Consider the following 144,179-nt stretch of genomic DNA (forward strand, 5'->3'; position numbering starts at 1 on the left):
GGGACCATCGAAACTCCTTCTTCCATTGATCCGTCAAGTGGTCTCTTTACCCCCTGGTTGGATCGTGGTGCCTCGATGTGGGGTCTTCACTGGGTCTGCGGCTGGGGTCGGGCCGAGGCCACGAGGCCTGGTCGTGGAGGGTCCAAGATGGAGTCTGGGTCTGAGATGGGGGTCTGGGATAGGATTCGAGCCCGCCGAGGGTGTTGAGGAGAGGTCCTCGAGTTCAAACGGGGGAGAGCTGGGGGCTGCCCGGAGGAGCGGCACTCGTGGAGGGTGGATGGCGCGGCTCTCGGCCGGGGAACAGAGGTCGAGGTAGTCCGGGACCCACCATGCGGGAGGAGTGGGGCCACGCCATGAGGCCGGGTCCAACACACGTCCCCCCCAGCTGAAGGCAGGGAGAGTCACCCATCTTCTTGGGCATTCTCCTTGCCAAGGTGGAAGAAGCGGGACAGGCCGTCTGCGTTGGCGTGGTCGTTGCCTGGGCGATGCTCCACAGTAAAGTCCATCCCTTGCAGGGAGATGGACCAACGCAACAGCTTCGGATTCTCCCCTCGCATCTGCATCAGTGTTGATTTGGGAGAGAACGGGTCCGACGCTGTGATCGGAGGCATCTGTTTGTACTATGAATTCCCGGCTGTAATCGGGGGCTTGGAGCACGGGGTGGTGCACATTGCTGTCTTGAGGGTCTCAAAGGCGGTCTGACACTCGGATGTCCAGTGTACCTTCGGTGGTTGTTTTTTGGAAGTGAGTTCCGTGAGGGGGCCCACAATACTGCCATAGTCTTTTATGAAGTGCCGGTAATATCCAGTGAGCCCCAGGAAGGCTCGGACCTCTGTTTGGGTGACCGGGGGCTTCCAGGCCATGATGGCGTCGATCTTGGGTTGGAGGGGGGCCACCTGGCCACTTCCCACTTGGTGCCCTAGGTAGGTCACGGAACTTTGGCCGAGCTGGCACTTGCTGGCTTTTATTGTTAGTCCTGCCCGTCAAAGGGCGGCCAAGACCTCCCGGAGGTGTTGGAGGTGTTCAGCCCAGTGGAGGCTGTACACCGCGATATCGTCCAGGTAGGCGGCGCTGAACTCCTCGAGCCTCGCCAGTACCTTATTCACCAGTCTCTGAAACGTGGCAGGGGCGTTTTTCATCCCGAAGGGCATTACCCTGAAGAGGTAGTGGCCATCGGGGGTGGAGAAAGCGGATCGCTCCTGGGCGCCCGGAGTGAGTCCGATCTGCCAGTAGCCCACGGTTAGGTCGAAGGTGCTCAGGTAGCGCGCTGCCCCCAGGCAGAAGATCAGTTCATCAGCCCGGGGGATGGGGTGAGCATCTGTTCAGGTGACGGCGTTCAGACCCGGGTAGTCCACACAAAACCTGAGTTCGGGGGTGACGCTCGGGGCGGCGGCCTTGGGGACCAGGACAACAGGGCTGGCCCATGGGCTGTCGGAGGGCTCGACCACCCCCAGAGCCAGCATTTTGGTCACTTCCGACTGGATGCAGGCTCGTACTCGATCGGGAACTCGGTAGGCTTGGTGCCGTATAGGCGGGCTATCCCCGGTGTCGACATCATCGAGGCACCATGGGGTGACCCCGGGGGTGAGAGAGAACAGATCAGCAAATTGTCTCAATAGTTCTTGGCAATCTTGGCGTTGTCCTGGGGTCAGGGTGGAAGAGAGGTTGACTCCTTCCACGGAGCCGTCTTTTTCGAGGGCATTCAGGAGGTCTGGTAGGGGCTCGGAGTCCTCTTCAGCCCCACTGTCAGTAGCCATCAGGAGGCTAAGTTCTGAGCGGACAAAGTGAGGCTTGAGTCGGTTGGCATGGAGGACCCGGAGGGGGTTCCTGGGAGACTCCATGTCCACCAGGTAGGTGACAGGGCTCTTGCGCTCCACCACCTTGAAGGGCCCGGTCCATTTGTCCTGGAGGGCGCATGGTTCGACCGGGGACATGACTCAGACCTGTTTTCCCGGCTCGAACTCAATGGACGAGGCGTTTTGATCATACCAACGTTTCATGTCTTCTTGACTGGCTTCGAGGTTGGCCTTGGCAAGTTCCCGGAACCGCCGAGTCTGGTTCCGGAGGGTCAGGAGGTACCGGTACACATCAGGAGGAGCATCTTGGGCGGTCACCTCCCATCCTTCTTTGACCAAGCTTAGGGGACCCCGGACAGAGTACAATAGTTCGAAGGGGCTGAATCCCAGGGACTTCTGGGGGACCTCCCAAATAGGCGAAGAGAAGGTAGGGCAGCAACACGTCCCAGTGGCGTCGTAAGGGTTCTTCCAGGCCCATGATCATACCCTTGAGGGTGCAATTAAAGCGTTCCACCAGTCCGTTCCCTTGAGGGTGGTAGGGGGTCGTACATTTGTACATGACCCCGCACTGTTGCCATAGGGACTTCATGTATCGGGAGATGAAGTTCGTGCCCCGATCACTGACGACTTCTCGGGGGAAGCCCACCCGGGAGAAGATCCCCATCAGGGCCCAGCCCACCACGGGAGCTGTCACGGTCCGGAGAGGTATGGCTTCGGGATAGCGGGTGGCATGGTCCACCAGGACGAGTATGAACCGGTGACCTTGTGATGTCCGGGGTTCCAGGGGCCCCAGGATGTCAATCCCTACCCGCTCGAAGGGAGTGTTGACGACTGGGAACGGTTGCAGAGGGACTTTTAGTTTTCAGCCGCTCTTCCCGCTGGCTTGGCAGGTGGGGCAAGTTCGGCAGTGGTTGATCACATCGGTCCTCATCTTGGGCCAGTAGAAGTGGGTCACCAGGCGGCTGTAAGTTTTGTCCTGCCCCAGGTGCCCGGCGAGAGGCACATCATGGGCCAGGTTCAGGAGGAAGTCTCTGAATCAGAGGGGCACTACCAGCATCCGGCTGGCTCCTAGCTCGGCAATCTTCTGCTCACTGTAGAGGAGCTCATTCTCCCAATAGACCCAGTGGGCCCCCGAGGTATCCCCTGCGCTCTGGGCTGCGTCTTGCTGTCGGATTCCCTTGAGGGAGGGACATGTTTTTTGCTCTTGGCGGAACTGTTATTGAGTGGGGCCACCTTCTTGGCGCCACTGGGCCAGTTCCGGGAGGTCGCTGAGCGGGGAAACTTCTTCTTCGTTGGGCCCCGGTGGACCGGGTTCAGGGTCGGTGTCTCCGGCGATGACGGGCGGTGGAGGCTCGGGCCACTCGGGTTCTCCAGTGGAGGGGATGGCTCGGGCGGCCATGGTTCGGGTCGTCGCACAGACCCATTCAGGGAGGCCAAGCATCCCCAGGTGCTCCCTCCGGTCGACGTCAGCCCAGGGGGAGCTCTCGAGGTCCTTCCCGAGGAGGCAGTCTACGGGGGCATTATTAAATATTAATTATTATTAATTATTAACATTACCATCAATGTTAGGAGACCTACTATCAGACTTAAAAACAAACGCCAGATCACACACTTACTCGCATGATGGCCAACCTAGGACAGAAACAACAACACCAGAGCATCAAAAAAGGGGGTCGACACCAATTAACTCACTCACCTTCCTTGGTGGCAGTGAAGCAACAGTAACAATAAAAGAGAGTGCAGCCAACAAAAACCACTCCCCCTGAAAGCATGTTGTAAACAAAAAAGGAAGCGAAGAAACAGGAAGTTAGCCGGCCCTGGGACTTTGCGCCAAAGATCAACCTTGGGCAACCCTAGCCATACCTGAATTGGAACTTGAGGACATCAAGCGCACCCCAACTTCCACTTTGGTTGACAGGTCAGAACACCCCAACGCAAGATCAAATTTTACCCTGGCACCAATTGCGAGGCCATCTTCGATATCATCAACATAAAGCACTTCAACTGATGACAACAAACTGGAGATAATCCAAATAAGAAAGGAGCTAGCTACACCGAAGCAAGACACAAGGAAGATCAACAAAGCGGAACAACATCCAAGGCTGTATCTGCAAGATGACCCACTGAACAACCATAGGGAGTCATCACAACAGCCAACGAGAGAGAAAAAGAGCATAATCTTTGTGCTAGATAAAATTTGGACATCAACTGACCCTCTGCAAACCTCCCGCACAAAAAGTCAACTAAGGAGCTCTAGAAAGCAACTACGCTCAATTTAGGCCTCTGCCTCATGAGGAAATCCCTACCCAGGAAAGGGAGGTGCCAAATGCAGAAGGAACGGACACCATCATATTCATTCCTGAGTATGATTCCTGGGGAACATACGCTCTTTAGATCTGCTCTCCATAGAATTCCAACCAACTAATAACCTGCAATGCCCAGAGACGACTTAAACAAGATGTAATTCTAGCGAGATAGCTAACAAAATCATCAAAGAAGAAACTAAGTTCCAACATTGGGGGATAAACCTGAAAGCCAAATTAAAACCACCCTTTCCAACATCCTTTTGAAATGTGTATACTAACAGACCACCCAAAACCACCACCTCAGTTTTAAAAGGAGCAAGGAGCAGCACCCTAGCATGCACCATACTTGCACAAAGGTCTTCAATTTGAATACAAGCCTAGGGCAACTAGGCATAACTTCAACATCCACAACTCAGAAGGGGACGCAAAGACAGCGAACAAATACAACAGAGCGACCCAACTGACAAGGGATAAGCAGCTCACTGATTGCCCCAGCAGAGCAAGACAAAACCAGATTGTGCACTTAGAACATCAATGACCTAGCTAGTAAAACTGAGGACCTTGAGTTATTAATTAACCTGAAAACATTCAACATGATACTGCTCCAGGAAACCTGGGAAGACAAGGCATTTGAGCTTCAGGGGTACACCTCCTACTTCATTCCAGCTACAAAGGGATCCGACTTTGGTCATCACTCAGGGGATTACTGATACTGGCCTCAATAACCACAATAGTAGAAATCTTACCCATAGAGGCCCAATTTGCAGCCCCAAGTGCCATTCAGGCTGTGATGATAACGCTCAAGTTTAACAAGGAACGCCAGGAAGTTATAACAATCAACACCTACGTGCACCCCCCAAACACAAACCAAAAGCAGCTAAAGAGCTGGTTAAAGAAATAAAACGAGTTATGGAAGAGCAAGATACTTATCACATCATTCTGGTGAGCAACTTTAACTTACATCTTCTAGGGTCCGTAAAAAATGAGTACCCTTTGAAAGACCTCACTGCCGCCTGGGGGATATAGAATCAGGGACTAGCAAAAACTGAGAAAACAAAAAGATTCTCAAAGCACCTGCTTCAGGAACCCTTAACATGTAAACTTGAGAGCATTGACTGGCCACTTCCAGGGGGATATTCCACCGGTTGCCACGTTTCATTCATCAAAACCTCTTTTTACCTAGATTTTTCTTTCACAACCCTAACCATCTATCTCAGTGGTCTTTAATCTGTGGGGCGCGACCCCCAGGGGGGTCGTGGATGCATGGGAAGTGGGTCGCGCTCTTCATTTGATAAAAGAAAACATCCCAGATAGTTAATTCCGGGAATATCTTGTGCTGGGGAATCGTAGTCAGCTAATGACACCTTTCTACCAGTGTGTTGCTGGCCTGTGAAAGAAATGCAAATGTGTGCAATGAGTTAATCTGCAAATGTAAAGGATTTGCAGATTAACTCGTTGTGAACATTTGCATTTCTTTCACACCAGCAGCACACTGTCAGAAAGGGGTTTTCAGATGTCTGCCTAGCTTTCATTTCTCAGGAGAGTGCAGTTGCATTCAATTGATCAAATCCCTTCACATTTTTGAGTGGTAGTGCACAGAGTTAACAGAGTTGGGAAGTGCTTGCTTTAAATTTTTATTAATTTTACATACTTTTATATAGCGCAAACCTGACCCGAATCGGGTATAAGAGCACTTTACATAGCACCAATTACATTACATAAGGACACATTCATCATTTTTTTATTGTTGGGCACGGGGAGATTAAGTCATTGTTGTATTTACATAGCGCCTACTATCCCTGAGAATATGTTGAAGCGACAGTTATGTAAAAAAATTGCATTACATAGGGTCTGAATATTATTAAAATCTATGGGCCTCATTTACAATGAAATGGTGTAGGGCAGCTCCGCAAGTATTTTTTGCTGCACTGCCCTATGCCAATTCGAAAGAGCAGGAATAGAATGTATTTATAAGTACTGTGCACTCCTGTCCTTTCTGCTGACACACAATTTGGTGCCTAGCACCAATGCAGACACCCTTACAACATGGTGCAAGGGTGTCTGCATTATTGGTAGGATTTTTGTTTGCAAGAAGGCATGCCTTCCTGCCCATAAACAACCCATGGAGGCTTTTGAAAACAATTGAGGAGAAATAAAGATATTTCTACTTATTACGCATCCCCTGGGGCAGCGTACAGTTTTGACGCATCCTCAGGTTTACAGATTTGTTGTAAATCTGGGAATGTGTCAAAACCCACGGAAAACGATATCTAGGAGGCCTTGAACAGCCACGTAAAGAAACTTTGCGTGGCCTCGTAGATATGAGTCTGCACTTTGCGCAACCAGAGCACCATAAAAAATGAATCAGCCTTTACATTTTGGAAGCACCATTTTATCATAAAACATTTTTTAAATTTTGTAGCGGTCTATCTTATAATGTGTGTAATGCAAGTATAAAATAAAAACTTACATATTCACAGTGATTTCTGTCACAGGCAGTGGCTTCATAGCACTAAAAATACACAAGTCACTATTCTCCAATGCACCAACCACAATTTAATTCTGTGGCTCTCTGGTTTCACACACACTTTTGCAAAAGGGTTTCATAATTTATTATAGTGAATGTATTTATTATTCACTAAAGCAGCTCGAGATTATATAGGTAGCTATTTAACAGTGAGAGACCTAAAAAAGTATGTATGTTTTAATTATGATGAATGATGTTCAGCTACCTCCAGTTACATGCAGCTGTAAATGCCAAGCTATCAGCATCCCATGAAATATTGTATGGTTTTCCTCTAATGCCGTGCAATAAAGTTGCAGCCAATGCATTATAGCTATCATACCAAGGTCCACTGGAATTATGTGGTTGTGGGGCCATAGCAATTTTAGCATAATTATAGATTTGTCGCATTTGCCACATAATCCATTATCTGCCGCTTAATCTGCTAATTTTAACAAAAAAATTATTTACTCAAAAGGTTCAAAAGTTACTAAAAAGCAGCAAAAGGTGTTGCCGCTCTGTAGAAGGCCTGTTGTAAAGCTGTACCGATTACCTTATTTTTTTGCTTATTGCTATATTTGGGTGTTAAACTGGTACTAATGAAGTGCAATCACAGATTGACCATTTCTCTGGAGAACATTTATGGTTGTCAATGATAAGGAATACTAAGTTCTAGAAATTTTTGTCAAGAGTGGGTCCTTATGCTGAAAACATTTTGATGGGGGGTCCTGGCATCAAAAAGTTTGAGGACCACTGATCTATCTATATATATAAAAACGAAAGTATGTCTGTTTGTCCTTTATGCATTACTATACCATTCATCCGATCGCCATGAAACTTTGGGAAGTTGTTGAGTACACTCCCGCGAAGGTTTCTGGCAAAAAAAAAAAGGAAAAATGTGTTAAATATCGGCCCCCAGTCCCCCGGGGCCCTCATAATCTTTCCAATACTGAGCATTTACAGTTTACGGTGCAACTCGCTTTTGCACTGACTATCAACAAAGCAAAACGACAATCGCGGCAAGAGTGTGGACTAGATTTGGAGAATCCGTGCTTCTCACATGGACAACTGTATGTGGAGAGCTCACGCGTTGGAAAACCTTCTGATTTATTCGTGTACGCACCAGACGGAAAAACAAAAAATACTGTGTATCCACAAGCACTCGAATAAATAAACAGAATTACAACAACACTTTAAAATGTTTTCCATACTAAAATGATTAAGTTTCAATAAAAATGACACAATGTAAATTGAATGTTATCATAACAAGTTTCCTTAAATTTTCTTTCTACTGAGATCGCAGCAACGCGCCACGGGTAATTTAGTGTTCAATAAAATCGCCTCCTTCAGAATAGGTGACAACAAACACAGTGATCACTTACCCCAGGAAGTGACATTAAAAGCAAATACAGTCCTCACACTATAGGCACGCAAAACAATCAACATAGAAGGGATCTCAAACCTCAAGCGAATAAGGTGTAACCCTAGTGGAGTTCTGGACTTTTTGGTACTGTCCAGAGGTGTCAGGGATAACACCCGAAGACCCCTGAGTTCTACCTGTCTCGGTGCACAAATAAACAGAAACGCGGGCTTCTCGATGGTGGCGTCAAAGACCAAAGGTTTATTACTGCAGGGACACAGAAGTCACAGAAACTACACACAGGCAGAATCTAGGAGCCTGTTCCAATTGTACAAAGTGGGTTGCTCCTTAAATACAAAATTTTTAGCTTGGGGCAACATTCTTCACATGCTAGTTCGTTTCTAAACCTTCATGTCCTAAACAATAAATATTTGGTGTTACACAAGAATCGTCAACAATATCTGATGTCAAAACATTACGAACGAGGGGTACCCACTGATCCATCATAATCCCATGTCAACTTTTCATTCAAGAGCCGGACCGCCTCATCGTAAATTTCGTTACCTCCCCCTAATAAAGGCCCAGAAGGAAAGGAGCAGAGCCAGGTGCAGAAGATAAGAAAGCAGGATAAGAGATGTTTGTGGGTTGTAAATGGGCAAGGCTACCAGCTTCGGCCGCCTAATCATGATGAGGCCAACGAACACGAGAACCAGTATAGCAGGACTGGCCTCAGGCTGGGGAGGCAGCTTCTGCCGAGTCATGCGGCCACAGCGTTTCTGTCCTAAGGTGCACATGTCACTAGCAAGGTGAATCGCCGGCTAAAGCTTACGTGTCCTTAAGTGAAAATGGGTTGATCAGAGGTCACTGTGTGTCCATTGACTATGTGAGGGCAAGAATACAAAAATGGCTGCCATAATCTAAGATGGATGCCATGGGTGAATCAGAAATGTGGTTATAACAAGAGTGCTCTTGCTCGTGGCATAGCGAAAAAACCAGGATATGCTAAATGGATCATTTGCGGTTCACTGGTACCAGAATTATGAGTTTACGACAATGTTGAAAACACGGGTTCAAATCGTCACGGAACCTCAGACCCTCCTTTTGCCCTTACATAGACAATTACTCAGTCTATATCAGAGTCTATCTCGATGTTCATCAGATCAATGATATGTTGTTGTATCATCATCCTTTCTCGTACCTTGTGTTAGAAACGGGACCCTGGCCGGCCAAGACTCGCGTCGAGGTCAGTCAGGGATCGCCATTTCTAAGGGTCAGGGCAAGGGAGTCACACACCAAGATAACCCCTCTCTCGCCCTCTAGGTAACGTGGCGCGAGCAGTCAAGGCTAAACTTGGAGGCTATGTAGGTTAAGTGTTTGCGCGTGCACCCAGCAACAACACCCAAGGCCCACCACAAAGGAAACTCCACACAAGGTTATACAAAAATAGCCTTTGTATTATATCAAAAACACATTAGATAAAACATACATTTGGTTACACTGTGCCAACAGGCACGGGCAGAATTTACAGGGGGGATATTTACAAGACAGGGCCACCTGGACCACTGTCAGGAATCATCACTTTTTAGGAATAGTAATTAGTACATAGAATACTTTTAGAACCAAAATAGAACGTGTATCACAAATTAGCACACAACCAGTAATTACTGGTAAAGCATAAGAACCTCCTACACAACCCTAACCACCTTAGGCAACTATTGCGCAGGGAACAAAAGACCTCAACTAGCAACACCTGTACTAGGAGAAAAGCAACCACCTAGGAATCACCAACATCTAGGGGTATAAGCATAGGAACATTACACATGACGCATTAACATTCAGCGGTGTAGGGAAAGAGAACACATGATGTATCCAAACACATTCAGAGGTGCGAGCACAAGAAAACACATGATGCAGAACCTACATTCAGCGGTGTATGCAAGGAAAGACACATGATGCTTCAGAACACATTCAGCGGTGCGAGCACAAGCAATTGCGCAAAACTTCCCATGAGCCACAACCTGTGGCAGTCCCTGTGTCCCAAAGTCAGGGCAGGCTGTAATAAGCCAAAAAGTACACCCAGCCTAAACGTAGCAACTGTCCACTAAGTGCTGGACAGTTGTAAATACCAAGGATGCCAACGTTGGAGCCTCGTGGGCTCAGGACAACTGACTGGGCCCTCAAGAACCTCTCTGGGCTCTAAACTACCCACTGTGGGCGTTCGTTGGAGTCTCTCCTCGGGAGACTCGAAAACGGAAATGCCCCCGGAGCCCTCTCAGGGCTCCACACAAGAATGGCCCACTCGTTGGAGTCCCGCTCGGGGGGACTCAGAATCAAGGATTGCCCCCAAGAGCCTCGGGGCTCTCCACAACACTGCTCCTGTCGGTGGAGCGGCCCGCTGACAACCGGGACCGCTCTGCTTCCTCTCGGGAGGCCCCCGCCCTCCTGCACTCACCGGCTCTCCTGTGGCGGGCGGGGCTCCTCTCTCCTCACGGGGAGCCTCCCAGCAGCAGCGCGGGGCTCCTCTCTCCTCACGGGGAGCCTCGGCGAGACGCTGCAAGCTCCTTCCTGCTCCTTCGGCTGCCTCGATGACGCGGGGGAAGGCTCGGCCGGCTGGGCCAATCCCAGCGCGGCCGGGCGATGACGTCAGGGCTGCTTTCCTCTCGGCTTCTCCTCAGCGAGGACAACACGGGGCAATGCCGGGTGGGCACAGGCTCGGTAAATTAAAAATAAAGCGAGGTGGCACTCTCTACGCGCCGCAAATCGGCAGATGAGGCGGCCAAATGCCGGGTGGGCACCGGCTGTGCACAACAGCGCTCCCCAGCGCTAGGACCAGCAATAAAGCGCTCTCAAGCGCTCCAGGTAAAGCGAAGCGCTTCCAGGCACTAGGGAAAGTCCAAAGCGCTCCCAGGCGCTGGGAACACAAGCACAGCGCTCCCAGCTGCCCTCAGCAGGGCAGAGTCCCAGCAAAGTCCTTTAGGTAGGCAGGGGGCAAGGCTGGGCCAGGGGCCAGCTCACTGGCCCTCCAGGCAGGGAGGCAGTCCAAGTGGCGGTTCCTCCTGGCCCCAGCAGCAGCAGCAGCAGCCCCCTCAAGATCCTAGAAGAGAACAATTCAGTGGGGACACAGCCCCATTTTTATACACTGAAATCCTTTGTCTGTAGGTGCAGGGTGGGGGAGAAACCAGTCGCAGCTGGTTCTGGAGCACTCTTGATGGCCCAACCACCCCTTTCATTCACTGGGGAGGCTAGGATCGTTAGACACACCACAGGGGGGCGGAGCCAGCATTGTGTGGGGAAAACCCAGCCCATCCAGGACACAGGTACACTCCTCCCACACATCACTCATGCTAATCTCCCACTCACCACCGGGCAGACCCATCCAGACTTCCTGGAGCCTGGCATGCCAGCCAGCTCCAGCCAATCACGCTCCAGTACCCTCACTGCACACATATCTCAATGTCCAGAAGTAGCACTTCCCAACTAGACACACACATGCCGCAGACACCATCTTGCAGCATTCACTCTCACGAGTTTACACATACCAAACTCGAGCCTGCACTCCCCAAGCATCAGGAACTACCAGGGACACACACATTCCCCATGCATTCCTATGGGAGGGCAGGCCAGCCATACTACACACCCGCACTTTCACTCTGGGACCCAGGGAAAAGTGCGCAGAGACCCAAAAATCATGAACACCAGGTCGCCATCAAAAGCAAAACGTTCAGGGGTGAACCAGCCATAAAGGCCCGGGTCCAACACCTTGTCTCCAAACACAGGCGGTTTTCTGAAACAGGTTGCAGCACGGAGGCTACACAGAGCGGGACCACATTGGATCATAAGGCAGCACGAGAACAGGAATACTAGGATAATACCAACGACCATCAGAACCTTCCATCCCCACGCTGATAGTAGAGTCCAAAGCCATTCCATTAAGGACCAGTTTCCCTTGTCTACGTGAATAGAGTCGGAAATCTTGTGTAGCTTAGAGATCGCTTCGTATACAGTCGGAGCATTATTGGGAATAAAAACACAGCAGCTCGATTGGATCATTCTGCATACCCCACCTCGATCTGCAAGTATTACGTCAAGAACCATACGATTCTGCAACATCATGAGACGATCCGCCTGGAGCTCAGCTGTTAAGTTACTAAGGGCACCAGCAGTTTCTGTAATAGTAGATTCAACTACCCGTGTTAGCTGACGTAGATTTCTACTATTGGCCATAGGCCCCCAGAAAGGAAGGAAACCTTTGAAAAAGTCTCCGGCTTCCTGACCAGCGGTATCTTCTTTGCTGAAAACACCTCTTGCTACTCTGGTCTTGTGATAATCTGGGGAAGCAGTGTATGTCGGAGGCAGTAGTCGAGCAATATAACATGAACCTGAAAAGTCATCAGGCAGCCATGTATATGCCCTATCCTGACAGATGAAGTAGGTACCCTTAGCAGTTAAGAAGGCAGGGGAGGAGTTCGACGGATACACGTAAGTCTCAACACAGTCACTCCTCCCTAGCCGAGCTCTTGGATTTCTCCCATTTCCTTGCAAGCAGAATTGACCTCGGTGAGGTACGACCCAGACTGGAGTTGAGCTTTTACGCTTGCTTTCACCCAAACTAATACTATACTCCGTAGAATTCCAACTCAGATAAACCCGTAGTTCATCTCTAGGGACAGATGGGGAGTTATTGACGTCTTTAATCATGTCAGTTATTCCCTTTATCAAGGCTTTATTAACGGATGTATACTTAGCGGAACGTGGAGGACACAGGGGATAGGTTTCGAGAGCATAAACAAATACAGTTTGGAAGACCCGACATGATCCATTATAGCTAAAAGGCAAGACCAGATAGGGAATGCCTTTATCCATAGTGTGAGGTATCAAACCACATACCCAGCAGTCTGTTGTGTTAACTACCAGTTGGTGTTGATGCAAGAGTTGTACAAAAGTGTTATTTATGAAGCTTGCTCATGTTCAGGGAACGAGTGAAAAGAATGATAAGAAGCAACAGTAGAAGGAACAAGATCAAGGGGAGGTACTGTAGTTGTTATCGGTGCAAAAATTAAATGTACACAAAAGACGATTCCACCCACCAACGTTATTAAAACAATCAAAAACGTAATTGCACATTGCATCAGAAAACATTTGTTATGAAGAATCTTGTAAAGTCTATTTCTGCGAACATAAATTACATTCTCTCGGTGCAGCTCAGGAAGCTCCATCTTCTACAACCGCTCGCGACCACTGATGATATGTACGTAGTTGAAAATGCCTCTATCAGCCCTGGGAGTTCCCAGAACTAACAGAAAGACCGACCTTGTGTCTGGCCCCCGCAGATTCAACTAGGCACAAAGCCACGACCCTACGGCTACCCAGACGGCAAGGCAATTAAAACAACAAAATATACATAGAGAAATACAAAATTTTAGCAAACTTCCTGGCTGGAGGCAATGTATCGAATTGAAATATGAAAAATAGGCAGTTTCATGCTTTATTAGTTCTTAGAATGAGACCGTAGGTTGTATCTCAATTTTCCTGGAGTAGTTTGATCCAGAAACAGTCTATCTTCAGCAGGGGTTACAATGTTCAAGTTCGCAGATGGCAAATGTTCGTTTGATGCTGAGGACAAGTGTTCAGTGTTCAAAGTAGCAGCTTCAGAAGGGGAGTCAGAGTTCGGTGAATCAGTAATCAGTTCTGCATCGCTGAAAGGAATGTATCTAGGAACTGGTTCGGTTTCAGAAGCACCAATTCCTTTTTTCACCCAGTTATCATAAGGAAGTGGAAGGGGTACACGCTTAGCATGCGTCGCATGGACCCAATTCTTTCTGCCAGCCACACGTATAGCAGTCCTTGTCGCCAGGAGAACTTGAAATGGTCCAACGAACTTGGGTTGAAGATTTCTGGTCCGTCCAAAGTTTCTGATGACGACTTGGTCGCCGGGCTTCAGCTGGTGACCTGGACTTTCCGGTGGCTTTGGCAATGCATCAAAAACCTGTTGGTGAATGAGACTCAATTTAGCAGTCAAGTCAAAAAGGTAATCGATTAACATTGGATATTCCAGTTGCTTGAACTCCCTCGGTCTAGGTACCCCCCAAACATTTGCAGGTCGACCGAACACAATCTCATAAGGGCTAAGCCCTACTCGAGAATGTACAGTCGCTCTTGTGGATAACAGGGCCAAAGGTAGTGCGTCTGGCCAGGACAAGCCCGTGGAGGCTTGTATCTTGGCCAGTTTCAGCTTGAGGGTGCCATTGTAGCCCTCAACGAAACCAACAGACTGGGGGTGATTCGCACTGTGAAATTTTTGTTTTATGTTTAAACCTGCACACACACTCTGCATAACTTTCCCTACGAATTCACTTCCGTTATCTGACCATACAATCCGTGGCATACCGTACCTGGGGAAATATTCCTTGAGAAGGATTTTGGCAGTGGACAAAGCAGTATTGTCTTTGAGTGGATATGCATCGATCCACCTTGAAAAAGCACAGACTACCACTAGAACGTACTTAAGATTGTTGCAACGATCCATGTGGATGAAGTCTAACTGAATCACTTCGAAGGGGCAAGAAGGAGGAGCGAAGTGACCAGCGGGTGTGGGGATTCCCTTGCCAGGATTATGCATCAGGTATATCATGCAATTTCTCACCACTCTTTCTGCACACTTACTAATTCCATCATTCTTCCAGACTGGAGCCAACATCTTACAAATCCCTTTAGAACTGATGTGCGCTGCTCCATGCGCCATCGTTACCACTGCAAGCACATACGCATCAGGCAACATCCAACGCTGCTGTTCCGACAAATCAATCCAACATCCATTCGAGTCCAATTTACCCGTATTCTCTTTCCATGCAAGCTTTTCCTCTTCAGTCGCCTCTTTCTGAATTGCTTTCACACTTTCCACTGTATCCTCACACATTCCTGATTCAGTAATCCATCTTGCAGACGTTGCAACATACATTCTACTCATCGTATTCCTAGCTGTCTGTTTAGCGGTCTCATCAGCAAAAGCATTTCCACGACCAACATCATCCGTGATTGCTCGATGAGCACTGCACTTCACAATCGCAACTTCAGTCGGTAAGGTTAGAGATTCCAACAAGTCATTGACTAGCTGACCATGCTGGATCTTAGTCCCATGGGACGTAATGAAACCTCTTTCCTTCCACAAACGGCCAAAACTATGCGCTACGCCGAACGCGTACTGACTATCTGTGAACACATTCACTCTCTTTCCCTTAGCTAAAACGCACCCTCTAGTCAAAGCAATTAATTCTGCAGCTTGGGCAGAATTCTGACTCACTCTTGCAGTCTCCACAATCATACTCAAAGTCGTTACTGCGTAAGCAGCTGTTACATCACCATTCTCCAATTTAAAACAAGACCCGTCAACATACAACGTGCCATCTGGATCTGGTAAGGGAGTGTCTTTAAGATCAATCCGTCCTTTTGTCTCTTCCTCGGTTCTGAAACAACAGTCATGAGGTTCAGAATCACTCGACTCCTGATCAGTCGGCAACAATGTTGCTGGATTCAATACATTACATCTTTTAATCTGAATATGACTCGCTAGCAGTGTCAGCTCGTAGCCTGATAATCTCGCACTGGTAAGGTGCTGTGTCTTGGTTCGGTTCATGAGCGTGTCCACGGCGTGAGGAACCATGACCACTAGCATGTTGTTCATGACCAAACCAGCAGATTGTCGAATGGACGCTACAGCTGCTGCTGTAGCTCTCAAGCAACTAGGCAACGCTCTGGCTACCGGATCTAATGTTGATGAAAAATATGCACAAGGGCGTTGTTTATCACCAAATCGTTGCGTCAGAACACTCAACGCGCAACCTTCTCTCTCGTGGACATAGAGTGTAAATGGTTTACTGTAGTCGGGTGTACCCAATACAGGAGCTGAACACAATGCATTTCGTAACTCAGAGAAACTTTGCTGACATTCAGTAGACCATGGCACCGGACTCGGAACACCTTTCCCAGTCAAGGCCACCAATGGTTTTGCCAAAAGAGAAAAATTTGGGATCCATTGCCTACAGTATGAGGTAATACCTAAAAAGGCATGCACTTCTCTTTGTGTGCTAGGAACATTCATCTGCGTAATTGCTTTTATTCTCTCTGGGGTCAACCTTCTTCCCTCCTTTGACAAGAGATGACCTAGGTAGGTCACTTCTTGACAACAGTATTGCATTTTAGAAGGTGACACCTTGTGATTTAAATTAGACAAATGATGCAATAGAGAAATTGTAGCTGCTTTGCAAGTTTCCTTGTCATCGGCAGCCACTAGAAGATCATCGACATATTGCACTAAAGCAGAACCAGGAGGAAGTACAAAGGAATCTAGCTGACTTTTTAATGCCTGGCTGTAGATGGATGGGCTTTCACAATAGCCTTGTGGAGCACGTTTTAACCTGAAGCTTCGGCCTCCTAGAGAGAAGCCGAAAATATCTCTGCTTTCCTCGGCTATCGGAATGCTGAAAAAGGCATTCTTCAAGTCGATAACTGAAAACCATGTGGCTGTAGCAGGAATCAACGTTAACAATGCAGTAATGTCTGGAACCACAGGAAACTGTGGAATCACAATTTTGTTAACCTCTCTAAGATCAATTACAAATCTATAGACTGGAGGCTTTGAAGGATCAGTGCGTTTCAGAATTGGCAGTACAGGGCTGTTACAGACATTTCCTCTAGTTTCTTCTACTACGTCTTTCTTGATCAAATCTTGCACTATCAATAAAAGCGCACGTTCACCCTCACTAGAGATCTTGCATTGTGGGATTCGCGGAAATTTGACATTTGCTTTCAAAGTGACTACATATGGTGGAATTTCTAAAAGACCTATGTCGTTAGGACCAGTCGCCCAAAGAGTATCAGGGAGAGAACGCAGCTCCAGTGGGAGCGCATCCATTGACAAGTACATCGGAGAGATGATTCTCTTACCCAACGTAAGCTGTACTCCTGCCGGAGAACAGTACAGAGTCGCGTATAGGCGTTTTAACAAGTCTAAACCAAGCAGATTTTCATTACAACCAGTCGTCAAAATCAGGGGTGCTTTTAATTGACGTGGTCCAACAGAAATAGACAAAGGACCAGATGCGGGGTTGTGAACAGGGGCGCCTGAAAAACCTACAGAAACATTTGTTAAGCCAGACAAAGGTGCGCCAGGGAGTTTCGCATGTATGATAGAACTTTTTGCTGCACCAGTATCCAACAGAAACGGTTCGACTACACCTGATGTTGCTACCACGACATAAGGCCCACTCTGATCTACTGGAACTGATACTACTCCCTCTCTTTGTCCATGGCTGTCCTAGTACTCATTTTGCTGAAATTCCTCACTAACTTCACAGTAGTCTTCAACGTGATACTGTTGAGATCTATGTGGCTGGGCAGACTGTCCGTTTCGCTGATCAAAATAATTAGAAGGGCGATCATTCGTTTGTGGAGGCATAGCACCTCGTCCTCGACCTCTAGAATTTTGCGTAGAACCACCACGACCTCTCTGAGCTGCTGCAGCATTATTTTGTGCTAATATTGGACACTCATTTTTATAATGACCTTCCTTCTTGCAGTAAGCACACTGATTCCATTGGTATTGTGGTCTCTGAGAACCATAGTCTGTCCTCTGATATGGCCCTTGCTGTGTATTCGTCTGATTTGTGCGAGGCGGATATGCCTGCTGCAAAAGAACTTTAGTTTTTAAATCTTTTGTTTTCTTATCTGACTTTTCCTTCTCTTCTTTATCCCTATTTTCATAATACTGAGCAGTTGCAAGTATTTGCGCAGTCGTAGAGACAGCCCACGCACTTTCAGAATCTTTTAATTTATTACTGAGCTCTGGTAACAGATTGTGCACAAATTTATCAACAAATAGTCTCTGTCCTCCTTCCGTGCTCATATCCTGGCCACTGTGATCTACGAAAGTTTCTTCAAACCTTGTGAAAAAGTCGGAGACACTTTCGTCCTTTTTCTGCCTGCATGCGGATAACTTGTCCCAGTTAACGCGCAATGCTGGCATCAGAGTTTTCATTAAATCTATTATTCTACCGGGCAAATCAGCAATTAGAGGTTTGGGTTTAGAACCACCTATTTGTTGACCATCTGCCGCTATTATAGCTGCCCAATCACCACCTAGGGCAACTGGATGATTTTCTTTACGAATTTTAGCCCAAATTGGTTGAGGTACTACATTGCCAAATAACATGTCGATGTCTGCTAAATTCATTACACAAGCTTCAACCGTTTGCGCCAACTCTTTGTAATATCGGGCTGGATTTTTACGCGGATCTGGCAAGGCCTGTTTCACTGCTAACACTTCGGCTCGCTTCCACGGAATGTGTATTCACACTCTCTGGAATTGGGCCGGAGTGGCTGCAATACCAAGGGCCGCATCAGCTTGCACAGCTTCGCGCCATATTGGAGGAACTTCCCTCATAGGATATTGCCGACCTTGCTTCGTACTACGTTTGTCTAAATCTCTTGGTGAACGAAGGGAAGGATCGAATCTAAAATCTAAAATTAATTCCATTGCTTCTTTTATCTCTTGACCAATTATCATACCTGCAGCAAATTTTTGTTGAACTTGGGTTAATTCATCCGGTACCTGTTCAGATTCGCTCTCTTCCCATTCTTCACGTAAAAGAGAACACATGACATCAAACACATAGCGCTGTGTCGGTTCCTTCCATTGCATGAATGTATCTAATACATCTTGTACACTATACCTTCCAACTTTCATAATCCACCTAAGGGCAGTAGAGTCTAATATTCCACGTTCTTCACTACTAGGAAGCTGACTACGTCTCTGAACGGAGTCAGAGACAGGACTCCTAATCAAAGTTTTGTAAAAGGGAGATAGAATATTAGTGACAGAATCAGTGATTCTCCGACGAACAGAAAGCGGAGTCATATAGCTTGCAGAAGTTTGGAGGAGAGTAGTAGTCGGGACAGAAGAAACAGCAACAACAGGGGTAGCAGGCAGAGTAACTTGTGAAACAACAGGTATCAGTGGTACAGGCATAGGCAGAGGAGCTGGCAACCCTGGAAGAGGGGGTGCCGGAGGAACATTAATATTGACCAAAGGAGGTACAGGAGCTTGATTCAGGGGAGCAGGAGCAGGTATTCCAGGCTGTCCAGCAACCGGTAATTGAACATTCGGCAAGGGTGGAGCTGTAGCACCCTGTGCATACGGTGGGGGTGACCTCAACAAGTAAGACAACAGGGGATCCTTTTCAGGGTCCTCTACTATCTTAGCTGTACTTGATGGCAAGGCAGGATAGCACTTGTCTATCGCTAAATTACGCTCTCTATTGGCCACCTCCATCGCTTTCTCAGATTCATTGAGTTGCAGCTGCTTGGCAGATTGTTCTAAAGTCAACTCTTGCTCTTTCTGTTCTTTCTTTAGCTTTTTAGTTTCTCTCTGTTTGGATTCTTTTCGCCAATAACGGAAAGAATCAAACATTGCCGGTCGGGCTTTCTTCTTAAACAATTTCATTTCTAAATTATCAAGAATTTCGGGTTCAAAACTACCATGTAGTGGCCAACTAAGGACACCATCTTTCTCCGTGTATCGGATCCACACCTCATTATAAGATATAGGACCCACACCATGCTTACAGTACAGATCATAAAGAGTAGTTCCAATCGGAGGAACCAGACATGAGTCCTCCAACCGGGAATCCCTGTTGCAACCAAAACACGACAACATACAATTTTTCCGACTTACCATTTTATAATCCGGGACACAGAACAGACACAAACACAAACAAAGGTGCGCACTCGAACCAAGAACTTAGGCCTACCAAAGCGAACAAATGTATCGATACCCAAACTAAACCAAATGATTATCGTAACTAGAACAACCAATGATAATCTTACGAAACCAAACCAAACCAAGAACTAAAAGGATTATCCAAACAGGAGCAAACCCTTACGAAGTAACCAAACAACTAGCAACCACTTAATACTTAACTGAGGTACTGAAGACGTCACCAAGGAGAAACCCGTCTCGTCTCGCCGTACTAAGGTCTGCACCTCGGGTCCAAGACAGGGCGACAGTCAAGGCAGCGGACCACTGCAGCCGTCCGAACGGGAACCCTCGTGGAAGAGAACGTCGGGCCACTTTTGCGATATGCCGGGATCGATGAAGTGGGGCGCCTCCCTCTGGAATCTTCACACGAAGCTTCTCGAACTCTTCAGGCTTTTGGACCGGTACCGAATGACGTCGCCCCACGTTGGGCGCCAATTGGAGTTCTGGACTTTTTGGTACTGTCCAGAGGTGTCAGGGATAACACCCGAAGACCCCTGAGTTCTACCTGTCTCGGTGCACAAATAAACAGAAACACGGGCTTCTCGATGGTGGCGTCAAAGACCAAAGGTTTATTACTGCAGGGACACAGAAGTCACAGAAACTACACACGGGCAGAATCTAGGAGCCTGTTCCAATTGTACAAAGTGGGTTGCTCCTTAAATACAAAATTTTTTGCTTGGGGCAACATTCTTCACATGCTAGTTCGTTTCTAAACCTTCATGTCCTAAACAATAAATATTTGGTGTTACACAAGAATCATCAACAATATCTGATGTCAAAACATTACAAACGAGGGGTTCCCACTGTTCCATCATAATCCCATGTCAACTTTTCATTCAAGAGCCGGACCGCCTCATCGTAAATTTCGTTACCTCCCCCTAATAAAGGCCCAGAAGGAAAGGAGCAGAGCCAGGTGCAGAAGATAGGAAAGCAGGATAAGAGATGTTTGTGGGTCGTAAATGGGCAAGGCTACCAGCTTCGGCCGCCTAATCATGATCAGGCCAACGAACACGAGAACCAGTATAGCAGGACTGGCCTCAGGCTGGGGAGGCAGCTTCTGCCGAGTCATGCGGCCACAGCGTTTCTGTCCTAAGGTGCACGTGTCACTAGCAAGGTGAATCGCCGGCTAAAGCTTACGTGTCCTTAAGTGAAAATGGGTTGATCAGAGGTCACTGTGTGTCCATTGACTATGTGAGGGCAAGAATACAAAAATGGCTGCCATAATCTAAGATGGATGCCATGGGTGAATCAGAAATGTGGTTATAACAAGAGTGCTCTTGCTCGTGGCATAGTGAAAACACCAGGATATGCTAAATGGATCATTTGCGGTTCACTGGTACCAGAATTATGAGTTTACGATAATGTTGAAAACACGGGTTCAAATCGTCACGGAACCTCACTAGTAACATCGAAGCAATATCAACCATCCCTTAAACTTCATACAACCAAGGTAAATACACCAACCCAACTAGTGAAAGCATTGAAAAGCTTCATTGTGACCCTTGGTGGGAAACTTGTGACCGGGAAATGGACAAAATCAAGACAAGCGGCAGAGACCTCAACAAGAATGACAACCATCTCAGAATCAAAAAACTCTAAGGTCTCATAACCCAAACACTAAGGCGGCTTCCTAAACCTCTGAAAAACCTTGTCCTGCAATGTGTCCTCTGGAAACTGAAGGCACTAATAAAAGAAAGAAATGGGGGAAAAATGATCAAAGAATGACGAACTATGGGCCAAGTTACTTCATGATGCCAAACAATAAAATAGGGCCAAGTTTTGGAAAACAATCAGCAGAATCGAGTGACCAAATCATCCTCGAATGAACTCTAACATAACAGAGGCTGTCTGGGTAGATTACTTCTTCAAACACTTTAACAACAAAGTGCAAATGGATGAGGAAGCGGACAAGGAAATGGGGAAGGCGAGAAAGGACAGAGGGAACCTCAACAGGAAAGAATTGACCCACAACCCTATTCTAGCAGAGCAACATGACCCCAGGAGTAAAATGCAACAACATCAGTGGAGTGAACCGGCAGCAGGCCCAGACCTCTCATCCTCTGCCAAAGAGGAAAGCTATGGCCTCACAGCAACACACATAAAGAGACAAATAGCCTGGGGCAAACTTGCAGACACTCCAGGCGACACCGGAATCCCCCCAATGCTGTACAAACACGATGTGGAATACTAGAGCAAAGCACTATCAGCGGTTTTTAAGGACATAAACTGTGCAATAACAATCCCTTAGTCCTGGGAAGGACCAATTATCAGTTCAATTGTTAAAGGCGTGGTGGTAACAGGGAATTGCGCCTCAGGCAACTAGAGGCGTTCTGGATTTGCAAATTGAGAGCAGTGATTTATGGTTTGAATTCTGACAGCGAAATGCACTTTCTGTTATGAGTAACCATTATCAATGAGAAATCTTCAGTCAACTGCACTAATATATTTCTTGCAGCACAATATGTATGTGTTGTGTGTGATGTGAGTTTGTTAAAAAAAAAATTATGGTAGGAGTTGTGTAATTCTAATATAGAGGGGTTTCCTCCCTTCTTTCTACTTTCACTTTCCGTGCTCTCCTTTTCTCTTTTTATAATCTGCCCTACCTGTGGCTCTACGAATACAGGTGTAATTCTGTTCTTAAAATGTAGTACCAAAAAAAAGGGGGTAACAATTTTGCCTTTCATAATTTTTTTTATATACTTGGCGAATTAGAAGTTTCATAAAAAAATTGTTTCATTCCCTTCATGATAAGAATGTATTCCTTTTTCTCTTCTCGCTTTACATTGTCATTTTGGGACTCCTAACGTGATTTTATATTAAAACAATTTTATGTATTAGCTATGAACATACAGGTTAGATAACATATTGGTATGAAGGTATGAAGTATACTGCTGGACGAAACAATGAATATGATATGTGTCAAAAATAGAATGGCATACAGAGTATGAATTATATACATTTTCATTTTACCTATCTTTATTCTGGTCATATGGTCTATCTCTCCATCCTGATTTTCGTGCATGTTCTAAAGTAAAAAATAATGGGGGACCTTGCCTTGTTACGTTCTATGTAGAGCACATAAATCTGTGGAGTTGAAAGGGCTGCACTTGCTTCATGCGGTTACCGATTAGAGTTACGTGTAGAAACAAGTGTTGTTTAGAGTAAAAGGTTGCAGTAGTGTGGAGACATATCTCTGTAAGCGCAGTGCTTCTTGTGATCTTTGCGTCTATTCAAATTCTTCTTATGCATTTCCCTTGTGGAAAGTGTTCATGATCAGATATGTCGATTCCTAATAAAGTTCTGGTTCTGTTTACCTTTACAAAATATGATGTTATGTTATGTTATGTTATTTTATGTTATGTTATGTTATATTGGTATTTATTGCGCGCACAACTACTCATGAGTATCCTGGCGCGAAACAATCATACACATATGGCGAGAGGAATGCATTAATAGGCCTGGCCGAGGATGGGTTGAGTTCTGAAAAGTTTTTTAAAACATCTTATCTCCTGAGTGTGGCGTAGGACTGTAGGAAGGGCATTCCAAAGAATGGCTGCTTTTACAGAAAACGATTGGCCGCCCAACCTAGCGCGACGGAAGTGAGGAATTACCATCAAGCGTTGGGCCGCCGATCTTAAAGGACGCCGGGGAATGTAAAAGGCCACTCTCTTCCTAATGTAGGAGGGGCTTGAGTCATGCAGGGCTCTGTGAGTTAAGACCAGGGTTTTGAATTGTATCCTCTGTGCCACTGGAAGCCAGTGCAGTGAGGACATTTGCGCTCTTATGCTAGTTCGTTTAGAAATGCCCAAGAGGAGTCTCGCCGCAGCATTCTGGATAAGTTGTAATTTATTAACCAAGAATGCTGGTATGCCCAAATAGAGTGCGTTGGCATAGTCCAGTCGAGACAAGATGAGTGCTCGGGCAACCATCTCCTTGGCCTGTTGGGAAAGCAAGGGAAAAAAACGGCCTAAGGACTTAAGGGTCCCAAAGCAGATGCCCGAGAGTCTTTTTATGTGTTCTGAAAACCTTAGATCTTCCCCAAACCAGATACCTAGATTTTTGGCTATGCCACCTTCCGAGAGGGGGCGGGGAAAATCAGAGGGACACAGTGATTCTGTGAACTGAGCGGGGAATTGGCCGTAGAGAATGATTTCCGACTTTCCCTCATTACATTTAAGTTTGGCCTGGGCCAGCCAAGTGAATATGGCATCCAGGGATTTTTTCGCTGCATCGACTTCTAAGTTCGAGTTTTCACAAGTAAACAGCAGCTGGGTGTCGTCGGCATAGGCCATAATCTTGGCGCTCAGTTCTTCGGCCAGGAAGATCAGGGGAGTCATGTATATGTTAAAAAGAAGCGGGCTCAACGACGAGCCCTGAGGGACCCCTGTCTGAACTTCTCTGGCCGAGGACGAGTAAGGCGGCATCCAGACTTGCTGGGTGCGGGAGCCAAGAAAGGATTCCAGCCATGACCACACGGCCCCGGAGATACCAATAGATGATAGGCGCGCTAGAAGAAGTTGGTGGGGTACCGTATCAAAGGCGGCAGAGAGGTCCAATAAGATCAGAGCTGCTCTGCCGCCCCTGTCCAGGCAATCCTTAATTGACTCTGTCACCTCGACCAGAGCTGTCTCCGTGCTAAAAGATGATCTGAAGCCGGACTGCGCAGGGTGGAGGGCCTCCGACTCCTCCACAAAAGCATTCAGTTGGCGAAAGACAATCTTCTCGCAGACTTTAGCCAAAGCTGGCAACAGTGAGATGGGTCGATATTTGGCTGTTGTGAGTGGGTCAGCCGAGGGTTTCTTTAGTAGTGGGAGGAGCTTGGCTTGCTTCCATTGTCTTGGCACCGTGGCTGATAGCAGTGACCTGTTTACCAGGCTTGTGACTTCGGCGCCTATGGTGTCCGCCACTCCAGCCAAAACCCTGGCGGGGCAAGGATCAGAGGGTGAACCAGATTTTAGAGATTTAAGGATGATCAGAATATTCGGAAGTTCTATCATGCCAAACTGGGATAGGTGCCTGCTAGGGGGAGGGCAGAGTGTGCCGTCAAGAGACAGGTAAGGTGGGGCGGTAAACAGTGCTAATCCCTCTTCAATAAGTTTGATCTTATTGATGAAGAAGGATAAGAGCTCCTCACACCAGCCCGCCGAGACAGGGATGTTCTTTTGCTCCGCTCGGCGGGACATGAAGCTTTGGACAATGGCAAAGATCTCCTTGCTGTTATTATCGGCCTTCATAATTCTGGAAGTGTAGTACTCACTTTTTGCTTTTTTTACCGCAGTGCAGTATATTCTCTGTAAAGCACGGAGGTTAGCTTTGGCTGTCGGACTACAGGCCACCCTCCAGAGTCGTTCGAGCTTCTAATAGTTCTGCTTCAGGTCGTTTAGCAGAGGCGAATACCAGGGTTGGGAGGGCATCTCACGTTGATGTGTTCTTGACACGGGTTTGCAGATGGCTTTTACCCCACTGCTGATCCAAGTGTTAAATTGGTCAACGTGTCCTTCAAGATCATGGGCAGGGGATACCGGCCGGTGCCAATTGACATGGATTGGATGAATAACTACCAATCACGTGCATTTTCTTGACGTGAGGTCTCCGAAGCATGTAGAAGGTGGTGTTGTTTTTTAGTTAGGAAGTCTATCATTGGCTTATGACTGACCATGTGAGTGGTGACGTATTGAATTTTCGGGACATTCACCTGCTCCCTTTTTCGATATGAAGACATGCGCTGGATCGAGTTGGCGTCTTCATTGTATGTGGACGTGAGGAAACACGAAGACGGTGAAGCTGGCGAAGTATACTTTTTTGTAAGTACCCGTTCATATTCTATGGGTAGAATCTGGAAGAGAGGAACAGTGGTTTCTTCTCTCATAGTGAATATTTAAATTCCCCGTTTTCTTGAAGGAACTGGCTCCATGATACGTTAAATGGTGGTACATAAAATATATGTGGTGGGATAGTCACTTTGACTCAATCGTATTCCATGATTAGCATACACAAAGGTGGATGTGGGTAATGTCAAAATAATGTATGGTGCGAAATAGAAATTTGGTCTTTTGTGGTTTATTATTAGGTGGGGGAGTGCGTCACTCTGACAGTTTTATGACATGAGTACGCTTATTCTGCACATGCTTGAAATATGTCGTTATGCTTTCTTCATGGCGTTTCTTTTGTTTTCCAATATGTAACAAATTGAATCTTTGCTGCTATTAATGCAGAGGAGTGAATGCATACTTGCAGTCCATCCTCATTTTCTTGACTTAGTTAAGGTCCATTCTGCCAGTATTCCACGATGGACACACTTATTTTGAAATTTATAACAAATTGGATAATGGCTATTTTGGATTTGAACATATATAAGGAGTATTTTTCCACAGAGGGATGCCGTTTGAGTAATCACTTTTTTAGGGAGTCAACCATCGTATTGACCCGCTGTCCTACTGTGGATTGCTGAAGCACTCACGTCCATTTTTTGAACTTCAACTGCCATATTGGAAGGTAAAATTGGTGTTATTTCACCATCATGGACGTCTGTCTCTAACATTATATTGAGGAACATTAGGGTGATTATGGTTCTTTTATTTTGTAGAATACTAAATGCAGGAATTACAGTACATGAATAAAGGCCCATGCAACTGTCATTGAAGCCTTGGCTGCAGGGTGTGAACTTTTGAGGTATTTATGACCATATATTGGCATTTGTGGAACTTAATGTTTTCAATAAAATTGAATGAATCAGTCTTCTGCTGTGGAAATCCTTGAGCTTTGTCTGTTCCCTTGTAGCTTTGATAGAAGCATTAACGGGGATCAGAAATATTTGACTCTTTGAGTGTGAACATTGAAAAGTCTGGTAAGGATTTGTGTTTAACATTTTGTTATTTTTGGATGGTTTCATGTTTGGGGTCTGGAGCATGTTTTTCTTGGTCTTGGTTATTGGTACTGGCTATCTCTTGACCATATTTTCATTCAACTCTGGCCTGTTCTACTGCTGTATGACCGCGGTACAAAGATATGATCTGGGCCAGGACTATAAGGCTACTCCTTAGGCATATATGGTGAGAGTCAACATACACTTTTTGGTGTTTTTTTTTTCTCTCTTTCTTGCTTTGACTTGGTCTCTATGGTTCTTTCTTTCTTCGTTTGGATTCTTGATAAATATAGAGATTTCTTGGACTTAAAGATGTATGGTGGCAAATGTATTTTTGAGATGTTTTAATTATTAATGTTACTGTGGCATATATGTCACATATGCGTATTAATAATTGTACTCGTCACATGTATGATCAATTGACATATTTTATTTACAACCCTGATGAAGCCCCCTGTGGGGCGAAACACGTTGGCTGTTTTTGCTGGTCTTGTAACATCTCTTGGCACGCTGTATGACGACGAGACAAGATTAAAAGATTTGTGACTAAGAAACGAAGAAGGAACTCAGATCTGTTTACTATATGCGCATTGATGCTTTAAACTGTGTTTTGTTGCCTCTCTGTGTGTTGTATGTTGTTTAGCAATTGTTTGAGTCCTATGGCAGTGGTTAAAGAGGTGGGCAACTTTGAACTTGTGTTTCACGCATAATAAGCGTGTATAGCTAGGTGGTGCGGCCTTCCAGTATCCCTTACTGGCAGTTCTTCTGTTCAATTTTTAAACAAGGTGACAGGAAAGCTCCAAATAACTACTAACTAATTGCTCTCATTGACATAGAGGCCAAGTACTACGCTGGAATAATCTTGGACGAACTAATATCTTGGGTATCAGAAATTGTCCTAATTAACAAAACTGGGTTCTGCCGGGGTCTATGAACCACAACCAATATCATGGCATTAGCCTTGTTAATGTACGTAGGTTAAAAAGGTGACAACTCTCCTATTTCTTTGTTTTATTGACTATACTGCTGCCTTCGACCATGTAGACCTAGCTAAACTTTGGAAAAAACTGGAAACTTGGGTAATACCAAAACCCTCCTAGACAGACTCAAAATGTTACATACTGACAGTTGGATCAGGATTAAACCAGCTGCAGGGACACATCTCTCCATACGAATCCCCACCTCTAAAGGACTAAACCAAAGGTGCATCCTAGCGCCTCTACTCTTCAACCTTTTCCTAGCTGATCTCCCAGGGGAAGCGGACAAGAGCACATCACATGCTCCAAAATTGGGGAAAATTACGCTGTCAAATCTGCTATATGCGGACAACCTAATGCTGATAAGTCGGACCCCCATCGATCTTCAACATCTCTTGAATATGACAAACAGCTTCTCACAACAGTATGTCCTAAAAATAAATGTACGAAAACTAAAATCATGGCAGTTAATTATCATAAAAATAAAAAATTCAACTGGTATTTAGACGGCCAATATCTGGAACAGACAACCAGGTATAAATATCTTGGAATACTTCTGTACCAAAAAAAGCTAATTAAAAACCCAAGCTGGAGTCGCTATGGAGAAAGGAAATTATGAACTACCTAGCGATGAAACCACTGAAGAAAATGCTGCCCGACCTGATCCCTTGCTATAGGTGCAGCATGCGAAATTGTAGCCAACACTAACATACAGGACAGAATCTCTTAAAGGTAAAGATGCTGCAACTCTGGACATAGCAAAAGCTAATTCTTACAGAGCAATTTTCCATCTACCAAAATATGTTTCACTGGCCCCAAATACGGCTAGATTTTGGGCTCCAAAAACAATCAGTGGAAAGAAGGGGCGCTTACATAAAAAGTTGGCACTAGATTTGTAGCGCCGAGGCAGGATCCCTAAACTCCCATCCTTGGATTGAGTTGCTTCGCACCGGAAAGTCACCAAGTAGGGAATATTTGTTTGACTCCCTTAAGTTATTGGGATTGTCTGACCTTTGGGGAACCCCAATTTATCATCTATCCATCCAAAAACTGTGAAAAAAGCAACACAAATGGTATCTGTCTTAGAAGACAAAGAAACGCTTGCTAAAAGGGTACATGGCTGGATAGTGCTCAGTGATTACAAAGCACTCAAACTGCAGTCTTACTTGAAAATAGGAGTCAAAATTAGGACGAAGGAAAACTTTCTAAAGTTACGACTAGGCGTTGTTCCGATCAACCCACATCTTCCGCCATGGGAAAGTGTAGCGTTTTCTCTCTTTCTTTACCTCATGAGCATTCTCACGAGAACCCTCATGAGGGAAGCTTAAGGAATCTGTTAGGTTAGGTATGTGCATGCATTAAATATTTGTATGACCAATTGGCAGTTGCCAGCAGTTCCTGTTCCTGAACGCAGACCGTTTACCATGTCTGGTCAAAGTGCTCAATAAATCTTTATTTAATTACCTTGTGTGTCCTCGTCTTCACCACATGGATTTTAGGGACGATCTCGACCAGACTGAGCCTGCGGGTCTATAATTTCTTTGTGTTTCTTGAAGTTCTCACAACGAAAAATACGTGGTCATGTGACCATTTGTTTCTACCTGCTATTGGTTCCTACTTGTCAGATACTGGACTCGACCTGCTATGGTTCCTGATAGTGGTTCCTGCCCCCAGATGTCTACTTCGTGATCGGAATAATTTCATTCCGCAATGTTATTCAAGATTGGTGTCAGCGTGTCTCTGCTTTGAAGCACAAGTGCAGCACAAGCGGTTCTCCCCGCATCACACCTGTTAGCTGTCACCCTCTAATGATTTAATATTCTAGGGGTGTTAGCTCGATGGTGTACGGGTGAGTGCAGTCTTGTCCTGCCTTCCGTGTTGTGCTATTCACTCTTCATTAGCTTCACCATTCAGAGGGTGGTGAAAAACATCTGTGCTGAATCGTTTTATAATCGTTTCTTCAAGCTGAGGTGAGACTTTAATTTCATACCTGGAACCAATTTAGCACCATAATCTAGACTGTGGCAACCGATTCTATTTCAGTATTTTTTTTTCCTTCGCTCATTCACACAGCCCTTCTCGTGTGGACAATTTTAAAAAGTACTGCAGCGCACAGTTTTCTAGTATATTATCTTTTCACATATTCTGTTTACGTATATAGACTAATTTCAGTAAAAGATAGTAGGAGTTTTGCGAATTAAAAAAATGTATAATATTCATTTACATTGTCCTTCCTGAATGTCTTGATCTATCCATCATATTTAGCATGTTATAAGTGTATTGTGGAAGTTATTTTCACGTTGTAAAGTAGAACATTTAAAAAATAACCTTCTATTTTAGTAAAATTGTATTATGGCCACTCCAGTTACCAATATTACAGTTAATCCACCCAAAAAGTTAATGTGTCCTGGAGATCCTCCAGTTCCGTGGTTACAATGGAAGGAGTATTTTATTAACTATCTTCTTACAATTGACCATGCCAATAATTTAACTGGTGAAAGAAAAAAAAAACATTGTTAAGGCATAGCTTGGGTCCTGAAGGCTTAAGGATTTACGGCAAATTAAACAAAGACATTGGGGTCGATTCCGATCTGGTAAAATCCCTTACAAATAGACGTACGTTGCATATTTCCCGTACAAATCGTACCCGGAAACTTTCCCGTACGTACGATGAAGTATGAATCGTATCCAAAGCAGATCCCCGTACGAATCGTACCAAACACCGTACGACCAAAATATCTGTGCGAATTGTATCCAGAACACGCATTACGCTACGTCCGTACATAATCAAGCAGCAGTTTCTGGCCCAGCAAGTACAATTCGTCCCTGCGACACTCCGTACGACCCTTTTTCTACTGGACCTGAAAACATCCGTAAAAGCAGAGTCCAAGCCGAACCTCATCCCTGGTAGGCGACATACACGCCATGAACCCCATCGTCCGTGTCATCCCAGTCCTGTGTGCCTACGACCTGGTGCACAGAAACCGACGACAACGTACCGCAACAATGGAAGTGTACTTGTACGGTGCGTCTTACACGCTCACGTATAGCACCATTGCAATAGTAATACCAGCTTGCTAGTTTTTAGAAAAGGCCTCAAAACCTGGTTGTTCACCCAGTAGGCTTTTTTTCTTGTTCTGTTTTGTATTTCTGTGATACTCTCTCTTTTAATGTGTTATGTTAGCAGTCTGCAGCCCTCCTTTTTAAAGCGCCGGGACACTCTTTTTGAGTAGCCGCGCGCTCTACAAAAGCCATTATAACATAACATAACATAACAATACGATGCGCACACACACCATGAATGTTGGGGCACAGTGCGTATCACGGGCTCGCGTACGGCACCATTGCAATAGTGATACTCTGCGCAAACATGCCATGAATCTTGGGGTAGGGTGCGTTTCACGTGCTCGCGTACAGCGCCATTGTAATAGTGATACACACATGCCATGAATGTCGGGGTACGGTGCATTTCACACACCCGCGTACTGCACCATTGCAATATTGACACAAGCGAACACACGCCAGAAATGTTGTGGTACGGTGTGTCTCACGCGCTCGCGAACGGCACCACGCACACTAGTGATACGAGGTCAAACACGCCATGAACCCCATGTGGCCTACAGTATGGGTGTGGGTGCAGAGGACTCTCAGCAGAGGCCAACAGTATGGGGGTGGGTGGATATGACTCCCAGCAGTGCCCAGACATATGATGGGTGGATGGATATGACTACCAGCAGTGGCCAACAGTATGCAGGTGGGTGCAGAGGACTCCCAGCAGTGCCCAGACATATGATGGGTGGATGGATATAACTACCAGCAGTGGCCAAAAGTATAGGGGTGGGTGCACAGGACTCCCAGCAGTGCCCAGACATATGAGGGGTGGGTGGATATGACTACCAGCAGTGCCCGGACATATGAGGGGTGGGTGGATATAACTCCCAGCAGTGCCCAGACATATGAGGGGTGGGTGGATATATCTCCCAGCAGTGGCCAGCAGTATAGGGGTGGGTGCAGAGGACTCCAATCAGTGCCCAGACATATGAGGGTGGGTGTATATGACTCCCAACAGTGCCCAGACATATGAGGGGTGGGTGGATATGACTACCAGCAGTGACCAGACATATGAGGGGTGGGTGGATATGACCCCCAGCAGTGGCCAACAGCATGAGGGTGGATGCAGAGGACTCCCAGCAGTGCCCAGACATATGAGCGGTGGGTGCAGAGGACTCCCAGCAGTGGCCAACAGTATGGGGGTAGGTGCAGAGGACTCCCAGCAGTGCCCATACATATGAGGGGTAGGTGCAGAGGACTCCCAGCAGTGGCCAACAGTATGACGGTGGGTGCAGAGGACTCCCAACAGTGCCCAGACATATGAGGGGTGGGTGCAGAGGACTCACAGCAGTGGCCAATAGTATGGGGGTGGGTGCAGAGGACTCACAGCAGTGCCCATACATATGAGGGGTGGGTGGATATGACTCCCAGCAGAGGCCAACAGTATGGGGGTGGTTGCAGAGGGCTCCCAAGAGTGCCCAGACATACGAGGGGTGGGTGCAGAGGACTCCCAGCAGTGCCCAGGCATATGAGGGGTGGGTGGATATGACTCCCAGCAGTAGTCAACAGTATGGGGGTGGGTGCAGAGGACTCACAGTGGTGCCCAGATATATGTGGGGTGGGTGCAGAGGACTCCCAGCAGTGGCCAACAGTATGGGGGTGGGTGCAGATGACTCCCAGCTGTGCCTAGACATATGAGGGGTGGGTGGATATGACTCCCAGCAGTTCCCAGACATATGAAAGGTGGGTGAATTTGACTCCCAGCAGTGGTCAACAGTATGGGGGTGGGTGCAGAGGATTTCCAGCAGTGCCCAAACATATGAGGGGTGGGTGGATATGACTCCCAACAGTGCCCAGACATATGAGGGGTGGGTGGATATGACTACCAGCAGTGCCCAGATGTTAGAACTGGGGGTCTCTAGTTGGCAGAGGTAGGTACCACTGTCCAAATAGGGACCCTTGCTTCTAGTCAGGGTAAGGAGGAAACCCTCTGAGATAATCTCTGCTCACCCTCTAGGTAGCTTGGCACGAGCAGTCAAGGCTAATCGGAAGGCAATGTGTAAAGTATTTGTACCAACACTCACAGTAACACAGTGAAAACACCACAAACTGACTATACAACAGTTTAGAAAAATAAAGGTATTTAATCTAAACTACACAAGACCAAAACGACAAAAATCCAACATCCACTGTTCAAGAATATGGTTGCGATAAAGTTCTTTAGGTTGCGATAAAATAATCCACAGTTGCGAAAAAAGTTCACAGTTGCCTCACGTTTAGCTCACAGTACCTTTAGTTGCGACAAAGTTCCAAAAGCAGAAGCTGGTGCGGTGGACAACAAGCGATGCTTTGCTCCTGAGACCTTGGGGAGGCGATGCGACAACCCAGCTGCAGCAGCAGGAGTGTTGCGACGAATCCGGTCTGTACGGGGAGGAAGGCCAGTTGTATGGATTCCGATGCGTAGATTCCGTAGGAAGTGTGTTTTCGCAAAGGCACGATGCGACGATCTCGTAGGGGCTGAAACGATCTCCGGGGCAATGATGCGTGATCCAGCAGCGATCCTCCCTGTCGCAGCTCCTCGATGTGATTATCTGCGACGATGTTCACAGCAACGCGATGCGCTCCGCAAGCAAGCGGTGTGACGTTCTCACCCAGCTACAACAGGCTCTGCGACGACTCTCGCAGCAATGTTGATCTTCCCGCAATCTAAGGATGCGTCGTTCTAGGCAGCAGCAACAGGCGCTGCAATGATCTCGACCTCCGTAGTGGCGGGAATTTCCTCGCACTTTCGGGGAAGCGCTCCGCAGCGAGCGATGTGATAACTTTTCTGTTGTAAAAGTCTCACAATCTTAGTTTCCAGCTTCCCAGCACAAGTACAACTTCCAGAGGCCCCACAACTGGCTCAAGCACTCGAGGAAGGACAGCACTATCTCAGCAGAGTTCAGGGAAGCTAGGAAGAAGTCTTTTGTTCCTGGGACTTCAAAAACAGGGAGCCAGCTCTTCTCAGGCCCTTGGAGATTCCTTCAAGACAGGGGACACAGCACAACAGCAAAGTCCTTCCCCACTCCTTGGCAGCAAATCAACAGCAGGTCAGTCCAGCAGAGCAACAGCAGGACAGTCTTCCTTCTTCAGATTCAGCTTTCTCCTTGGCAGAGGTTCCTTCTTGATTCCAGGATGATCTATATTTCTGTTGTCAGGGGTCCTGTACTTATACCCCTAAAAGTCTTTGTTCTCTTTGTTCAAGTGGGCCCTGAGCCCGGTCTGAACCAGTTCTGGGTGTTTCTTGAGCACTTTGTTTTCCTGGCTTCTTATTTTCTTTCAGAGTGAGGGGCAGGGTCGTCAGCCGCCCAGCAGGAGGTGGAGCCAGCATTGTGGAAGGCAGGCACAGCCCTATTCAAGCCCAGGTGCTATCTCCACCCATCACTCAAGTTGCAAATGCAGTCATTCAGCCTAGGGCTGACTCAACCAGCCTCCTGGGGAATCCCCAGCCCCTGCCACTCCCAAACCAGACAGTCAATACACAAACAGGCCAAGGCACACAGGAAGGTCAGACAAGAGAGCAGTAACTTTCTAAAAGTGCTGTTCTCAAACACTGGATTCAAAAACAACCTTTCCTAAAAGATGTGTTATTAAATTCTGAGTTCAGGGATACTAGACTTTTATGTCCTACCTTGTTCCTATGGGAAGAAATGCTGGTAGCCACTGTAACCAGCATCCCTCATGTTAACCTATGGAGCAAGATAGCCTTACAATAGTGGAAAACAAAAATGGCTTTAATTCACTACCAGAGCATGTCACCTGCACAAGTACATGCTGTACCTTTCACATACACTGCACCCTGCCCAAGGGGGTACCTTGGGCCTTCCATGGGGGTGCCCAATGAGCACAAAAATGGAAGGGTTAGTCGCAGTCAGCGGGGACACTGACCAGGAGGACATGGCAGTTCACAGATTGCGCACAGGCACTGCAGTGGCAGGCCTAAGACACCATTTTAGGGCTACTTGGGTGGCACAATCAGTGCTGCAGGCCCACTAGTTGCATTTAACATCACCAGCCCTGGCACACCCAGTGCACTTTACTAGGGACTTCATGGTGATACAAATATGCCAATCATGTATATCCAATCATAATAACACTTTACACAGGGAGCACTTACACTCTGGCACTGATAAGCAGTGGCAGAGTGTCCAAAGCATTTAAACCAGCAAAAACGAAATCCAGTACAGCATCAAAAATACAGGTGGTGGAGGCAAAAATATAGGGGTAACCACGCCAAAGATGCCAGGTCTAACACCAGACATATGACTGGTGGGTGAATATAACTCCCAGCAGTGGCCAACAGTATGGGGGTGGGTGCAGAGGACTCCCAGCAGTGCCCACACATATGAGGGGTGGGTGTAGAGGACTCCCAGCAGTGGCCAACATCATGGGGGTGGGTGCAGAGGACTCCCAGCAGTGCCCAGACATATGAGGGGTGGGTGGATATGACTCTCAGCAGTGGCAAACAGTGTGGGGGTGGGTGCAGAGGACTCCCTTCATTGCCCGGAAATATGAGGGGTGGGTGGATATGACTCCCAGCAGTGCCCAGACAAATGAGGGGTGGGTGGATATGACTCCCAGCAGTTCCCAGGCATATGAGGGGTGGGTGGATATGACTCCCAGCAGTGCCCAGACATATGAGGGGTGGGTGGATATAACTCCCAGCAGTGGCCAACAGTATAGGAGTGGGTGCAGAGGACTCCCAGCAGTGCCCAGACATATGAGGGTGGGTGTATATGACTCCCAAAAGTGCCCAGACATATAAGGGGTGGTGGATATGACTACGAGCAGTGACCAGACAAATGAGGGGTGGGTGGATATGACTCCCAACAGAGGCCAACAGCATAGGGGTGGGTGCAGAGGACTCCCAGCAGTGCCCAGACATATGAGCGGTGGGTGCAGAAGACTCCCAGTAGCGGGCAACAGTATGGGGGTGGGCGCCGAGGACTCCCAGTAGTGCCCAGCCATATGAGGGGTAGGTGCAGAGGACTCCCAGCAGTGCCTAGACATATGAGGGGTGGGTGGATATGACTCCCAGCAGTTCTCAGACATATGAAGGGTGGGTGAATTTCACTCCCAGCAGTGGCCAACAGTATGGGGGGTGGGTGCAGAGGACTTCCAGCTGTGCCCAGCTATATGAGGGGTGGGTGGATATGACTCCCAACAGTGCCCAGACATATGAGGGGCGGGTGGATATGACTCCCAGCAGTGCCCAGACATATGATGGTTGGGTGGATATGACTCCCAACAGTGGCCAGACATATGAGGGGAGGGTAAATATGACTCTCAGCAGTGGCCAACAGTATGGGGGTCGGTGCAGAGGGCTCCCAACAGTGCCCAGACATACGAGGGGTGGGTGCAGAGGACACACAGCAGTGGCCAATAGTATGGGGGTGGGTGCAGAGGACTCACAGCAGTGCCCAGGCATATGAGGGGTGGGTGGATATGACTCCCAGCAGTGCCCAGACATATGAGGGGTGGGTGGATATGACTCCTAGCAGTAGCCAACAGTATGGGTGTGGGTGCAGAGGACTCCCAGCAGTGCCCAGACATATGAGACATATGAGGGGTGGGTGCAGAGGACTCCCAGCAGTGCCTAGACATATGAGGGGTGGGTGGATATGACTCCCAGCAGTTCCCAGACATATGAAGGGTGGGTGAATTTGACTCCCAGCAGTGGCCAACAGTATGGGGGGTGGGTGCAGAGGACTTCCAGCAGTGCCCAGCTATATGAGGGGAGGGTGGATATGACTCCCAACAGTGCCCAGACATATGAGGGTTGGGTGGATATGACTACCAGCAGTGCCCAGATGTTAGAACTGGAGTCTCTAGTTGGCAGAGGTAGGTACCACTGTCCAAATAGGGACCCTTGCTTCTAGTCAGGGTAAGGAGGAAACCCTCTGAGATAACCTCTGCTCACACTCTAGGTAGCTTGGCACGAGCAGTCAAGGCTAATCAGAAGGCAATATGTAAAGTATTTGTACCAACACTCACAGTAACACAGTGAAAACACCACAAACTGATTCCACAACAGTTTAGAAAAATAAAGGTATTTAATCTAAACTACACAAGACCAAAACAACAAAAATCCAACATCCACTGTTCAAGAATATGGTTGCGATAAAGTTCTTTAGGTTGTGATAAAATAATCCACAGTTGCATGAAAAGTTCACAGTTGCGTCACGTTTAGCTCACAGTACCTTTAGTTGCGACAAAGTTCCAAAAGCAGAAGCTGGTGCGGTGGAAAACAAGCGATCCTTTGCTCCTGAGACCTTGGGGAGGCGATGCGACAGCCCACCTGCAGCAGCAGGCATGTTGCGACGAATCCGGTCTGTACAGGGAGGAAGGCCACTTGTAAGGATTCCGATGCGTAGATTCCGTTGGAAGTGTGTTCTCGTAAAGGCACGATGTGACGATCTCGTAGGGGCTGCGACGATCTCCGGGGCGATGATGCACAATCCAGCGGCGATCCTCTCTCTCACAGCTCCTCGATGTGATGATCTGCGACGATGTTCGCAGCAACGCGATGCAGTCCGCAAGCATGCGGTGTGACATTCTCACCCAGCTACGACAGGTTCTGCGACGACTCTCGCAGCGATGCTGATCTTCCCGCAATCGAAGGATGCGTTGTTTTAGGCAGCAGCAACAGGCGCTGCGATGATCTCGACCTCCGTAGTGGCGGGAATTTCCTCGCACTGTCGGGGATGCGCTCCGCAGCGAGCGATGCGATAACTTTTCCGTTTCAAAAGTCTCACAATCTTAGTTTCCCGCTTCCCAGCACAGGTACAACTCCCAGAGGCCCCACAACTTGCTCATGCACTCTAGGAAGGACAGCACTCTCTCAGCAGAGTTCAGGGAAGCTAGGGAGAAGTCTTTTGTTCCTGGGACTTCAAAAACAGGGAGCCAGCTCTTCTCAGGCCCTTGGAGATTCCTTCAAGACAGGGGACACAGCACAACAGCAAAGTCCTTCCCCTCTCCTTGGCAGCAAAGCAACAGCAGGTCAGTCCAGCAGAGCAACAGCAGGACAGTCTTCCTTCTTCACATTCAGCTTTCTCCTTGGCAGAGGTTCCTTCTTGATTCCAGGATGATCTAATGTTCTGTTGTCCGTGGTCCTGTACTTATACCCCTAAAAGTCTTTGTTCTCTTTGTGCAAGTGGGCCCTGAGCCTGGTCTGAACCAGTTCTGGATGTTTCTTGAGCACTTTGTTTTCCTGGCTTCTTCTTTCCTTTCAGAGTGAGGGGCAGGGTCATCAGCCGCCCAGCAGGAGGTGGAGCCAGCATTGTGGAAGGCAGGCACAGCCCTATTTAGGCCCAGGTGCTATCTCCTCCCACCACTCAAGTTGCAAATGCAGTCATTCAGCCTAGGGCTGACTCAACCAGCCTCCTGGGGAATCCCCAGCCCCTGTCACTCTCAAACCAGACAGTCAATACACCAACAGGCCAAGGCACACAGGAAGGTCAGAAAAGAGAACAGTAACTTTCTAAAAGTGCTGTTCTCAAACACTGGATTCAAAAACAACTTTTCCTATAAGATGTGTTATTAAATTCTGAGTTCAGGGATAATAGACTCTATTGTCCTATCTTGTTCCTATGGGAAGAAATGCTGGTAGCCACTGTAGCCAGCATCCCTCATGTTAACCTATGGAGCAAGACAGTCTTACAATAGTAAATATCGAAAATGGCTTTAATTCACTACCAGAGCATGTCACCTGCACAAGTACATGCTGTACCTTTCACATACACTGCACCCTGCCCAAGGGGGTACTTTGGGCCTTCCATAGGGGTGCCCAATAGGCACAAAAATTGAATTGTTAGGCCCAGTCAGTGGGGACACTGACCAGGAGAACATGGCAGTTCACAGATTGCGCACAGGCACTGCAGTGGCAGGCCTGAGATACCATTTTAGGGCTATTCGTGTGGGTAGCAACAATCAGTGCTGCAAGCCCACTAGTAGCATTTAACATCACCAGCCCTGGCACACCCAGTGCACTTTACTAGGGACTTCATGGTGATACAAATATGCCAATCATGTATATCCAATCATAATTACAATTTACACAGGGAGCACTTACACTCTGGCACTGATCAGCAGTGGCAGAGTGTCCAAAGCATTTAAACCAGCAAACACAAAATCCAGTACAGCATCAAAAATACAGGAGGTAGAGACAAAAATATAGGGGTAACCACATCAAAGATGCCAGGTCTAACACCAGACATATGAGGGGTGGGTGAATATGACTCCCAGCAGTGGCCAACAGTATGGGGGTGGGTGCAGAGGACTCCCAGCAGTACCCAGACATATGAGGGGTGGGTGCAGAGGACTCCTAGCAGTGGCCAACAGTATGGGGTGGGTGCAGAGGACTCCCAGCAGTGCCCAGGCATATGAGGGGTGGGTGGATATGACTCAGCAGTGTCAAACAGTATGGGGGTGGGTGCAGAAGACTCCCTTCATTGCCCGGACATAGGAGGGGTGGGTGGGTATGACTCCCATCGGTGCCCAGACATATGAGAGTTGGGTGCATATGACTCCAGCAGTGTCCAGACATATGAGGGGTGGGTAAATATGAGTCTTAGCAGTAACCAACAGTATGGGGGTGGGTGCAGAGGACTCCCGGCAGTGCCCAGACATATGAAGGGTGAGTGCAGAGGACTCCCAGCAGTGCCCAGACATATGAGGGGTGGGTGGATATGAATCCCAGGAATGCCCAGACATATGAGGGTTGGGCGGATATGACTCCCAGCAGTGGCTAACAGTATGGGGGTGGGTGCAGAGGACTCCCAGCAGTGCCCAGACATATGAGGGGTGGGTGGACATGACTCCCAGCAGTGGCCAACAGTATGGGGGTGGGTGCAGAGCACTCCCAGCAGTGCCCAGATATATGAGGGCTGGGTAGATATGACTTCCAGCAGTGGCCAACAGTATGGGGGTGGGTGCAGAGGACTCCCAGCAGTTCCCAGACATATGAGGGGTGGGTGCAGAGGACTCACAGCAGTGCCCAGACATATTAGGGGTGGGTGGATATGACTCCCAGCAGTGCCCAGGCATATGAGGGGTGGGTGGATATGACTCCCAGCTGTGTCCAGACTTGTGAGGGGTGGGTGGATATGACTCCCAGCAGTGACCAACAGTATGGGGGTGGGCGCAGAGGACTCCCAGCAGTGCCCAGACATATGAGGAGTGGGCGGATATTATTACCAGCAGTGCCTAGACATATGAGCGATTGGTGGATATGACTCCCAGCAGTAGCCAACAGTATGGGGGTGGGTGCAGGGGACCACCTGCAGTGCCCAGACATATGAGGGGTGGGTGCAGAGGACTCCCAGCAGTGGCCAACAGTATGGCGGTGGGTGCAGAGGACTCCCAGCAGTGCCCAGACATATGAGGGGTGGATGGATATGACTCCCAACAGTGCCCAGACATATGAGGGGTGGGTGGATATGACTCCCAGCAGTGGCCAACAGTATGGGGGTGGGTTCAGAGGACTCCCAGCAGTGCCCAGACATATGAGGGGTTGATGGATATGACTACCAGCAGTGCTCAAATATATGGGGTGTACATCATCATCAGCATACCACAACTACATGAGGGCATGTGCACATCTCTAACTTGTGACTGTAAAGATAGTGCCATAGCAACACATCACTTACAGCAGTGTCCCACTCCCTGGAGGATGGATTACTTTCACACACTTCGTGACCAACCACATGTGGGTGTGATGTCAAATTTCACATGCATACCCACCCATGGAGGCTGCTGGCGAAATACACACCCTACCATCATGACACAATAGTGTATAGTCATGTAACAACCTACCAAAGAAAGAGAGAGAAAGGGAACACACACTGTCACGCACATCCCAGGATTTATATGAATGTCCAGGTGGTGGTCAGACCACCAAGATATAGTCTCTCATGGTAGGAATAGGGTTGAAACCCCTTAGATACAATGCACAAAAGTGTGAGTCATGTGCCCAAATACCCTGCATAACAATTCCCAACATAGTTGTAGGCTGTGTTTAAACACATGCATAGTGATGAAAAGGGTGGATGTGTCCATGAAGGCATTTGTACATACTCAAAACACACGTACAGTGAGTTGCAAGCATGGCACAGATGAATGAGCAGTAGACATCTGTGAGCAGGCATGGCTATTGTTAAAGGGAACTGTCACCAAAAAAGGAAATGTGCACACATGTCACCACAACAATTGTGCAGCTGTCTGCAGTGAAGATGTCAGGTGCCACAGAGGCAGGAACATGCCTTGGGACAATGTCTCTAGCCAAACTGAACACACACAACCAATGATTATTTGCAGAGACATTGTGATGGCACACAGATACCATGGTCCACCTCATGACCATCAACAGAAAACCTCTTTCAGAACCCCAAAACATAACCATGACACCAACTGCAGGCCCCTCATCACCAACATCAAATACCTGAAATGCAATAGTGTTGAACGTAAAATAAAAGGCTTTATTCAGCTGGAAAAAATAAGATGTGCAAAAATGAGTCTGTGCTCAAATAAGGCCAATGGCCAGTCCACACAATTGTCCTTGTAGGGGGACGTTGGGTAGGCCGTCTATCCCTAACTTGCCTGCACATGGAGTAGCTAATGGGATGTTGACCCTTGGGGGGCATCATCGGGGGCAGGACCAGGCACCGCAGGGACAGGAGTGGGAAGGGTAAGTGTGGTTGGTGCAGGGGTGGACGTATCCGCCTCAGTGGCTTGTGCAGCACCAAAGGTGAACAGATGCTCTGCGCTGCACACTGCTGCCAGTTCGTCCATACCAAACCATGCACCAGAGGACACTATGGGAGTGGAGGGAGAGGGCAGTGAGGGTTGCGGACTGTGACTCTGGCTGCGTGTATGCGGTCTCGCCCCAGTACCTGTGGGTGTGCCTGCAGCCCCCTGAGTGTGCGTGCCAGGAGGTGTGCGCTTTGCCTTTTGTGGGGGGGTGCTGTCTGTGTCTGTTGGTGTGCGTGATGGTGTTTTCCTGTGTGTGCGTAGGACAGGTATGGGAAAGGGGAGTGTGGATGGGTCCAAAGGAGGGGTGGACGAACCGCTGCAGGAGGGAAACTGCTGCCGTCGGTGATGAGTCCATGGACTACATGATCCGACGTTGGTCAGACATCGTTGCTGACATGCCCTCTATGAAAGCAACTATGAACAAAATACCTCTAACCTGACCTATTTACTTTCAATAATTTTGAATGGATCTAGACATTTCACAAGGATGCAACACTTGAAAGGAGAATTCAGGCAGACATATTATTCTTTACTTTTCTATTTATTTTCATTTTCATAGCTTGAGATAAGAAAACATTTTATAAAAAATATATAACATTTTTTTATATTTTGCAGTACAAGTTTGATATTTTTGTGCTAGAAATTCATTGTTTACAGTGCTAATCTTGGTATGAACCCCACATATAAACCATAAATTGCTAGCAGTCTGTCTATCATTCATTCCACATCATTCACACAAAATCATGCATACTCATTTTTTTTTTTAATTTGTTTATTTGCATAGTAAGTAGAGCAGTAGCACGTGACAATTTGTAAACAGGGAAATCGTACAGTAATATGCTCACGTAGGCACAATGGTATCAAGAATAATATGCATTTTCTATTTTTTGCATTCCAGCTTAACTAAACAGAACCCCAGAAAAGCCCACCCACCTCCCCAAAGGAACCCGCCCTTGGCACTCATACATCATATTTGCACACATCCATCGGTATTCAGCTATGCCCAAAAACAGCTCCTTTCTTACATAGTCTTCAGTACAGTAATTTAGTGACACAAACATTATCTGCATAGGTTTCCCCATTGCTGTGCTCAGGTGCAACAAACATTTCTGCGGTACATTTTTGCTTAGTGAAATCAATCCACATTTCAATCTGCAGGTGACGAAAGAGCAGACTCGTCAGCTCCCCCGTTTCGAAAGAACCTAGCATAGCAAACCAGTCTAGTGAGATCGGCGTTTTCCTGAGGCCCCTGCGTTCTTCGCGCTGCAATGCCTCTCCCTCTGCTCTACCCCACCGTATTACTTCCGCCCTCCACAAGTCAGGGTCGGGTGGTTTGGGCGATTTCCACCTCATGGTTATTGCGCGTTTCGCTAGCAGCATAGCCATATCAGTGAAACGGGTTGTTACGCTTCTTTTACGCTCCGCTGGCCGTAGCCCCAGCATTACATATTCTAAAGTGTGTGTCTGCAGGGGAGCACCCGCCCCAGTGAGTGCTTCGTGGATAGTGTTCCAGTAATGACCCAGTTTTGGGCAGTCCCATAGCATATGTGTTAGTTTTGCGTCATCTGCTCTGCATCGGGGGCAGTTGCCAACAGTGTCTGGGAACATAGTGTGTATACAGTGTGGTGTTAGGTACGCCCGGTGTAAAACCATCAGCTGCATAAACTTGAACTTCCGGTTTCTAGCCACTTTTTTGGGAAATTTGAGGATGCGCTCCCATTCCTTATCCCTGAGTGGTCTTTCTATGTCACCCTCCCATTTGGTCCTGAGGGGTAGTAGTGAAATCGCCCTCCCCATTCTGATACCTGCAGTGAGCCATTTAATTAGGTGACTTCCTGTTCCCATGAGGTACTGCATTGTTAGCAAAGGGTTTGTGGGTGGTTCGACCCCATCCTGCGCCCACATTCTCGTCATGTAGTGGCGTAAACCAGCATGCAGGAGGAACGATCCTCCCGGGGTGTGATGTGCGGCCCTGAAGTCCTCAAAGGACAACATGTGTCCATATACAAAGAGGTCTCCGATTTGCGTTACCCCTGCGTTGTGCCATGTTGTGAGTTTGTGGGTGGATAGTATTCCCGACCCCAGTGGGAGACCTAACAGTGGAATTGTAGGAGCGTATGAGGTCATCGGGGTTGTGTATTTTACCGCTTTCCGCCAATATTGTGTGGCAAGCCGGAGAAGAGGAGGGGTGTCCCTCGGCAGCTCCGAACGGGGTAAAATTAAGATATGTATTTTCCCTCTGGATCGATCCTCTTCCGTCATGTCAATTTCATGTAGGTTCTGACCTGCCAGCCAGTAGGCCAGCCATTGCAGTTGGCAGGCAAAATTGTAAGCTCGGAAGTCCGGCACTCCCATACCGCCAGTCCCCGAGGTGAGCTGTAACTTGGCAAGTCCTATGCGCCTCCGCCCCGAGCCCCATATGAGCTCCGTTAGGAGCGTATCCAGTGCCCTGAACGTTGTTGCTGGAATCAGGAATTGTAAGCTAGTGAAATAATAAATGAGGCAGGGAAGTACCACCATCTTGGAGATTGCCACTCTACCGGCCACCGATAGTGGTAACGTCATCCAAAATTGTATCTGTGATTTGAGTGCCAATAGCGCTTTGCCCAGGTTGCCGTCTAACATTTCCGCAGCCCCCCTGTATATCTGTATCCCCAGGTAGCGGAAGGTTGTGTCCGCCACTTGAAAGGTGTGCGGCGTAAAAGGCAGTGGTGCAGGCGAGATAGTGGCGCCAAAACTATACCCATATGACTTAGGTTCACTGATAGTGAGGCCCGATAGCACACGGAAATCCTCAAACAGTTTGGGTATGGGGTCTAAGTCACCTCTCAGGTCACGGAGGTATAGGATGATATCGTCGGCGTAAGCGGATACTACATGTACCGTCCCGCCTCTCCTAATGCCACGGTGTGAGGCCTCTGTCCGGAGCTTACAGAGCAGTGGTTCAAGTGCTAGGATGAATAATAGCGGGGACAGTGGGCACCCTTGTCTGGTACCCCTTTCAATGGTCAAGGGCCCTGAGATGCATCTGGACATTCTCACCCGCGCCGTGGGGCGGGTATAAAGCAGTCTGACCCACGCAATATATTCGGGAGGTATCCCGAATTTTGGAAATGTTGCAAACATAAAATCCCATCTGAGGGAGTCAAAGGCCTGTTTCAGGTCCAGTGAAACACAGCCCTCAGTGCGTACATCTGCCCGGTCCCGCAATATAAGTTGGGCTAGCCTCCGGAGGTTCATGGCTGTGCTTCTGCCAGGTACAAATCCGCACTGGTCAGGGTGGATCAGCTGGGGGATGTACTGCGCTAGTCTTGTTGCCAGCACCTTGCTCAGTATTTTATAGTCAGTGTTAAGGAGAGATAAGGGTCGGTAGTTAGCCAAGTGCAACCCGTCTCTGCCCGGTTTTAAGAGGGAAATTATCAAAGCCTGGAGGGACAATTGTGGTAAGGAGTTGGCCCGTAGTGCCTCTTGATAAAGGACTTGCAGGCGTGGGGCCAGCAGGTCAATGAATGTCTCGTAGAATTCGTCTGGAAGGCCGTCCGTCCCAGGGGTTTTGTTCCTTGGGAGAGCGTGTATGGCCTGTCTAATCTCCACAACGGTGATGTTGCATTTCAGGTCGTCACGTTGTCTGTCAGTTTAGCTGGGGCAGGTCTAATTCCCCCATAAATTCCTCCAGTGAGGTGTGTGAGAGGCGCCGGTGTGGGCCATATAGTGTGGCGTAGTAGTCCCTGAATGCAGTGTTGACTCCTGTCTGAGTCGAGGCTGTCGAACCCTCTTGGTCTATAATTTCCAAAATGGGGAGGTGTGTTGGGGTATCTCGTATAATACGGGCTAACAGTGGGCCTGATCTATCAGCCTGCGTGTGCTGCCTGCAAGTGTATTCCTTATAGTCCAACAATCTTAGGTCTTCTAACAGCTCAGCGTGCCGTATGTGCGCTTCTTGAAGCGGTGTAAAGGGTAGGTTCGTGCCTCCAGCTTCGCTCTCCAGCATTGCCAGCCTGCCCTCCACTTCCTTAAGGTTATCAATCACCTCCCTTTTCCTGCCCACCCGGGTGGCTAGTGCCTCCCCTCTAACGAAGACTTTGAATGTGTCCCACTCTATTTGCTTGGAGCTAGCAGTGTCAGCATTCATATCGAAGTAATTGGCAATGGTGTCTGCCATGGACGACTTGAAGACAGTATCCTCTAGCAGTTCCGTGGGCAATCTCCAAGTCGGTATCGGTGTCAGGAGCCTGCCCCATTGTAATGTAATTTCTACTGGGTTGTGATCTGAGAGCGTCTTGCCCATATGTTGTGCTGTGAGGACCGCCCTCATTAAGGAGTTGGAGAAGAATACACGGTCGATTCTGGTATGTAGTTGGTGTGGTGGGGAGTAAAAGGTGTACTCCTTGTCGAGCCGGTGTTTGCTAAGCCATGTATCCGCTAGGCCCCAACCTTCTGCCCATTGCGCTAATGCATCTGCCTGTCGCCTGTTCTCCGTGGTGTGCAAGGGTTGGTGCGACCTGTCTAATGCGGTATCCAACACAGCATTAAAATCCCCACCAACAATCCATTGATATCCTGCCCAATCCGCTAAGACTCCACTGATTCTAATTAAAAAATCTGATTGTCCCGAATTTGGTGCATACACACATCCAAGCACAACAGTGGCACCATCCAACAGACCCCGTACAAACAAATATCTGCCCTCATTGTCTATTCTCTGCTCCACTGGCCTGAAGGGGACAGAGTTACGGAGCCATATAGCAGCCCCCCTTGAGAATGCAGAGTAGGACGTAGCGAAAAGTTGTCCCTTCCATTTCTTTAGCAGTTTTGAGTTTTCAGCATTTTTCAAATGTGTCTCTTGGAGGCAAGCTATCATGACCCCCCTGCGGTTAAGCTGAGCCAGTATTCTGTGTCTCTTGTGGACCGATCCCATGCCCCGCACATTCCAGGTGCATAGGTTGTAGACATTAAGTGGCCCCATGACTGATCGTGAAGTGTTGAAATGTCGAGCTTTTGGGCAAGTATGCCAGGTATACCTTGTGGTAGGAGAGGAGTGCCAAGTGAACAGTTAACCCCTTAACATAGAGGTCCCCAGGTAAACGACCTGGGGTCCAAACCATGATACCCAACAAGGGAGATTATCAAACAGAACCATGTCCATGTGATGGGGGGAGCAGTCTACTCGTTCCCGACTTGTGCCGTCCTGCGGTTATATAGCTAGCCCTCAGCAAACGCATTCCCCCTGCCACGCACCCTATGTGTGACTATTTGTGTGGTTCATACATTACCACCCGGATACCGTCCAAGGCGCTGTTGTTAAAATTCTTCAGCCATTTGCGCCGTGATCTTGGCGAAGTGCTGCAGGCTGTCCGCAGATCCTGACACCTCCGTGTGCGTGTCTGAGTTGCTGGCCGAGTCCTTTGCCGTGTCCGCATCGTGTGCAGCTAGCGCCTCCTCCGTCAGCTGTGCCACTGTCGCCCGCTCCTCGGAGCAGCTCTTTGGTGCTTGTCCCTTCGGTGATGACCGCACTGAGGGGCCTTGGCCAGTATTGGAATTAGAGCGTCGTCGGCCCGACCGATTCGGATGTCCGTTGCTCCCGTTGTCTGCAAAGGGGTCCTGCGTGGTTGGTGGTATCAGCGTCACTTCCATCCATTCCACCACTTCCTCTGGCGAGTCAAAAAAGTGAGATCTGTTGCCGTGCAGTATCTTGAGGCGGGAACAGGAGGGCATATTTCAGTTCTCTTTCACGTAGTTTCCGTTTGACCCCCAAGAAGGTGGACCTGGCTCGTTGCACTGCTGGTGTAAAGTCCGGATATACGGATATAGTCTTGTCTTCGTATCTGAGCGGTGCTTTCTCTCGGGCCACACGCAGTACTGTGTCACGATCTTTATAATGAAGGAGAAGCGCTATTAATGGACGCGGTGGTGCTCCCGGTTGTGGCGGTCTTGAAGGCATTCTGTGTGCTCGCTCCACGCTGTACAGGGCGGTCATATCTTGCGGGCCTACTACCTTTTTGAGCCAGTCTTCCACAAATTGGGTAGGATTCCTCCCCTCACTGCGCTCCGGAATGCCAAAAATGCAGACGTTATTGCGGCGGGCATGCCCTTCTGCATCGTCCATCTTGTCCCACAGCAATTTGAGTTGTTTTTCCATGCCTTCCATCTTCGTGGAGTGTTCAGTTTGCTGGGGTATTAGATCGTTCAGTGCAAGCTTCTGCTCTGATACCCTCTCCGCCAGTTTGTTGTGGTTTGCCCGGAGCAGTGATAGGCCCGTCGCCATGTTATCCATGCGCAATTCTAGCGCCTTTCTTGTGGCCCTTATTTCATTTAGGATGAGGTCCAGTTTGGCATCCTGCGTTCCCTTCCCCGTAGGCGGGACAATGTCCACATTGGAGGAGGCTAGTGGATCCTCCGAACCGGTGGACTGCATATCCGCAGATGCGCCCTGGTCCTGGGCCTTGCCCCTGTGCCTCCCCATGGATCTAGTGTGCAGGGTGACGATGGGCCGATCCTACACCCCTCACGCAGACTCCATGTTTTTGCAGTACACAGTGTCCTCTGTCCGGGCCGCCCCCACAGCAGTCGATCTGATAGGAGAGAAGGTGACAGCAGTGCAATCCAGGATGGGTTGAAGGAACTCACTGGCTCTGTGGGAGTTGTAGTTCCTCCGTTGTGTGCAGTGGCGCTGCGTTTATTTCCCTTATCTCAGCTGCAGTGGAGTTCTTGGCGGAGGTGGTAGGGGCTACCTGCCTTGTGGTATGAGGGGTCCGCTAGAGTCAGGCCAGGAGCGCCGCGCACATGCCACGATGGTAGCTGCCTCGGGCGTGGCAATGTCGCCCCTAGGTCGCGTCCCCGACTGTGTTTCTTGTCACCGCGTGGATACGCCTCTGGCAAGGTAGGTGCAGGAACCCCACAGATGGTGTGCTGTGCTCTCGGGGTTGTGGCTCCGTGCGCGTGTCCCAGGGCCAAGGTGTTGATACCCCGCAGTTCTGCTGGCTTGGTAATCCCGATGGCCTCGTGCAAGATGGCGTCGGTTAACACCGCCGCGATGCCGGTCCGTGCAGGGCAACTGCTGTGAATCCCCAGCGTATTGCAAGAGTCCCTCGGCCACCTCAGCTCCCGCCTCGTTCTCTGCGGCCCACACGCACCCCCAGTGATCGTGCGCGAGTGCGGCCACCACCGCAATGGTGCTCTGGGTGCCGGTCCGGTCCGCGTGAGCCGCCGGCCGAGGTCGGGTCAGGGAGGGCGGACCCACGAGGTGTCCCGGGGAAGGTGTACCAGCGCAGGAGGAGCAGGTAGTAGTCTCTGGGCGTGCGGCAGGGCGCAGCGCCCAGGCTCACCTCTGGCGCCTCTTCAGCGCTCCGCTGCCCGCAGATAGTAGTTCGGCCTCTGTTCAAATCGAGGCCGCGGCTTCACTCGTGACAGCAGGCCCGGGCGAACACCGCGGTCACACACGGCTCCAGTCGGTGTCGGAGAGCGGCTGCTCACCATCGCCGAGTCCCTCACATCCGCTCTACCTTTGGGTGGCTAATTCGGGTGAGTGGCGTGTCTGGGAAACAGGATAATCAGCTTGTGTGACAATGGTCCATGTTATGCTCCCACTTGATTCATCTGTTCCCTGTAAGGCACCAAGCCCAAAGGGCAACCTGGACGCATCAATATACATTATCGCAGACGACAAAGTCACTAAAGAAAACAAGAAATAAGGCCCTGCGGGCACTGACCAAATCCCCGGGAAACAGTGATTGCATATCCAAGTATCAAACCTCACAAAAATTATTTATGCGAGCGATTAAAAAGGACAAATGGGCACTTGAAAACCAATTCTGGAGTAAACTGGTGTGGGAAAGTAAGCAAAAAAACTCAAGGAAATTCTGGGCGCTTATTAACCGCACCAGCTTAGGAACAGTGCGTACGGGGTCGGCCAACATCCCTGAATCAGACTGGGCAAATTTCCTGCTTGATCACTTTAAGTCTCCTGATTATCCAAGCCCTCTGGAAACACCACCGTAAGTGAGACCAGTCAAGAGCATGGTCCTTCGTGGAGTATAACACATGAAAAGGTCTCGAAACTATTGTCAAAAGCAAGATCTGATGGGGCGCCAGGCCCAAATGGCCTGCCACAAACTTTGTTTAAATCTGATATTACCCTCTGGTCAGGAACATTGGCCAACCTTTTCAATTATGCATTAAGAACATCCACAATTCCAGAGTCATGGCGGGGAGCAATAATACACCCAATTTATAAATCTGGATCCCACGCCCATCCAAGCAAGTATAGACTCATTGCCCTACTGGACATAGAGGCAAAACATTATGCAGGTCTTCTACTAGAGGACCTAAGGTTATGGGTAAAGGACAATAACCTTTTGCCAATGAACCAGACAGGGTTTGTGGCACACTCAGGAACCCGTACCAACTTGCTAGCAATAACAACTGTAGTCGACAGGGCAGCTGCAACCTCAAGATTAGTTCATTGCTGTTTTGTCGACTTCAAAGCAGCATTCGATAGAGTCCCCAGGGAGGCCCTATGGGCCAAACTAAAGATGTGGGGGATTCCAGAGAAACTACTAGAGGGAATAATTCAGCTCCACACTAGGACGTGGGTGCGGGTGAAGTTGGGGACCGGCACACATCTCTCACAGAAAATAATGACAATTAGAGGTGTGAAGCAGGGATGTGTGCTGGCCCCTCTCCTTTTTAACTTATTTGTAGGAGATCTGTCAGCGGTCCTAGACGACACTAATAATCACTCTCCGAAGGTGGGCGGCAAGACTCTAAGCAATCTATTATATGCCGACGACCTGGCTCTCTTTAGTTTAACCAGGGTAGGGTTGCAAAGACTCCTCGATAAACTGTTCGATTATACGTTCAGCAACCGGCTCGAGGTTAATCTAAAGAAAACGCAAGTAGTTACATTCGGCAAGAAACAATACACAGGGGGCGGCTGGTCATTCAATAATGTTAGTTTAGAAATTGGCCAGTCCTATAAATACCTAGGCGTCCACCTTGACTCAAAAAGTAGTTACAAGAAACAGCGTAGAGAGATCAGAGTTAAAGCTGTGACCTTAATGGTGTCACTAGGCAAACTTGCGAAAGACCTTTCCGGTCCAACCTTAGCCCCCCTTTTGGAGGTAATGAGAGCAAAGGTTGGCCCCACCCTATCCTACGGCGTTGAGATTTTCAGTGGTAAAATGAACACAACCCTGAACCAACAGACCACTAAAATTTATAAAGGGGTGCTCCGGTTGCCAAAGACCGCTTATGCAGCACAGATTAGGCTGGAGATGGGGCTAATAAACTACGAGGCCTCAGCCACTGGGGCATACCTTACCATGTGTCACAAATTAAGACAAGCTGAGCCAGGTACTTTAGAATCCCTAGTCTGGCAAGAAATTAGCCAGATAAACCCGGGGGGTCTGTACGGACGTCTCTTTACAGACGCCATTAACCAAATGTCAGCAAGCGAGTTGTGGGCCCTAAACCCAGGCCAGATAGCATTTAAAAAAGCTATAAAAAAATGTGTGAGATTGAGTTCTCGTCTCACTGATAAAGCACTCTTTCTGAAACGTAGTCACGCCTGGGTCACGATAAATTCCTACAGACACCTGGTCCCAGCCTGCTATCTGGCCAGCACATATCCATTATACCTGAAACGCAGCTTTATTGCCATCAGACTGGGTGACTGGCGTTTCTTGCAAGATTTACCATCATGGCGACGCACATAGGAAGATCTCTCTTGTAGAGGGTGTGGGGAAACAGCGGAAACCATGTTGCATGTAAGCTGCCTTTGCCCAGCCCTTAACACAGAACGCAGGTCTGGTTTAAAATCAGAATGGAATAGGCTGGGTGTTCGGACCTGCAGGCAAGCCATCATGGCAGCTTTGAACCCGGAAAACACAGCGCTAAACATAAAATTTACAAAATTTATCCTGCGAGCATATCACATCTTTAACCTAAGGAGACCATGCTAAAGTGCCCAATCCTTTTCTTTTCACCGAAAACAGCATTAACTGGCATTATCCTTAGCAATGTTCGACAAAATCTGGTTATAACTAATGCAAGCTGGCGCCTTGTTTCAATTTTTGTGATTTTAAAATACACTATGAGATAAAATCCCTGTTTTTACAATGTTTGTTAATGGATTGTGCCTTCATATCTAAACTTGTGTTGTTATTTCTAGAAGTTTTTATTCTAATATTCGGTCAGGCTGTGAATCTGTAAATTCTTTTAAAGATATGTTTTATATCTAAATAAAGATCATTATTATTATAGCTTGTGTTACGGGCTATCGACGGAGCTCAAGCGCTACACGTCCGCCATGTTCGGCTCGTAGCCACGCCCCCCAAAATCATGCATACTCATACTAGTGACAAAAAACAGTGAAAACAACATGAGAAGGCAATACAACTGAGAGTCACAATGTATCTTTACAACTATATGTTCATGTCTCTTTGTCTTGATGATACACGGGTTGTAAATTGTAATTTCATTTATTTCTTTTTCCTTTTTTTTTAATTATATCCCTTTGTACGTGGATCTCAGGTGTATTGGGCCTACGTACGTTTCGGTGAATCTCTTTATTTAAATCACCTTCATCAGGGTCAACGTACACAAAAACAGGTACACAGACATATTTAAAATCATGGGGTTCTTCTCATCTGAAATTAAAAATATGCTCCCTCCTCTAGACCTAAAATTAAATTTGGAAGTACCCTTTGTTATATTTTTATGCCCTCCATGAAAGACAATAACTGTGTCAAGATTTATGTGTGGGTATGGAGGACATTCAGCATTGATGTCTGACCAACCTGTAACTGGTGGAGTAAGTCCACAGACTCCGTACTGAAGGCAGCAGGGGTGACAGGGGCAGGGGATGCAGTGCCGGGGCTGAAGGAGACATGGGGGGCTGCACAGACAGAAGGAACGGGAGCAACTGGGATGGTGGAGATGGTGCTGGAGGGGGCGGGGACAGACTAGGTGCTGCTGCCCGGTGTTGCTGCAAATTCCCCCTCCTCCTGGGAGTCAGAATTGGATCCATCGGCGTGGTAAGTTGTTTCTCATTCCAACAGGTATGCATACTGACTCCCCTCACCCTCCATGCCACTGGCTCCCTCTGACTCCTCCACACTGGTGGCACTGTGGCTGGGTCCCTCCTCCTGGTCCGTGCAGCTGTCTCCTCCAGTTTCGGGTGATGATGCTGTGGGCAAGGAGAAGAAACAGAAATGCATCAGTCACCTGTACACATATGACACATGATCACAAAATCAATAGGTCACCCTGCAAATCATGCCATGCATCATGACTTACAGCCAGATAACTCTGCACATATTTGAGCCTTGTAATGCCCAGTTGGTATAGACACAATGCTACTTGGGCACAATGATCCACAGAGCACACCAGGCCACAAATTGAATGAGAAATACACAGAGAAGCTAGTGTTTGTTTACAGGAGAGCAGATCAATACAATGAAGTCATGCCACCTCTTGTTCACCGTGAAATAAACAGTAGTGGTGCCCCTCAGGGCAAACTAAAAAACCTCACTCCCCAAGGTGTCACCACACTCAGAGCCTTGTAAGTACATTGGCAAAAAATTAAATTTAAATTAATGCTGCTTCCTTGGGACTCACAAAAGGTTACACAATCTACATGGATTGAATGTGGTAATTCGCCTTTTTGAGAAAAAAACACTTATGTGCCTGCATGAAAGATGTCTCGCTAGGAAATGCACACTAAAAAACATTTCCACATTCATTGAAAAAGCTGGAACCCTTCTAAATTAAACACTGTTAGAAACAAATGGCCTTGCAGATTGTCCATATACATGGGCCAATGGAGGTCTTGATGTCTTGACACTCCTTAGTTTGTATAATCGACAACAATTGACTTTCAAAACCCAAAGGCCACTGTGGGAACATGTATATGGAGATCAAGGCACACCATTTATCGCTACCACTGGCCTCTTTGAAAAGGTGCCAGTGTCTTACATGAAAGTGGAAATGTTGTTTTGTGTGCACTACCTTGTGAGACATCTATCATGCTGGCACATAAGTGTTATTTTCACAAATCGTCATATTAACATATTCTAAACATGAACAACTTTTAACAAGTGTTGTGAGTGCCAAGGTACTATTATTTATGTATAAATCACAAAAGTGGCAATGGGTCTAAAGGTAAAAGTCTATATGTGACACATTAAACCTATTCTGCCTGTGGCATCCTACTTAGAAACAAAGAAAAAAGAAAAAACCTGGGAGGTACCCGGCGCTCAATGTGATCTACAAGGATACCCATCAGTCACCACACGGAACCGCCCTTCATCATTTGGGATTCCTTATAGTCCACCCACTTGGAAAGCTACCGGTAAGTATGGAAGGCCAGATCTTATAACTTCCAAAGAACCTGGTAGTGACCAGTGTGATCTTAATGTTGATGGTACTAATTTGTGGAAAAATGTGTGACTGATTTGCAGTGCATGTGAAAATGTAATGTGAAAAAATAATGAATAATGGTGAAAATAAAATTGGGTGAGGGAGCAAATTTGAAATTTTATTCTATGTTCTGCTTACTCCACCAATAATAAAAAAGCAGCAAGAGGTAGTCTTGACAAAAAGCTACCTAGATGGAAAAAGTGGTCGACTTGTTTCAGCAACTATATTGGACTAATGTGTCCATTGCCTTCATCAGGACATAGATATACATTACGCTACTGCAAGAAAATTTGTGATATAGAAAAAAGATAGTGACTTCATGATTGTCATGCTGCGACAAGGAGAAAGATCACCTGATTTCCTAGGTGTAGTCTTGACTTGTTGCAGTTTTTCTGCATGTCACTGGTAGGAAGATAAAGATACAGACAGACAACAGTTAAAAGGACACAAAAATAGACATAACGATATGTAAATGATAAACATATTCTACTTAAACATCAATGTGTATACAAAATCAGATGTTGTTTTCATTTTCTAACATGGAAGCACATCATTGTTGTTCCTGCATGTGACGGAAAAAACTCCATCTTACCCTTGTCATAGGAGTTTGAGGCCTCGCCTCGCCTGGCAACGGCTCAGGGAACGAGGGAAGCACTGCTCTATTAAAAGGGAAGCAAACACAAAGAAATCGTAATGACTTCCTGTCAACTGAGAAGGCACGCACACCAGTAAAGTAATCGCTTACAAGATGGTAAGTAAATGAGTGTTTATGGTCCTAATTTATCGGGGCTGTGTGAGACAGCTAGGAGGAGATTAACTTCTAGCCTCTGCATGCTCGCCTCAAAGCTGGTAAAAATGGTGAGGAGTGTCGAAAAGGAGAGATGCTAGTTATATCATGAAAAAGTACACAATCCCTTCAAAGATAGTAAAATGGCGAGGAGTGTCGAAAAGGAGAGATGCTAGTTATAGCATGAAAAAGTACTCAATCGGAACTCACACTCACACGTGGTGAAATCTTGGATCTCAAATCAATCCTAAGATGAGACACCTCTCAAATGTGTATTATGTCAAGCGCTATCGGCGTGCAGGCAAACGCCTGGACACCGACCGTAGCGCCGCCCCGCATGTGTTATCGCTAGGCGCGTTGCGTAATAATGTTGCTATCACTAACTGCAAGCAATTTCTTAGTGTCCATGCATGGCAAGCCGAACGCGGGAAAGAAAAGAGTAGAATCAACTCACCTCTCCGTCGGTACTTTTCTGCCGGCTTCTGAGCTGGTTGGGGAGGTATCTGAATGGAGGGCGAGACGCGTTTAAATGCGGTATTCTGATTGGACAGAGAGAATCATGTGACTTGTAGGGCCACCTACTTGTTTACATGAAATGCGGAAGTCCTATCTTGTGTGGAAACTCTGCTTCTGATAGGTCGAAGGCCATCACGCTGAAAAAAGAGAAAGGACTATTGTTGATCTACAATGGAATGATATTTAGCGCATATAATAAATTATATTAACGCCGAGTGGAAGCTGTTGTCCAAATACGAATCAAAACAGATGTCAGCACTGAAATAACTATTGTGCTATATATGCATGAAAAATCCCAGAACTGCAGTTACCACTAAACACGCATCTTGTGTCGGCTCAGCAAGTTTGAAAATTCCTCTAATGCATTCCGAAGCAATCTTACAGGAACTTGTGCAGTTTTATTATAAAGATTATGAAGGAATGCTAGCAGAGAGATTGTATGTAGAGGCTCAGGTTAAGCCACATTTAGAGGGAGGCGGGGAGAGAGGAGAGGGGGATCTCATCTGTCTCTGTTTGCATTTATAATAAAATGCATTAGGGAGCTAGTGTGTCACAGTTATAAAGGAGGGATAACCAAAGCCAGTGTAATCTATCATAGGGTGGACCAAGGTATCCTGTCGTTTAATCCTCCCTTATTTGTCCCCAATTTAAACACCCATTTCTGTTCTCTGTGGAGTAGGAATTTAGAGTAATCTGTAATATGAGGAGGGATGTATGGCTGTTTAAGAACAGTCCAGATGAATGCAGTGGGGGCATGTTGTTTGTCCAGAAAATGATTAGTAAGGTTGGTAGCCTGCCTTTTACATCTGATGGTACTTTTGTGTTCGGAAATTCTGATTTTTATTTTCCGCGTAGTCATCCCTACATATTTCCGTCCACAAGGACAGGTTATTAGATAGATTAATTTCTCACTGCAGTTGGTAAACTAGTTTGTTGCCATGGTCTTTTGGTTCCTAAGTCAATTTCTTTGGACTTTCTTGTTTGTTGGCAAGCCTGGCATGACCCACAGGGATAATGCCCTACTACAGGCGGAAGGTCCCAGATAGTGCCAAGGGCCCTTGGCATCTTATTTCACGGTCTGGTGTTAACAACACGGTCCCTCAGATTTGGGCCTCTTTTAAAGGAAAATAGGGGCGCTTCCAAAGTTTTTTTTCCTGAGTTCAGAATAGGCCAATGCTTCTTCACTATCTTTTGAATCTTGTTTGACAGGGTACCAAACGTGCCGACACATGTAAGTCTTTCAGAAGAAGCTTTAGGAACAGATGGTTCTAATAAGGCCTGTCAGTTGTTGTTCTTGGCACATTTTAGTGATTTGTGCACCAGTCTGGGAGGGTATTTCCTGCAGTGGAGCTGGTTTTGTAAGGCAGCAGAGTGTTCCTTGTATCCTTCTGTTGTCGAACAATTTCTCTGTACCCTCAGAAATTGCCTATATGGTAGGTTCTCTCTGAGGGATTTCGGGTGATGACTATCGAAACAGAGCAAGGAATTTCTTGCCATGGGCTTCCTGTAAAGTTCTGACTGAAGTCCCTCTGTGGTAGTGAAGATCATGAGATCTAGAAAGGCAATACTGGTCTTGTTGGCTTCGACAGTGAAACGGAGAAAGTAATTCCTGTTGTTCAGACAGACCTGAAACTTCAATAGGTCCTCATAAGTCCCGCGCCAAATTACCAGTATATCGTCGATATACCTTTTCCACATTTTAATGGAGGCGAGGTAGGGGTTATCATTGGTGAGGACATGTTCTTGTTCAAAGTGATGCACGTAGAGGTTAGCCAAGCTGGGAGCAAAAATGTTCCCCATGCTGGTACCAGATGTTTGAAGGTATACTGTATCTTCGAACTTGAAGAAGTTGTGTTTCATGGCTAAGGTGGCACATGCCATGATAAAGCTAACTGGTGTGATGCTGTCCAGGTCACGGGGCATCAGTAGAGAAGAGATAACCTTTAGTGTTTCGTCTTGAGGTATAGAAGTATAGAGTGACTCCACGTCAAAAGAAACGAGGTAGTCACTCTCTGCATCAAACTCCATGACAGGGAGAAGGCTTAAAACATTCGTAGTGTCTTTGAGGTACGTTGGCATTTCCTGCACCATTGGGCCCCTTTTGCTGCTTTTTTAATATTGGTGGAGTGAGCAGAACATAAAATAAAATTTCAAATTTGCTCCCTCACCCAATTTTATTTTCACCATTATTCATAATTTTTTCACATTACATTTTTACATGCACTGCAAATCAGTCACACATTTTTCCACAAATTAGTACCATCAACATTAAGATCACACTGGTCACTACCAGGTTCTTTGGAGGTTTTAAGGTCTAGCCTTCCATACTTACCGGTAGCTTTCCCAGTGGGTGGACTATAAGGAATCCCAAATGATGAAGGGCGGTTCCGTGTGGTGACTGATGGGTATCCTTGTAGATCACATTGAGATCAGGGTACCTCCCAGCTTTTTTCTTTTTTCTTTGTTTCTAAGTAGGATGCTACAGGCAGAATAGGTTTGATGTGTCACATATAGACTTTTGCGAGAATCAAGAGGGAGAGAGAGGACCAGAAAGCTAGTCCAGATCCCCGGTTTATATGTATAGTAAATCAAAAAGAGACTAGCTAGAGGTGAAGTTAGTTTGACATTATTAATATTATTGTCATAGTGACTCAGTATCGTTTTGCCAATTGGTGGTGGCACCTGTTGGGTGTCTTTAGAAAGCCCTCACCCACCAACCTAGTTGGTGGCATGCTTCATCATCGGGCCCACCCAGTGACACCTAGCGTGTCCCGGGTGTGCTTCGACGCCTGATTACAGCGGAGCAGGTATGTCACTGTGTGTGCGGTGTAAGGTGTTCAGATATGTGAGGTTAAAACGGCTTGGCGGACGGTCCCTGGGGTGAGGATACTTTATTAAAAGGGCCTCCGTCAGCGGTTAAAAATAAGGCGGTGGGACGTTAGAGGCGGGTTACGACCTCCTACGTCCTGAGAATGTCAACATGTTTCAGCCAGTGCCTTATACTAATCTGGCTTTCTTCAGGACAATAAATATGTGTAAGTTAAAAGTAGGGGTAGTGTACTGTAGTCTATGTGTCTACACGCCCTAAAGTGTATATAACTGTGAGAGGGGGGATTCCCTTCTCGAGATCACCTGTACATTTAACATTGAATAACAGGGACAAGACAAACATGGGAGAAAAAGAGTCACTAGAAAGTATAGGTCATTTGTTATGACAGCCGGCTTAATAGCGGTATGGTGCAGGCTATGAGCGGCTCAAGTGTAATGATACTGGTGGTACCATTATAGTGGAATCGCACTAGAACTTCGAGGGTGAAGTGATTAAAACGGCGGTATATATACTGCATTGGTGAATAGTGAGGAATTTTGGCGCAAGGACCAAGTCTTACGCTTTTTAGTCTTGCTAATGCTCCAAGGTTATTGAAGTGGCAAGGGGTGGCCCTGGTAGGGAGAAAAGGTAGGACCACTTGGGTTAGGAGACCTGTGGGAGAAAGTACTGGTAGCGCTTACCTATTGTAGAGATGATCAGCATACTCACAGGATTTCTGGTCAGCACCAGCGTGGGACCTGTTGTGCCTCCTTCGCAGAACCGGTAGTGAATGGCTGCTGTTGCCGGTTTTTTATACTGCCTTGAAGTGTTCAAGTGGGGGCACCTGGAGGGAAGAGTAATGGTAGAAAGACTCGCGTTGCGGGTCGTAATTGTGCTCAGGTGTGTGCCCTTCGTTTCGCGCTGGTGCGCGGTATAGTGTAAACTCATTAGCGCATGCGCCGTCGTGTTGTACGGGCGGACGCATGCGCGGCCGTGAGGTGATCGGCGCATGTGCGCCCGGGAAGTGGTCCGCGCTTTCGCCTAGTCAGGCGTTCTAGCGCATGCGCGCCCGAGAAGTGGTTAGCGCATGCGCCTTGGCATGCATTCTCGCGCATGCGTGGATGGTCAGTAGTTCCAACTAGCGCTAACGGGAAGCTCGCTGTGTCCCTAGGTCCTTATTGATGACAGGGGCGATTGGCTGACAAACTTAGTGGCGCTTGAGGCACATGGTTGTTCTCAGGCGCTGGGATAGCAGGTGACCAGTATATCCTGCTTGTACTCTGCTCTATTGGTGCAGGGAACAGGGGATTTAAAGATTCGCTAGGATGTTCAGGGGAGGCAATGTGAGGTTTTATAGAGACTGGGTAGCTCAGCTAGATAAGAGTCTGGGTAGCTCAGCTGGATAGGAGTCTGTTTAGTGGCTCACAAGGCAGTGTGGTGGCCATCATAGGGTTAGGGAATTCCAAGGAATGGCATCATTTAGACCCTCTGTAGCTGTAGACAGACGGTATATCCATCTCTGTTCTTTATTAAGCAGTTTCTTGTCGTTGTTAATTGGGCTGACTGGTATTTGCTCAATTACAGTCCAGGTGAAGTCATTGGGGGTATGACAGTGGGTGATGAAGTGGTTTGTCAGTTTGCTGATGTTCTTTTTGCAGCGCATTGTACTGCGGTGCTCCGTTATCCTGGTCCTCACTTTGCGTGTGGTCATGCCCACATATCTGAGTCCACATCTGCAGGTCAGTAAGTAGATTACATTCTGTGAGTTGCAGTTTGTGTGGCTCCTTTGAGACCATATTTTGTTGGGTTCCAGGTTCAGGGTTTTGGTGTGGGATGTTAAGTGACAGACACTGCAGTCATTACATGGGTAATGTCCGGTTACTTTGGGCATTCCCCATGCATTAAGGATGGTGTTATCGGGTTTGGGTGATGGTTTAGGTCTGGTGCTGACGAGTTGGTCTCGGAGGTTTTGACATCTTTTGTAGGCAAACCTGGGAGGTTTCCAGTTCCTTTGCCCAGAGTTGATGATCCTCCAGTGCTTCTTTATAATTTTAGCCACTTCGTTGGAGGCAGTGTTGAAAGTGGTCACACATGTTATTGGTTGTGTGTCACTTTCTTTTGTGACGTCTTCAAGGAGTGCGTCCCGGTTCTGGTTTCTTGCCCTCTTTTGTGTTTTCTTGATGATCGTCTTTGGGTAGCCGCGGTATTCTAGTTTCTTGGCTAGGTCCGCTGACTGTGATTTGTAACCGTTGACGTTCGAACAGTTCCTTCTGATCCGAAGGAACTGGCCAAAGGGTAGGTTTTCCTTTAGAGGCCGGGGGTGGAAGCTGTTGAAGTGCAGCAATGAATTTCTGGCCGTGGGTTTATGGTAAGTTGTGGTTGTCAAGGATCCGCCTTTTGCTGTTATGTCCAGGTCTAGAAAGGGGAGTTGCTGGTTGCTGGCAGTGCATGTGAACTTGAGGTATGGGTCTCTGTTGGCCCAGTTGGACGAGCCGATGACTGGCTATTGTGGGGCTTCCTTGAGTTTACCAAATTCCCTCCCTCGTTGGACAAGCTTCTTAAGGCTCTTGCGGGGGCTGTGTAATTTTCCTTCTTGACCCTCACTGATTCCCTGGGGGAACTACGGATTGTTGGCTTTGTGTGAGACGTGCAGCATCGCATTTGAATTTCTGTTTATTGGACTTCATTCATACGCTATGAATTTCTGGATTACCGCATGCCTTTAATTTTGTTAAAGCAGCCTGCAGAGTGTTATACCCCCTCATATTGCTGCAATACTCTGCTACCTTTTATGTTTCTCCTTTGATCCCTGTGCTAGTTGCACAATCCTTGGAACAGGATCATAATGTTGGCCATTTATTTTGCAACTCATACAACAATATCTTCGGTATGTTATGGTTTTTCATCAACTTTACATGTGCTATGAGTTCATGTGGATTGTTCATCTCTGTTTTCACAGCAGGGGCTTGTAGAGCTCGTCTGGAAGAAAGCTCCAATAACCCAGGTACGTGGCTCTTAAGACTTTTTTGGGTATGCTGCTAACTGCTGGATAAATACATGGAAACGTATGGAACTGCCTCCTTCTTTGTAAGTGTGTAGTAATGTCCTTGTTCGATCCTGAGATCCACTAGCACTTTCATTACTGTGATCCCAACTAGGATACAGTGGCTGTTGTTTTCCTTTACAGGTATTACTGTTACTTTATAGATACTGAGGTATTCTGTGATTCAGTGACAAGAAGTGTAGAATCCTTATGCTTGTTTACCTTTGCTTCAGATCTCCCTCCCTGCTGTTCCCTTCCTTTCCTTCCCTCGCCTGATCACCCTTTTGAGTCTGTCAATTCTACTCAGACCAAGGGGATATCAGGAGATGGACCCCTTTGAGCATCACACGTTTCCGACGATTCAAGGCCCTGACAATCACAGGCAGTCTTGTGCACATTGGATCACCAGCAGTACAGGTAGACTCATTACATTACTGTTAATTTCCGCAGACCAATGGCACTGGTCATGGACATTGGCTCATGCAGCATGGCCCAAAACACATTCTTGATCTGTTGGTGTAGTAAATGTGTTCACCACAGTACAATGTGCCTCATCTCTGTCACCGCAGATCTCTTGTCACTTTGCATGCATCATCTATGGCATAACTGTCAAAGATAGTGCATATGGGAGTGTAGGAAGGGGGAGTCTCTAGTTGGCGCAGTGCAGCACTGGCGACAAGCAGGGACTCTCTCTTCCTCGTCAGGGCTGAGGGTTACCTTCAAGACAACCTCTGCTTACCCTCTAGGTAGTGTGGCTTAAGCAGTCTTAGGCTAATCTCTGGGGCACATAGGGTTAAACATTTGCAATATTACACCATCACAACCAACCCACCACACAATGACACCAAACTGTATTTGTAAAAATATATATTCTTTATATAATTTCAAGCAGGCTTGTAAATACAGTCTTGGTTCACTTTAAAACGGTTCCAGTGTACTTTAGATTAAGTTGCCACAGTTCTTTCTTAGCAATATGCAAGCTCGTGGGCCTTCTGCCCAGGTTCAACAAGGTTCAGTGTTTTGTAGCGCCTCAATGCGCTTTCCGCTGTCTCCACTCGTCTCAGAGAGGAGATCGGGCCCGGTCGGCCAAAGCTCACGCTTCCCGCGTGGGCCTCGAGGACCAGGAGCAGTGCGAGCCTCGGTTTCAGAGGCGGCTCGCGCTTGGGAGCAGACAGCGCGGTGCGAGCTCGGGTTGCAGGACGCTCGCACCGTGAGGCCAAAAGCACAGTACCTTTCAAATTCTTGTGGAGCGGGCGGCTTCAAGGGGAGCTGTCCCACGTCGCGTTGCTTCTCCGGGGTCGATGTGCGCGGCGGCTTTCAGCCGGGCAGGTCACGGGTCACCCGGGGCGGCGGTGCTTGGTGGCGGCAGAGTCCTTCCTTTGGCGTTCGCTCCGACCCTGGAGGCGGCGGCTGTGTGGTGGCGGCAAGTGGCAGTACGGTCCCCAAGTGCGGGACGTACCCAGCCAAAGTGCCGGTTGCAGCTGTGCGCTCACAGCTGAGCTGTCGGGCAGGATGCCGACCAGAGGGGGGTTATCACAGGGCGGCAGTCCGTCTTTACAGAGGGATTGACGGCGCGAGGCACAGTCAATTCGGGCGCTTGGACCGGACGGGTCCTCCTTCATGTTGCTCTCGGGGCTCCCAGGCAGAGGCAGTCACGGTGCTCGGGCCAGCGGCGGCTGGGCCTCACGTTGCTCTTGCTGTCGCTTTGGGCCCCGGTCACGGTGCTTGGGGGGATATCGATGCCCTGGATTACGGGGAGCGTAGCAGGGATGCCCAACGCTCCCAGACTCCTCAGTCAGCGCTGCAGCGATAAGCAGCACACACAGTAGCTTTCTTCAGGGGGTAGCGCCCACTGTTCCTGGGGCGCTGGTCGGGGGGCAAGTTCAGCAGCAAGCCCTTGGAGATCTTTTAACAGAGTTTGGCACAAAGTTCAGTAAAAGCAAAAGTCTCTTGTAGTCTCTTCTTTTCCTCTCCTTCTGCAGCAAGGCACCAGACACAGGCCAGAGACAGCACTCCTCCTTGTCCTTCCAGGTCCTTCTCTTCTGGCAGAGTTTCTTCTGTAGCGCAAACAGGATCTAATTTACAAGGAGCAGGGCTCCTACTTTTATACCCAGTTTCTTTTGTTCTTACAGGCCAGGGGGGCCTTTGCATAACTGTTCTCAGCCCCTGAGCACTTGTGGTGGGTACTTCTGCTTCTGCATTCAGTGTGAGGGCAGGCACATCAGCCGCTCCCCAGGGGGGCGGAGCCGGCATTGTGAAGACAGGGGCAGCTTGAGCACTTTGTTGACAAGCTTCGGTCCTTCCTGGGCCAGGTGCAGGCTGAGTCATCAGTCGCTCCCTAGGGGAGCGGAGCCAGCATTGTGGAGGCAGAGCACAGCCTGATGCATCATTCAGGGAAACTCCCACCTCCCACTAAGGTGTCATCCTGCTATTCACCACCTGTCAACTCCCAGCCCTGTCACTCACACACCCAGACAGTCAGATACACACAAGAGCAGAGGCGGGCTGAAATGGTTAGACAAGCAAATGCTAACTTTCTAAAAGTAGCATTTGCAAACCCAGGATATTAAAATAAACTTTACTAAAAGAAGTATTTTATTATTCTGAGTTCAGGCATACTAAACATGACTCTCTACCATGTTCCCTGAGCCTGCTGGGATTATAGAGTGTAATAATTCCATCAGCCCATTCTGGCCTAAGGGGAGCAGGTAGCCTTGCAATAGTGAAAAACGAATTTGGATGTAATTCACTACTAGGACATGCCACACACATCGGGGCTTGTCCTACCTTACACTTACAATGCACCCTGCCCTCAGGCCTACCATAGGGGTGACTAATATGAAGTTAAGGGAAGGTTAAGGGCTGGCAAGTGGGTGCACTTGCCCAGCCAGCATGACAGTACCAGACTGCACGCAGGTTCTGCAATGGCAGACCCTAGACACATTTTTAAGGCTGCTTCTGTGGGTGGCACAACCAGCGCTGCAGGCCCACTAGCAGTATTGGCATTCACAAGCCCTGGCACTCCGGGTGCACTTTACTAGGGACTAACAGTAAATCCAATGACCCAATCATGGACATTAATCACATGTACCATTTTTAGTAGGGAGCACTTGCACTGCGGCACGGGTTGGCCGTGGCGCAGTGCCCTGAGTAGCGGAAACCAGCAAAACATCTGAGGCACAACAGCAAAAAGTGGAAGGGAAACTCACGCCAAGGTGCCAGGTCTAACAGGGAGTATGTGTACTTTGGCAACATGCATGCAGTTCTTCATGGCTAATGATCTCTATTCTGTATGAAGTACTTGGTAGTGTATGTATTTGTGCTACTTGTTACCCACAAAGGGCAGGCAACACCTGCTAATGCTGTGTGTCCTGTGTGCAGCTTGGCCTTTTGGAGCCTGATCCTGTGCCCATCATTTTTAGTTATTGTTCATCCTTTTTCTTTGGGTGACCCATGAGTAACCAGACACTCCTTCCTTTCCATACACCTGTTACACTGTGGCTTTCTAATCTCCTTGTCTTTGTGTGCTAGTTTTTGCCTAGTTTCTCACCCCTGCCACCATCAGGTGTTCACGCATTCCTGCTGTTGCCTCCCTTGCGGCACCGCCCCACTGAAGGCCCTGAATCTGCAACACACACGTCTCCCAGATGCTCCTCCCTCCCTCCACCCATTCTTGATGTAGGAAGCAGCTTGTCTGTGCCACTGTTGCACAAACGCCGTGACAAAGGCAGGACCGTCAGTGCCCGTCAGCACCTGCAACGCGCACAGTGCAAGACCCTCTGGTGTTTGCATGTCCCACGTAACACAACAGACTCATGCTCCAGCCACCCTCCAAGCAATGAACACCAGACAATCAACACCTGCTATCAGGTAACCCCTAAGCGCAGACACAACAGCTTTGCATGCTGGGTGTGCAACTACAACTGCCTACACAACGCTGCCCTGCCTACCAGACCATGTCCGTACAACCTGGTCATGTGCCTCCTACTCCACACCCGCTCCGTCCACCAGCACGCCATTGGACTCTGTTTCCTCCTCAATACAACAGCCCCACACATCACCTTCATTACAGTAACCTGGTTGAAATCATCCTCAGCACACAACTTCAACATTGCCATCACAGACTGATACAAGATCACCTGCAGGGACCGCACCATCAATCCAGGAGGATGAATTGCAATTTATTCAGAAGTACACCCTCAGAGACACATACACCACCAGGAACACACAGCATTGTCGAACACCTGCACTTCAGGTTTCACACCAACACCCTGACCACCCTCAGACTAACAGTCATCTTCAGATCTCCAGCCCTCCAACCACAATTCTGTTAAGCCATTAACAAATACATCAGCACGCAGGCCCTCATCTCCACAGACTATATGTGGCTGGGGGACAGCAACTTCTGGCTGGAGAACAACCACACCACCATCCTTCATTGCTACATAAACATTTGCATCCAGTTCTCCGACAAGCTACACACTTTCCCACACTCCGCTACAGATCCCCCAAAGATGCTTAATCTAAGTCACCACGGACGAGCTGTGTGACACCCTTGCCCAGGACACTCCAGCCAAGTCAAGTCAAGTCAAAAGATCTTTATTCGGATTGTAAAACATCCATAAAAGTACATATAAAACACAGCAGAAGTAAAAAACACACTCATAAAAGATACAATCTACACAAATAACAGCCCGCAAGGTTACAAATTCATAGCAATAGACAGCGTTATCATGTGCAAAGAAGCAATCACTAGTGCAAAATGTAAATGTGCAAAAAGTGCATAGTGCAAAATGCAAATTACTCAGTCAATGAGCAGAGAGGCACGGGACCGGACAACTGCTTTGAGAAAGCAGCTCACTCTGAAGTTAGCCTCATCCGTCTTTAGCATCAACAAATCTTTAAAAGCTAATTTAAAGTCCATCAAAGCACTTTTTCTACAGTACGGCATTAAAAAGTGCAAGGTGTGCATTCTGTAAAAACCACAAAAGAAAGTTAAATGAAGCAAACTTTGTTTACCGCCAAGGGTACAGGGACAGCTTAAATTTTCCACATGTTTGTTAAAACCTAACGGGAAGCAAAGTAAATTTACAATGCTTCCGTCCCTGAACCGAAATAACAAGCTCCTATTCCACCTGTCTAACTTTATGCGGAGATAACCCTGAGGCAGGGCATGGGGTTTGTCGCATGGCTCCATAAAGGAGATATACCTTGATGTAGACGACTTTGCCAAGTCGCACCTTATCCTCTCTTTGCGATAAAAATCATGCAAAGCCCTTTTTATTGAATTCTTATGCGTGCGATCAATCAATTGAGGGGAGGTAAAAAGATGTACCTGCCCCACACTCAATAAGCTATTTTCCACAGCCTTAAACCAGGGTATAAAATTAGCCATCTTACAATTTAGGCAATCCAAGATGATGTCACGCGACAAAGAGGCAGCAGAATTACTCCAAATTTTTATCCAGAAAAGGGCGGGTCTGGATCTTATAAAATCCTCTATATAATGGAGATTTAATTCCCTGTGGCAGACGTAGGTTGGTGCAGTAATAACCCCCCCCCAAAACCTTCCGTCAAAATCTATTTTCTTCAATCTGTAGTTGGGTACAGTTCGAGTAGCCCCACACCTCAGCACCATAGGTTCCTACAGGTAAGCATTGAGTTCTATAAATTTGTAACAATGATGTGATCACATCTGCCTGGATGGGTTGGCGGAGGGAGGTTAGAGAATTTATAGCTTTACTCAGTTTGTTCCTTCCCTGAGCAACATGAGGCTGCCAAGATCCAGTGTTAGAAAACAACAAACCAAGATAAGGTAAAGTGCAAGTGGTTTTTAAGATATTGTCCCCTGACAGAATCTGAGTTATTTTGTAGCTTTTGGGGCCACATGACATTATAAATGACTTCTTGAAATTAGTACAAAGGCCCAGATCTGCCATATATTTGACAAAACCAGAAATTAAAATTCGTAAAGCATTGGGTGTGCGGCACATTAGGACCGCATCATCCGCATAAAGGAGTGCGGGGACGGGTTTGCCATTTACTTGCAGAACATCATTAGTTAGATTGCTCAAAGAGTCACTCAAATCATTTATATACAAAATAAAAAGCAGGGGGCCCGAGACGCATCCCTGTCTGACCCCCCCTGCCGATTAAAATGACATTGTAGACTTCGCCGTCATTGTTAATACGAACACGGGCTTTCAAATCGCTATGAAGATGTGCCAAAAAATAAACTAAGGATTTGTCTAAACCATAATTCAACAGGACTGACCATAAGCGGGAACGTACCCACTTTGCTTCTGAAACCTAGCTGGCACAGGTGTAAGATGGTGTTTTTTTCCGCCCAGGTTCTAATTCTGTTAAAAAGGACCCTGCCTAGAACCTTTAGCGTGTTGTCAATTAGAGATATGGGGCGGTAACAACCAGGGCCAAGTCTGTCGCCTTTTTTGAATATTGGCACAATAGTGCTGCTAGACCATGTTTCGGGGACAGAGGTGTCCTACTGCTCGAACAGCCAGGTCTTGAGCTTCTTCCTGAAGGAGAGGTGGTCTTGGGTCAGGTGCAGGTCAGGAGGGAGGGAGTTCCAGGTCTTGGCGGCCAGGTAGGAGAAGGACCTTCCTCCTGTTGGCGTTCTCCGGATGCGGGGGACGGCGGCAAAGGCGTGACTGGCTGATCGGAGGTGGCGTTTGGGAGCGTAGAAGTTGATGCGGTTGTTGAGGTAGCTCGGGCCTTGATCGTGAAGGGCTTTGTGTGCGTGGGTGAGGAGACGGAAGGTGATTCTTTTGTTGACGGGGAGCCAATGCAGGTCTCTTAGATGTCTGGAGATGTGGCTGTGTCGTGGGATGTCGAGGATGAGTCTGGCCGAGGCGTTCTGGATCCGCTGGAGTCTCTTCTGGAGCTTGGCGGTGGTTCCGGCGTAGAGGGCGTTGCCGTAGTCCAATCGGCTGGTGACGAGGGCCTGGGTGACCGTCTTCCTGGTCTCGGTGGGGATCCACCAGAAGATCTTCCGTAGCATGCGCAGGATGTTGAAGCACGACGAGGAGACGGCGTTGACCTGTCTGGTCATGGAGAGGGAGGAGTCTAGGATGAAGCCCAGGTTGCGAACGTGGTCTGTCGGTTTGGGTGCGGTGCCCAGGGCGGGGGGCCAACAGGAGTCGTCCCAGGTGGAGGGCGAGGAGCCCAGGATGAGGACTTCCGTCTTGTCCGAGTCCAGTTTCAGGCGGCTGGTTGTCATCCACTTGGCTACGTCTTTCATCCCTTCGTGAAGGTTGGCTCTGGCGGCGGCGGGGTCGTTGGTCAGGGAGAGGATCAGCTGGGTGTCGTCGGCGTAGGAGATGATGTTGAGGTTGTGTTGGCGTGCGATGGCCGCGAGGGGGCTCATGTAGACGTTGAAGAGGGTGGGGCTCAGCGAGGATCCTTGAGGGACGCCGCAGATGATTTCGGTGGCCTCTGACTTGTACGGTGGTAGTCGGACTCTCTGTGTTCTTCCGTCGAGGAAGGAGATGCTCCATTCCAGTGCCTTCTCCTGGATTCCGACGTTGCTGAGGCGCTGCACTAGGGTGCGGTGGCAGACAGTGTCGAATGCCGTGGAGAGGTCTAGGAGGATGAGGGCCGCTGTTTCTCCATTGTCCATCAGGGCTCGGATGTCGCCGGTGGCAGCGATGAGGGCGGTCTCGGTGCTGTGGTTGGCTCGGACGCCAGACTGTGAGGGGTCGAGGGATCCATTCGTCTCGAGGCCAGCTGTTTGTTGACAGTCTTCTCGATGACTTTGGCTGGAAACGGGAGGAGCAAGATGGGGCGGTAATTCTTGAGTTCGGTGGGGTCCGCTGTTGGTTTCTTTAGTAGAACGCTGAGTTCGGCGTGCTTCCAGCTCTCCGGGAAGGTGGCGGTGTCGAAGAAGTTGTTGATGATGTCCCGCAGGTGGGGTGCGATGACAGCGTCGGCCTTGTTGAAGACGTGGTGAGGGCAGGGGTCGGTCGGAGATCCGGAGTGGATGGAGTTCATCATGCGGACGGTGTCTTCGATGCTGATCGGAGTCCAGGCGCGGAGGGTGGTGGTGGGGGGCGTTGGTGCGGTCGTGGCGTGCGTCGGTTGAGTGCTGAAGCTGTGGTGTATGTCTGCAATCTTGTTGTGGAAGTAGGAGGCGAGGGAGTTGCAGAGATCTTGCGAAGGGGTGATGTCGTTGTTTCCGGCGTTGGGGTTGGAGAGCTCTTTCACGATGTTGAAGAGTTCCTTGCAGTTGTGTGCGTTGTTGTCCAGCAGATCCTTGAATGCAGTTTTCTTGGTGGCGCGGATCAGTTGGTGGTGCTTCTGGGTGGCAAGCTTGAGGGTGGTCATGTTGTCCGGTGTTGGTTCCCTTCTCCAGGCTTTCTCAAGGGCTCGGCAGTTCTTCTTGGAGCTCTTGAGTTCGTCGGTGAACCATGGGGCCTTCTTGCTGCCGGGTCTGCTGGGCGGGGTCCTCAGCGGGGCGAGTTCGTCCGCGCAGTTGCTGATCCACTTCGTGAGGTTGTCGGCGGCCTGGCTGGGGCTCGCTGAGCTGGCGGGAGGGTGCTGGCTCAGGGAAGCGGCGAGCTGGTCGGCTGTGATCTTGTTCCAGCTTCTTCGAGCAACCTGTTGCTGGTGGTGGTGGATCGTCGTTCTTCTGAAGGTGAAGTGGACGCAGCTGTGGTCCGTCCAGTGGAGTCCTGTGGCGTGGCTGAAGGCGATGTCTTTGCTGGATGAGAAGATGGCATCGAGTGTGTGTCCAGCAAGGTGGGTGGGGGTGGGCACCAGCTGCTTGAGTCCGAGGTTGGCGAGGTTGGCGAGCAGGGTGATGGTGTTGCGGTCATTGTTGTTCTCCAGGTGGAAGTTGATGTTGATGTCCCCCAGGTTCATATTTAATTTGGTCGATGGATAAGCCATCGGGTCCGGGGGCTTTGTTCCCAGCACTTTCGATGATGGCGTCCTCCACCTCCAACAGCGAGATGATCAAAGGCCTTACTGATGGAATAATTTCTGTTGGGTTGCCAGAGGCAGAGGCTTCAAAGATCTTGGAGAAATGGTCAACCCACACATCCCCTGTTATGTTGCAATTAATAGGGGAAATGTTGGAGCCCAATGATCTCAGGTTTTTAACCGCTTTCCAAAACCCGGCTACATCTTTTAAGGCAGCTGTGCGAACAAGAGAGTCCCAGTGGTCTTTTATTAACTCTTCAGATCTAATTTTTAGGGTGTGTTTATATCTGGATCTCAGAGTCCTTACCAGGGACAGATCACGTGGTTCAGCAATTAAGGCAGCCCTAAGTTCCTGATTGGCTTTAGAGCATGAGGTGTGGAACCACCTGGGGTTACTGTTGTTATGAGCTGGGACAGGTTAAGAAGTTTCCTTTTTTATAGCCTTACAAAGCTCACAAAATGAATTAACGATATCAGGCCCGGGGCTGTCAGTTGATAGGCAAACCGGAGCTAGAGTAGGATGTTTTTTAATAACTCTAGCCAAAACGCCCTGGTTGTCTATCCCCTCCCAAACCACCCTTAGCCTATCTGTCAATGCCGTTAAGTTTCTAGCCCCGATTTCTATTCTCTTATTGATTTGAGACAAATTAAAATTGGGTAATTATCACTATACGTGGTCCTAATAACCTCTGATTTTAATAAGAGATCCTCGAGGAGAGAAGAAATAAATACGTAATCTATAGTGGTTGAGCTCCCACGCCCAATATAGGTGCGAACGGGTACATTGTCCACACCAGTATCTATTTTCTCCATTACATCAACTAGATCACGTGTAGCTAGTAGGTCTAGTAATTCCTCTCCTCTCTTGCAGGATGGAGTTCTAGGGTGAATGTGTGCATTAAAATCACCTCCTATGCAAATGCCATCAAACCTACCATATTTTTGACCATCAACAACTTCATCAATAAAATTAAACAATTTTAGGAAATTGGTATTCGGGTGAGTTGTAAAGTTGCTATTATAAAAGTTGATAAGATATAACTTCAGCCTGCCAGTATATCTCAGCGCCATAAAGTTATTGTTGTTTGTCAGCAGTGGTTCAATTTTAGCTCCAACAGTGATTTTGACCCATTAGATAAGCCCCCACAAGCGCGACCGATAGGAGGAGAAGGTACAATCAAGTTATGGCAGCTATATCCTTCATAAAGTAAAGAACTCGTGCACCAAGTTTACTGCAACATTAGAACATCAAAGTTGGTTACCCAATCAGTCCAGGACTTGATTTTCACTTTTGCATTGAGGCCTGCAATGTTCCAGTTCAAGATGGATAAATCGTCGGAAGCTGTGGTGGAAATGTAGCCCTGGGCACCTATTATGGAGTCAGATGACGCCCTGCGCCTGCCGGGTGATTTAGACAATGATGCAATAGGACAAGTTGACGGATTTCCTGCAAGAACATGCATATTAATATGATCACTGGCTACAATGTCAGGTAGAGTGTCTAGTGGTCAGTCCAGACTACAATAGGTGGTGGGGGCACAGAGACAGGAGAAGATTTGCAGGGATACACTAATGTATATGTTGCACTGCTGGGAGAAGAGGCTGTAAACGGATTCTTAAATACAATAGATTTTAGCTATTATAAGCAAACTAGGTTCAAAACTTTAAAAGCTGCCTATAGTATTTGGAAGGTGTTACAAAAGAAAATAGGTTTAGGAAGATATAACAACTACACACAAATGTATACAAATAGCTCTCTACCTGGTGAAATTTTTAGAGACACGGTGATGAGGGATTGGGATAACAAAGAGATCAAGAAAGTTGGGAATCTTATGAACCAACAGAGCGAAATCCTACAGTTCCAAGAAATCCAAAGCAAATTCAAAGTAGATAACAACAGCTTTTTTAAATATTTACAGATCAGAAGTTACTTGGCAAACAAACAGGGCGGTACGTTAGGTTTTGGGTCTTGTCGCATAATGGATTATTTAGAGAGAAGTCCTCATTGCACGATTCGTTATTTATATGCAGAATTATGCACATATAAATCCGACGATAGAGAGAAATATGCTAGGAAGTGGTCGGATAGACTAGAGGCACAGCCAGAAGATTTCCAGTTATCTCTTGATCTAGGAAGAACAGCTCTATGCTCTGCTACCCTGCAGTCGCAACACTACAAAACAATATACTCGATTTTATCATACTCCAGCCAGACTTGCTCAATGGGGGAGCAATACAGGAATAACATGCCCACGTTGTGACTCATTTGGGGCAGACATTTTACATATGTTCTCACAGTGCCCACAATTGTTTTCCCTCAAAAAAGAGATTGAGAAATTTTTGGATGATTCATTGGGATGAAAAATTAAGCTCACAGATGAGATATTATTGCTGGGGGATTCGGGGAGAACTGAGAATGCTTTTCCTGAATTTATTTTTATGTTGGCCGCAGTTTTCCGAATTTGTATAACTATATCATGGCTCTACAGGGTCCCACCAACCTTCCAGATGTGGATAGCTCGGTTATTATCAACTTATAATCTAGAAAAAGCGATATATGACAGAAAGGGGAAAAAAAGTAGAGCTTTGGGAAAGAAGATCTGGTACCCAGTGACAAATTGGAAAAATGGAGTGATAAATCGGGCAGGGTTGGCTGATTGTATTGAGTAGAAAGCTTATGTTTTATAACTGCTTTAATTTAGACGAATTATAATTAGTCGCAAATGATGGTAGGAATAATGTAATGATTATGGTCTTGAAATGTTTAAATGTGCTGTAACATTTATTGGTTTGGTACGATGGAAAATTATAAAAACTTTTATTAAAAAAAAATAAAAAAAAAGAACATCAAAGTTGGTTACCCAATCAGTCCAGGACTTGATTTTCACTTTTGCGTTGAGGCCTGCAATGTTCCAACTCAAGATGGATAAATCGTCGGAAGCTGTGGTGGAAATGTAGCCCTGGGTACCTATTATGGAGTCAGATGACGCCCTGCGCCTGCCGGGTGATTTAGACAATGATGCAATAGGACAAGTTGACGGATTTCCTGCAAGAACATGCATATTAATATGATCACTGGCTACAATGTCCGGTAGAGTGTCTAGTGGTCAGTCCAGACTACATGTTTCAGCTAGTGCGGTGTATCTATTAAAAAGTGGAAAAGGCGGTGGGGCTGGACAGAATTGCCTTGGTGGGGGCCTATAAAAGTAGCCCAAAGGCAGGGGGGTAACAACAGTAGATGGACCCGGGTAAATGTTGTTGTGGTTAAGTATATATTTGACAGTGCCAGGGTTCCTGAAATTTACAACAATGCAGTCCCCATTAAAGTCTTTATGTAAAGGGCCAACCCAACTCACCCAGCCGGCAGACAAAATTTCATTTGAGATGTCATGGCCTACCCCCTTATGCTTGGTTAGCCAGTCGATGCACTTATTATTCTGCTGAACCCAGGACTCACCTTGTCCATCCCTAAGTGGTGGCACGCCTGCCAATACTAGAACGTATGGGCAGGCGTCAGGTGGTAGATGGAGGGCAGGTTCCTGAAATTTTAAGGGTCTGCTAACGGTCGGTGGTCCCTTACTACCGTCGTTACTACTTGGGGCCACAGGTTTTGCAGTAGTTATAATAGGGCCCTCCTTCCGTGTGCTGCTAACCACGGTGGTAGTGTGAGAAGGACCGACTACTGTGGGAGGAGTGGGCTTGGCTTTCGTGGCAGGATGAATTTGCTCTGTAGTATCATGTCTAGATGTAGTGTTATCTGTTAGTGTACTACTGATAGGTTTGGGCCCGCCCTTTAAGCTACTGCTAGTAATAGGCTCACCACACAAGATAGCCTTACTAGCAGGCTCTAGATCTTTCAAAAGACGATCACCCCTCATCTGATCAAGGCTGATCGCCCCTTTCCTTTTTAAATCCTCCTTTTTAACTAGGTTTTCTAGTTTTTTTTGTACGGTTCGCAAAGATTCGGATGTATTTATTTCCTACGGATCGTACTACGTTATTCGGATGGATTTGTATGATTCGTACAGAAAGAGCTACGAATTGGAATCGTCGTACGGATTTGTTTCCCAAATCAGAATCGGCCCCATTGTATCCTGGGATGACAATGTTTTAACCAAGCAATTGAGCATTTAGACAACTATTTTTCACCTAAAGTGTGTATTGGTGTAACTCGCTTTACACGTTTTTTCAAAGGAAACCACTAAAGAATGAATCCATAGATGACTTTGTAACTGCTCTTCAAAAGTTATCTATTGATTGTAGCTTTGGAGAAATTGAAGAAGAGCTAGTAAGAGATCAAGTAGTAATGCATGCTTTTGACCCTTCCATACAAGATAGGTTATGGGTTAACGGTGACAAGTCTCTTAAGGATGTACTTGCTATTGCTTGGAAAGCTGAATTGTCAGGTAGGTGTGCTAAAGCCCTCAAAAAAGAGAGTTCAGATAATTTGAAACAAGAAACTGTAGCTAGAGTTCTTTTCAACAAATCAAAAATCAATTCTGCAACAGGATCTTTAATAAAAAAAAGAGAGCATTTCAAGCGAGAAAGAGTTTAGATGTTATAGGTGTACAGTAAAAATCATCTTGCTAACAACTAAAAATGTCCAGCCTTAAGACAAAGATGCTCGTTATGTGGTAAATCTAGTCATTTCAGTAAAGCGTGCCACACTAGGATCACAACAAAGATAGAATTAAATGCATTGAGGAAAGTCTTTTATCCTCAGCTAATGAGGATAGTGATGATGACAATGTTAATTCAAGGCCAAATAGTAATGTTGTCCTTAATATTGTGCAAAATAGTGATTCCAAGAAGCCAATGTGTTTAATGTCCATAGGGGGAGTCAAAGGTAAATAGACATAATATCAACATCGAAATATAGAATAGCCATAATATCAAAGTTAAAATATAGAATGGACAAAATATCGAATGGACACAATATAGTGGTGAAAAATATCGAATTGAAGGTAAGTAATATAATATCGATTTTCAAAATATAGAAAGTTAAAATATCGAAGTATTTAATATAGGTATTAAAATATATTGAATGTTTTAAAGTGTTTTGTATGTTGGTATATGTGTGAAAAGTGTATATTATTTTTGTAATTTATTTTAAGTAATGAATTTTATGTTATTTAATTTTTGCGTCATTTAATTCTGTAGCGGGTTGTGGGTTTATAGGGAAATAGAGTGTGATGTAATTCAATTATATTAAATTAAATATACATTTTTAGAAATTACTAAATATTTTTAATTTAATTTCGTCTTTTAGTTCTGTAGCAGGTTGGGGGTTTATAGGGGAATAGGGTGGGAAGTAATTTAATTGTAATAATTAAATATTTTTATTTATTTACTGGTATTAATTTTAAATGTATTGTTAATTAATTTTTAATTGGTAATTCATAATTTTTAATTTATTAATTGATAATTATAGTAGTTTTTTGCCTCCTGCTATCCAACGCTTTCCCTACTGTTGCAATCACAGGAGTGAGAATAGTCATTTGTACCCCTACGCTATTCAATGCTTTCCCTACTGTTGCACCCTCTGGAGTGGGAATAGTAATTTTTACCCCTACGCTATCCAACGCTTACCCTACTGTTGCACTCTCTGGAGTGGGAATAGTAATTTTTAACCCTACGCTATCCAGCGATTTCCCTACTGTTGCACTCTCTGGAGTGAAAATAGTACGTTTTACCCTACGCTATCCAACGCTTTCCCTACTGTTGCACTCTCTGCAGTGGGAATAGTCATTTTTACCCTCCCGCTATCCAACGCTTTCCCTACTGTTGCAGTCACTGGAGTGGGAATAGTCAATTTTTACCCCTACGCTATCCAACGCTTTCCCTACTGTTGCACTCACTTGAGTGGTAATAGTAAATTTTACCCTCCCGCTATTCTACAGAAAAATATTGTATATTTTTTATTAATATAACGTTAATATATATATGTATGAAAAAAAGTGTTATTTAACTTAAATTCATTATTTACTAATTTTAAGGGTATTTAAGTATTTTAAAGTATGTTTTAGTTACTTATATTTATTATTTCATTCATTTTAAATTACTTTTAAGACATTTAAAAACATTCGATATTTTGACTAACTATATTTTTTTAACGATATTTTTGATTCAATATTTTTTTACTTACCTGTTTACAGATAGGACATTGATATTTTTGCATTTTATATTTTGTCATCGATATTTTTTGGTAATTCTATATTTTTGTATTCCATATTATGTCTGTGATCCGGAGTCAACATGTATATTGCTGCAGATTCCGGTTCACCTTTCATAATTGTGAATGAGGCTGTATGGCCTGAGAAGTTTGTTAAAAAACTTGCCTCACATCTACTGCAACCTGATATTGCAACTGAGAGTTACACTGGTGAGTCTATTGAATTATTGGGATTCAGGAAACTCATTTTCAGATTTAAAAACGGAAGTGCTTTATGCAAACTTTATGTGTCAAAAAAGGGCCCATCTGTTCTGAGGTGGAGAGACCAAAGGGACCTCAATATTATTCTGGATCCTAGTGGGATAGAACAAGTCCTCTTTCTGGAAGAAGGTGAATGCTTAGGCAAATTTCTATGTAATAGTTTTCCTAATTTTTGTTCTGGAACTTTGGGGAGACTGGAAGGTTTTGAGCACCACATTCATCTCAAACCTAATGCAGTTCCTAAAGTTCACAAATGTAGGAATATTCCTTTCTCTGTTAGAAATGAAGTTGAGAAAGAGTTTAAAAGGTTAACCAATGATGGTGTAATTGAACCTATAGAGTCGTCCCAATGGATTACTCCGTTGGTCGCCATGAGGAAGGCCAACGGAAAACTTAGATTGTGCATTGACTCGCACCAACCTAATGGTAACATTGTGATAGATCAATTTCCTCTCCCAAAAATCAATGAAATGCTCACTAAAACCAAACGTATGGTAGTTTTTTCTACTATAGACCTGTCTCAAGCTTACCACCAAATTCCTTTGTCTAAGGATTGTAAAAGTCTTACTGCTTTTATCTCTCACATTGGATGTTTCCAATACACCAGAATGCCATTCGGGTTAGCTTGCGCAGCTGCTGTATTCCAGCATTTAATGCACAAGATTTTTGCTCATTTTTATTATGTTCTCATTTTTCCAGGATGATATCCTTGTCATGGGGAAGAACAATAGTGATCACAAAACTAAACTCCTTCATGTTCTTACACTCTTAAATAAGTTTGGATCAACTGTGGAATTTTCTAAATGCAAATTTGCTGCTAGTAGTGTGAGTTACCTTGGCCATGAAATCAGTGCGGTTGGTATTCATCCTAAAAACAAATTAGTTACGGCCATTATTAATGCCCCTAGTCCTAAAAATAAGGATGAGGTTAAGTCTTTTTTTAGGACTTGTGGAGTTTTTTTAACATTTGTAAAAAAAAATTCTAGCAGAACTTTCCATATTAGACAGCTTCTTAAAGCCAAGTCCGAATTTGTGTTGTCAGATTCATGCCAACAAGAATTTTTTGATATTAGAAATGCAATTTCCGGCGTGGCCAAGATGGCGACAGAGTGAAACGTGTTTTCGAGTCCCTCCGGCGCCACTCGAATTATAGCCTTGTAAAGCAACCTCTTGGGGCTTCAGCTTTCCGTGCCCGCACTGCCTGAGCTCCGGAGTCTGCTCGAGGTGCCCGGAGGTCCCGTTCTGCCGGCTGGGGCGTTGAGAGACGGAGTTCACCGGTGCGGCCTGCCTGGCGGCTAGTGTGGGTCCGGCCTACGCTGCGGCGGAGCCTGAAGGCGATTTGGCCCCGGCTCCGTAACAACCCAAGTCGCCCTGTATAGCAACCTCTTGGGGCTTCAGCTTTCCGTGCCCCGCACTGCCTGAGCTCTGAGGTCTGCCTGGGGTGCCCGGAGGTCCCGTTCTGCCGGCTGGAGCGTTGAGAGAAAGGAATCACCGGTGCGGCCTGCCTGGCGGCAATTGCGGGTTCAGCCTAAACTGGCAGAGCCTGAAGGCGGTTTAGCCCCGGCGGGGTGACAGCCTGAGTCGGCGGAGTCGGAGGTCCCTGGGACCTGTTAGCGGAGGAGGTCTGCCTGGTGCCCTGATTACTGGCGGCTTAATGGCCGAGAGGTGAGGCTACAGCGTCCCAACAACCTGGTGGAGCTGGGGCAGCGAGCGGACGCCCAGACCTAGCTGCCGTGAATCGCCCACATTGGCGAATCAAGGTCGTGGCTTCTGGGCCTGTATAGGCCCCGACCAGAAGCAGCATCTGCTCATCCAGGCGGCTGATGCTGGAAGCGGCGCTGGCGCTCCCGGCGTGGAGAGAAGACTTTGGTGCCCCGCTGCGTTGCCGGTGCACACACAGCACCTGACTCCATAACTGGGAGAGCTGAGTGGGCTCCGGGCTCGGGAGGACGGTGGACGGACCCCCCGGACTAGTGGTGCTGGCCCCGGGTATACTTGGGCCTACCTGGCCACCAGAAGGACTTTCGCAGAAGGGGAGAAGGCCGATTACTTACCCTCATGTCCTGGGGGTGCATTTGAAAGAACTCTGCAGGGCAGCCCGAGGCAGGAGCAACCTGTAGAGCCCTGGAGTGGAGATGCTGGTGATTCGGCACGTGGTGCGGCCAACACTGCTTACACGGGGGCCATTGTCTGCGGAGCACAACAGTGGTGGAGTTGATGCCCTGTGGAACCTGTCCTGGTCCCTGACACACGAGCAGGGGGAAGAGCAAGGACCACCCTAATCTGTGGTGAGAAGCCTACTGGACCGGCATTGAGGCCCCCGATACAGAGCGGAGGGGGCCCGGGGAACGCAACTAGCGGGCCGCAATGTCAGCGATCTGTGTAGGGCCACCTCAGGAGGTCGCCTGGGCATTGGTCAGTAGTAGTGACCATCTCCAAGAGTACGTCCACCATGGCATCCAACAGGACAAAAAAGGAGAAGCCTGGGAAAGATGTCGTCCCGAAAGGAGCAGCGTAGCTTGCCTCGTGTGTCCCCGACAAATCCCCCCCAAAAAAAGAAAATGAAGAACCCACGACCAAGGCCTTTATGATTGAACTTTTCACGGCCATCAAAGAAGATATATCAGAGCTGCGCTCACAGCTGGCCTCGGACCTGCGTGAAGTGGGGAGAGATGTGGACGGTGTGGAGGAGGGGGTAGCAACGCTGGAAGAACGCAACGTGGGAACAGCAAAGGACATCCATCGCCTTCAACAAGATGTGATCCACCTGATGGAGCAAAACCTTGACCTGCAAGCCCATACCGAGGACCTGGAAAATAGGTCACATAGCAACAATATTTGCATTCGCTCTGCCCTGGAAAGGAGAGGGGGCGGACTTGAGGGAGCACGTCGAGGCACTGTTCAAACATATCCTTGAGGAAGAGGACCTCCAGACCATAAGAATGGACCGGGTGCACCGTGTGGGATTGCCGCGAGGACTCCAAGCACCACCCCCAGACATCCTGGTGTGTGTGCACGATTTCCAGCTGAAGGAAAGGATCCTCAGGAAAGCACAATATCTGGCTCCCCTCCAATTTCGAGATCATCGCCCCCTGCTATATCAGGATTTAGCTGCTTCTACACTGCAAAAGCGCAGGGACTTTAAGCCCGTTACCTCATACCTGCAGGAGCAAAAAGTGGCCTTCTCCTGGGGGCACCCCTTCCGCCTCATCTTCCGTTGGCAGAACAAGTTGGTCCAGGTGCGTTCGTTGGAGTTGGCTTTGGATCTTTTGGGCTCGGAGCACCAGGACCCGGTGTCCAGGGACAGTGGCTCAACTGGCAGGTGACGTCGGTGCTCAGCAGAGTGGCAGGGAGTGGGCAAGCCTATGCAGGTGGGGGGACCAGACTTGTCGACCAGGCAGCATGAACAGGGTGCAGAGGTTGCTTCTTTGGCCCAGGTCACTGACGCAGCAACAGATCATGGTGAGGTGGCCTCATGACACCGAGAGGATAATCTGCAGGCGCCGGAGGGGGCCACCATTGTGAGGTAACATATGTGCTTTCTCTCCATGATCGTGAGGGGGCCCGAAGACACGATCTGGAAGAGATGTGACTGGTGCCGTGTCTCCCTGTCTTTAAGACTTTTCCCTTTGTGTATTGACTATTGTGTTTTTCTTCTAGGGGTGTTGGGGGGTGGGAGGGGTGGGTTAGGGTGGGTATTAGTGGTAGCAGGGGCTTGCATGTAGTTTGGCTTCAGGGGTACTTGCGAGCGGGGTGGGTCAGTGGAGGAGGGGGGAGTGGTTGGGGCAGGGAGGTCCTGCGAAGTGTGTGGGTCCTGACATGAGTGGGTGATCGCATGCTGCGCTCAGGTCCTGGTGGGGAACTGGGGAAGGGGGATTCCTTAACTTGGCCATTTACCAAGCTGGGCTGGGGCGGACTGCCTTTGCGGAACTGTATCGTAGGAACTTCTCATCCTGCCTCTAACCTTAGGAACATGGAATGTTAAAGGGCCGAATTCTCCCCAGAAGTGTCAAAAGATTTGGAAATATATCATTGATCATCATATAGCTATAGTGGGGCTTCAGGAAACTCATCTGACTAAATCGGAGGACTCACGCCTTAAGCACATATGGTTCCCTTTAATCTATAGATCCTCCGCTACCACGAAACAGAGGGGGGTGGCCCTTATGTTCCGCTCGACCCTACAAATCCAACCCCTGGGTGAACAAAGTGATAGGGAGGGTCACTGGATCATGGTTAAGGGCCTCTTGCGGGGTAGACACTGCACATGTCTTGTACTGTGCGCACCTAACACTGGGCAGAATTCTTTTCTGCACACCCTGTTGGGGGCCGCGGTTGATTTTGTGGAGAGGCCGCTGATCATCACGGGGGACTTTAATTTGGTGTGGCAAAAGGACCTAGATAGCACGCATTCACAGGGTCAGACACGGGCACATTCTCCCCCGACACGCAACAACTGATTTCAGAATTGGGACTTTTTGATGCTTGGCGCTTCCTATATCCACAGTCCAGGGATTTCACCTTCTTCTCCCATGTCTACCGCTCCTATTCCAGAATTGACCACTTCTTCCTCAGACAGTCCCTTCGGGGGATCTAAGGGAGGCCAAGATCTTCCCGCTATCGGTTTCTGATCATAGCTTACTCGCAGTGGGCCTCCAATGGGACATGAAGAGTAAGGGTTGTTCCAGGTGCTATTTCCCAGCTTCCCTGGTCCAGGACAAACCCTCCTGTACCAAATTGCGAGGCCTAATCACCGAATTTTTTACACTCAATGATCCGGGGTACACCTCGGTCTTCACCACCTGGGATACTCTCAAGGCTTGCCTTCGTGGGCATTGCATAGCACTGAACGCTGCTCTTAATCGGCAGCGCGGGCGGGAGTGAGAGCAACTAGAGGAGGAGCTCTCCTCCTTAGAAAAGGTGCATAAGGAGAACCCCTCCAGATTGGAACTAAGGCAACTAACGGTCATCAGGGGTAAACTCCAAGCCCACTATGATAAGAGGGCCGAATATGCCTTGCTAAAACTGCGGCGCCTTTCTTATTCCCAGGGCAACAATGTGGGGAGACACCTTGTGAGGCAATTGAGGGACAAAAGGGAGCGGTAGTACGTAGGGAGAATTCAAGATGCTCTGGGAGAAGTGACGCATCAGGACGAGGCGAAGGCTGACCTATTTGGGGCCTTGTACAAGACCCTTTATACAGGGATCAACTAGACGCTACCGCTCAAGCCGAATACCTACAAGGTCTCACACTGCCTCAGGTCTCGGCGGAATGGAACGAGGCTCTCTCGGCCCCCTTCTCCAGGGAAGACGTGCTGGCTGCCATTAAAGCTCTAAAACCCCACAAGGCTCCAGGGGTGGATGGGTAAGCAGCCATCTTCTATAAGACCTTCGCCTCTGAACTATGCCCATACCTTGTCCAGCTCTTTAATGGCATGGCGGAAGAGGGCGAGACCTCCCACACCATAGCAGAGGCACTAATATCTATCATTTCTAAACCCGGTAAAGACCCTAGTAAATGCACCTCCGATAGGCCGATTGCCCTCCTCAATTTAGATGCGAAGCTCTACTCCTCCATCATCGCCCAACTGCTCAATGACCTGATGCCAGCCCTCATAGATCCGGACCAGTCAGGGTTCATCAAAGGGCGCCAAACCCATGATAACACGAGGCGGTGGTACATCTAATTGAGAAAGCCAATAAGTTTAAAATTCCAGCCGTTCTGGTGGGCCTGGATGCCGAGAAGGCGTTCGACAGGGTGGACTGGGGATTTCTGTTCCGCACACTGGCCACTTTCGGCTTCTCCTCCAAATTTATAATGATGATTCGGGCAAATTACCTCTCCCCCCGCTCCAGGGTAGCAGTGAATGGTCAGTTATCTCCCTTTTTCGAGCACTCCAGGGCACAAGGCAGGGATGTTCTCTGTCGCCACTGCTTTTTGCCCTTAGCACTGAACCACTGGCGATAGCTATGAGAGCCAACCCCGACATCCGGGGACTGCCTTTCAATGAGGAGTCCCACAAGATTACACTCTTTGCAGATGTTTACTCCTCTCCCTCTCTGATCCGGCCCACTGTCTTCCCTATGTGCAGGCCACACTGGAGCGCTATGAAGCAGTGGCGGGGTTTAAAATTAACTACGACAAATCTTATGTCCTCAACCTCACGATCCCCCAGTTGGAACTCCCCCATCTTAAGTCACTAACTCCTTTGCTGTGGACTGACTCCTCCATTTAATATCTGGGGATCCACGCTGGGGAAACTGCACTCTGCTAATTTCCCTCCACTCCTTGCTAGGATTCAGGACTTGGCCCGGTGGAAACCCATGTTCATTTCCTGGCTAGGGAGGATCCACGCGATCAAAATGACCCTCCTCCCCAAGCTCCTATATCTATTCCAGGCCCTCCCAATAGAGCTGGAAGGGGAATTCTTCAGAAGAGTGAAGTCCATGATGCTGCGTTTCGTCTGGCAGGGAGGCCAGGCACGCTTCTCCTTCGTCGTCCTGCGCAGGCCAAGGAAAGAGGGAGGCGTGGGGCTGCCTGACATTCATTTGTATTATAAAGCTGCTCAACTTCGTATAATAGTTGAATGGTCACAACAAGAATCCGAAAAACACTGGCTACATAGGGATAGGAGCGTGGCTGGGAGAACGATTTGGGACTTGGTGTGGCGACCCAAGTGCGACAGGTCCAATAATGTATATGTTAGTACCCCCACTAGCACCACCCTGAAGGTCTGGGACTCTGTCTCAAAAGATGACAGGCGGACCACCTTCCCCTCCCCCTTCATGCCCATACACTTCAACCTCGCCTTCGCCCCAGCATCACTCGAGGGCCCCTTTAGGGCTTGGAAGGATGGAGGTTGTCTAGCGCTTACACACCTATTTCACAATTTTGACCCGCTTACCTTTGAAAACTTCAGGAGGGACTACGGGGTACTGGAGAGTGAACGATACCATCACGCTCAACTGCTACACTGGGCGCTCTCCCCCCAAGTGAGGGAGGCAGCAACTCGACCCCCCATGAGGTTGGAGGCCTTCTTATCCAGGACCTTTTCTATGAAAGGGGCCATCACCTTCCTCTATTGGCTCCTCCTTACCACTGCAGTCTCCCCTATGCCCCGATATATGAATATGTGGGAGGAGACTCTCCAACACGACATCTCAGATGCTGATTGGACTCATCTATGGTCCGATATTGCCAAGTTTAATCACTCAGTGGAGCTTAGGGAGGCACATATGAAAACCATGGTGGACTGGTACCTATACCCCGCCAAGCTGAAACTGATTTTCCCGGGGACCACCGATCGATGTTGGAGAGGGTGTGGCCTCTTAGGGGACTTCCAGCACATTTGGTGGAACTGCTCCATTATTCGAACATTTCGGGAGGAAATTCTGGCTCAAATTAAGGATATGTTGGGATACCCTATTCCTACCTCAATTGCTTCCACTCTGTTGGGTCTCCGTGATCCTGATCTCGAACACCGGACCAGGGCGGACAAGAGGATTATGTGGCTCAGCATTGGCGCGGCCAAAATTACTCTGGCTGCAGCGTGGAAAAAGAAAGAGGCTCCGGCCACCTCTCCTTGGCACTCGAGGCTTTGGAAGTTGCTCAGTATGGAAAGGATGGCGGATATTTTTTTAGATGATTTTAAGAATTTTGAATTTCGCTGGGGCCCGCTAGTAGCATTCCTCTCCAAGGAATTGCCATCCGCAGTCTGTCCGCCCAGTGTCCATGCTCTCCACTTGTTTCAAATCTGAATTCCTGCCGCTGCACCTCAGGTTCCCTGTCCTGTGATTCATGCTACCACCACTGGGGAGGTGGGTGGGGGGAAATAGGGGGACGGGAGGGGGGGTTTGTTTGTTTTCTTGTTCGTTACGACATCTCTCTTCATGCTCAATTAAGCACTGCTTGCCGAGCCACATGCCTGCAAAAGGATCTCTTAGCACCACTGCAATCTGTTTATGATCTCTTTGCCGTGAGGACTGGCTGCTTGAATGCACTGTTGTGACTTTGTACAACTGAGACTCTTAATCGGGCTCGGCCTCCATTGCATACCGCATCCTGGTACTCGTGTTGGGTGATCGGTACTTCCTAGGTAACTATGTTATGTGTAATAGGCTTGATCACATGGACCCTTCCCTAGTCTACCATGTTGCTCTCAGGCGAAGGCTCTGGCTACCCCCTGTGTGGGATGAATGCGAGATTGTCGCATGTTTATTTCTACTGTTTCTTATTAAATGGTCAATAAAAATACTTTTGACAAAAAAATGCAATTTCCTCAGCAGCTGCTCTTCAGGGTTTTGATCCTTCAGGGAAAAATGTAATCACTACTGATGCCAATATTAGTGCTGTTTCTGTCACAGATTGACGGTAATGGGTTTGAATCTATAGTTGCATAAGCCTCTAGGTCCGTGTCTCCTGCAGAGTGCAAGTATGCAGTAATAGAACGTGAGGCACTTGCTTGTGCTTAAGCTCTGGAACATTTTCGTACATTTGTGTGGGATAATGAAGTCATTATTAAATGTGATCACAAACCGTTAGTTAATATTTTGTCTAATGTGGGAATGGTCAATGTTACTGCCAGATTAGTACGAATTTCTATGCGGTTGCTGGATTATCTCTACAAAGTAGTGTAGTTACCGGGAAAAAAAATGCTGTTGCAGATTTTCTCTCTAGGTTGTCTGTTCAATTGATTGAAAATCAAGATGACCTCATGGATGATGTTCAAGTTGCTTGGGTTTGGGACCATGGTGTTATTCTTTAAAAAAAAGAGCAATGGATGGAGGCTCTAACTAAAGACGAGTGCTTAAAAAAGGTTCTGGAGTTATGTGCAGTGGTTGGGCTTGCAAAGTTGAGGTTAAAGATTTGAAGGCTTTTTGGGAAGTCAAGATGAGTTTTCCTCATTGGATGGTAATCTCATTAGAGGTGATAAAATAGTTCCTCCTCATAGTCTCAGAGATAAAATGATTTGCCTTTGCCATGATGGACATTTAGGAATTTGTAAAACAAAGTGCATTGTCAAAAACAGGTAGTGGTGGCCTGGTTCAGATATTTAGATGAAAAGATTGGTGGGAGATTGTGGTTTATGTCCATCGGCTGATAAAAACCTCAAACCTTTGAGACCTCCCATGAGTGATTTTATGTGTCCTGAGTCTCCTTGGGAGCAAGTTGCCGTGGACATCATGGCTCCTGTGGGCAGTTCTGGAAAGTATGTAATTTCTATGATGGATGTGTTCCCAAAGGGGCCCATTAGGATGGTGGGCGGATTGCCCCCACCAGGCTGGCGGTAGCCACCGCCAGTCTGGCGGGGGCAATCCGCCCGCCATCCACACCTAAATTCCTCCCCGCCATATTAGGATGGTGGGGGACCGCGGCGGACGGAAACACCGTCCGCCACTTTTCTGCCCCGGTCGCCTTGCGGCCGGGGCGGAAAAGGTTTAATATGGTGGCGGTGTCTATCAGACACCGCCAGCCACATTAGCATGGGCATGTACAAATGCCTTTCCGTGGCTGATGGTGATGGATTAAACCCAGATTAGTTGACTGGGGGTGAGTGTTTGATTTGCTCAAACGCTCCGGCCATCATCCCCTTTTGTATCGCTTTGTTTGCCATAAATTGGCAGGGTATGCTCAGACGTGAGTCCCTTGCTCACTTTGCCACTGGATTCAAGATAGCCTGGCTGATGAGGATTATGAATCCGAAACTGGTCCCTGGATGGTTGTTTCCGGTCCAGGAAAGACATGGCTTGGCAGTTCGGGCTGGACAGTTCCCATGAGGCACAGGGTCAGACTGATTTGCATATGGTCATGTCTGAACTGGGGTGGCGGAGTGAGCTAAAGAATGGTGATGGATTAAACTCAGATCAGTTGACTGGGGGTGAGCGTTTGATTTGCTCAAACGCTCCGTACATCATCCCTTTTTGTTTCGCTTTCTGTGGCAAAGGAATGTGGAGACACCCTGCGGGGGCCCGTTGCGGGCCCCAGGGACTCCAGGGGGTGAGGGGTGCACATGAGGGGTACCTATAGTACCCCCAAGCATTACAAAGTACAACGTGGCAGGCACCGCGCGGTTCCTGTCCCATTGTGCTTTGTAATGCATTGCATGTATCTTCAGCATTCAGCACTGCCCGCCTCAATGCTGAAGATACAGGATGTGCCTGCCACTGTGGCGGCCGCGTCCTAATGCCCCCAAAGGGACCCCCGACCTTATGGCGGGCGGTCCCTAGATACGACAGGATGTCGGGCGGACAAAGTCCGCCCATCATCCTAATGGGCCCCTAAATTGCCTGTTGTCAAAGTGATCAAAAAATTAGATACTAATACTGTAATTTATTTTTTTGACAGTGTATTTTTGAGTGAAGGAATTCCAGCCCTCATCATCAGTGATAATGAAGTAAAAATTATTTCCGATGTTATGACAGTATTTATCTAAATGTGGGATTAAACATAAAACCACCTTTCTGTATAATCCCAGCGGAAATGGTTTGGTTGAAAGGTACAATATAGTTTTGAAAGGTGCCATTCAATTGGCGTTCAAGAACAACATTCCATGGGAGACACAATTGTTTAAAACACTTTGGTCGTACTCCTTTTGAGCTCATGAGGGGTAGGAAGCCCCGAGCCAAGTGGTTTCCTGCTTGGATTAAAGAATGTGGAGAAGTGAGCTGGTCCTCTGCTGAAGTCAAGAAAAATTTGAATCTTAAACATGACAATTAAAAACAACTATATGACCAAAAACATAATACTCAAAATGTTAAATTGTCTGTTGGTCAGTGGGTCAGAATAAAGAAACCAGGGGCCTCATTTATGAGAAATGACGCAACGCTACATGAAAGCAGCGATGCGTCACTTCTCAGTGCGCATTCCTAGCGACATTCCTGATGCGTCATATTTAATGTATGACGCATCATGTCGCAAGGAGTTACAGATACGTCAGTATTTCTGACGTATCTGTAAGCGCAAAAGTGACGCATTGCTGGAGTGTGTCATAAAAGTGACGCAACTCCAGCAATGCGTCCTTTCACATGGGGAAAGCCCCATGTGAAAGGGCTTGCGTCAGACTTATGCCTGCTGTGAGGCAGGCGCAAGATTTTGACGCAACAGCGTCCTAAAAGTGACGCAGTGAAATCTCATAGATTTCACTGCGTCACTATTACGAGGCGTTTTGCGGGGGAACGCCCCCTCTGCATACATTATACCTGACGCAGGTATAATGTGGCGCAGGGGTTTAAAAAGTGACGCATCTACCTAGATGCGTCACTTTTTAAATATGGCGCAACGAGGCGCATTTTTTACACTGCTGGTGCGTCACAAAAAGTGGCGCACCGGCGGCGCAAAACTGACTCAAGGCCTTCATAAATAAGGCCCCCTGTGTGTCCTGGCTTCACCACAGAAAGGAGAGGAGGCCCGCAGCCCTGTCGCCTATGCGTTAGAGGCAAGGAGGTTATTATTCATGTCATCTGCATTTGCTCTAATTTAAAGGATACAAGTAGCACCTTATTACGACCATTATTCAAGTGGCATGGCACCAGGACCTGCAGGCAGACAGTAAAGTTGTGCCTCAATCCAGCCGAGGTACAGCTAAAATGCCGGCTCACAAATTATTTTGACACAGTAACCAAGAGACTCAAAAACACCCTGCAGGTGGGTACTAGCATTAAAATATAGCTGAACTGAGCACCCCTTGAAGTTAGACCCAAAAAACTAACAACAGCACCTTACAATCGCACAGGCACTTTAAATCAATGATGGCTATATGCGCAAAATCATGCACTTTATTACGCTGTATAAGGATGGCTGCTCAACTCAGGAAAGCTACAGCCAACCTCATTTTCTCTGATGCACAAGCACTTTAGAATTATTGAGGAGCATAATGCCCAATTGTGTAATTTTAAACAATGTATAACAATGGATTTTAAGACTGTTTCATTAATTGAATTGTGATAAAGAAACTTTTTATTGTTACGTGTATGTAAAGGTTTTAATTAATCATGCATAATTAAAGAAAAATACAGAATTAAAAAATTACTGAAATGTACACAGGCACCATTTCCACCCATTGCCTCCTCCTGGTGAGGTTAATCCAACTGTCTGCTTTTAATTATGGGACATAAAATCTGCAGCAAGTCCGGTAGACTCCACATCAGAGTATTAATGAGTACAGCAGAAGTATGTGGACTTAACACACAGCTCAGTGGTATAAAACCACTTCTTAATTATTTACTGAATTTATTTTTCACCCTTAATTTCTCTCTGCGCAGTCTGTTGCCAATACAATATTGCACTGTTAATTCATTAGCTTCATTTTTAAATGGCAGTCACAAATCTTTTCATGGAATTAGCGTCATATGAAATGTATTGTTTTTTCCCGAAATTCCTCTTTAATAAAATAATATGCCTTCACCTAGTCTTTCTCTGTAGTATAATGTATTACTTTTGTATTTTGAAGCCTATGTATGACAGTGTTTCACAGTTAAGAGCTTTTCTGAAGTGGTCTAGTTGTTCCAGAGGTGCTGAAAAACAAGTACATGTCACCAATACTAGGGCATGGATAAGTACGCAGCTGGAACTGCCAGAAAAACCTTTGTCTTGCTTTCCCGTTATGTTTTGTGAATTAAATGCTTGTTGTCATTAATGATAGTAAAAAAGTATGAAGCTACACCATTACTGAATGAACAGCTTGAAACATATGAATCCTTGTTTGGACATAGCTCACAGAAAAATAATTTCACATAAAATATGTATGTCTGTGTCTTGTATCTCATTTGTTATTTGGGACATTTGATAACTCTTCATTGCAGCTCGTGTGTCAAGATCACCCATGAAAAAACAAACCTAAATGCCCTTGACAACACAAATCATTTCAACATCTTTGTGAGACATATTGATTTGCTTAAGGTAAAAATCAATGCCAGCCTCTAAGGGAAAGGCAACCTTGAGAGAAAAATTGCCACAGTACATTGAGTTATTAAGTGGATCAATTTATAGGCATATACTGTCAAACTAAACTGACAAATCAATGCTCTTTGCCAAATTGCTAAGGAGTACTCTGTGGCCACGGTCCCTTCCTCAAACAGAGGGTATTTTTTTCACGAATAAAGATAATTTAATATATAGTTCTTATCGGATGACAGGTGTAGGCAGCACAGCTTTGACTCTTTCTATATGCTGCACATATCCTTTATGAAAGCATTCTTGCAGTCTGATCGCACAGCGCAAGGATAAGGCACGGAAGAAAGAACACACAGATGACGTGGGAGACATTATTTTTTCCAGTTCAAAACTTTTTATTGAAGTCAGTGTGCAAAAGAAATAGGTACAAGGTACATATGAGTATTCGGAGCAAGTAGATATAGTTGGATTACAGAATTGGCAACAAAATATAGCCCTCATCATGTAAAATATAAGACTGAAGTCAAGAGACCTATGTTTTGTACTGACATTCTCAGCAGATACAACTAGTATATCAACTGAAAGCGTATTCAAAAGTAAAGAAAGCACACAATACGCTCATCATGTACCTCTCACACATATAATCTAAAACGGTTCTTTGTAGGTAAAGAGGAAAAAAGGTTGAGAGGAAAAATAAAGAAGAGACATAGGAAAGAGAAATGGGAATAGAAGGAAAGCTGGACACAAGGACAGATCATTATTTCTAACAAGAAATTACCAAAGACAACATTCAAGAAGGGCATGCAGTTAATGTAGTGGTCTCTTACAGGGTGATGTGTAGACTTTTCTGTTTGAAATTTAAGGGGGTTCATTATGTTATGTTGTGGGAAGTCATTGAGTGTGCTCCAGAGTGCTCTTAAGGAGAATAATATATGTAGGCTGTGAAAGCAGATGTTATCAGCACTTCTTACAAAGCAAAGCCAGCCCCACCAAGTGTGAAATGAGATGTTCTGAGAGCTTTTCCGCTAAGAAAGAATCAATTTCATCCCAATTGCAAGCATAAGATCAATTAGTAAGAGATCTGTAATGTTCACAGGAGTCACAGCGGGAAAAGCATTGATACGAGTAAGGTGCAATTTGAGGTCCGCAAAAAAATGTATATTTTTGATGGTACATGATCAAATTTCCTGAGTTTTTGTTGCAGTGCCTGGAGATCTAGAGTAGAATATAGCCCAATTGCCTTACGAATGATTTAAGCTCCAGAAATATGTAGAAATCTAAATTTCAGCAGCTCTCTCTTACTAGAAGAGGAGTGTATGCTGTGACTTGGGGGGAGCTATCACAACTCCCACCAAATCAGAGCAAACAGCTATGTCCTGAAGGGTGGTGGCCCCCAGGGTCATTATTACCTCCAGGAAGGAGGCCACATGCCAACCCTCCATTCACTTTCATGGACTGTCCCGGGTTGATGGTGGTTCCTGGGGAAGAGAACGGCCCGGGAGGGAAGCTGGTTGCGCCCCTTCTTCTTTAAATAAAAGGAAAGTCCCGGGGACGTGGTGGGCTCCAGGGCACGAGGGGTCTGTGCAGCTTCCCACTCCAAATTTAAATGAGCCCAAGGGAGGTGGTGGTCCCTTGGGCCAGGGAGGTAAATGCGTCATCACTTGCTTCTTAAAAAGAAATTGGCCCATGAAGGTGGTGCTCTTCGGGTCTCATTTGAGCCTATTGCAGGGGTCAGTGTGGCCCCCCTCCAAAATTTATATAAAGCCCTGGGGAGGTGGTGGCCTCTGGATCTCAAAGGGCCTCAGGAGGAGGGCCCCATGTGCCCCTCTCCTTTTTTTATAAAAAGCGCCGGGACCTGGACTCCCCTGGGGCGCTTTTCAAACTTAGCACGGAAGCCTGCATTTTGTTTTTTTATTATTTTAGCCACAAAATTAACGATATTTCCATCAATTTTTTAAAATTATTTTGGGGCCCAGCAGTGTCCCTCTGGGATTTCATGACCAAGTATAGGGGGTGAGGGTATTGCCTCCCTGACCTTTTTCTTTTTTTTTTAAGTGTTTTTCGCGAATTAGATATAGAGCTGCTGTAAGAATTTCTGTGGTATGATACAGAGCTGCTGTAAGCATTGCTGCTGTATGATACAGAGCTGCTGTAAGCATTGCAGTGATATATGATACTGAGCTGCTGTAAGCATTGCTGTGTATATGATACAGAGCTGCTGTAAGCATTGCTGTGGTATATGATACAGAGCTGCTGTTAACATTGCTGTGGTATGATACAGAGCTGCTGTAAGCATTGCTGTGGTATGATACAGAGCTGCACTATGCATTTAAGGCTGTGCTGTAATATAAAGAGCTGCTGTAAGCATTGCTCTGGTATATGATGCAGAGCTGCTGTAAGCATTGCTGTGTATATGGTACAGAGCTGCTGTAAGCATTGCTGTGGTATGATACATAGCTGCTGTAAGCATTGCTGTGGTATGATACATAGCTGCTGTAAGCATTGCTGTGGTATATAATACAGAGCTGTTGTAAGCATTGCTGTGCTATGATACAGAGCTGCTGTAAGCATTGCTGTGGTATGATACAGAGCTGCTGTAAGCAGTGCTGTGGTATATAATACAGAGCTGTTGTAAGCATTGCTGTGCTATGATACAGAGCTGCTGTAAGCATTGTTGTGGTATATGATACAGAGCTGCTGTAAGCATTGATGTGGCATGATACAGAGTTGCTGTAAGCATTGCTGTGGTATAATACAGAGCTGCTGTAAGCATTGCTGTGGTATATGATACAGAGATGCTGTAAGCATTGCTGTGGCATATGATACAGAGCTTCTGTAAGTATTGGTGTGTATATGATACAATATATATAGGAATGGTCCCAGTGTGGTACTGGCTTTCAAATGGGGGGAGGAAAATCTTGACACAGGTCATGAAACAATATGAAAAGAGAAACGCAAAGTATCACCAATGTTGTTTAATCACATTGGGAAATGCATTTTTATGAACAATTCTGCAGAAAAAACCCATCAAAAAGTGTGGTGTCCAGGGGAAGGAAGAGGGGGAGCGGAAGAAGGTTGTTAGATAGTGAGTGGTGGGAAAGAATGTTTTTAGATAGTGACAAAAAAATCACATACAATTTCGGTATATATCAATCATATACCAGAAAGTCAAAGTCCACAACTTATATAACATATTCCCGATATAACATATAAGATCACAGTTTATTTATCACTGTCGATTCTGTATTGGCAGATGCTGTAAAGTCAAAGTGTATATGATACAGAGCTGCTGTAAGCATTGATGTGGTATGAAACAGAGATGTTGTAAGCATTGCTGTGGTATGATACAGAGCTGCTGTAATCCTTGCCTTGGTATGATACAGTTGCAAAAACCACAGTTGATGGATAGAATGCAGAACAATGTCATACATTCACCCCATGTCTGAACTGGGGTGGTGTGGAGTGCAAAAAAACGATGGATTTAGGCCCAGATTTCTGTACTGGGGTGAATGTATGACATTGTTCTGCATTCTGCCCATCAACTGTGGTTTTTGCATTTGTCACCCCGAGTGGGATGGGTATGCTCAGACTTGAGTCCCATGCACTCCACACCACTGGATTCAAGCAAGCCGGGCTGAAGACGGCTGGAATGCCAGAAACAGGTCCTCGGAAGCTTGTTTCCGGTCCAGGAAAGGCATGGCTTGGCAGTTCGGGCTGGACTGTTCCCATAAAGCACAGGGTCAGACTGATTTGCATATGGCCATGTCTGAGCTGGGGTGGTGTGGAGTGCAAAAAAACGATGGATTTAGGCCCAGATCTCTGTACTGGGGTGAATTTATGACATTGTTCTGCATTCTGTCCATCAACTGCGGTTTTTGCATTTGTCACCCCGAGTGGGATGGGTATGCTCAGACGTGAGTCCCATGCACTCCACACCACTGGATTCAAGCAAGCCGGGCTGAAGACGGCTGGAATTCCAGAAACCTGTCCTCACAAGCTTGTTTCCGGTCCAGGGAAGGCATGGCTTGGCAGTTCGGGCTGGATGTTCCGATGAGGCACAGGGTTAGACTGATTTGCATATGGCCATGTCTGAACTGGGGTGGTGTAAAGTGCAAAAAATCGATGGATTTAGGTCCAGATCTCTGTACTGGGGTGAATGTATGACATTGTTCTGCATTCTGTCCATCAACTGTGGTTTTTGCATTTGTCACCCCGAGTGGGATGGGTACGCTCAGACGTGAGTCCCATGCACTCCACACCACTGGATTCAAGCAAGCCGGGCTGAAGACGGCTGGAATTCCAGAAACCGGTCCTCGGAAGCTTTTTTCCGGTCCAGGGAAGGCATGGCTTGGCAGTTCGGGCTGGACTGTTCCCATGAGGCACAGGGTCAGACTGATTTGCATATGGCACAGGGTCAGACTGATTTGCATATGGCCATGTCTGAACTGGGGTGGTGTGGAGTGCAAAAAAACGATGGATTTCGGCCCAGATCTCTGTACTGGGGTGAATGTATGACATTGTTCTGCATTCTGTCCATCAACTGTGGTTTTTGCAGTGGTATGATACATAGCTGCAGTAAGAATTGCTGTGGTATGATATAGAGCTGCACTATGCATTTAAGGTTGTACTTTAATTTACAGAAATGAAGACCATATGAATGTGCCATCACATGCAAGGTTGCCTGTACTTTAATAAAGCAGCAAGATGCATGGCCGTGCGTAATACACAGAGTTGAATTAACCATGGTGATGTAGTTATAAGCCTGGCCTTAAAAAAAACCCGATACAGAGTTGTAAGAAAGAGTTCTTATCATTGATTGATTGATTGATTGATTTTTGAACTTATATACAGCATACTGTCACCCCACGGGTATCCTGGCACTTGATGTATGCTTTTTACATCCTATAATAGTGGAGAGCTGCAGGGCAAATATAAAACCAAGTGCAGTCGACAAGGTATGGCTGAGTTAGATATACGAAGCCGGTGGTTACCTCTTTTAGCATCAAATGGACTGACATATACCACCCCGTGGCCTTCGAGCGTCGCCCCAGAGCAGAGTGAAGATCCCAAGCTTGCAGAGCCCCCCTCTGGACAGTTTTGAAAGTGAAAGGGGACTCGTGGGGGCAGGCGTCACCTTAAACCCTTGCAGCAGCCCGATGGTTTCTGGGTCATATGAGCTTGGACTTATAGCTTATTATTTTATTTGTTATTTTTTTCAGTTTTCTATATACAAACATGGCCAGAGGGGCCTCTAGCATATTATCAGAGGGTAGGAGATCGGTTGACATATTTTCAGAGTCACACATCTCAGGGGGGTTAGGGTCTGGCTTGGTCTTGCAGCTCCACATGTTCTCAGACACGCGGGCAGCGCTTGGCCTGTCCTGGAGGCCGATACCCATAGTTGGCAACAAGAACTGTGCAAAGCAAGCCTCTAGCTGGTGAGGAATGGAGTACATTACTGAGAGTAAAGGTAACCGAGGACAGAGCAGACTTTGGAGCTTTGGGAGCCGTATTCGAGCCTCGGCATTGGCTCAATAGACTGTGATTCTCCCCGTGCCCACCAAAAACAAATGTGTCCTTGTGTAACCTAACTGTTGCGCATGTAAAGAGCTCCAACACCTTCGGGTCGAGTTCACATTATATAAATATGTACTTTTACTAAACTACACAGAGGTCAGATTGTGCTGCCCTCATCAAATTCAAACGTAGTGGACCACGAGACACCGGTCCATGAACCACCTCTTCATGGTATGAATTGGGCACCAATTCCGAAAATGCTTTGGTGCTGCATAAATGGTGGAACGACGTGGCATGAAAAATACATTTATAAAGTTGAGACTCCAGAGAGCAGGACAATGTGGAAGCCCCAAGGGTAAAGTCAGAAATTAGTGGTGCTGCGTGTGGCGAAAGTGTCAGGACTGCCAGGGGTCAGGAGTCATGTGCTGTGAGCGAAGAAGCGCAAGTAAATGAGCTCAATGTCGTTTCCTACAGGAGTGCCTCATCTATAATACCGACTCAATGTCAAATGTGGACACTGAAGTCTGCAGTATAGGCCAGAGACATTCAACAAGGGCCCACAGCTATGTGGCATTGACTTGAGCTCTACGGTTTGCAATACACAAAGCAAAAAAAGCGTGTGCAGTGCCTGCAATGATGCATTTGAGTGGTGCAGACAGAGCACACCGGAGCAATGTCTTTTCCTACTGGACTGCATCATGTACAATACCGACTCAATGTCAAATGTGAACACTGAAGACTGCAGTACAGGCCAGAGAGAGCTTTTCAGCAAGGGCCCACAGTCACATAGCATTGACTTGAGCTCTACAGTTTGCAATACACAAAGCAAAGAAAACGTGTGCAGGGCCTGCAATGATGCGTATGAGTGGTGCAGAAAGAGCACACTACAGCAATCTCTTCTCTTACAGGACTGCATCATCTACAATAGCAACTCGATCTGAATTGTGAACACTACTGTCTGCATTATTAATTAAAAGCAGTACTCACACACACAACCATCAATACGTTTTCTCACTCCCTCTTTACAAAATAAAACAACATAAATTACAGAGAACACTACAATAAATAAATCAAAACAAATTCGAATTGGGATTTCATCTCTCAACAGTCTACATTATTCACTGTTTCTTTGGACTTGCAAGATCAATTTGGTCATTTCACTAAACCTATAACTGATATAAAAAAACTTCTTTAAGCAAGTATACTAAAACAATATTGTGTATGTTTCAATAGAAATTCTAAATACTTAACTACTGGATTCTGTAATTAAACAATCACCACGCAATCTAAATTGTGAACCATGCGAACTGCAGTCTACACAAATCCAGTGGTCATTCAAAACTCACAGCCACATACCGTTGGATTCGGAAGCACAGAGTTGGTTGCACCTGATCAGAAGGGGTACACAGAAATCATCACAGACTTTAACTTATTACATCCTCAATCAAAGAATCAAGACCCCATTTCACTGTTTGCACCTGCTGTACCACAGTATACTCCATCGACTACTGTCAACCAAGCCCAATAATCTGCAGCAGTTAGCTATGGAAGCACAGACTGTGATGCACAGCAACACAGAAACTTCTGAGAAAAGCAAGCAGCAGGTAATATCGTACATCATCCATTGTGGGATCAAGACACAATTACACAGTTGAGACCTAGATTTGGAAAAACCTGATCGATGAGAGAACCTTCATCTCCACTCTCAAATGCAGTTTAACATCGTCCATTGTGGAGTCAACACACCATTCTACTTTTGGAACCAAGAGTTGGTTGCAGCTGGTAGAAGGGAATACCCCCATCTCCACTCTCAGATACAGTTCTAACATCATCCATTGTGGGATCAACACACCATTCCACTGTTGGGACCTAGCGCTGCTTGCACCTCATGGGAGGGGGTACACAGAAATCATCACAAATTGTAACTTTGAACATCCTCAATCATATAATTAAGACCCCATTTCACTGTTTGGACCTGTTCTACCGCAGTGTATTTCAGCAATAAGAGCCAACTAAGCCCAATAACCATGTGCAGCACTTAACTACAGAAGCACAGAATCTGATGCACCTCAACAGACAGAGTTCTGTGAAAAACCAGCAAAAGGTAATATCAGACATCGTCCATTGTGTGATCAAGACGCCGTTCCTCTGTTGGGACCTATTTTTTTCTTACACCTTCCCGAAGAGAGTACCTTCATCTCTACTCGCAAATCCACTTCTAACATCGTCCATTGGGGGATGAAGACACCATTTCACTGTTGGTACTATTACAAGTACACTTTGTAGATTAGAATAAATAAGGTATTTATTAAGTTACATGGAGCAACCGCTAGGCATGTCTGCATCTGCATCAACTGTCTTCATCAAGTGAAAAGTCCTTCAGAACATTCTAAGTTAGCATGGTAACCATCACTATGCTACATCCACAACAAGGTTGCTGGGATACAACACATCTCCCCTTCCTAAACTAAAACAGATGATTTACATACACAGACATTATAAAATTAAAAAAACAATACACTTGTGTTTCCAAGGTAACATAATAACTAATGAATATTTTTATGACAGTATAACATTGTAAAATATTATTCACCTATCTATTTTATACAAACTAAACTTAACCATCAACACACGTAGTCGTCTTGCCACTTTGGTTGTCTTCTGATGCATGGCACTGTGTTCCCTGCAGGTATTTCCTCATCTTCCACTCCACTTGACGAACCTCCACCTGGTTTTTCTAACCATATGTGTCTCTCCACAACATAACACAATGTGACACCATGGACATTCCATTTCTTCCCGTCCGACAACCATACATTGCTTTCCTTCACCTTCACTATGCTTTTAGGTTTTGACCATTTTGACATGTTGGACCCATGAATGTTAATTACCATAGTTCTTACCCAATCACCGACAGCAAACTCTCTCCTTTCCCTTTTTAGTTTGTCATTATGTCTCCTAGTATATCTGTCTTCCTGTTCATGAACCCTATCTATCAAACCCTTCTTGTCTAGGCAATATGTACTTCCTTTACATCCATGCTGGAGACACTCTAGTACCTAAAATCAGAAACATTTCCCTTGACCCAATGTTTTCACACACAATAAAAAAAATATTGAATATACTGTTCAATATCTGATTATTCTATTTTATTATTATTATAAAAAGCAATTATTATATTGTCATACTAGTATTCAACACACTAAAATCACACAAAAATATTTTTAACCAATCACAATAAAAATCAATTTTCCTAGTTAAAAAACATGTAATATATTTGAATCAAAAAATCATATTAGAACACAACTATTATGACCAGCATAATAGAGACAAACACATGTATGACACCACCCAGGGGGCTGCGTTGCAGAGAGGAGTGATGAGGCCAAAACCCCTTTTACACCTCTCTGCAACGCAGCCCCCTGATGCATACTGGAGGTTCCTGGTGGGCTAGTTGGCCTCCAGGGACCCCCAGTATTCAAGGAGAATTAGTTTCCCCTCTGCAAACACGCCAGGGGGCGTGTTTGCAGAGAGGTGCAATGAGGGGGCGTGGCCTCCTCCCTATCCCGTTTTTTTATTTACTTTAAGAAGGGGGCTGTGTAGCTCCCCTTCTTTTTCTTTTTTTTTTGTCCCTGGGGACCCCATCCCCCAGGGCCTGCCCCAAAATTTTTAAATTTTTTAAAAAAAATTGGGAAGGGGGCCATGTGCCCCCCTCCCGAGGTCTTTTTCGGCCCCGGGGACCCCATCCACTGGGGCATTGCCTTTTAAAAAAATATATATATCTTTTGGAGGGGGGCTGCCTTGCCCCCCTCCTGTGTCCTGTGGCCTCTGATGGCCCCGGGGACCCCATCCCCCGGGGCCGTTTTTAATTATTATTATTTTTTAATTTTTCTGAGGATGGGGGCCGCGAGGCCCCCTCCCGGGCCACTACTAGCCCCGGGGACCCCATCTCCCGGGACTGTCCCTCCTCGTTGGGGGCCGTGGGGGGGTCCCCAATCCCCCCACAGTTCCATCCGGCTCGATCAGAACCATATTTCAGTAACTCGTCTCTGCAGCTTATGACAGTCCATGACACAGCAGAAGCCACTTTCTTAGATTCCTAGATAACACACCGAGTTCTTTCGACATCTCAAACCCCCCAGCAACCTGGGAAAGCCCCGCTTGCTTTGTTTTGATTAGTAATAGAACTTCTGCGAGCACTGTAAGAACGACCAGTTCTTAGTGACATCTTTATTGGCGTCTTATGTCCAAACACTTACGTCAAACTCGGCACCTTTCAGGTATAAATATACCAACGTTGCCTTAAGCAAACACGGTGGTGGTGAATACTGGAGCAGATCAGCTGTCCCTTGCAGAGCCCAGCAGATGCGAGAAGCCCACGGACGCTGCCCCTCCTCCTTGATGCGCTGAGAAAGACGCTGTCTTTTCTCCTGCCGAGAAAATCCGGCTCCGTTGTTTCCAGCCTACCCTTGTGGGTGACTGGGATATCGGGTCCTGAGAGGAGATACCAGACCTCCTGCATTCTATTCCAGAGGTACGGTGCTGACTAAACCCTTAAAGAGAATTCTTGAAACAAACTCTTGGCAAAACCAACTTAACTTAAAACTATTACTTACTCCCACCCTTGTATTAGGCTTAGGTCAGGTACACTGAGGTAGGCATAGTTAGAAACACCAGTTGAGGTCGTTAGCCAATGTATATATGAATGTATATATTTTATTCATTTTAACCATCTTATGGCTAAGAAACCATATCAATGCTTTTACAGTATTATTTCATAATACTCCTTTTACTGTACGCACTTTTTATAATAACAAGTCTTGCAATTGTGGCAATTCACTTCTCTTGCATGAGAAGGAAGACTGCTCAATAAATAATATCTTTTATTGAAAACGCCCGTCTCTCTATTCTCTGCATCCTGGTGAAAGTAAATCTGCACAACTGACTGAGTGAAATAGCTGTCTATTGTTTCACACGACTCTAGAGATTGACTCTTATTCTGAGGAGCAAAGTTGTCATGTTAATGCAGTTGTCGGAAGCTGAATCCCTTCTTGTCTGAAGCTTGGGAAGCTGATCACTTCCTATTCAGTCAAGAAAGATTCCAGTGACCTCTGAGCTAGCAGGCGCAAACCTAAATTAAGCCTAACATAGTCAGTAGAGACCTAGAAGACCGCAGTCCTACGGCTACACTGCTGTTTATGTTATTCCAATGCGCAGGGCCTATAGGGAAAATAGGAACTACACTACATGGCACCCAACGTTTTGTAAGGTGACAAAACTAACGCAAGACGTTAGAGTAACTCAGTCGTGAATTTTCACACAGACCCTTTCTCCCGTAAATACTCCAATAGACGTCTGGAGTGGGTGAAAGGTTAAAATCCACCGGAACTTAGTAGGAAGAGATTCCTATGTAAAGTTTCTGGTTTAGTCAACGTTGAAGGATACAGTGTTCCAAAATATTGTGCACCTAATCTTTGTTTCCTTGGAAACCTGATCTGCAACAAAAAACCTTTCTGACAGTAAAATGAGTGATGAAGAAAGGGATGCTGCTATACTAGCAAATCAACTAATGGAGGAAGACACGAGTCTCCTACAGATGAACCGGATGCAATTATCATTCCGGTCAACATAAGAAAAACTATAACGTTAAAACTTATAGAAAACGGACTGACATCACAAGGTGGTACAGTCATTTTCGTGATAGAGGCACACGAATATCGGCAGACAGAGGTATTCTATTCTTGGATAAACTTTCCAGCGGCAAACGCTACAACACACAAGTTTCACTATTACAAAATAGAGGAACCACCGGATGAGTAGGCTCCTTTCGAGGAGATTGAAATCCGATTAAAATACCAAGAGCACCTGCTCTGGTTTAAAGGCGCCCTAAAACATAATGATCACATCACCAGGCTCAGTCCACTAGGTAGACCAGGAGCAATGTGGCCGGTTCTAGCCAGCTACACACCACATCCAGACATTGAAAAAATGTCAAGACAAGAACTTTTAGCACAGCTAAAACTACTGATTTAAATACATAGACAGTTAGTCCAATATGTAATGCGGACTGCAACAGTCCAAACAGCTGTTAATGTTCCACAGCTGACCCCACATTAGGGGAACACAAATAAAATTACACCACAGAACATACAATCATGTCTGGGAAAAACTCCCGCAAAACGGGAACAAATTCCTTTTTGGAAAGCACAGAAAATTACTCAAATAGAGGCAGTATTCCCGTATACTACCCCTATTGAGAAATACAGAATTCTGAATATCTGCCTTCCAGTGGGGGTCGCACTACATGTGGAGGACTGTGACACTTGGGGTACAGTCTTTGCTTCCATTTACACAAAAACACATGGTGTTCCGTCCATGGCGGTAATACCGGATGTGCTGAAACAAATTCAGAATGAATACGGTCCAGAACCTGCTTTAATTTTAGGCAGGTCTCTGCTATATTACTAGCCAACATAAAAGGAGAAGCAGCATCTGTGGCGATCCGCCAGAAATTGAAAGAAACAGATATAGCAGATCAACCAATTGAGCTTGCCAGAATTATAGAAAAATGCTATGAAGAATTAGGTAGAGATAGTTTGGGTGGGAAACCTGTGAAACCCCAACTACTCGAAAATCCTGAAAAATTATTTATTAAAAATAATCTAAACACTCCTAAAAAGAGCTGGGATGGAAATAAACAATCCTCTCCCAAAGAAAAAGTTGTCCAGTCCAGAGGAAGGTCTCCTCGACGGAGGGAAAGAACTCCGACTCGAGAACACCAGTCTCCCCAGAGGGAGCACTCTGAGAAAAGATATAACCTTAGAAATGGGGATAACTTGAAAAAGCCTGATAGATATCAAAGTATTGATACACGTCCCTCTCGATCTTTTTAGCAGAAATCGGAAAGAAGAGGACGGTCAGACCCAAGGGAAGAGCACACCAAGTCCAAAGACAAGGAACCTGCTCAAAGTAAAAAATTACAATTCCCGAGGAAGAAGGTAGCCAGTATTAGAGGAATCGAGCATGCCGAGAATACTGAGGACACAGCTGAAAAACGGAGAGTGGGCACAGACAATGCTAGACAGTGCAGCAGAAATCAGCATAGCTCGCAAGATCCTGATGAGTCATCTGGAGACAGTGAACACGAATGAATACATTCAGGTAGAAACTGCAGATACCAGAGTTAGCGAACCTCATAAGATATACGAAATAACACTGCGTATAGAGGGAGATAAGACTAGAAGAATAAGGGGTCTATTTTGGGATAACCTTTAAAAAGGCTATGACATCCTGTTAGCCGAGAAAGATTGGCACCCAGAGTTTGTCAGGGAGTGCCCTCATGGCGAAGAAATGATTATGCCTGCCTTCTCAAATCACATTCCAATTCACACTAAATATATATATGCAAGGAAATGGGCAGTAGCCCAGGCACCAGCATTATATAAAAAATCATGTAGGATGGGATGAGGACTCTCCTCCTCACAAAATCCAGTTAAAAAGTCAACCTACTGCACAAAGACAGTACCCAATTAAGCAAGAAGCTAAAAAACAGGTCAGGGAGATTTTAGATCAACTTGAATACCAAGGGGTAATTGAAACATGCACCTCTCAAATGAACAATCCTTTGTTTCCTGTCTCCAAACTGGATGATTCGTATTGTCTAGTCTTGGACTACAGACACCTTAACTCATGTTGCAAAACATTTGCGGTACAAAATTCACACAGTGCGGCACTAATGAATAACATAGTTCGCAAAAAATACAAAACGACATTAGACATATCTAATGGGTTCTTTTGTCAAAATATTGCACCAGAAAGCAGGTACTTGACCGCTTTCTCAATATTGGGGTCACAGAAAAACTTCTGTAGGCTCCCACAGGGATTCAAGAACAGCCCAGGACTATTCTCAGCCAGAGTAACTGAGTTACTACAAATATATGATGATGAGGCATTATCTTATGTCGATGACATCTATCTCACAGACGACGACTTGGATTTTCACTTGAAAAGGGTGAACACCATAATACTTGGGTTTGCAGCAGAGGGTTAGAAATTCAACTTTAAAAAGTCACGAATTGCCCATCTGACAGTCTTATTTTTAGGATACGAATTATCAAGTGAAGGAAAAAGCCTAGCGGACAACTTCTTAGAAAGTGCGCTGTACTCCAAGCACCGAAAACGCTGAAGAACTTACAATCGATTTTAGGCTTCCTGAATTTCGGAAGAACTTACATTCTAAACTACGCAGAAAGGATTAAACCTCTCTACGAATTAATTAAACCTGATTTTAAACCAATCAACTGGACTCAAAAACACACGGAAATTTTGAGTTCACTGCAAACAGACATGTTAGCAAAAACAAAATTAGAAACACGTGACAATACACGCAACCTTGTAATCCGGGTCATCCCAGAAAGATGTGGATTCACGTACCTGACCTCTAATGAGGGAGAAATGGTACCAATGGCTTACAAATCACATTTGTACACACAAGCAGAAAAAACATTCAGTCTCACAGAAAATACTGTGAAGGCTGTGCAAACTGCTATAGCGAAAGAACGAGAACTAGCACAAGGCAAAAGGATCACTGTTCTCACAGCAGAATCCGCCTTCGAGGCACTATTCAGCCCAGTAAACCTGCCTACAGTGTCACTGGATCCGAAATGGATACAGTGGGAAAATTCTCTTGCTGCAGAAGACGTGAAATACTATTTCGCCCTGCACATGAAAAAACTGAATGATTTAAAATATGAAAAAGAATATCCTCTGCCAACCGAAATTCTCCCTCTAGAACAGTACTCCTGTATAATCTATACAGACAGATTTGTACAGCATTACAATGTAGAAGATAAATCCTACGATGCAGCCTGCGCGATTGTTAAAGGTTGCTGGCTTTGCGGTAAATTCAGACCGAAAATAACAAAAACTGAATCACTGAGAAAATGTTCGGCTCAGCGAGCTGAAATCAGATCTTTAAAGATGGCGCTTGAAAATGCCGAACGTGAATTCCCGACACTAATCGTGTGCGATTCGCATTTTTGCGTCAACTCCTACAATAATGATTTGCAGAACTGGGTTCAAAATGATTACAAAGATGACACAGGTGGCACAATCAAGCATAAAATGCTTTGGGAACAAGTAGTTCTTTTACAGAAGGAACTACAAAAGACTCACGTGATACACACTCTGAGTCATCAACGTGATGGCGTTCACGTTGCAGGGAATTCATTGGCTGATGAAGCCGCGAAGGCAGCTGTGCAAACGGCTTCCGTAGCTGCTATCACTCGGTCAAAAACAAAAATAGACAGCGATATACTACAAGCTGTCAGTGCGTCAGTAAAAACTGATAGAAAATTACTCCCAAAAGGCTTTCCAGAAAAGTACTCATATTTAACAGATACGAAACTTGTTCCTTTTGCTCGAATCCCTGGAGTGGGGGATAGGGTAATTCCAAACATGGAACACAGGTTAGGACTAATTACAGCGGCAGACGAAGGGCTTGCTTCTGCACACGCTGGCGTTTCCGCAACAATATCATTATTAAAACAGAGATATTGGTGGCCTTGCATGAGAATACAAACTAAGAAATATGTACTAGAATGCTAAATATGCCAAAAAATGAAAGTATCAACAGTGAAACGACCAGCGCAGACACCCCTTCTCATCTCAGATAAACCATTAGCATGTGTTTACCTGGACCACTGTGGTCCCCTACAAAGGGATGGCAACTATAAATATATCATGGTCGCAGTGGATTCCTGTACGAGATTCATATGGATGTGGCCTCAGCGCTCGGCTGACGCCAAAACTGTTATAAAAGATTTGCGAGTCTTTATCGGCACATACGCAATTGCCATGCTTCATTCTGACCAGGGTCCTGCTTTTAGCTCTCGAGCTTATAAGGAGGCCATGACCAGCATGGGCATTGGATTGCGATTCTCTTGTCCATTTCATCCTGAGGGAAATAGCGTAGTGGAAAGAAAAAACCGAGACATAAAGCAATCTATAACAGCAAAGGTATTAGGTTCCGGTGATGGGTGGGTCAAACATTTAATAAGTGTCCAACGTAGTCTTAACAACCTGCCAAGAAATTCTCTAAAAAGTTTCAGCCCGTACGAACTATTGTTCGGAACTAGAATGCATGTTGAGGACTTAGATAGTCTTGCTTCAGCGGTAGAAGATAAGAATAAAGACTTTGATATCAAAGATTGTTTGGCTGTTTTACAGGACTTAAATGAAACAAGAAAAGCCCTGAGCAACATAAAGTTAAAACAACAGCCAACCACCACTGAAGACACACCAACTGTCCCAGCAAGACCTGTCTGAATTCCAAAGATTAGGGATCTGGTCAGAGAGAAAATAGCGGTGAAGAAGGAATTTGGGCCTTCTTACAGAAAAGCAGTACCTGTCTTAGCAATCAACGGAACAAGATCAGTAGTACTACCGCCCCTTGCTGGTAAAAAGGAGAACAGAGTTGTATCAATCGACCTGGTAAAACCACAATCATGTGGCCTATAATCAATAGCAGGCCCAGTGGACTCCCAAGAAGTAACAGAATACCCAAATTTGCAAGTATCCAAGAGGTTCAAACCGAAAGACTAATCACATTTGATAAACCTGCAGTTAATAAAAAAAGGACTATGCAGAAATGCCATGGAACTTGTGCCTCTTGAAACACAGATTGAAACAGTTCGTCATGAAATACCAGTCTACAATGATGTAGCATCAGAATGTGCTAATGAAAGCCAAATGGGAAAAACAATTCCAACAATCGACAGAACTGCATCTGGCTACTTCATCAACTTCGACAACTTTTCTGAAGATCAAAGCGTCCAAGAAGTAACGCCAGAAACAAAGACTTTTAAAGAAAAAGCAACAGAACTCTTTCATCAACTCAAAGAAACCTATCTTATTTCTCCATGGTTAGAATTTTGGATTGGGCTATGTGTATTTTTTCTCTTGCTTTGGCTCATCATGGTACTTTGTTTGGGAAAATTCATTGAGGGAAAATACAGTTCAATGGACAAAGCAAGTCAGAACATCAACTTAGTTCTGAAGCCTCACAAATCATCCCACATCGAGAAAAGAGAACTATCATCAGTAAATGTCACAGCCATTCCAATACCCAGCGGGGTAGTTTGGGACAAGACAGACTATGAAATATATGGCCCGGTCGAGATCTTGAAATATACTCACCAGTTTAAGGTTTCATTAAGTGACTTTGTAAAACCAAGTACATTCTCTGATGATTGGGACTTTAAAAGTATAAATTATATGATGTCAGATTTGGTGTTGTCAGCAAAATTTACAGAACATGATTATTTACAAGGTTCATCCAATTATGAACAGATGTACTGTTTTTCACATTACGCAGACCACTATTTACATAAATCTGCCCAACCTAGAAATGTTTTTAAATATAACCAATGGGAACATTGTGCTACTCCACCTAAAAGCAGTTCTATAACATTCTATGAGAAATTCAAATACTTCTCAGGGTTTAACACGAGTAATGCAGAAACATTTTATTATAAACTGTTGGAAAAAACATGGACGAAAACCATGCTGACAAATACTAAATTGATATATTCAGAAGCGTTTTATGAAAAAATGATTACATTTGGTTTTGATTTCTGGAAAAATAACATTGAAACAAAATCCATCTGGGGTACAAAAGATTGGCAGGTACAAGGCCTAGAAGCATTATTTCGAGCCTGCATGATCCCAGAACAAATAATGTTCCTGAATGACACAATTCAACAAACAACCTGTCTTGGCCTAGCTAAGATTAAAGACCTTAATAAACCGTCTATTCCAAAGCCAATACCTGATAATGCAACCACAGATATTGAAATAGACGTATCCCAAATTTTAAATGAAAACAGAACACATCCTGATTGGAAAAAGTGGTTAATCTGGCCCACAGACACGAATAACTGTCAAGATAGATTCCTGAACAAAATACAGGGGTTGAAAATGTCCAGACCAGACCCTAGATACTCCCAGAGACAACATCCAGGGAAAGTAACAACATACAGGGTAGGGCTACAAGCATCCACACTGGCACAAATTAAGCAACACTTGTCTTTACTTAAAGATGGTGCTGACTTGCGGAATTTCAATATGGGACCACGCAAACAGCGTCAAAAACGTTTCATAGCGGCCAGCATATATGCGGCATACAACCAGGCTTGGAAAGAAACTCAAATTGAAACAGCCGAGAAAATACGAGAAATTTATCGTATTAATTTGGAAAAATCACTTTCTGTTGTGGACAATGGGTTAATGACTCTGTCCTCCAGAATACATTCACTGGACAGTATTGTATCATCTGCTATTGAAATAATAGACCAGGACTTGCTAATGTTACAACATGGCCAGTCCCAATTACATTCTATTGTACAGCTAGGCTGGACGCTGCAAAATCTTCGTTCAGGCTATGTGCCATGGTGTTTAATCAACACAACGTCATTGTTTTCCATCTTTAACCTTACTGATAAACAAATCAGTTTGGCACAGAAAGGAGCAGACTATACAATCCTGAGCATCGAAAAACTTGAGAGATTACCATTGACAATGTCAGAAAGACCTGTCATTGAATGGATAATACACAGGATTATCACAATTCGGATAACAACTTTCCAATTTAAAAATTGCCTTGAGTATATACCTGCAGGTCAGTATGAAAAGTTGGGTAAAGGATACTTTAAGTCATCATGGAAATTACCTTATACACACACATGCTATAGTGACAACAACAAAAATGTATTTCTTAGTGGTAATGAGTGTAAACATTCACTAAGCCGTATACTTTTGTGCCAAGGTATTAACTTGCATGGGGCCTGTGAGGGTACTTCAAACAACCTTGAATGCCACCAACATGGCACACCTGCAGCACAAATAGAGCCATTCTTTAGGCAACTTTCTAACGGGAGTTACGTTCTAATAACGGGTCACAGCTGTTGTGGCTTGGTGCCAGGGAAAGCATATCTCTTAAGCGTGAGTTCCATGGTCACTTGCTGTATGCAAGCATTGTATCCAAACGGCCCTGGAGACTCAGTGGCTCCGATTTGGCCTAATTTGAATATCTCTTCTATACGAATTGATACTTTAAGCAGAATGAAGTCTGTACTTTTGCAGACAACAGTGCCCATCTCGTCATCAAAAGAGACGTATGATCTCCAAGTTGCAAGGACGGCGGCAGAGATACATACACTTTTATCAACAAATTGCCCGGTGCATTTCAAAGAAATGCTTAGCCAAATACTAAATATGTTGAATGCCAGTGGTATCTCGAATGCATTTAAGACAGTTTTTTTGGGACTGTTAACACCATTTGAAGCGGTCCTGGGTATCTTTCCAAATTTTGTACATTCGATTTTTGGCGGCGTACCACTACTTTTGGGACTCGTAGCAGGTATTTTATTTTTGACTCTCCTGCTCCGATATGGCAAACCAAAACGCAGACATGACTCCGGCAACGATGGAAGAAACAATCCTAGCAATACGCTTCCGGGACCGCATAACTAAAGTCCTTGGGATAGCTCGGCTACGAGATCTGAATATGACCTGGTTTCTTTCATTCAGACCTATATGGCAGACCTGCATCTTACCTGTGCTTCGATGTATGCTATGCGGAGAGGAATGCGTGTTAGACACCTGTCTTGCACTACCATCAGCAATACCAATGGACGTCAAAACTTTGCTAAGTCCAGTAACGGCTCACGCATCGTGTTGTCCCCAGCGGTTACCAATCCTGATGACGGCATTCATTGAGACTCCTGCACTACGACTAGGTGGTGGCAGTGAAGCAAGAAATGAAAGCAGCATCACCCAGGTACGACCTTCTGTGAGCATTGCTGATCCTGAAATCAATGATAGCAATCATTCTCACAACTGCCAAGTTACAGCATTATCGAACTTGGTCGAACTGTCACCTGAATATATAGACCAATTCTTTGCGAGCCTGTCTGAAATGATGTTCTCTCCTAAACAGAAACATTAACTTTTTGGAAAAACAATCCGGCACACAGCGTTCCCATGAACTCTGAATTTGGCCTTCAGCTTTGATAAACAAAAGCTACTGAAAAGCGTTTTGAACTATTTTTTTTTTCCCGCTCACCATGAAATTAATTTTTCCAAAATATTTACTTTTTTTCTGGCACACGTCCTTTGCTTAAAGTAGAACTATTCATAAAGAACAGAGCTTCTATTTTAATAGATCTAGAGACAAAAAAATTACCTTAGCCTCTAGCACATTTTACAGCAAATTGTATTTATATGTGATGAAATAGTCTCGCCCTTCTTTTCTGTATTTAGAGACTTTTTCATGTGTAAATCTTCGCAGAATCGTTCAAATAATTACATATGCAATATTTTTGAATGATTACTATGCTTGATAACGTACAGTACCAATTCATTTCCATCTATTTCAAGTACACCATTTCAAATGCAAAATGTATTTTGGGGTGGGTATGAATACACGTGCTTCTTATTGCTTTAGTTTTTAGTAATTTGATGGACATAAATTCGTGGAGTGGGTGTTGTGTTTTATCTAGGACCCCGATCAATATTGTGACCTCATGCCCCTATACGGCTATAATCAATACATATCCCTATAATGGCATAACGATCAGAACCATATTTCAGTAACTCGTCTCTGCAGCTCATGACAGTCCATGACACAGCAGAAGCCACTTCCTTAGATTCCTAGATAACACACCAAGTTCTTTTGACATCTCAAACCCCCAGCAACCTGGGAAAGCCCCGCTTGCTTTGTTTTGATTAGTAATAGAACTCCTGCGAGCACTGTAAGAACGACCAGTTCTTAGTGACATCTTTATTGACGTCTTATGTCCAAAAACTTACGTCAAACTCAGCACCTTTCAGGTATAAATATACCAACGTTGCCTTAAGCAAACACGGTGGTGGTGAATACTGGAGCAGATCAGCTGTCCCTTGCAGAGCCCAGCAGATGCGAGAAGCCCACGGACGCTGCCCCTCCTCCTTGACGCGCTGAGAAAGACGCTGTCTTTTCTCCTGCCAAGAAAATCCGGCTCCGGCATTTCCAGCCTACCCTTGCGGGTGACTGGGATATCGGGTCCTGAGAGGAGATACCAGACTTCCTGCATTCTATTCCAGAGGTACGGTGCTGACTAAACCCTTAGAGAGAATTCTTGAAGCAAACTCTTGGCAAAACCAACTTAACTTAAAACTATTACTTACTTCCACCCTTGTATTAGGCTTAGGTCAGGTACACTGGGGGAGGCATAGTTAGAAACACCAGTTGAGGTCGTTAGCCAATGTATATATGAATGTATATATTTTATTCATTTTAACCATCTTATGCCTAAGAAACCATATCAATGCTTTTACAGTATTATTTAATAATACTCCTTTTACTGTACGCACTTTTTATATTAACAAGTCTTGCAATTGTGGCAATTCATTTTTCATGCATGAGAAGGAAGACTGCTCAATAAATAATATCTTTTATTGAAAACGCCCATCTCTCTATTCTCTGCATCCTGGTGAAAGTAAACCTGCACAACTGACTGAGTGAAATAGCTGTCTATTGTTTCATACGACTCTAGAGATTGACTCTTATTCTGAGGAGCAAAGTTGTCATGTTAATGCGGTTGTCGGAAGCTGAATCCCTTCTTGTCTGAAGCCTGGGAAGCTGATCACTTCCTATTCAGTCAAGAAAGTTTCCAGTAACCTCTGAGCTAGCTGGTGCAAACCTAAATTAAGTCTAACATAGTCAGTAGAGACCTAGAAGACCGCATTCCTACGTCTACACTGCTGTTTATGTTATTCCAATGCGCAGGCCCTATAGGGAAAATAGGAACTACACTACAACGCAACTGGAAAAACAATGACAGCTGTCCGGCTGGGTAGGTGACGGCTGAGGGGGTGAAACAATGGTCAGAATCCTCTCTAACTGCATATGACATCTCCACCGGGCATCGGTCAAGGTTGCTTATGTATCCAGGTGAGTACAAACAGTTTTGATGCCCATGGGGCATCATCAGATGTCCATCAGAAGTTCAGAAGAATAACATTTATGAGTTATAAACTAGTACTGGCTAGGCCTGTAGGTATCAGAGCACTTTACATTAGGCTACACAATGCTACCAAGAATGAAAACAATTACACATTGCGTCCAAAATTAAGCAACAAATTGGTAGAGGAAAGAAATGTGAGACAAATAGAGGGGGAAGGGTGAAGTGTAAAGGGGGAGGATGAAGGAAAATATGGCAGGAGAGATGAAAGGGAGTCTGCCCAAAGACTGCTTGGGTATGTGACGTCCGAGGAAGGAATCCACAGCCCATCACCCCAATAGCTAAACAGGTAGGTAAACATCGGGCATCAGTCAGATTGCTAGCTCTCAACTCTTGAGGAAAACGTTCAAAGTAGAAAGTCCAGTGGATAGACAGGGTGGGAACTATGAGCAAGGACGACTAAGGGCAAATGTCAACAGCTGGAAAGCGGAGAAGAGTAGAGAGGCGGGGGGTAGGGGGTATGGTGAAGAGGAGAAGGGAGAAAAGTCCATTGGAGAGACGCAAGAGAGTTTGCCCAAAGACCGGCTGGGTAGGTGATGGTCAAGGAGGAAAATCCATAGCCTATCTCCCCTTTAGCTCGCGAGGTAGCTCCACTGGGCGTCAGTCAAAAAGTCTAGGTCTCAGCTGCTGATGGAAAAAAATAAAATCTCAGAGTCAAGTGTCATGGAGGGTGAGCAGGAGTGGGGTCGGGTGAGGGCTGATCTAGAACAGGACGTTGACCAATGATTTTAGATCAGGGGACATACTTGACCCCGTGGAACGTCCAATCAGCTCAGTATGGCAGTGTCCCTGTACCTCAGGAGTCTCCTGCAGCAGTAGTCAGGACCGGCCCCAGTCGCCATCTTGGGGACAGGTACTGCAGCAAACTCCACCTCCACCTGATATGGAAGCATTGTGAAAGGCAGAGGGGAAGGTGGCAAAGAAATCATGGTAGCCTTTCAAGCAGGAGACGTGGACCAAGGTTCAGCAGGTCGTTGGGCCAGGAATCCGAAGGTGTAACAGGTACTCACTGTGGACGGTGAAGGTTTAGCTGAGTGTCAGCTGCTCCTAACAATCCCCATGTGAGGTGGCATGTGAGAGATGTTCCTTCCTGTAGTCTGCCGTCTGTGCCTTAGTCTATAGGCTTTTACCATTTTTGATCAGGAGATCACTAAGGGCACAATTTTGGTTTCATATGTCAAATGAATGACCTATGATTAGATTACACGTATTATACAAGCTGTCCTATTAATGCCGAATTGTCTATTTATAATACATTTCTTATATACAGTATATATATATTCATGAAATATATGCAGTATTTTAAGACTATAAATCTTAATGTCTATCTATCTATTTGTGGATTTTAATGTGTATTTATTTGTCTATATAAATGTCCCCACTACATGAATGTAAAGTGTAAAACCGGGTCGATATGTAGATTTCCAGCCTGTTCTCTGTAAGCAATTCAATTTAGAACTATACAGTCTGTTGTGAGTTAAAATAGTTATTGTTTGATCACGTGGGTACTACAAAAACAGTGGCTATACCGCTGAATCAACCCACACACAGGATTACCCTGGGACCTCTTTTGAGTTTGAGTACATGGACACTATTTACCTTGGATGTTGACATTTGTCTTTTGAAGCAAATAGGAATGTATATAAGTACCTTCTGAACTTATGACTGCTGAATACAACAATTAGCCTTGAGAAAACCCTGGCTTAATTTGTCACAAAGGGCGAAACACGTGTTGGCTGTTCCTTTTTTCCCAAAAAAGTGACATTCTTGCACAAGGAAATGACAAAGTGGCTGATGCCAATGAAATTACTTCTTCTATTCAAACTGTTCTTTATTACTGTCCTGTGTTACAAAAAAGGAATTATCCTATTGGCTGAATTTGATTATGTGGAAGATTGCAGCACATATGTAAGCAAAGTCAAGCTTGGCCGAAATGTGTCATAGTGAATAGGTTGCAATAAAATAATTTGCACAACTACTTGGAGTCTATGCCCAAGTTTGATTCAGAGTTGACTTAACAACAGGATGTATACAGAGATAAATAGGTAGTTATAGTTAGGACCTATTTTCCATAGGAAAAGCATTTTTTGATTTGCCAGTATCTTTAGTGCCGGTTGACGAATGTTCATGAAATTTGCAAAACTAATGGCCAGCTACGGTCAGTTCATGTTTCGAAAGTGTTGGGTTCACTCGTGAAGCGGAGGCTGAGAAAACAGGGGGGGGCCCAAATGCATTTTCCCCATGTTAATTTCCATAGGAAAAATTGTTACAGGCTACAGCCGAACTGCTGAATGAAATTACACCAAATTTGGCAAAAAAGGTAGGTCTTGGTTCAGAAAGCAACCTTTTTTTTTAAATGGTGTAAATCCATTTGGTAGTTCCTGAGAAATTAAAAAAAGAAAACTTTCAAAATCTGAGCACCAAGAAGAGACAGCGAACCCTCCCGAGCACAAGCTCAATACTGATTGGCTGCCTACATTCCAAACCAGAATGTGTTGGCAGCCATCTTGTGACTCGGTAACCAAGTCACAAGAAATCAGTAGAAAAAAAGGTGAAAAACAAGAAAAGGGGGCAGGGTAGAAACACCATGACCCCCTAGGCCTGCTCAGGGGGGTCCCACAGGGACTCCCAGGGCCCAGAAAAATCATATTTTTTTAAAGCTCCAAATTTGCGCTGGGTTTGCGAATCCGGCTGAGAAAATTTAAAAAAACGAAGTGCGGGCTCCCGCACTTCCTTGTACTTAAGCCCCCGGGTGGGTCAGGTCCCAGGGTCAATGCGTAATTAACCTGCAGGGGGCGGCGGGGGCCCCCGCAGGCCTGGGGAACGCCACCTCCCCGGGGCTTTTATATATTAGGGGCAGGGGGCCTCGCAGGTCCGCCCATGCCCTGGGGACCACCACATCCCCAGGGCTTCCTTGATTAGTGGGGGAGCCTTGTGGGCCCCCCAAGCCCCGAGGACTACCACCTCCTCTGGGCTTTGAAATGTAGGGAGGGGGCCCCCTTTCAGAGCCCTTGATGGCTCTTGGGTCCGCCACCCCCCAAAGCCGGCTCCTGCAATGTCCTTTGGTGTCCACCCCTGGGACATTGCTTTGGTTTTTGGATACAAGAGCAGAAAACCTGCTTTGGCTTCCAAAAACCAAAGCAGAATTGCTTTTGCACAAGGGGAGCTGCATGTTAGCAGCCCCCTTGTGTAAAAGCAATGCCGGCTCCCGCAGGACACAGGGAGTTGGTGGGACGGTGGTGGAGAGCCGCAGCCTTAAGGCCCGGCGGCGCAGGGATTCACCTGCCTTGTCAAAACAGAGACACAGACTCTTCGTCTGGCGTAGAAAATGGTATTTATTAGCTGCAGCTAGTACAGTGGTCTTAGAAGTCGTCAGTACAACGAGGTGCAAAAGGGACTGCCACTAAACTCTGTGGCGCACAGGTTTATATACAATACAATACAATGCAAAATGCAATCACACATGAGCATGAGCTATAGGCAAACGCTATAGACAATGTTTTAAGACCAAAGCAACTCAAGTTCCCGGTTCTGTTTGTCACTCAACCCCTTAAGTAAATCACAAATGAATCCACACAATTCGATTTACAAGTAGAGAAAACACAGCTGCGTGTTTTAGAAGGACAATTGTGAAACAGGAGAATGCATGAGACATGTAGTGAAGGACAGCAGATAAGATAACTAAAAGGAAACAATGGTGTGAACCAACATGTAATCCACACAGGGATTTAATCAGCTCAGACAGGAATTAGTGCACTCGGCCAAACCCTGACTGTTAGACCCGGGACCCCGGGCTGGCTAAGGCTCACGCCAAAGTCAGTCAGGGATCACCAAGTCTAAGGTCAGAGCAAGGGAGTTACACACCAAGATAACCCCTGCTCACCCTCTAGGTAACGTGACGCGAGCAGCAAGGCTAATCTCGGAGGCGATGTGTAAAGCGTTTGCGCGCGCACCCAGCAAAAACACCCAAGGCCCACCACAAAGGAAACTCCACACAAGGTTATATAAAACATAGCCTTTTTATTATAGTAAAACATATTAGATAACACACACACTTTACAATGTGCCAACAGACATGGGCAGAATTTACAAGGGATTATGTACAGGACAGGGCCACATGGACCACTGTCAGGGGTAGGCACTTGTTAGAAATAGTACTTGTAGGTATAACACTTAGCACATAAACATATAATGACTGTAGCACTAAAATAGTAAATGCAGCACACAACCAGTAATCACTGGTAAAGAGTAAATACCTCCTACGCAACCCTAAACACTGTAGGAAAATCACGCAGGGAACTAGGACCTTATCATCAGGACCTATAGAAGGAAAACCATCACCTAAGCAGGTCACTTTTAGCAAAGGGAAGGAAACCTAAACAATCACCTAAGCAGGTCACATTTAGCAAAGGTAATAACATAAACAATCCTCTAAGCAGGTCACTTTTAGCAAAGGGGATAAAACATAGAATACCTAAGCAGGTCACTTTTAGCAAAGGTAAGGGAACATAAACAATCCTCTAAGCAGGTCACTTTTAGCAAAGGTGATAAAACATAAAATACCTAAGCAGGTCACTTTTAGCAAAGGTAAAGGAACATAAACAATCCTCTAAGTAGGTCACTCTTAGCAAAGGGGATAAAACATAAAATACCTAAGCAGGTCACTTTTAGCAAAGGTAAGAGAACATAAACAATCCTCTAAGCAGGTCACTTTTAGCAAAGGGGATAAAACATAAAATACCTAAGCAGGTCACTTTTAGCAAAGGTAATGGAACATAAACAATCCTCTAAGCAGGTCACTCTTAGCAAAGGGGATAAAACATAAAACACATTGCACATGAGGCATTAAAACACATTCAGAGGTGCAGGTAGAACATTTGCGCAGGAATCAAAATAGCAAGTAACTCACAATGCGCAGGGTGCACATAGCAAACACTAGAACTGTCCCTCAGGCCAACTGGCCTTGCAAGGGCTGAAATGCCCTGAGTCCAAATTGTCAGGGTAGGCTGCTCAGGCAGCACAGAACACAAGCCTAAACGTAGCAACTGTCCACTAAGTGCTGGACAGTTGTAAATCAGATGATGCCAACGTTGGAGCCTCGTGGGCTCAAGAACAAGGGTGAGGGCATCAAACACAGCGTGGGAGCCATGGGGCTCTAACCAACTCACTGGGCCCCCCAAGAACCTCTCAGGGCTCGTGAAGCAAATAGGCACTTAAGAGCCTCAGCGCTCTAAAATTATGAAAATGCCCCCAGAGCCTCTCTGGGCTCTTAAAGCAACTGTGGGCTCAAAGATCAACTGGGGCCCAAGAGCCTTTCAGGGCTCGCAGAACAATGGGGGGCTTGGAGCCTCGGGGGCTCAAAAATAAAGATATGCCCCTGAGCCTCGTGGGCTTTGAATAAAGAGAATGCCCGGGCTCCTCTGGACGGGCAGCGACAATCTGCCCCGATATGCCCCTCTCGGCACCTAGGAGACTCGTGGGAGCGGCCCGCTGCCAACCAGGGCCGCTCTATGTCATAGGGACCACCTCGCACTCACCGGCTGTCTCGCTGGGTCAGTCTCCCGGCTTCTCTGCTGGGTTCTCCTGGCACTCGGGGAGCCAGGCGGGCGTCGGCACTTCTCCTTGGGGCGGTAGGGCTCTCCTCCTGGCGGTTGGCCTCAAGGGGGCCGCGCTACAATTGGCCGGTCGGCCCAATACTTCCGGGTCGCCGCGGGCAACGCGGCGGCTCGTTTCAGGCAGGCAGGCGGGCTCTCAGTATACGAGGAGTGGGCTCCCTCGTGATAAATTAAAAATCCAAGAACGGGGCAATGCCGGGTGGGCACCGGCTTTTAAATAAAATATAAAGCGAGGTGTGCACTCGCTCTGCCAAAATCGGCAATAAAAGCGGGCAAATGCCGGGTGGGCACCGGCTAGAGTCAAAATAAAACGCTCGGAGCGCTAGAAGGCAAAGCAAAGCGCTATTGAGCACTGGGGCACAAATAAAGCGCTCCTAGCGCTATAAATCAAATAAAAGCGCTTCCAGCCGCTCTGGCAAGTAGGGTTTCAGCAAAGTCCTTGTAGGCAGGGGGGCAAGGCTGGGCCCAGAGCCAGCTCACTGGGTCTCCAGGCAGGGAGACAAGCCAAGTGTGCGGTCCTCCTGGCCTCAGCAACAGCAGCAGCCCCCTCTGGCAGGATCCTGGAAGAGAGCAGATTGTATGGGGACACAGCCCCTTCTTATACTGTAAAACCTTGTACATAGGGTAGTGACAGCATAGGCAGAAGTAGTTTCTCCATTTGGAAGCTTAAAACAAGAACCGTCCACCCATAGGATCCCGTCTGGGTCCTTGAGCGGAGTGTCCTTAAATCAATCCTACCCTTCGTTTCTTCTTCTGTTCGGAGAACACAATCATGCTTTTCCTGATCGTCTTTCTCATCTGGGAGCGGCAACAGTGTAGCTGGATTTAACGTGGTACATCTTTGGATATGTACATGGCTCGCTAGAAGTGTCAGCTCGTAACCAGACAAACGAGCACTCGTAAGATGCTGCGTCCTAGTTCTATTCAACAATGTATCCACTGCATGTAGAACCATAACAATAACTGTGTTATCCAACACTAATCTGGCATACTGTCTAATAGAAATTGCGGCAGCCGCCGTAGCTCTGAGACAACTGGGCAAAGCTTTAGCTACTGGGTCTAATGTAGCTGAGAAATAGGCACATGGCCTCTGCTTATCTCCGAATTGCTGTGTCAAAACTGACAATGCGCAACCTTCTCTCTCGTGAACATACAATGTAAAGGACTTACTATAATCTATAGTACCCAACACTAGAGCAGAACACAGGGCAGTACGTAAGTCAACAAAACTTTTCTGACATTTATCCGTCCAAGGGAGCGGATGGGGCATATCTTTCAACGTTAGTGCCACCAATGGTTTCGCCAGAAGTGAAAAATTGGGAATCCATTGTCTCCAGTAGGGAGTGATACCCAAAAAGGCACGCACTTCCCTCTGTGTGGTAGGTACAGACATCTGTGAAATAGCATGAATACATTCTGGGGTTAATCGCCTTCCCTCCTTCAACAAGAGATGACCTAAATAGGTCACTTCTTGTCGGACATACCTCAACTTGGAGGGCGATACTTTATGATTTAAAGCAGCCAAATATGCCCCTCTCCCTCTCGGCACCTAGGAGACTCGTGGGAGCGGCCCGCTGCCAACCAGGGCCGCTCTATGTCATAGGGACCACCTCGCACTCACCGGCTGTCTCGCTGGGTCAGTCTCCCGACTTCTCTGCTGGGTTCTCCTGGCACTCGGGGAGCCAGGCGGGCGTCGGCACTTCTCCTTGGGGCGGTAGGGCTCTCCTCCTGGCGGTTGGCCTCAAGGGGGCCGCGCTACAATTGGCCGGTCGGCCCAATACTTCCGGGTCGCCGCGGGCAACGCGGCGGCTCGTTTCAGGCAGGCAGGCGGGCTTTCAGTATACGAGGAGTGGGCTCCCTCGTGATAAATTAAAAATCCAAGAACGGGGCAATGCCGGGTGGGCACCGGCTTTTAAATAAAATATAAAGCGAGGTGTGCACTCGCTCTGCCAAAATCGGCAATAAAAGCGGGCAAATGCCGGGTGGGCACCGGCTAGAGTCAAAATAAAACGCTCGGAGCGCTAGAAGGCAAAGCAAAGCGCTATTGAGCACTGGGGCACAAATAAAGCGCTCCTAGCGCTATAAATCAAATAAAAGCGCTTCCAGACGCTCTGGCAAGTAGGGTTTCAGCAAAGTCCTTGTAGGCAGGGGGGCAAGGCTGGGCCCAGAGCCAGCTCACTGGGTCTCCAGGCAGGGAGACAAGCCAAGTGTGCGGTCCTCCTGGCCCCAGCAACAGCAGCAGCCCCCTCTGGCAGGATCCTGGAAGAGAGCAGATTGTATGGGGACACAGCCCCTTCTTATACTGTAAAACCTTTTGTCTGTAGGTGCAGGGTGGAGGAGAAACCAGTCGCAGTTGGTTTTGAAGTACCCTTGATAGCTCAACCACCCATTTCATTCACTGGCAGGGCTAGGGTCATCAGTCGCACTACAGGGGGTGGAGCCAGCATTGTGTGGGGAAAGTCCAGCCCCATCAGGGACCAGGTGCACTCCTCCCAAGCCATCAACATGCTAATCTCACACTCATCACCGGGCAGACCCATCCAGCCTTCCTGGAGCCAGGCTCACCAGCCAGCTCCAGCCAATCACACGCCAGGCATATTTTACATTAATATGCCAAGTCCTAGAAGTGGCATTTCTACACATGACACACTCATGCCACATACATCATTGCAAAGCATTCATTCCAACGAGCTCGCACATACCAAATTCGAGTCTGCACTCCCCACGCATCAGGAACTACCAGGGACACAGACATTCCCCATGCATTTCTATGGGAGAGCAGGCCAGCCTAACTACATGCACGCACTTTACTCTGGGACACAGGGAAAAAGTGCGCACAGACCAGAAAATCATCCACACAGATCACATATTAAAAGCAAAAAGATTAGGGGTGAACCTGCCAGAAGGGCCTAGTCCAACACTGACACTCGTTAGTAAACATAAGCAAAGAAGCCACCTGACACGCGAAGGCAGAAACGACAAAAACATTGCGTTCGCCGAGCTGCCTGAGTGAGGGCAACATAAAATGGCGGTGATCACAAAATGGAGGCTGAGCACGAACGAATTCGTAATTTACAGAACCTCTGACCCTCCTTTTGCCATTACTCAGGCAAAAACAAACCAACTCATGTTAATCTCAGTCGGAATCAACACTTATGTTCATAAGATCCTCAAGCTGTTGCTGCACCATCATTCTAATATTCTCTGTCTTCTGAGTAGCGGATTGTGGAACACATGAAGCAGCCAACAAGCCACAGACTGCAGGACCACATTGGGCACATAGGCAACAGGAGAATAGGATGGCCAAAATTGCTCCAAGATCTTCCATCCCCAAGTTGACAATATTTCCAAAAACCATCCCATAAAAGACCAATCTCCTTCGTCCTGATGAATCGACCCGGAGACCGTGTGCAATTTGGAAATGGCTTGGTATACTGCCGGGGCGTCATCTGGAATATAAATGCAGCAACTAGATCCGATCAATCTACAGACACCTCCTCGGTCTGCTAAGATCACATCTAACGCAATTCGATTTTGTAACGTCATAAGACGGTCAGCCTAAAGCTCTGCTGTAATGTTACCTATCGCACCTGCAGTAACATTAATAGTGGTGTCAACCACTCGAACCAGTTGCCTGATGTGTCTGCTGTTGAAGATCGGGCCCCAAAAGGGAAGGAATCCTTTAAGGAAAACTCTTCCCTCTTGTTCTGCCGTGTCTTTGGCATCAAATACACCTCTGGTATGTCTAACTCTGTGATGGTCTGATGGAGTCGTATATGTAGGGGGAAGGAGGAAAGCTATGTAACAGGTTCCAGAAAAGTTGGAAGGTAGCCAAGTATAAGCTCGGTCTTTACAGACAAAATATGTTCCTTGAGACGGAACTAACGGAGGGAAATCAAGGGACGAGAAAATATATGTGTACGAACATTTCTGATTGACATCAGCTGTCTTGCTGTTTACTTGGAGACAAAAATTACCTTGATGGGGCACAGTCCACACTGGAGAGGACTCACCCTTTCTAGTTTTCTCACCAAGAATAGAGACATAGTGGGTAACATTCCATCCATCATAAGCTCTCTTCTCATCTAATGGAATCCTACTCTTCTCTATAATCTTGGCCTTTACCACTATAGCTTTAATCAAGGAGCTATGACTAAAATCTAGTCCATTCCCAGAAGTTCTCATAGGGCTTCTAAGTCTGTTGTGGTATGCGGCTGAAAACATTGTCAAATAGGCCCAAGCTGAACCTTCGTATGAGAAAGAAAGAACCAAATATGGCATTCCCTTTTGTGTATTGTGTGGCATGAGTCCGCACACCCAACAATCAGTCATATTAATGACCAACTGATGTTGGTGCAACAACTGAATAAACATATTATTCATATACTCGACTCTCCTTATCTGCTCATGAGGGGGTAGAGTATGCATTTTGTGTGAAAAGACAGAAAGACAAGAAGGCAAAGGAGTTGTAGAATTAGCAACATTTCTTAATTGCAAAACATGTATGATCCAACCTGTTCAAGCTAATAAAATACACAAAAACATAAGAACACACAAAGTTACGCCAAATCGACTACGCAATAATTTACAATATTTTGACCTCATTTCCTGCTTCCTATTTTCCCTACCTACGATTGTTGTACCATCCATCTTTATCTAAAAAAAAAAGTCGCTCACGGCACTCTTCCTTAATCACTCAGCTAGTCACTTCTGTATATCCTGAGGCACTAGCCACTTACTAAAAGAACAAAGTCAGGTTACAGTCTGAGTCTCCTACTGTGACCCTGCGACGGAGACAGATGGCACATCTAATACCAATATCACACCAAAAAAGAAGCAAAAAGGACCCAAAAAAGAATGTCTTTAAATAATAAAAAGAAATGTTCAAGAAAAATATTCAGTTCTCTTTGTTGGCTCTTGGTCTTAAGTTGTAACGTGTATTGCTCTGCACGGTCTGATCTCTGAATAATGTTTCTGGATTGGTAGTGTCTATTCGACGATGCACAGGCACAGCGGCTTGAAGAATATCATTATCTGCTTTTTCAGACTGAGTCCCATAAATTTGAGCATCACTGAAAGGAACAAAACAAGGAAGCCCTGCAGTGTCCGATTCCCTTACACCACTGCGAATTCACTGGTCGAAGGGTAATGGTAGTGGCACCTTTTTACAGTGCACTCCATGCACCCAGTTACGCTTGCCGACCACTTTCACAGCCGTGCGGGTAACGAGCAAAACTTGCGTAGGCGTAGACCAGCGAGGCTTCAAATTCTTAGTCTGTTGAAAGTTCTTTATACAGACCCAGTCACTGGGCAAGATGGTGTGACCTGGGTCTGTAGAGGCCTCCGGCAAAGCACTTTGCACCTGTTGGCGAATAACACTTAACCCCTTCGATGCTGGTGACGGAACCATTCCGTCATCAGACACGGTTGAGCTGTGCTGATGACGGAATGGTTCCGTCACGACCACACCCATTATAATTGGGGCCCAGCACAGGGGGAAAATATCAACAGCCGCGATGAGGTTAATTTAGTAGTCAAATCATGCAAATAATCAATTAACAGAGGATATGGTATGTCTGAGTATCTTTTGGGGTGGGGAACGCCCCAAACATTAGCTGGGCGTCCAAATACCACTTTATATGGGCTAAGTCCCATACGCGAGTGTGCAGTAGTTCTGGTTGACAAAAGAGCTAGGGGCAACACATCAGGTCAAGCAAGACCTGTACTGGCTTGAATCTTGGCCAGCTTAAGCTTGAGTGTACCATTGTAACACTCAACCAAACCCGCTGACTGTGGATGGTTTGCCGCATGGAATTTCTGTCTAATGCCAAGACCAGAACATACTTTCTGCATAATCTGGCCCACAAATTCACTTCCATTGTCACTCCAGACAATGCGCGGCAAACCAAATCTAGGAAAGAATTCCTTAATTAATACTTTAGCAGTTGACAGAGCAGTGTTATCTTTCAAAGGGTAGGCCTCTATCCAGCGGGAAAAAGGCACATACCACCACCAGAACATACTTGAGGTTGTTGCAGCGATCCATGTGAATGTAATCAATCTGCAACACTTCAAAAGGGTATGACGGGGGAGCAAAATGACCTGCCGGAGTTGGGGTACCTTTTCCTGGGTTATGCATTAGACAAACAATACAATGCTTAACCACATTTTCTGCACATTTCGGGATTCCTTCATTCTGCCATACCGGAGCCAAGAGCTTACATATGCCTTTTGCACTAATGTGAGCTGGACCATGAGCCATAGTCACGACTGGCAACACATAAGCGTCCGGTAACAACCATCGCTGATATTCCGACAACTCTGTCCAACAACCCGTCGAATCTAACATTCCCGTACTTTCTTTCCACATACTCAATTTCTTCTCAGTAGCCTCTCCCTGAATCGTTTTCACACTCTCAATCGTGTCTTCACACATTCCAATTTCCCTCACCCAGTTTGCAGGACCTGCCACATACATTCGACTAGTGGTGTTTCTAGCTGTAATTTTCGCTACCTCGTCTGCAAACGCATTTCCACGACCCACATCATCTGTAACTTTCTTGTGTGCGCTGCACTTTATAATCGCTATTTGTGCAGGCAAGATAAGTGACTCAAGAAGATCAGTCACTAACTGACCATGCTGAATCTTTGTCCCGTGGGAGGTAAAGAATCCTCTCTCCCTCCACAACTTTCCAAAACTATGCACAACACCGAAGGCGTACTGACTATCTGTGTACACATTCACTCTCTTTCCCTTTGACAGAACACACGCTCTAGTCAAGGCTATCAACTCAGCTGCTTGGGCTGAATTATGTCCAATACGTGCCGTCTCAACAATTGTACATAGGGTAGTGACAGCATAGGCAGAAGTAGTTTCTCCATTTGGAAGCTTAAAACAAGAACCGTCCACCCATAGGATCCCGTCTGGGTCCTTGAGCGGAGTGTCCTTAAATCAATCCTACCCTTCGTTTCTTCTTCTGTTCGGAGAAGACAATCATGCTTTTCCTGATCGTCTTTCTCATCTGGGAGCGGCAACAGTGTAGCTGGATTTAACGTGGTACATCTTTGGATATGTACATGGCTCGCTAGAAGTGTCAGCTCGTAACCAGACAAACGAGCACTCGTAAGATGCTGCGTCCTAGTTCTATTCAACAATGTATCCACTGCATGTAGAACCATAACAATAACTGTGTTATCCAACACTAATCCGGCATACTGTCTAATAGAAATTGCGGCAGCCGCCGTAGCTCTGAGACAACTGGGCAAAGCTTTAGCTACTGGGTCTAATGTAGCTGAGAAATAGGCACATGGCCTCTGCTTATCTCCGAATTGCTGTGTCAAAACTGACAATGCGCAACCTTCTCTCTCGTGAACATACAATGTAAAGGACTTACTATAATCTGGAGTACCCAACACTAGAGCAGAACACAGGGCAGTACGTAAGTCAACAAAACTTTTCTGACATTTATCCGTCCAAGGGAGCGGATGGGGCATATCTTTCAACATTAGTGCCACCAATGGTTTCGCCAGAAGTGAAAAATTGGGAATCCATTGTCTCCAGTAGGGAGTGATACCCAAAAAGGCACGCACTTCCCTCTGTGTGGTAGGTACAGACATCTGTGAAATAGCATGAATACGTTCTGGGGTTAATCGCCTTCCCTCCTTCAACAAGAGATGACCTAAATAGGTCACTTCTTGTCGGACATACTGCAACTTGGAGGGTGATACTTTATGATTTAAAGCAGCCAAATGATGCAACAACGCAACAGTCACATTCTTACACACAACTTCCGTATCAGCAGCCACCAGTAAATAATCCACATACTGAACAAGTGTAGTGCCTGGAGGCAAAGAGAAAGTATCAAGCTGAGATTTAAGAGCTTTGCTATAAATGGAGGGACTTTCACAATAGCCTTGAGGAGCTCTTTTAAATCGAAAACTTCGGCCACCCAGAGAGAAACCAAAGATATCCCTACTTTCTTCAGCAATAGGAATACTAAAGAAAGCGTTCTTAAGGTCTATCACCGAAAACCAAGCTGCCGAAGCAGTAATCATTGTCAATAAAGCTGTAATATCCGGAACAACAGGGAACTGTGGTACCACTATTTTATTGACTTCCCTCAGGTCAATAACAAATCGATAGACAGGAGGCTGTGAAGGATCCGTCCTCTTAATGATCGGAAGAACAGGGCTGTTACAAACATGGCCTCTGGTCTCTTCGACCACACCTTTCTGAATAAAATCATCAACAATGGCCAGCAATGCTCTCTCTCCGTCACTAGAAATACGATATTGTGGAATGCATGGCATTCTAACATTATCTTTAGGCTTTCCTGTTTTCAGTTTCTATTTTTGGTAAATTCTGGTGGGGTTTTTTCAGTGTTTTCAATATCTTAAAAAACAGTTGTTATCAGTGGTTACACATTTTCGTGCCACTAAAAACAACAGAAAAAGTGTTTTTCCGGTGTTTATGGAACGTTTTGCTTTTATTATTGCTTGCTTTCTGCACTGAAAGAACATGGCATATAGACAGTGTACTTATAGTGTATATGAGGTCCAAATAGATTTTTGCAAATTAATCTTATTGTAGTACACCATACAATACTTGTTCAGTGAGTCTTTGGGTTATGTGCGCTTGCTCTTTCCTTCCCATGTAAACTTCTGTGAAAAGGCCCTCTTAGCATTCATAGCCCCTTGGGCTGAGAACCATCAGCTAAGGGACACAGTTGGGATGACTCTTTCTTTAATGCCACATAAAGCACACAATTATAAATATTTGCATTTTAGTTCCCGTGCATAAGAAAACAGTGCACCAGAATGGTCTAAAAAGTCGATAGCATCCCTCATTAACTCTGAAGGTTGTAAAGATGCTTTCAGCATACCATCTAACAAGTGGCAAGGATCTCCTACAGGGAATCACTTCAGCTCGGTTATCTATTTTGACAGGTCATCACACAACCTTTTTATATAAGTAGCTGAATCACTGCAAATACAAACGATATCACTCCAATCTTTGTTGAACTTGGAAAGAACCTTTTTTGCAAAGCATTACAAATGAGACTGCGTTCAATGTTTTCCAAAAGTCTGGTGTCATGTTTTCACTACTATCCCAGATGCTTGGTGGTATATATACTTGTCACTATACCTTGCATTGAATGTTTAAAGCCTGAGGTGTTGGCAATTCACCTACTATCAATACTGACCCACTAGAGACTATGGCCTGATGTATTAAGGGTTTTTACCCATTCTCTTTGGGTAAATGTGTTTTATGAAACCAGCCATTTTACCTATCAGTGAAAGAATCAAATGCAGCCAAAATATCAAACATGAGTTTGATATTTCCTGATTCTCTATAGTTTATAAAAATAATTTAACTAGACCTAAAACATAAAACTAAACCCTGCATCTTTAGACCAAAGGCCACAAAACTGAACAAGTAAAAGGAAGAAGAAACAATATTTTAGTGGCATCTCTAAAGAACAAAACTTAAGCAGAATAATGTTACTGCTAGCTTGTGTAACTAAGTTACATTGTATTGACCCCTTCAGGAAGAAAAAAAATACTCTTTCACTCTCTTTTTAATTTCTTTGAATGGCATTTAGTTTGTGGTTGTCCAGGTGTTTTTTCAGTGTTTATATGTTTTCACCGGTGGGGCTATTTTTCTTTCAGTGGGGTTTTATCAGTTATTATAGGTTTAAACCTAAAACCCCACAGCCTAATTATCTTTAACTGTGACAACATACAGTGGGATCGCACGACGACCCACGTCATTCGGGCTCGTGGCCCAAAGACTTTCTGGGAGAGAAAGCAACTCAGGTGGAAACTGGTCCCGGGACAAATACATGGGGGACATCAATCTCTTTCCCAACGTAAGATGCACACCAGAAGGGGAACAAAACAATGTTGCATATAGCCTTTTCAACAGATCCAGACCCAGAAAATTCTCACCACAACCAGTTGTCAGGATAAGTGGAGCTTCCAAATCATAAGGACCAATCGAGACAAGCAAGAGGCAATAAACCGGATTCCGGACTGGAGCGCCAGAGAAACCCACATAGGTATTCATTAAGCCAGACAAAGGTGCCCCAGGGAGTTTAGAATGAATGATAGAACTTCTCATCGCACCAGTATCCAAAAGAAACGGTTCTGAAACACCCATAGTATTGACGATGACATATGGCCAATTTTGATCTACTGGAATCGACACAACTCCCTTACTTTGTCCATGGCTGTCCTATTCAATCTGAAAATCGTCAGCCCTATCTTCAACATGATGATCATCATTATAATATATCGTGGACGGAACTGTCTGTTGGTCAAAGCAATTCGAAGTAGATGAAGGGAAAGAACGCTGGTCCTGAGAGGACGCACCTCGTCCTCTACCTCTAGATCCTGTCTGAAAATTACCACGACCTCGGGGAGCGGACATCCCATTATTACGCTGTAATAAAACCGGGCAACTATTCTTGAAATGTCCTTCTTCCCTACAATAGGCACATTGATTAGGACCTAACGAAGGTCGCGGCGTAAAATACTCGGGCTTCTGCAACAATCTCTGAAACTGTGGAGGGTGCTGAAACTGGGAATTTTGCTGATGCTGATTCGAGCGAGGCAGATACGCCTGCTGCAAAAGAACCTTTGTTTTCAAATCTTTGTTTTTCTTTTCTTGTTTCTCCTTCTCCTCCTTATCCCTATTCTCGTAATACTGTGCAGTAGCCAATATTTTAGCAGGAGAAGAGACAGCCCATGCACTTTCGGAACTCTTTAATTTGTTCGATAACTCCGGAAGCAAATTATATACGAACTTGTCCACAAACAATCGCTGACCACCCTCTACACTCAAATCCTGACCACTGTGGTCAATAAACGTCTCTTCAAAGCGAGTGAAGAAATCCGAGACGCTTTCATCTTTCTTCTGCTTGCATAGCGCCAGCTTATCCCAATTTACTCGCACTGCAGGTATCATTGTCTTCATCAATTCAATTATTCTACCTGGAAGAGCCGTAATCAAATCCTCGGGTTTCGCACCACCCACCTGATTCACATTCGCAGCTGTAATAGCAGCCCAATCACCGTCTAATTTAGCCGCATGATTTTCCGTACGAATCCGTGCCCATATACCTTGCGGAACAACATTTCCAAATAACATATCAATGTCAGCCAAATTCATAATACGGGCGTCAACTGTTTGGGACAATTCCTTGTAATTTCCAGCAGGATTTTTACGGGGGTCTGGAAGAGTTTGCTTAAGTGCCAACACTTCAGACCTTGTCCAGGGTTCGTGGACCCATATACGCTGGAAATGAGCAGGGACTTGAGGTGGACCAATCACCTCTTCTCTCCATACGGGAGGAACTTCACGCATTGGATAATTCTTACTTCCTTGTTTATTAGCGAGATCAGCTTCGGAAAAGGTCAGGGACAAAAACATTGTTCGAAACGCACTGAGTCTATTCACTGCCTCTTCAACTCGATGTCCTAAAGCTTTATCAAAATCAGCTTGTAATTTCAGTAGTTCTGAAGGAACTGTATCTGACTCCATATCTTCCCAACATCTAATAAGGGTTTGACAAATATCATTGAAAACATATCTCTGCGTTGGCTCTCCCCATTGATAGAAGCAACTCATGATATCTTCGGTACTATATTCTAGTCCATGCTCAATCCATTTACGAGTGAGAGAACCCAAAACTACTTTCTCGTCTGTGAGGGGAAGTTGACACCGAGATTGTCTTTTAGAAAAAGCTAGGGACAGATTTAAAGACCTAACAAAAGGAGAAAAGAAACTTGAAACAGCATCTGCTATCCTCCTCCGTGAAGTAGGAGAATCCCTCGCGAGGATAGAAGGCATTTCAGATGTACTGAAGCGTAGCAGACTAAAGAGTAGGAGCAGGAGAATGTGGGGGCTGAATTACAGACTGTGAGGATGGAGCAGAAGCAGGCAAAGGAGCACTAAGAGGCTGAGCCGGTTGTTGGACAATTGGCACTTGAGCAACCACTTGTTGGGCAACGGGAGGGGGTAACCGAGGTGCATTAGCATTCGGGACATAGGGCGGAGGTGAATTCAATAAACAAGACATTAGGGCATCTTCTTCTAATTCCTTATTTTTATCTGAAGAGGAAGTAGGCAACATCGGATAGCATCTATCTATCGCCAAACGATGTTGTCTCTCTAATACCTCCTTCGCACCATCTACTTCGTTGTCTTTAAACTGTTGGGCAGCCTGTAAAATCGACATGTCTTGTGCTTTCTTATCCTTTTTCGATTGTTTGATTTCTTTCTGTTTGGCTTCTTTACGCCAAAGGTGCAAGTAGTCAAACATAGCCGGCCGGGCTTTTCGTCTAAACAGAATCGATTCCAAATTATCTAGTATAGCGGGGTCAAAGCTACCATTCTGGGCCATCTCAAAACTCCACTATTTTTTGTATATCGGACCCATGTCTTGTTAAAGGTAATGGGACCAATACCGTGTTTCGAATAGAGCTCATAAGTGGGAGTTCCAACTGGAAGGATCGGACATGATTCCTCCAACTGGGAATCCCTCGTACAACCTAAACAACAAAATCTTTTAAACTTACTCAGCCCAGGCATCGTCACTTCTCTAGACTGATCACAAACAACAAGGGCTATAGATCAGTAAAACAGTACAATCGTACTTACCCCTTCTTGCAATACCTGAATAAAAAAAACCAAAAAGAAAATAAAACAAAGGTCTGTGGGAGCGACTCACCAAATACTTAACTAAGGATCGTTCTACACCAGCAAAGGTCCGTCTATTGTCTCGCTTTACCAAACATCATCAGAAGGGTCCAAGGCAGGGCGACAGTAAGGGCACCAGTCGTCAGCAGCCGTCGGAGAGGAGTAGCCGCGCTGTCAAAGACCTTCGGTCCACTTCCAACATACAGGGGTCGATCACGTGGTGCGCTTCCTCCGGAATTTTCTTGCGGGGCTCCTCACGACCCTCGGGCTCAACCGCTACCGCTGAAGTCGCCCCACGTTGGGCGCCGGTTGGAGAACCGCAGCCTTAAGGCCCGGCGGCGCAGGGTATGCCTGAAATCCCCGGGATTCACCTGCCTTGTCAAAACTGAGACACGGACTCTTCGTCTGGCGTAGCAGATGGTATTTATTAGCTGCAGCTAGTACAGTGGTCTTAGAAGTGGTCAGTACAACGAGGTTCAAAAGAGACTGCCACTTAACTCAGTGGCGCACAGGTTTATATACGATACAATACAATGCAAAATGCAATCACACATGAGCATGAGCTATAGGCAAATGTTATAGACAATGTTTTAAGACCAAAGCAACTCAAGTTCCCGGTTCTGTTTGTCACTCGACCCCTTAAGTAAATCACAAATGAATCCACACAATTCAATTTACAAGTACAGAAAACACAGCTGCATGTTGTAGAAGGACAGTCGTGAAACAGGAGAATGCATGAGACATGTAGCGAAGGACAGCAGATAAGATAACTAAAAGGAAACAATGGTGTGAACCAACATGTAGTCCGGACGGATATATGATGTTAGCACGCATACTTTTAGCACGCATACCATTACCACGCATTTTTTACAACGCAGGACCTTTTACAACGAATACCTTTACAACGCATTACACTACAACGCAGATACTATTACAACGCATACCATTACAACGTAAGTATAGGTAAGTATACAATATTATTAAAAAATGTAATTAATAATTATTTAAATATTTTAATTAATTATGAAATATTTTATTATTAAATATTTTAATTAATTATATTAATTTTTATTTAATAATTTGTAAATATATATGTTAAAAATACCCCTGTACCCCAAAACCCAAAACCCAACCCTGAACCCTAAAAATACCCCTGTACCCCAAAACCCAAACCCATCCCAGAACCCTAAAAATACCCCTGTACCCCAAAACCCAAACCCAGCCCTGAACCCTAAAAATACCCCTGTACCCCAAAACCCAAACCCAACCCTGAAACCTAAAAATACCCCTGTACCCCTAAACCCAAACCCAGCCCTGAACCCTAAAAATACCCCTGTACCCCAAAACCCAAACCCAGCCCTGAACCCTAAAAATACCCCTGTACCCCAAAACCCAAACCCAGCCCAGAACCCTAAAAATACCCCTGTACCCCAAAACCCAAACCCAACCCTGAAACCTAAAAATACCCCTGTACCCCAAAACCCAAACCTAACCCTGAAACCTAAAAATACCCCTGTACCCCAAAACCCAAACCCAACCCTGAAACCTAAAAATACCCCTGTACCCCCAAACCCAAACCCAACCCTGAAACCTAAAAATACCCCTGTACCCCAAAACCCAAACCTAACCCTGAAACCTAAAAATACCCCTGTACCCCAAAACCCAAACCCAACCCTGAAACCTAAAAATACCCCTGTACCCCCAAACCCAAACCCAATACCCCTAATAAATGTTTTAAAAAAAAGATAAACTTACCTATACTTACGGTGTAATGGTATGCATTGTAATAGTATCTGTGTTGTAGTGTAATGCGTTGTAAAGGTATTCGTTGTAAAGGGTCCTGCGTGGTAATAGTTTCGTTGTAATAGTATTTCGTGCTAAAAGATGGGTTGTAACAGTTACATACCAGTCCGGACGGGGATTTAATCAGCTCAGACAGGAATTAGTGTACTCGGCCAGACCCTGACACTCGTTAGTAAACATAAGCAAAGAAGCCACCTGACACGCGAAGGCAGAAACGACAAAAACATTGCGTTTGCCGAGCTGCCTGAGTGAGGGCAACATAAAATGGCGGCGATCACAAAATGGAGGCTGAGCACGAACAAATTTGTAATTTACAGAACCTCAGAGGGGGCTTTAGGGCTACCCAAAAGTGAGGCCATGACCTGGGGGATGGGGTCCCCGGGGCCGAAAGTAGTTCGGGTGGGGGGCCACGTGGCCCCCTCCCCTGCAAAGAAAAAAACAAAAACCGGGGTCATAATTGGCATGAGGAGGGGGCCAAGAAGCCCCATCTAACGAATTACATAAAATCTATAAAAAAAAGACTGCCCATGCCCCGAGGGATGGGGTCCCCCAGAATCCAAAAATGGTCATAGAAGGGGGGCCATACAGCTCCATTCTAAATAAAATTAAAAAAAAGCCTGAGGCCCGCCCCTCCCTGCACCACTCTGCAAGTGCGCCCGTGGGGCGTTGTAAGTTGGGGAATGAATTCCCCTTGAATACTGAGAGTCCCTGGGGGCCAACTAGTTCACCAGGTACCTCCATCATGAGCTACAAAGCCGCATTGCAGAGAGGTGGTCCGAGGCCATGCCCCTTTTTACACCACTCTGCAAACACGCCTCTTGGCACACTGGTGATGGGGCGATGAAGTCCTCTTGTGCCCTGAGGACCTCAGGAGACAAGTGGACTTCATCCCTGAGCAGGAGTGGACCAAGCTGTGTTTGCAGAGTGGTGTAAAAAGGGGTTGTGGTTTCCAACCACTCTCAGCAATCCAGGTGTGTTACGCTTACTGGAGGTACCTGGTGGGCTAGTTGGCCCCCTGGACCCTCAGGAATGAAGGAAACTTAATACCCCAACTTACAACATGCCTGGAGGTGCGTTTATAGAGAGGTGGGGAAAGGGGGCGTGATCTTTGTCTACCTGTCAGCAATCCCACTTTGTGGGGCTTACAGGAGGTGAGAGGTAGGCTAGTTGCCCCCTAAAGGACCCCCAGCAGTGAAGGGGACTTCAATCCTCATCCATGAGCACGCCAGGGCGCGCGTTTGCAGAGTGGTAGGCAAAGGGGGCATAGCCAGCTATGAGAACTAAGCAATCCTGCTATGTGGGACCTACTAGAGGTATAGGAGGGGTAGTTGATCCTCTGGTATGTCTTTGGGGTCCAACTACCCCTCTTGTTACCTCCAGTAAGTCTCACACAGTGGGATTGCTAAGACATCTTTGGAGGCCATGCCCCCTTTTCTCCACCACTCTGCAAATGCACCTCCTGGCACACTACGGGATGGGGGATGATGTCCAATTTACATCTGAGGGACTTTGGGGGCCAATAAACCCTCCTGGTACCTCCTGTAAGTCCTATACACCAGAATTCTTGAGTGTTGGTCGACGTTCCAGCACCCTTTCTCCACCACTCTGCAAACATGACTACTACTTATAGAAGCATCTTGCTGCACCTCTGACTTAGAGGTAGTTTTAATCCCCCTGCCCTATTATGTACTAGGATCTTACAGAGGAGGTCATGCCAATCACTGGGGTACCCCAATGCCTAGTGTTCCCTAGACTATGTAGGTGTTTTCACTGTGTTCTAACTGTCTTTTAGCTAAGCACTGGCTCTAGGCCTGGTTAGTCAGAGTCAGTTACCATCAGTACCCATCAGCAAAAAGTTGGGGGCACAGGATGACTTAGCACAAGGCCTCCTTCTGCTTCTCAGTTGGATCTTTGTGCATATCTCTTACTTCTTTATGCACCTTTCTTCATCTTTCTGCACCTGTCCTGCCTCTGAAGGCATAGTTAGAATTTAGCATTTAAAAAACCTTTGAAATTCACTGAAAAAACCATAGGTTTCAGGGACGTTATAGTAAGAAAGTCTCATTTAAAAAACCTTTGAAATTCACTGAAAACATCATAGGTTTCAGGGACGTTATAGTTACAAATTTGCATTTAAAAAAACTTTGAAATTCACTGAAAAAACTAGAGGTTTCAGGGATGTTATAGTTAGTTGCACATTTCACTCATACAAAACCAGAGAAATTTGGCAGTTATAGTTAGATCAGCTAACTATGACTCATGCCCCAGCAATGCACTGCTGATGACGTCACATATTACATCACTCATGACATGGTCAGTGACATCACTTAGATACACCCCCTCTAAATTATATTCCGCCATTCTCAAAATTATAGACACTCCAACACCAATAACTACATGCCCCCTCACTGATTCATAGGTCATTATGTGCCACAACAAATTAGGTGTAACACCGTTGACTTTTCATATGCAACTAGCTCCCCTGAATCTCTGGCATAACATATGGACCAAGGAGGAACCAGTTCTGAATTGCGATACCATTTTGGAATGCTTGAAATTAGATTTTGTAAAAAAGATTCCCTGGCTATCTTATATTCAGGAACAATTAGGGAAACTGGGTATGGAGAATTGTTTCAGCACCCCGGGTGACATTTCTACAATCCCAAAAAAACAATCTGAAAAGGGATTTTCTTCTTTATTTGAAGCGTGTAAGAGACGGTAAAGAGATGGCAAAAATAGGGTTGTAGAGCACTCATTATTAGTCAGCTCCTCTCTTTCCATTCCAATCAGACTAAAATGTTTTATTTGATCAGATTTAGGATGGGTATTGCTCATCTCCTGGTGTCGTACCCATGAGATGCATACTGCGATACTAAACTAGAATTGTGCTCATGTGATTCTTTTTCTGCACAGAGCACTTTACATTTTATGTTTTATTATAAATTATATTCTGGCCTGAGACGTACTGTTTTAAAACCATTACTAAGATTCTTTAATATTAGAAAGTGCCAATCTGCGCTATGTCACTTACTTCTTTTAAACAGTGAATTTACCTGCCTAGGGATTTATAGGTATATTTCCTCTGCAGCTCGGCTTCATAAAATTGTTAAAAAATAATTCCAGTGTTTTGATTTTGTCAAAGATGAATTTTATTATGTATAATCATGTAATTCAAGTGTTTTTATTGCTTTTTTGTGGCTAAATTAGCCGAATAAAGATCTTTGACTGGCTGACTGACTGATTCGTAGGTCTACACACACACATCCACTCACTCACCCATACAGTCACTCATACTTTCAGTCACTCGTCAGTACAGGACTATCAAATGCACTCATACACCTATATAGACACTCACATACCACCACTCATCCATAGAGTTACTCACACACCTAGTCAGTCATGCAAAGAACTAACACACTTCCATTTACTCACCTATACAGGTATACACACACCACCTCACTTATTCATACAGATACTAACACATACTAACTCTCTTATACAATCACTCATACAAGCTCATAATCATCCATACAGCCACTCTCACAATCACTCACTCTCACATATAGTCATGTATATACTCCAACACTCACATATACTGCCTTTCACATAGGTAGTTACACACACAGGTACCACTGAGACATCCATTCACTCACCAAAACACCCATACACACACTCACCCACCAATACAGCCCTTCACAGATGCACTCTTGAATCCATACACCAAGTGAATCACCCACTCACACATCTATGCACAGAGTCACACAGCCCCAACCCATACAGAGACTCAGACAACCAATCAACAACCCATAAAGACACTCATGTAGCTATTCACCAACCCATGCAGCTGCTTACACACCAACAGACAGACTGTTATAGACATTCACACAGTTTAGTCACTAACCCATGCACTCATTATCAACAGATTGGACTACGGCAACGCTCTCTACGCTGGAATCAACAGAACTTCCTTACATAGGCTACAGACCATCCAGAACGCTGCAGCCAGACTCGTCCTCAGAACACCATAGCATGATCACACGACTCAACCCCTACGTGACCTGTATTAGCTCCCCATTAAGAAGAGAGTTACCTTCAAACTGCTCACCCACGCATTCTAATCCCTCCACAACATCGGTCCCAAATACCTCAATGAGAGAGTCTCCTTCCACATACCCAAGAGTAACCTTCACTCCACAGACCTCACCCTTGCAGAGACCCCCCTCATCCGCAGACCCAGAGCAGGAGGAAGAGCATACTCCTATCTCGCAGCCAAAGCCTGGAGCGAGCTCCTGAGAACATCAGATGCTTCATTATGTGTTATCTCCGTGCACTCACCAAAGTACAAAGTTCAAAAAGATTCTTCTTAGCGCTTTTCTTGTCGCACTGTGTCTGTCAGTGCCTTCAATAGTATATCATGGTGTGATAATCTAATCACTGAAGAATTCGCTCATTCAACTTGAAAACTTGAAACATGGGAAGTTTCTTCTCAAAATTTACAATTTTCAAAAACAACACGTAATCTGTTATTTCTTAGATGCCTTCTTTAATGAGCAAAAGGCTTGTTCTTCAAGTTTAATTCTTTAAAATTATGAATTACTTCATCATAAGGGATCGATAGTTAACAATACCCAATGCATTTCGGGTCTTATACAATGACCCTTCATCAGGGGTCTATTAAAAAGAAAAACAAATACAGGACCTTAGCATTCAGTTTAATATTTTACAATTGTTTTGCTGAGCTCAAAACCGCACCTCACTCAAAAAGTAATATATGGAATTCACACAGCCAGTGCATCTCAGGGGAAGATAATGCACACTCAGCCTGGCCTAGCATCTGGTCTTCTAACTTTGAAAGGAAAATTGCCCCTGCCCTATCACAAATGAGACTGTGGATATGACATAATGCATATTGGACCCATGTGAGGCTACATATATTGGGCGTTATTAACATTAACAGACCACACTAATGTTGTGTATTGAACGTGAGCTAAACCCCAAGAGCATGTTAAAGTCTTTCACTGCTATCACCATTACATTAAATTAGATTTTTTAAACTGATAGAAGGCACTGTGCCCACAAGCTATTTAAATAGTTCAACAGTGATTGTTCTAAGCTACTGGAAACCTTAAAACAAAAGCCCAGGGATCCTGAACTGGTACAAGCTTGCAGATGCCAGAACAAAAATACATAGCGGAACAGAGGGAGACTATTAGGAAGGAGGCCTGGGAGAGGCTGTATGAAGCTAGTATCACCAAAAATGCCAGTCTCTTTTTGAAGGCCATCAGTGCACCATTCTTCCAGGACAGTCATAACAACACCATTGATGTGTCAATCCCCCAAATGAACGGGTTGCCAATTTCTTCGCCATTTATAGAAGTAGTGGGGTCTGCAAACATTATGCAGTAGCGAAGCTAGATCCCCCTACAATCGAGGAAGTCACAAAGGCACTTAGCTTGACTAAGAAAAATAAGGCAGCGGGCCTGATGGCATACGGCTGATCTCTTCCTGACAAACTCTGATCTATGGCTCCCCATTTTACCTAACATTTTACCTTGTATTGCAGCTACAGGACCACCAGAATCGTGGTCCACTGCACCAATTGTCTCCACTTTTAAAAAGGGAGACAGGTTGAACAACAATTGTTACCGCCCTATAGCCTTGATTGATATTACATGTAAGTTGATGCAGAGGGTTTTACTTGACCGCCTTTAATAATGGATAGCTGAAAAGTGGCTTTTTGTGGATATCCAATATGCTTTCAGAAGAGGTTTGGGCACTGTGGAGCAGTGCTTAAACCTCCATTTGGTAATAGGTAAATATACCTTGACAAAACAAAAATTATATCTGGGTTTCATGGACCTGACATCTGCATTTGATTGCGTGGTGAGAGGAAAATTATATCAAAAGATGCTAGGAATTGGCATTAAAGGGCCCCTTGTTCAATGCTCAGCACAGACACACTGCAACATCACGGGCAGAGTGAGATTTGGGGTGGGCGGGAAGCTTTGCCCTTTAAGATGAACAGTGGTGTCCGACAGGGGTGCGTGTTAGCCCCTTTTTTGTTTTGCCTGTACATAAATTATTTGGAGAGCTTTTTGAATGCAAGGGCGGTTGATGTGCCAAGGGTGGGGCAGAGAAATCTCCCAGCTCTACTATATGTGGATGACTGTGTTTTAATTTCAAGAACAGGGGTAGGGCTGCGATCCCTTGGTAATAGATTTAATGAACTTATCATTGAGTTGGGCCCAAAGACCAATACAGCCAAGTCACATGTCATGGTGGTTGGGAAAGCACACTGTAAAAAAAGATCTTGCTTTATTAACAATTAAAAATTATCCCAGGTCTCAAATTGCTTCTACCTAGGCATTCCTTTTGACCAACAAGGCACATGGGCCCATCTTGTAGAAGTTTGGAGAAGGAGCTTTGATTAAACACTCATAGCCCCAGCTAGGTTTAGCAAGAAGCTGGGGTCTAAACCCACTAAGACCCTCCATATGTACAATGCCCGATGCTGTGCTGTGATCTTGTATGGGGCAGGGGTTTGGGGCTTTTGTAATTCTCAAAATTTACAAACCATTGAAAATGTCTTTCATTAGAAGATTAATGTCCACCCCACCCAGCATGCCTTTCATCATTTGTCATAAGGAATTGAGGTTAATTCCTCTGGGAGATCGAATACAAATCGCCCATACTATGTTATGGAATTGGATTAGGGTCTGTGAGGAACCAGTCCTAAACCATGCAATAATTCAGGATTGTCTAAAGTGTGACCATGTACACAAAATACCGTGGCTTACCATGCTAAATCGCAGTTGGCCCTTGTGGGAAGGCAAGACTTTTTCGCTAACCCTTATCTTATCACCTCTGTTTTGAGACTCCAATTAAAAAGAGATCTCGTAAATGTTTTAATGGTGTAAAGAGAACAGGGGGAGGCTAGCAAAAAGCTTATAGCTGATTATTTACCTTTAGTTACTAATGAAGGAATTGAGCCATATCTCCTGTACCCGTTTAGCCACTCTAAAAGATTGGGCATTGCGCACTTTCTGGTGTTGTATCCTAGTGAAACATATCACGACTCCCATCTGGATTCTTGTCCCTGCGATTGTAACTCATCACAGAACATGCTGCATTTCCTTTTTGTTTTGTCAGCTATATGAAAAATATCCCATAGGGAATTTATTTTTACCACTCCTGAGGGTGCTGAACATTAGAAAATGCAGGCCAGCCCTTTTCCAACTTCGGGCCCCTTTTCCACCTTCGGCTACTCCAATCAGACTACATTTGCAAAAGCATATATAGATCAATTTCTGTTGCAATTCGTTAAAGGAGGTTTGTCAGAAAATGATCGCTCGGTTTCTTTTGTAAGAATATGTTTTAAAATTGATCTTTTTACTTACCTAAATAGTTCACTCGCAATTCTGGAGATTTTTGAATCTTTTTTGGCACTTTAAAAAAAGCACAATGCACTTTGTAAAACTGTTTGTCTCTAAGGCTGCTAGTTGTGTTTGAGATTCTACACTGCTGGTTCAAGGCACTATGTACTTAATAAAGAAAACCGAATGATTCGCGGTTTGTTGCATCTGATTTAGGACACAGAATTTTAAATAACTTGATCCAGAAGGCTACTGATCTGAGGTTTCCTTATAAATTTTAAATGCATTAAGCTCTTCTCTTTGGGGCTCATTGAACAAAGGCATTATGCACCTCATAAAGATAAGAAATTGTTCACCTATAGGGTGAGGTGTCATGTTTGAAAAATTTTAACAAAACTGATATATTTAAACAGATCTAAACTGATTGTTATTTATTGTATCTGATCAAGGATTTTGAATTCTAATTGACCTGATTTGGGGGACCTTGAAGGGTTCCCACCTCTTTTAAATACATCAAGTTGTTCTTTTCTGAAATCCATGTCTTTTTTCTTAAAGCACTTTCTATGTTGTTTTTTTTAAATTATTTTATCTGTAACTTTTATGGTTTGATAAAAACCGAGTAAAGTTTTATTTGTTTTTGTTGGGCGTTATTGACTCCAACCTTTGTTCAAACTGCAAACAGATTCTAGGGTTTTTATTCATGTGTTCTACAATTGTAGACACGTCCTCCCACTGTGGCATCAAATTCAATCAATGTTACAAACTGTTTTCAAAAATGTAATTTCCATAGATGCTATTTAGGCCCTCCTAGGTATCCATGATTTTCCAACCGTGACTCCTATGAACACTACAGATCTCTTACTAATTGATCTGATGCTCGCCATTGGACCAAAATTGATTCTTTCTGAGTTTGAAAAGCACTCATAACATCTCATTGCACATATGGTGGGCCTGGCTATGCTTTGTAAGAAGTACTGATAACATCTGCTTTCAGAACCTACATTTAGTATCCTCGTCAAGACCACTCTGGAGCACACTCGATGAGTTCCCACAACACCCCTTAAGTCTCAAACAGAAAAGTCAACACATCACCCTGTAAGGGACCACTACATGAACTACATGCCCTTCTTGAATGTTGTCTTTGGTAATTTCTTGTCAGAAATAATTATCGATCCTTGCATCCAGGCACTTTCTATTCCCAGTTCCTCTTTACCAGCTCTTTTTATATTTCACTCTCTACCTTTTTTCCTCTTTACCTACAAAGAACCGTCTTAGATTTTATTATTGCAGCTACACCTGAGCACACTTTATCACTATATCTGTAATCCTAAACACAACCCAGGTCAGTCAAGAGAGCAGAGATCAGTGTGGGGCAATCTCCCACCAGTGTACTTCCAACAATTGATTGTTCCAGTATGCCAATTTCAAAGGCTCAAAAAAAAAAGGGTTTCAATGAAAGTTCTGACAATCAGGTCTTTTTTTTCAACTTTCCACTTTATTTTCAGAGTAAACAACAGCAGCCGACGCGTGTTTCGCCCGCAGGGCTTTTTCAAGGCTCAAAAAACGTTTACTCTGTTTTAAGCTGAGGAGTACGCTTATCACACAACACACGTGTTGTTGTACAGACTTCTGAAATTATAATATAGAACCCGAATATTCCCATCATTGGGCATGCAGTGTTGCACCAGAATTGTAATTTGAAGGATCAGAAATACTGAGTCCGTATATGTTGTATTGAAATCAGTAACAAATTCAAAACGCTGCTTGCGGCAACATCCGGTGCCACTACGTGGACCTTGATACGTCCATTAACCTGTCTATAGGTGTTACTGCTTCCCAAATGCCGATTTCCTAGATTTTATGTGTGAGAGGTGAACTGAGAGCTGCGTATACATCATGAGCACTGTCGTTTTCTTTACTTTTGCATAACCTTTTAGTTGATATAATAGTTGATTCTGCTATGAATTTCCGTAGAATACATAGGTCTCTTCACCTTAGTCTTTATATTTTACAGTGATGAGAACTATATTTTTTGCCAATTCTGTATTCCAACTATATCTCATTGTATCTACTTGCTCCAAAAACTCATATGTACCTTGGGCCTTATTTATGAAGGTCTTGCGCCACCGGTGCGTCACTTTTTCCCATGTTAAAAGTGACGCACCGGCGGCGCAAGGCCTTCATAAATAAGGCCCCTTGTACCTATTTCTTCTATACATCGACTTCAATTAAAACTTTTCAACAGGAAAGAAACATAGTCTCCCACGTCATCTGTGTGTTCTTTCTTCCGTGCCTTATCCTTGCGCAGTGCGATCAGTCTGCAAGAATGCTTTCATAAGGGATATGTGCAGCTTATAGAAAGAGTCAAAGCTGTGCTGTCTACACCTGTCATCCGATAAGAACTATATTTTAAACTGTCTTCATTCGAGAAAAAAATTACCCTCTGTTTAAAGAAGGACCCGTGGCCACAGTGTACTCCCTAGCAATTTGGCGAAGAGCATTGATTTGTCAGTTTAGTTTGACAGTATATGCCTATAAATTGATCCACTTAATAACTCAATGTACTGTGGCAATTTTTCTTTCAAAGTTGCTTTCCCTTAGAGGCTAGCATTGATTTTTACCTTAAGCAAATCAATATGTCTTACAGAGATGTTGAAATGATTTGTGTTGTCAAGTGCATTTAGGTGTGAGTTTTCATGAGTGATCTTGACACACGTGCTGCAATGAGCAGTTGTCAAATGTTCTAAATAACAAATGCAATGCAATTCAAGACACAAACATAGTGAGCATTTTAGGTGAAATTATTTTTCTGGAAGCCATGCCTAAACAAGGTTCACATTTTTCAAGCTGGCCACGCAGTAATGGTATAGCTTCATACGTTTTTTACTATCATTAATGAGAACAAGAACTATATTCACAACACATAATAGGAAAGGAAGACAAAGGTTTTTCTGACATTTCCAGCTGCTTACATATCCATCACCTATATCATTGGTGACATTTACTTGTTTTTTAGCACCTTGGAACAAATAGACCACTTCAGAAAAACTCTGAACTGTGAAACACTGTCATAAATAGACTTCGAATTACTAAATAAGAACATTATGCTAAAGAGAAAGAAACACATCTATTTGTACAATGTTTCTTTCTTTCGTGATAGTGAACGATCAATATTTTCAACTAGGTAAAGGCATATTTTTTTATTCAAGAGGAATTTCGGAAAAAACAATAAATGTCATGAGGGGCTAATTTCATGAAAAGATTTGTGACTGAGTTTTAAAGATTAAGCTAATGAATCAACAGTGCAATATTGTATTTGTAGCAAACTGTGCAGATAGAAATTAAGTAGCAAAAATAAATGGAGTAAATATTTTAGAAGTGAGTATCTACCACTGAGCTGTGTGATATGTCCACATACTTCTGCTGTACTCCTTAGTATTTTGATGTAGACTCTACCGGACACGCAGATTTTATGTCCCATGATTAAAAACAGACTCTTGGATTATCATCACCAGGAGGGGGCAATGGGTGGCAATGGCACATGTGTACATGATGATCGAATCTGGAACCTTTTGTGTTCTTGTTTGACTTTGAGAGTAGCCTGTATCCTTCAATCTTCCTTTTCTTCTTGGCATCTACAATTTGTGAAGGACCCAAATGATTCCCCCATCATAATACAGTGGCAAAAGGTGTTTTGAGCAAACGCTACCTTAACTTACCAGCAAGGGCATCAAAGAGCACCAGTCAAAACTGTGTCGTGATCCAGCCCATGAAGACGAGGACAGTTGTAGAAAGAAGCATGATGTGGAATTAAGACTATGTAAACAAGAGAAGGATAACCCTGTATGCCCCTGGGGCTGAGGGTAAACACTTACACTCAAACAATAGTCCCTTGGGCCTCATGCAAGTAATCACCTCATGTGTCAGGTAATATAATTGCTCATGTATGTTCCTTCAGTGGTCGTTGGAAAAAAGTGGATATTTTGAAAATTAATAAATCACAAAGTTCTTCTCTTAATTTACAATATCGTTATTCATTGGAATAAGATTTCACTGCATAATATGATCCTAAACATAGATACTAATAGGCAAGGTTGCTTGAGTACAATTGTAAGGCTATACGAATAAATCAACGTAATGAAACATAGGGGAGGTAGAGTCGAAGTTCTGACGCAAATGTATTTGTCTTGTCTCATTAGGACATAGGGCCAGATGTATCAAGGCTTTTGCGACTCGCAAAGGCCGAAATTCGCAGAATTTCGGCCTTTGCGACTCGCAAACGGCTGATTTGCGATTTTTGATATGTATCAAAAAATCGCAATTTAAGGAATCGCAATTATTTGCGATTCCTTATTTTGCCATAGCATTTAAGGAATCGCAAATTTTGCGATTCCTTAAATGATATGTATGACACATTTTTGGTTTGCGAATTTGTGTTAAGAAATCGCAATTTACCACCAACTTATAGTTGGTGGTAAATTGCGATTTCTTTTAAAAATGCCCTAATTGGCATTTGTAAGGGTGGCATGTGACACTAATACATGCCCATAGGGCATGTATGTGTGCCACATGCACACACATGTAGATTTGAGGGGTGCAGCAGGGTGTCTTTGAGACACCCCTGCACCCTTGAAATAATTCTCAAATTGCGATTAGCAAATTGCAAATTCACAATTTGCGAATTATTGCACTATCATTCCTATGGGCCTCCTGGCCCATAGGAATGCATTGAAAATTATTCTTTATTTGCGAATTCGCAAAATGCGAATTCGCAAATAAAGAATAATAAGGAATCGCAAAAAAAATGTGATTTTGTACATACATACCGTTTTGCGAATTCTAAATAGCGATTCGCAAAAAATCGCTGTTTAGGATTCGCAAAACGGTATCTTGATACATCTGGCCCATAGTCATCTGTCTACAAAACCTCAAAGTCAGCTATGTATACATATACGATACTCGAGTACAGTGTAAACTGTTCCAGTAATGACTCCAAAACAAAAATAGTTGCTAGTGCAGGAACAAGTCTTCTGTACATTTCAAACAGTGTCAGAAAGACACTTGTGTTCTTCTGCCATTCCTCTTGGCATGAATATACTACTCCTTACGCCTGAATCCCTTAATAATTATTGGCAAGCTTGCTCACTTCAGGCTCGGGTTGCCTCATATTTCATGCATTTTAGGTTCCTCTCTCTGCATCTCTGTCACAAACCTTCCATTCTATCCCATTGCCTCAATATGAGCTCCTACCTTCCACTATCAGAAAAAGCCTCCCTGAGGTGTTCTTTGACTTTCACCCCTGTTGATTGGCACTGGTTTGTCTGTCCCATGCCATACCCTCCTAGCAAGTGGCAGGGTCTAAAAATGTCTGAATGGTATCACTTGTCTTGCACCATATTGAAATTCTTTTGTTATCAATTTTAAAAGCTCTGAGCTTTTGAGATTAAACAGATTGCTTTCATCCACTGAAATCAATATAATGTGAAGAGAAGGCCAGTCCACAATGAGCACAATGACTTGAGAGATAATTGTTCCAATCCATTGTCACAAGTTCCGTAGCAGTGAATATAAACTTTTTCCTTGAAGTTCTTACACTGTTAATGAAACAACAAAGTAACCCCCAACACCCAAATACTGTGATTTGATGACAAAAAATCTAAAAAGACATGACATTGTAGTAAAAAAGGCAGATAAATTAGGTAACACTGTACTCTGTCCTTTAACAATGTACAATAAAGATATGCATAAACAATTAAATGGCACAAAATGCTGTAGGAGGAGTTCATATAAAAAGATGCAGGACATCCAAAGCACCACT

This window comes from Lissotriton vulgaris, chromosome 8 (assembly GCF_964263255.1).
Source record: "Lissotriton vulgaris chromosome 8, aLisVul1.2, whole genome shotgun sequence".
Classification (NCBI taxonomy): Eukaryota; Metazoa; Chordata; class Amphibia; order Caudata; family Salamandridae; genus Lissotriton; species Lissotriton vulgaris.